The sequence below is a fragment of the Phaseolus vulgaris genome, chromosome 4 (genome assembly GCF_051622355.1).
Source record: "Phaseolus vulgaris cultivar YP4 chromosome 4, ASM5162235v1, whole genome shotgun sequence".
Classification (NCBI taxonomy): domain Eukaryota; kingdom Viridiplantae; phylum Streptophyta; class Magnoliopsida; order Fabales; family Fabaceae; genus Phaseolus; species Phaseolus vulgaris.
In genome coordinates this window covers 16,692,797-16,807,843 of record NC_143501.1, presented here as the reverse complement: position 1 = coordinate 16,807,843, position 115,047 = coordinate 16,692,797, and the positions used below count along the sequence as shown (strand labels likewise).

At 41.0% G+C, this 115,047-nt stretch overlaps 3 protein-coding genes and 1 pseudogene across 3 annotated transcripts; 2 read left to right on the top strand and 2 right to left on the bottom strand.

The window, feature by feature from the left end:
- Positions 1–8,008: 8,008 nt before the first annotated feature.
- On the bottom strand, positions 8,009–86,591 carry LOC150027938 (uncharacterized; annotated as a pseudogene).
- On the top strand, positions 63,646–64,977 carry LOC137838449 (akuammiline synthase 2). The gene has a single exon (XM_068647693.2). It carries the CDS (start codon positions 63,646–63,648, stop codon positions 64,975–64,977), a length of 1,332 nt encoding a protein of 443 aa, XP_068503794.2.
- Positions 82,485–83,789, bottom strand: LOC150027939 (uncharacterized). The gene is made up of 3 exons (XM_090301116.1): positions 83,476–83,789; positions 83,300–83,384; positions 82,485–83,213 (listed from the first exon to the last, which is right to left on the bottom strand). Exons 1-3 carry the CDS (start codon positions 83,772–83,774, stop codon positions 82,485–82,487), a joined length of 1,113 nt encoding a protein of 370 aa, XP_090157242.1. The 5' UTR covers positions 83,775–83,789.
- A 4,544-nt stretch (positions 86,592–91,135) lies between the features above and the next one.
- LOC150027937 (uncharacterized) lies at positions 91,136–92,227 on the top strand. Its single transcript, XM_090300963.1, has one exon. It carries the CDS (start codon positions 91,184–91,186, stop codon positions 92,225–92,227), a length of 1,044 nt encoding a protein of 347 aa, XP_090157089.1. The 5' UTR covers positions 91,136–91,183.
- Positions 92,228–115,047: the final 22,820 nt, after the last annotated feature.

The following is a 115,047-nucleotide window of genomic DNA, read 5'->3' as shown; positions in this document are numbered from 1 at the left end:
TTTCAAAACTTCCTTCTAAGGATTCTTATTTCAAACCTAAGGAATCTAGGTCTTCCACTTCTACTCCTAAATCTCCAATCAAATCGTCTAGTAAGAAATGCTTTAAGTGTTTGGGTTATGGTCACATTGCAGCTAATTGTCCTTCTAAAAGGAATATGTTTGTGCATAATGGCATTGTAGTTAGTGAGCATGATTCAGATTCACCTAGGCATTCTTCTCATTCTAGAGCATCAAGTGAGCATGAGAGCGAAAGTCCACTTGAAGGAGATTTGTTGGTTGTGAGAAGACTTCTTGGTCAAGTTTTCCAACCTTTTGATGAAAGTCAAAGGGAAAATATTTTTCATACAAGATGTCTTATTCAAAACAACATTTGTTCTTTAATAGTGGATGGAGGTAGTTGTGCTAATGTGGCTAGTACAAGAGTAGTAGATAAGCTTGGATTGCTTACTATCTCTCATACAAAGCCCTACAAATTACAATGGCTAAGTGAGGTGGGCGAAATCATTGTGAACAAACAAGTCCTCATAAATTTCTCTATTGGAAAATACAAAGATGAGGTCTTGTGTGATGTTGTGCCCATGGAAGCTACACATGTTCTTTTGTGAAGGCCATGACAATTTGATAGAAAAGTTTTTCATGATGGCTTTACCAATAAACTTTCTTTTGATTTCCATGGTCACAAGGTCATTTTAAAATCTCTCTCTCCAAGAGAAGTCCATGAGGACCAAATTCTTATGAAGAAAAAGAGGGAGAATGAAAAAGAAAAGAGTTCTAAGCACACACTTCTTATTTCTAGACATGAGGTCCAAAGGGAAATAGTTGCTCACAATCCTATCTTTTTAGCTATTCCTAGACCTCTTAAGTTAGAACCACTTGAGGATAGTCCCCATTGTTTGGATAATTTGGTAAAGGAGTTTCATGATGTGTTTCAAGATCCTCCTAAAGGACTTCCACCTTTAAGAGGGATTGAGCACCAAATTGATTTGATTCCAGGCTCTTCTTTACCAAATCGTCCCGCCTATAGGACCAACCCAAGTGAAACTAGGGAAATTCGCCAACAAGTTGAAGAGTTGATTGCTAAAGGGTGGGTTCAAGATAGTATGAGCCCTTGTTCCATGCCTATTATACTTGTCCCTAAGAAAGATGGAACATGGAGGATGTGTTCCGATTGTAGGGCTACAAACAACATTACAATTAAGTATAGGCACCCCATACCTAGGCTTGATGATTTGTTGGATGAATTGCATGGTTCCCAAATATTTACAAAGATTGATCTTAAAAGCGGCTACAATCAAATCCGTATAAAATCGGGTGATGAATGGAAGACGGCTTTTAAGACCAACTTTGGCTTATATCAGTGGTTAGTTATGCCATTTGGTTTAACTAATGCTCCAAGTACATTCATGCGCCTCATGCATCATGTTTTAAGACCATTCATTGGCAAGTTTGTTGTTTATTTTGATGATATCCTCATTTATAGCTTGTCTTTGATTGACCATAGGATGCATGTTAGACAAGTCTTAGAAACCCTTAGGAAAGAACATTTGTATGCTAACCTTGCTAAATGTATGTTTGCACTTGATCATATAAAATTCCTAGGGTTTGTTGTTAGTATTAAAGGGGTCCATGTAGATCAATCTAAGGTGGTAGCCATTCAAAATTGGCCAATCCCTACCAATGTGAATGATGTCCGAAGTTTTCATGGCCTTGCTTCTTTTTATAGAAGATTTGTGCCCAATTTTGGTACCATAGCCGCACCCCTCAATGATATAGTGAAAAAGGATGTGGTTTTTAAATGGGGAGAAGCACAACAACACGCTTTTGATGTTTTAAAAGAAAAATTGACTAATGCTCCCATTTTAGCCCTTCCTAATTTTCCTAAAACATTTGAGATTGAATGTGATGCTTTAAGTATAGGCATTGGGGCTGTTCTCCTTCAAGAGGGCCACCCCATAGCTTACTTTAGTGAGAAATTGAAAGGTAGTCATCTCAACTATTCCACTTATGATAAAGAATTATATGCACTTCTTAGAGCTTTGCTTACTTGGCAACATTACCTTTTTCCTAAAGAGTTTGTCATTCATAGTGATCATGAATCTCTTAAATATTTGACAAGCCAAAACAAACTCAATAAAAGGCATGCTAAGTGGGTGGAATTCCTTGAGCAATTTCCTTATGTGATCAAACATAAGCAAGGCAAAAATAATGTTGTGGCCGATGCTCTTTCTAGACGCTATGCCTTGCTCAATCTTTTGGGTTTGATCACATTAAGGATCTTTATCATGATGACCTTGATTTTTCTCTTATCTATCAAGAGTGTGCTAAAGGTGGACACAAAGATTTTTTTATACAAGATGGCTTTCTTTTCAAAGGAAAACGTCTTTGTGTTCCCCAAAGCTCCATTCGACTATCTCTTGTTAGAGAGGCTCATGAGGGAGGATTAATGGGCCATTTTGGGGTTGCTAAAACTTTGGATGTGTTACATGAGCATTTCTTTTGGCCTCATATGCATAAACATGTTCATAGTTTGTGTGATAAATGCATAGCTTGTCATAAAGCTAAATCTAGAATGCATCCCCATGGTTTATATACTCCTCTTCCTATCCCTTCAATGCCTTGGGTTGATATTTCTATGGATTTCATCTTAGGATTACCCAAGACATCAAAGGGTAAGGATTCCATTTTTGTGGTAGTGGATCGTTTTTCCAAAATGGCACATTGTATTCCTTGCCACAAGGTGGATGATGCATGTCATATTGCAAATCTCTTCTTCAAGGAAGTGGTTCGTTTACATGGACTTCCTAGAACTATAGTGTCCGATAGAGATTGCAAGTTCTTGAGTCACTTTTGGAAGACGTTGTGGGGCAAACTTGGTACTAAACTTTTATTTTCTACTACTTGTCACACACAAACCGATGGTCAAAATGAAGTGGTAAATAGAACTTTGGGACAAATGTTGAGATGTTTTATTTCCGGGAATCCAAGGGTTCGGGAGGATTTACTACCACATGTTGAATTTGCTTATAATCGTGTAGTAAATTCTACCACCTCACATTCTCCTTTTGAGGTTGTCTATGGATTTAATCCCTTAACACCTCTTGATCTTCTTCCTATTCCAATACTCGATGATGTCTTATGCAAAGATGGGGATGAAAAGGCTTCTTTTATGAAAAAATTGCATAAAGACATCAAGTTGAGAATTGAGAAAAAGGTTGGCAAGTATGCTGAACTTGCCAACAAAAGGAGGAAAGCATTATTGTTTGATGTAGGTGATTGGGTTTGGCTTCATTTGAGGAAATATCGTTTTCCTACTCTAAGGAAGTCCAAACTTATGCCTCGTGGAGATGGACCTTTTCAAGTCCTAAAGAGGATTAATGATAATGCTTATGAGTTAGATATGCCTGATACATTTCTTGGTAGTCATACATTTAATATCAGTGATCTAACTCCTTTTTCTGTAGGTCTCCAAAATTCGTGGTCGAATTCTCTCCAACTCGGGGAGTATGATGGAGATCAAGATCAAGAAGAGAAAGAAGCCGAAGATGAAGATGCTCAAGAGGATATTAGCTCATCATCCTTTTTACCTCAAAGGATTACAAGGAGCAAATTTAAAGAATTAGGAAGTAGTGGTCAAATGTTTTCTCTTTTTGTAGTATCTTTTGTATAAAATGTAAAATGTTTAAATATATAGTTTTTAGGAAGGTGTTAAGAGGGAAACCTAAAGATACCTCTTATGTAAAGCATCTTTAGATATTAGTTTTAGAACATTCTAGTAGTTGACCCTTCATACCTCACTATAGGCGCTAGAAGTGGGAGATGTGCAAAGGACCTTTGGATAGCTTCTTGTACTTCATGACTGGTCATTCTCCTATATAAGGAGGGCTTGGGTCCTTTAAATACAGATTTGATATTGAAACTACCAAAATTCTCCCAAATTGGTGAGTGCTTGAGAGACTTGTGTCTTCTCTTACCTAGTCTTATCTTGAGAGCAATCTTGGAGCCTCAAGTGGTGGCATCTACACTCATCTTGGAGCTTTGCATCCTCCAAGTGGCGTGTTCATCTCCAAGGACTCCAACCACATAAGTTCTCTTCTCTTTTCCATCTTATTCATCCATTTCCATGTCCATATAAACTCTAGAAACATGTCTTAGGCTTTTCTTACACTTTTGTTCGGTTCATTTGTTCCAATTCTTATTTTGTTCGGTTCATTTCATTTGTTAGCCATTTTAATCGGTACAATAGCTTTCTTTCTTGCTTTTGTTCTGTTCATTTGCTTTCTAGATAGTTTTAATCGGTTCCTTTGCTTTCTTGTTCATTTCAATCGGTTCATTTGGTAAGAAATGGGTTTTTTCATGAGTTTTGGTTTGGTGGCTTAAGTTTTGGTGAGTTCTTGAATGAAAGAACATTGATCCAATTCTAGAAAAGTGCTTATTCCTATTCCAACTCAAGTTGATTCCATATCATGTCTATGAAACATCTCTCTATCTTCATATTGGAATCATATCAATCTCTAAGAAGGTTCTTGGAGATGAAGGGAAACATCTACCCTGACTTGATTCGGGTGTTCTACACCAATCTCAAGTTTGAGGGAAATAACCTTGTTTCTCATGTGAAGGGAGTTGACATGGAGATCACTTATGATGTGTGGACTGCTGTTGTTGGTCTGAAATATGCTGGCCTAAGAATCAACAAGGGAAATCTTGGAGTAGTGGAGGATTTCAACAAAGTCCAATACTACAAGAGTTGCTTGAAGAATCAAAATGCCCAAGTAAGAACTTGTTCGGTTGGAGGCTTAAAGCTAGATGAAAGGTTGCTTGCTCCTATTGTAACTTGGATTCTTACTCCAAGGGGAAGCAATCATTTTGTCCTGACAGAAGAAGACCTAGTGTACATCTACCGCATCATGAAGAAGATCAGAATCAATTGGATCCACATCATCAAAGAGCACATGCAAAAAACCATGAGGTTAAGTGATTATGACTATCCCTATGCTGTTTTGATCTCTAAATTTCTGCTTTATTTTGAAGTGAATCTGGAAGATGAGACATCTGAGCTTGTTAAGTCAACACAAGAGATGAACAATGGCTTTCTTAGCAAGATGGGATTCACCAAAATAAATGGCAAATGGGTGAGCAAAGATGGTGATCATGGTGCCTCATCAAGTGTTGCAGCTGCTGATTTTGATGAAGAAGATCAAGCTGCTGAAATGGATTTTCATCAAGAAGAGCAACTTGAAACCAATCAAGGTGCTGGAACCAGTGCAGGGAATCAAGGAGATGAAATGCCATCCATGTCTTCTTTTGATAGATACATGGTCAATAGGCTTGATGGATTTGCCGAAAATCAAAGAAATCTTCATGATTTGTGTGTAAGCAACTTCCAGAGTATTGACAACAGGTTCAACAACATGCATATACGATTCATGGCCTTGGATGAACAGATAGAAGTTGTTCAGAATCATATTTTTGAACTCCAGTATGGCAAGGAAGATTAAAGGAAAAACAACCGGTTGAATTCACGAAACAACCGATTGTTTTTGGTTTTGTATCAGTTTAATTGCTTATGTTTTAAATTTTTGTATGATCTGGAAAAATTATCTTTTTATCTCTTCTTTTTGTCTATTTGCGAAGACAAATAGGGGGAGATTTATGTTGTGTTGTCTTTCGTTATCTTTTATTTCTGCAAAACTCTATGTGGTTTATGAGTGTTTAAGTAAACCTTTTTCTGCTAGTTTTTAAACTACTATATACTGTTTCTGTTTTTACTCTAACCTATATAAGAGATATTGTGCTTTGCTTAAACTTTGTCTTGCAGGAAATGCTTCAGATTCAATCAAATCCAACACAAGCAACCAGGGATTTGTCTTCATCAAATAGGGGGAGATTGTTGAATCAAGTGTGTTCAAGCTTTGAAGAATCCAAACCCTTTGAAGGTTGATGGAAGGCTGGATGTGCTTGCTGTTACTGAGCTGTCTTTAGATAGGATCTGGGGTAGATTTTATGTGTTAAATCCAATCTTGATTGAATCCAAAGCTTAAGCATTGTCAAACCTTTTAAAAGAAAAGTGTTTTTCAAACTAAGTGAAAAACAACCTGTTGTTTTGTCGAAACAACCGATTTTTTTATACTTAGGTGTTTTAGAAAGGTTGAAAACTATTTTTGATGGTTGACTTGCTGTCAAACCAAAACAACCGATTGATTCGAGCATTCAACCGATTGTTTGTTTTGGGACCATAACAGAAAACTGTTTTGTGCTTTGACTGAGCATTAAATGATTTTATAACTGAATACGCTCCAGTTTTAAATGCAATAAATAGTTTGTTTAGATTATGTAACACCCCCCCTCTAGTTTAAATGCAATACCCCCCCTCTAGTTTAAAGCCATACATTCTAACATTTATTTCCTCAGTAGAAGTAGAACGTGCTTTAATCTTTTGTTGAACCAACTACTACTATAACTTCTGATATTAATTAACCTCCCAACTGCCAAGTCTCTTCATCAATGCATGCATATTTTGTACAATGATTTTCTCCTTTCCTTGCACCCAATATATAAGTTGCTATCAAATTTGAATTAAATTGACGAAACTTGACAGCGATTGAAGATAGAACATTCAATCTCAACGTTTCCACATTGGAAATATCATAATGCATATACATTGTTAAAATATAATTAGTTCATAATAAATATAAAAAACTTTAGATTGAACAAAGTAAATACTATTACATACCAGAATGACTTGCCAAATCATGTTTCTATCGTGCTCAATGATGTTATCCCAAGAAGAAGTTAAGATAGAGATCCTTTCGCAAGCAAATACTCTGAGATAACTGCTAAAATTATCTGAATTTGGCCCAATGGCGACGTCAGTGTTAACATCAATAGTTAATAATATTTTCTGGTCTCTACTTATCTTCTTACAAATATTCTTTAATCTAGTAGGTCCTCTACTAGTTTTTGAATGAGGAACTTCATCATCAACCATGCTTTTGTTGTCAAATGAATATGATAAGAATTACGAATATGAAATATAATAACATATATATATATATATAATGTAAAAATAAATCAGAAACACATACAAATATATATTCATTTGTCATGATCATTTCGAGTTGCATGTACAACATCGAAAACATCCTCGTACTCTTTATTGATCGTCGTTCTTGTAAGTGATTCAATCTCATAAATGTCATTATTTGGTTCTCCATCTTCTAAGTCATTATGTTTTTTTTATGCAACACAATAGAACAGTTTTCCAACGTAGGGTATTGGACATAAAAAACTTGGGAAGCTTTGTATGCCATTATGAATGGTTCGTTAACCTATCTTTCTCGAAAGTCATCCAAATTCATTTCTAATTCATCAATTTTCACACTTGGTATAATTAACCTCCCAAATCTCTACCATAATAAGACATTGATCCCACAGTAGGATTTTTATTTTTTTAGTTGAAAACTGCATGCATTCTGCCTCCAAAATGACTTCACTATTTTGAACTATACTTTTATCATCTCGAGACTTTGTGTAAAACAAAAAATTGTTTACTTCACAAGCAAAACAACATAAAACATCAAATTTTAGACCATTTGCAAGCCACGTTAATGTTTTAGATGTTGATGGATCATTCATGATTTGTTGCTTAAACCATGAAATGAAAGTTTTGTTATGCTCTATTAACACCCATTTTTCTAATTGCATTGGATTCTTTTCTTTCACAATGTCGTTGTGTGCAACTAAGTATGGTAACACCTCATCAGTGTTATTCAGGATATACAAATGTGCTTGCAGAACTTCTTCTTTAGATTTTCTTATCACTTGTACACCTTTTGAGGATTTACTTGTCAATCTACAAGAGTGCTAACATTTTTTAGGAACTCCTATAGATTTTTCTTTTAACATGTATTAGGAACAAAACTCAATAGCTTCTTCTAACATGTATCTTTCAATAATGGACGCTTCCATACGAGACATTGATTCTTCACATATCCCTTCAAGATCTTCAATATCATTCAACTGGATACATCCATCGCATATAAACTGGCCCACACAATCTGATTTCTCTTACAAGATGAACAATCAAATGCAACATGATATCAAAAAATGATGGATGAAAAATATCTGGAGTTGACACAACATAACAGTAATTTCTTCTTCAAGTTGATCCAACTTTTGAGGGTTAATCTCTTTACTACATATTAAATTGAAAAATGAACATAATTGAGTTATTGTATGCCTAACATTTTTGGTAAGATTCCATGAATAGCCATCTGTAGAAATTATTGCATTAGAATGTGACAATCATGAGACTTTAAGCAAATTAGTTTAAAATCATGCATAAAAACAAGACTCTTAACATTTGAAGAGTAGCCTTGTGATACCTTAACACCTTTAATACATTCACAAATACTTGTTTTTTCCTTCTTCGGCAAAGTGTAACACGCTACAGGCAAGTATGTATGTTAACCAACTTCTCGCGGTGTCAATTTTTCTCGTATATGCATCTCAATCAAATCCATATGTGCATTAACAATATCCTTTGTTTTGCCTTTAATGTTCAAAAGTGTTCCCCGATTAAGTTGTCACACACATTCTTTTCTACGTGCATTACATCTTTACAATGTCTAACATCTAACTTACACCAATACGAAAGATAAAAGAATTTTTTCATTCACAGTTTGCTTTTTCTTCATTTTTCCAAAAACCACATGAATATTTTTTACCTTGATAGAGTGGGACAAATGCCATGTTCTTAGTATCCGTTGAAAGGTTTTTTTAATCTACAATACGGGTGATATTTCGTTAGAAATCTATGATGTTGAAGATACAATGTCTTCCTTTCATGTTTCAAATGCTCATATGACGTGTTCTTTTCACATATTGGACATACTCTATGACCTTTCACATTATAACCTGATATGCAGGGAAGTCATTGATAGTATAAAATAACATTGCAATTGGAAAGATTAATTGGCAAACACATCAACCATTTCATCCGACAATAATTTCAAATCTTCAATCAATTGATTTAGATAAACTTATGTCATTTCTAGGTTGTTTTGGACCAGAGATCATCATAGATAACATCATGTATTTGCGCTTTATACACAAAGCAAAAGGTAAGTTGTAAATCACTAACAAAATTGACCATGAACTATGATTACTACTAAATTTTCCAAAAGGATTCATTCCATCTGTTTAAGTTTCTTGATTCTTTTCCAAATTCAGGAAATTTTTTATCAATCTTCTTTCACTGCAAAGAATCAGTTGGATGACGAAGTAGTTTTGGTTCTTTTGTTTGCTTCATCTATAGATGTTGTTTTGGTCTAGTCCCCACACTTGTTTATTCTTTTTTTTTCTTTTTAATAATACTTTTTCATTTCTTTGTATTTTTTATTTCTCATCTTCTTTTAAACAACATGTTTTCAAAAAATAAACTTATATAATTTTAAAATAAATTATGAATGAAGTTTTGTAAAATTCAATTAGAAATGAGTATCATTCAATATATTCTTCATTTATATTCTAGAATTGAAAGAGAATATAAAGAAACAAAGTAAAAATTTAATAAACTCAAAAAAAAAAATTATTAGAAAAAATAGAGGAGAGAAAAGGATGAGAAAGAAAAGAAAAAAGATGTGAAAAAAAGAAAACAGAGAAAGAAATGAGAGATAAAACAATTCGAAAAAAGAGTAAAAGTTAAAGAAAATTATGAACATTCTAATTCTTATTTTAACTTTTGCTTGTTTTGCACATTTTCTTTTGAAGGAAGCAGATAATTAACTTATGAAGGAATCATCTAACCACAAAGAGAATAACATATTGACTTACATTATATATCTTTAAACCATGTGATTTAATTTATGTGTACTAGGAGAAAATAATAAAAAAATACTTCTCAATTATACGTTGCTTTTGGCATGTATAATACTATTTTAAATAGTGATGTCAAGTCTTTGAAATTTGAGATGAATACATATCATGTGAACTATAATGATCGTGATAAACATTCCTATATGTGTATTGTTGAAGATTGAAAGCATGGGTTTTATGGGCGTAGAAAACATATATGTGTTGAAAATGGTTACTTTTAATATGTATAAATCTTTATTGTTTGATTCTTTGATTAGTTGAACTAAGTGAAAAAATTGTGATGAATAAACACTTTTTTGGAATTATAAGTATTCTTCTTTCACATAATTGAAATCTCAATATAAATAAAAAGAATTAAATTTTTTTGAATTTTAGTTCATTCAACACTTATGTTTGTGTGTACGTAATAGTCAAATTCAAGATTAATAATTTTCAAGGTGTGCAATGATAGAAATATGTTGAAAGATGAAGAAAGAGGCTCTAAGTTACATTTAAGAATTGTGTATTTTAATATTGGACTTTTTATTAAATTTTGTTTTTTTTTTAAATTAATTGCTATTAGACTTATTATATAGTTTCTTAAATGGGTCTAATTAATTGGATAAACATAATAATTTTAAGTCCATGGTAAATAAGTCTTTGTTAGCTATTGTTAGAAGTTTTTGAATAATTTAATATATAAGTTTTATACTTTGGCATTTAAATTTTCTATTTTTCTCAACTTTTTTTGTGTGTCTTTCCGCATTTTATTTTATTTTTCTATTTTAATTGAATTTGTTAAAAATATTCCATTTATCTTATTACCTAATCCATGCTTAGGCATATTTTATTTTCTTGCTATTCTTATTGTTCAAAACTTTAACATTACACTCAAATCCTCGTTATTCAAGAGTTAATCTTTGACAAAATTAAGAAAAATAGGATTCATTTTCTTATCTCTTATTTTTTTTCCACCAATTCACCTTTATCTTATTATTTTTCTGGCTAATTCTTTTGACATAACTTTCATGCAAATTTTCGAGAAAAAAAAAAGAATTTGTTGTAGGAAGGATTTCATTTTCGAACAGCATATCTGCCATTTTTTTACAAAAAAACCCAATTACAAAAAAAGGTTGAGCTCCTATAAAATGTGGTCTTCTGTTTCGTACACCCCAATAATTACTAAGTATGTCCTCATATTAAGATAAAAAGACTAAAATACCCTTTCACGTGTGCAGCTGAATCCCGCCTACACCTTTGTTTTCCATCGCACCATGCAATTTTGAAGAGAAAGAAGAAAAGAGAGAGTTGTTTCATTGTTCTAGAAACTATTATTTATATTCTGCAAAATTTGTTTTTGGAAATTCTATTATAAAAAGCTCGTTTGAAAAAAAATATTTTAGAAAGTTTATTTTAAAAGATATTATATAAGTATGGAAAGTTTTTTTCTGAAAAGTTCATTCCTAAATATATTGTGTTTCAGAAATCCTATTCCGAAAATTCTAGAAAATTTGGTTTAGAAGATTGCATAATAGATAATCTGAAAGTCACTTTTATAAAAGGTAAAATAATTATTTTAAAAATTATGGGGGTTCAATTAAAAATTGTGGAGATGCAGTAGAAACAACATTAAAAGGTTTTGTAAGACATTATTTGAGATGGTATCTTTAGACATGATTAAGGATTTTTTTTTCCTGTTATTCTTCATCAAATGGTTTTACCCAATGACTATGATATCTTAATCTTTTATTTAGTTTTTTAATCAAATTGGATCTATTTTCCATGTAATAACACTTCTTTTTATTCAATAAAAGATTGTTATTGTTTATCTTATGTGGTTAATGTTTGTTCGTGGTCTAATCAATTACAATTGAATAGTGCAAGAATAAAAAAATTATTATAATCATTGTACTGCCCTGGTAGTCGGAAGTGATGACGTGGAATCCAGCTACAGTATAGGCGTGTTGACAAGGCGCCAGGTTGGCAGAAGGGAAGGACGTCGGGGGGCTCGTGAAGTCGCCAGTTATTAAGTTGGCGTGTTCCGATCTCCAGCATACCAGAACCGGCGATCACCGGGTTAAAGACGAAGTCGCCAGATGTAAACTCAGGCGACCTTGTGATTGGAGATCGCCAGAGCAAGCACATCGCCAGAGATGAAGGTGGTGCAGATTATGAAGGCGGCCGGCGAGACCACAGGGAAGGTGTACGAAGGCACCCTAACTCGTCAATTCCAGTAGAGATCGCGCTCCCAAGTTAGCTATGCACTGGGCAGTACCATGCATAAGTAACTTAGCAAAATGAGAGTAGAAGCAGCGCCCAAGTCAAGGAGGCTCCAGATGAAGGCACGTGTACGACTAGATGCGAGCCACGTGATCAAGTCTGTAACTGCCAGGAGAGAGAAAGTAACCAGGTATATAAGAGTTCTCAACGAACTTTCTGAGGTACGCACGTTCAGATTATACTCTTTACGCTTGCGAGTTCTAGAGCCTACTGTGTGAGAGAATTTGCACGGTTCCTGTTCTCTTAGTATTTGGTGATTCGGTCACTGACTTGGGCGTTGGAGTGCGATCGGCCGCAGCGGCGCCGTTCTGTTCCTTTGCAGGTTCTCGAGGTGGATCTCGAAGAAGAACGGAGGTTTGAAGCGGTGCGCATGTCGATCCTTTGACGAGGCAGTTTCCAGCGTTCCGGTCAACAGGCAGGATCATCAGGCGCCCACCGTGGGGCCGTGTAAAACTTGCTCCCATCCACAGCGTGAGTTCTTGAAGGTTTTCGAAGTTTTCTGCGTGGTTGTGTGCTGGTGCAACCATCGTTCGCTGTTTGCTTGAAATTTGTTCGGTGAATTCGCGTTTTATACCGTTCGTTTGGGTTTTCGATCGGTGAAGGGAGGTTTTCCTGCTGTTTACGCGTAATTTGTTCGGTGGAGTTGAGTTCTTTCGCTCGATTAGTTATCCGTGGGAAGAGCAGTGGTTTCTGGTGGAGTTGCAGGTTTCTTTGGAGGTTGCGGTGTTCTTGAATTTTCTTGCGGAGTTTCGCACAGTTTTTTCCGATTGATCGCTGAGTCAATCGTAGCTGAAGTAAGTGTTGTTCGCTGCATTCTGTGATTCGCTGAGTTTCATGAGAAAAATGAGAAGCAATCGTTCAAGTCCAGTTGCGCCCGTCGCTGCTGAAGGCGCCGCTGCCATGACCATGGCGCAAATGGCAGAGATGATGCGTTCGTTGCAGGCAACTGTGGAAGCCTCGCGCATAGAGCAGGCGAGAATGCATGAGGACCTGGTCGCCTCTCGCGCCAGGAATGAGGAGCTCAGCAAGGTGACTGAGGAGCTGCGTCAAGCTCTTCAGGAGCAGCAAGGGCGTTCTTCTGCTGAAAAGGTTGCGCCGTCGTCGCCACCTCGTGTTTTTCCTATGCCTTTCGCTCAGGCGATTACTGACACGCCTATTCCTACGAGCGTGGTCCCTGTCAAGGCTGTCTTTACCGGCGTGGAGGATCCAGAGGCTCATCTAACTACGTTCCATACGCAGATGATGCTGTCGGGAGGGTCAGACGCCGTGTATTGCAAGATGTTCGTGAGCACGCTCCAGGGAACGGCGTTAGAATGGTTTGTGAGCCTACCTAACGGTCACATAACCAATTTTCAGCAGTTCTCGAAGGTTTTCATCGAGCAATACATCGTGAACAAGGCACCGCCCAGGGTGTCTTATGATTTGTTTGATATAAGGCAGTACCAGGGAGAGTCCCTCAGAGACTACCTGAATCGCTTTGGAGCGCAGATGGTCAGATCGTCGGCTAAAGATGAAGAAATGCTGGTCTATGCATTCAAGAAGGGCGTGCTGCCAGGACCATTCTGCGAGGCCTTGATCAGGGCTCACCCTGCAACGTTTGCTGAGGTTAGGCGACTTGCGGTGGCTCACATCGCCGACGAGAGTGAGGTCACCGAGAAGAGAGGGAGCGTGGCTCCCGCTAGGCCACGCGCCCAGACCAGGATCCAGCCGCAAAGGGTGCTGGAGACAGCGGCGGCGGCCAGGAAGGACCAGAGGACTCGCCATCCTTATGATAGGAGGAACAAGGGGAGGGGCCAGGGACGCCAGCAACCAGCACGCCGGGAATACAATCGCCCGCCTAAGCACAAGTTTGTTATGGGATTGGCGGACCTGATCGCCATTCCCAATATATCTGCTAGGTTGAAAGCGCCTGAGAAGGTGGGCGACAAGGTGCTGGGACCAAAGCCAGACGCCTGGTGTGAGTTTCACCAGGGCTTTGGCCACACTTTGGACTCGTGTTTGTCCTTAGGGTATCAGCTCGATGATCTGGTTAAGAGCGGGTTCCTAAATGACTATCTGCTGGACAGGAGGACGAGGGGAGCGTCGAGTTCCCAGCCAACGGGTGGAGAAGCCCAGCAACACGAGATGCCTATCCACGGGGAAATCCACACCATTGCAGGAGGCTTCTCAGGTGGTGGATGCACCGCATCGCAGAGGAAGAAGTACGCGCGGTCGGTGATGATAGTGGATATGTTTGAAGACCACTCGCCGGAGGTGGACATTACGTTCACCAAGCAGGATCTTCGGGACGTTGTGCCCCATGACAACGATCCCATAGTCATTTCGTTGATTACGGCGGGAAGGAAGGTCCACAGAGTTCTGGTGGACCAGGGAAGCTCGGCAGACGTGATGTTCTGGCCGACTTTCATGCAGCTGGAGTTGCCCCTTGACCAGCTAAGGCCCTATGGAGGGTGCCTATATGGGTTCGCTGGTGACCAGGTGGAGGTCAGGGGGTACATTGAGTTGAGAACCACGTTTACAGATGAGGCTGGTTCGAGGACGGAGAAAATCAAGTACCTCATTGTAAACGCTCCTTCAGCATACAACATCCTGTTGGGGAGGCCCACGCTTAACAGGATAGGCGCTATACCGTCGACTCGGCACATGAAGGTGAAGTTGCAGTCTATGGAGGGGGTGGTGATCACGATCAAGTCTGATCAAAAAGAAGCAAAAAAGTGCTATGAGAATAGCCTGAAAAACAAGAGATCAGTGAGTTATGTAACGACCACCCCACCTCCCGGTGTGAAGCCCAGATCGACGGTAACAGAAGAGACCGCCGGAAGGGACGTGGAGATGGTGGACGCTGAGCTGGGGGAGGGGAACGCTGGTCTGGAGGAGGAAGAGGCGCGGAATCGCCCTGAGGAAGCGAGAGAGCAGGGAATCGCCAGGGCGGTGATCGCCAGAGAATCAAGGCCAAAACCTGTCGAGCAGTGGCTCGAGAAAGAGATCGGGGGAAAGATCTTCAAGCTGGGAAGATCTCTGGGGGTCGAGCTCCAGGACTAGATCGCCAAGGTGATTGAGCGGCATCTGGACGCGTTTTCATGGTCCGCTTCGGACATGCCCGGGATTGATCCCGACTTCTTGTGCCATCATCTGGCGATGGACAACTTGGTGAGACCAGTGCGACAAAGAAGAAGAAAGTTCAACGAGGAAAGGAGGCAGGCGATTAGAGATGAAACACAGAAACTCCTTGCTGCAGGCCACATCAGGGAAGTCCAGTACCCTGAATGGCTGGCGAATGTCGTGCTGGTGAAGAAGAGTAACGGGAAATGGCGCATGTGCGTCGATTTCACCGACCTGAACAAAGCTTGCCCAACGGATTCGTATCCTTTACCAAGCATAGACGCCCTGGTAGATAGTGCTGCAGGGTGTAAGTTGCTGAGTTTCCTGGATGCCTTCTCGGGGTATAACCAGATCAAGATGCATCCCATGGATGAAGAAAAGACAGCCTTCATGACGGAGAGGTCGTGCTATTGCTATAAGGTGATGCCGTTTGGGCTGAAGAACGCGGGGGCCACGTACCAGAGGCTGATGGATCGAGTGCTTGCACCGATGCTGGGAAGGAACGTGCAAGCGTATGTCGATGACATGGTCATGACCTCGCCGGAAAAGAGCAAGCACGTCGCGGACTTGGAAGAATTGTTCACGACGATCGCCAAGTTCAGATTAAAGCTTAATCCAGAGAAATGCATTTTCGGCGTGGAGGCTGGAAAGTTTTTGGGTTTCCTCTTGACTGAAAGAGGCATAGAGGCCAACCCCAACAAGTGTGCCGCCATCTTGGCGATGAGGAGCCCAGCTACGGTGAAAGAGGTCCAACAGCTAACAGGTCGGATGGCAGCCCTGTCTCGCTTCGTGTCAGCTAGCGGAGAGAAGGAACATCCCTATTTTCAGTGCTTGAGGCGCAATAACAAGTTTGCCTGGACGAAGGAGTGCGAGGAAGCCTTCGTCAAGCTGAAGGAGTATCTGGCGAGCCCGCCGGTTTTGTGCAAACCGCTGGTGGGAACCCCTCTCAGGTTGTATTTTGCTGTAACTGAGAGGGCGGTGAGTGCGGTGCTCGCCCAGGATCAAGATCAGGCTCAGAAGCCTATTTATTTTGTTAGTAAGGTGTTACAGGGCCCCGAAACGAGATATCAGGCCCTGGAGAAGGCTGCGCTGGCTGTGGTGTTTTCGACGAGGAGGTTGCGCCACTATTTCCATAGCTTCACCATACTGGTGATGACTGACCTGCCCATCCAGAAAGTTTTGAAGAAGCCCGACGTTGCGGGAAGGATGGTGAAATGGGCAGTGGAGCTGTCAGAGTTTGACATCAAGTATGAGCCCCGAGGCCCGATCAAGGGGCAAATCTTTGCAGATTTCGTGGTCGAGCTCTCGTCTGAGGCGACACGAGTTGAAGGGGACGACTTCCGTTGGGTACTCTCGGTGGATGGATCGTCGAACCAGCAGGGTAGCGGTGCTGGAGTCATTTTAGAAGGGCCCAATGGCGTGCTGATCGAGCAATCTTTGAGATTCGCCTTCAAAGCCAGTAACAATCAAGCAGAGTATGAGGCGCTGATCGCCGGAATTTTGCTGGCCAAGGAGATGGGAGCTAGGGTGCTGATGGCTAAGAGTGACTCGTTGCTAGTCACAGGGCAAGTAACAGGGGAGTTCCAGGCTAAAGATCCACAAATGGCGGCCTATCTGGAATATGTGCAGGAGTTGAAGAGTTCCTTTGCCTCCTTTGAAGTAGTGCATGTGCCCAGATAGCAGAATGCCCGAGCTGACTTGCTAGCTAAGCTCGCCAGTTCAGGCAAGGGGGGTAGGCAGAGGACGGTGATTCAAGAAACTCTGAAGACGCCGAGAGCATTTGTGGCAGATCACCTGGTCCTTCAGATAAGCAAGTCGACGGAGAAAGCAGCGAGAAGCCATAAGTCCCTGACGCAAGAAACTCTGAGATCGCCGAGAATTAAAGCATGTCGGGGAGAGAAGGTAAACGTGATGCAGGTCTGCGCTACCCATGAGCCAGACACTTGGATAACACAATACAAGCGGTGCCTGGCAGATGGCCTTCTCCCACTGGATCCGACTGAGGCTAGGAAGGTAAAGAAGAATTCTAGCAAGTACACCCTGATTAATGGTGATCTGTACAGGTTTGGGTTCACTCACCCGCTCCTGGAATGTATACATGGCGAGAAGTGCACGAGAATCATGGCGGAGCTCCACGAAGGTATATGCGGAAGCCACGTCGGGGGTCGAGCTCTGGCCGCGAGGACTCTCCGTGCAGGCTACTACTGGCCAACGATGAGAGAAGACTGCAAGAAGTATGCGCAGTGTTCCAAACAGTGCCAACAGCACGCCGATTGGCACAAGGCGCCTCCTGAGGAGTTGAAGTCGATCTACAGCCCTTGGCCGTTTCATACCTGGGGAATCGACATCCTGGGACCTTTTCCGCTGGCGATCAGGCAGATGAAGTACTTGGTGGTGGCGATCGAATATTTCACCAAGTGGATCGAAGCAGAACCAGTGGCCCAGATCACCGCACACAAGATCGAAGGTTTCGTGTGGAAGAACATCGTGTGCCGGTTTGGAGTGCCTAAGCGCTTGGTGTCGGACAATGGGACTCAGTTTGCAAGCCACCTGTTGAAGAAGCTTTGCGAAGGGGTGGGAATTCAACAAGTGTTTGCATCCGTCGAGCACCCTCAGACGAATGGCCAGGTGGAGTCGGCTAATCGGGTGTTGTTGAGAGGTTTGAAGAGAAGGCTAGAAAAAGCCAAGGGAAGCTGGGCTGAGGAGGTGCCCCGTATAGTCTGGGCATACCACACCACCGAGCAGTCAGGAACCCATGAGACCCCGTTCAGTTTGGTCTATGGGTGTGATGCGATGATTCCAGTAGAGATCCAGGAGAGCTCGCCAAGATTCCAGAACTTTGTAGAGGAAGACTCGAATGAAGAGAGAAGGCTGAACCTGGACCTACTGGATGAGGTCAGGGAAGAGGCGAGACTGAAAGCTGAGGCGGTGAAGAGAAGGATTGAACGAAGGTACAACTCGAAGGTGATGCCAAGGCAATTTAGAGAAGGCGACCTGGTGATGAGAAAAGCCCACCAGTACGAGATGGAGAATAAGCTGTCACCCAAGTGGACTGGACCGTTCAGAATAACCGAGGCGCTCGGGAACGGCGCCTACCGCTTAGAGACATTGGAAGGAGGGGCTATTCCTCGCACCTGGAACGCCACGCACCTGAAGCTGTATTACAGTTGAGAACTTTGTAAGTAAAGATAAACACAAAGTTACATTACAATGTCTCTGTTAAAACAGTTTGAAGGGGGCACTCTTTTTTCCCTAAGGAGGGTTTTTAATGAGGCCACCCAATAAAGAGAAGTTTTCAAAGTACAAGTTGTTTTAGATTGCGTGCCTCTTGTTTTCAGAAAAGTTTTGAAGAAAGACCTTGTCACTTGTACGTGACTCAAGGCGAGTTAAAGATATATTGCATGCTTTCTAAAAAGTTTTAAGTCCTCATCGTTTTTCGGCGATCGGCGGCATCAGTTAAAGTTTTTAAGTCCTCATCGTTTTTCGGCGATTGGAGGCATCAGTTAAAGTTTTTAAGTCCTCATCGTCTTTCGGCGATCGGAGGCACCAGTTAAAAGACCTCAACGCCCTCGCGCGTCCTGAGGCAAGTTAAAGACCTCCTCGTCGCTGAGCGAGTGCAGGTAAGGAAGAGCGAAAAGTCCTCAGTGTTTCTGGGGGCGAGAAGATGTAACCCCTGGGGCAATGTAGAGGCAAGTAAAAGACCTCCTCGCCGTCGAGCGAGTGCAGGCGAGAAAGAGTAAAAGTCCTCAGTGTTTCTGGGGACGAGAAGATGTAACCCTTGGGGCAATGTAGAGGCAAGTAAAAGACCTCCTCGCCGTCGAGCGAGTGCAGGCGAGAAAGAGTAAAAGTCCTCAGTGTTTCTGGGGGCGAGAAGATGTAACCCCTGGGGCAATGTAGAGGCACCAGGAAAAGTCCTCAGTGTTTCTGGGGGCGAGAAGATGTAACCCCTGGGGCAATGTAGAGGCACCAGTGAAAAGTCCTCAGTGTTTCTGGGGGCGAGAAGATGTAACCCCTGGGGCAATGTAGAGGCACCAGTGAAAAGTCCTCAGTGTTTCTGGGGGGGGAGGAGATGTAACCCCTGGGGCAATGTAGAGGCACGATTTAAAGACCTTCTCGCCTATGAGCGAGTTCAGGCAAGATAAAATCCTTCTCGTTTCGGACGAGTTCAGGTATGGTGTAGAGGGTGGAAGAAGTTCTGAGGGTGGCTAAGGTAGGTTCGAAGAGAACGCCTAGCCACCCGGTCTCTTGCTCTGAAGCACAAGGAGGTAGAGAAGGATCCGAAAGGCGCCTCTACCCCCAGATGAAAGAGCAATGGCCAAGGTGTGAAGGCAGGAAGAAGCTGGTGTCGCCAAGAGTCTCTGGCGACCAGGAAACGTTCAAGCAATGGCGAGAAGTCAGAGACCCGTTTGATGAAGCAGATCGGGTGTAACGACGTCATAAAGCCAGGGGTTGAGTTAAAGTCCATTACTTGGAGTATCATTTTATGCTAAGGTTCATTGCCTTAAGTTTACGAGTTGATAAATGTGATTATTATTCGAAGTTGAGATGGTTCGAAACGGCTAAGTACAAGATCGTGCCTACGAGATTACTAAGTTATTTCTTCGACGTAAATCATGCAAGGAAAGTTAAAGGTAGACGAAGAGGTTACAAGAAGAAATGCAAAAGTAATTCCATTAAGTAAAGTATCAGCTCCAAAATACGTGTACAAGAAAATACAAGTTTATTACAGAATTATATACAAGGGAAAGGCACGAAGGTAGCAGATGGAGAGAATCGATTAGTCTTCAGCGGGAACCACTTTTCCATCCACTACCTCGTTATCAAGAGACACCATGCTGAGGTCCAGGTCGGGGAACAAGCAGGCAAATTGTTCCCGCGCAGCTTCGAATCCAGTAGCCAGAATTTGAGCAGAATTCAGCTTGAGTTCTTCAATCTGCTTCTGAAGTTCCTCAATCCGTTTCTTGAGATCTTCAGTCTGTTCTTTCAGCTCCTTATTCTGCTGCTCCAGCTCTTCAACTTGCTTCTTGAGTTGTTCATTGGTTTCTTGAGCCTGGAGAAGGTCTTCAGCAACCTTCTTGGATTCTGCTTGCGCTTGTCCCAATTCGGCAGCGAGCTCCCCTTTTTCCTTGTTGGCTTCAGCGAGCTCAGCCATGGCGTCATCCCTCGCCTTTTCCACCTTTCCAAGGAGGGTCTCTCAGTCGGCTGACCTTTGCTCCAATTTCTTCACCCTGGCGGCGTCAGTTTTTATGAGAGCCTCCAGGTCAGCCACCTTGACGCGATAAGGCACAATCTTGCTCTCCAGTTCAATCTTTTCTTGAGCCAGTTGCTGCACCTTATGGCGGAGATCAGTGGCCTCCTTGCGCGCCAATCTGAGCTCGGTGCTCATTGCGTCTTCTACTCGGGAGTGTTCAATCTCCGCGAGCGTCAGATTAAAGGACAACTTCTCCACCTCAACCTTCATGGTGCTGTTCTCTGTTTTAAGGTTGAAGAGGTCGTCCTGGAGCTTCCTGGTGGAGCTCTGCACCGCCCTAGTTATGATGGCGGGAATGTCTTCTGCTATCGTCTTCAGCTTAGCAGATAAAGGCTCCCACATCCTCGTGACCTCGAGAGGGAGGTTTGCTGCTTGGAGAGGCGCTGGTGGGGCCTGTTGTTGGTTTCCGTCGCCACCCTCTTTAGTTGGTTCTTCAGTGGGTGTTTCTGCTCGTGGTGGCGACGTCGGGGACTCCGTGATCAGAATCGGAGAGGTGTCAGCAACCTCATCCCCGATCGGAGCGACATCTGCAGCTGAGGCGTTAGAAGGAGGACCCCCTCCAGCTGATACATATGGCGTGGAGGCGCTTGGAGGGTCCTCCAAGAAATTGTCTTCGGCGGCCTCGACCGCGGGTGGCGCAGTTGCCAACGGAATGGCTTGGACTGGGGAAGCGGGAGCTGGTGGAGATGGCATTGTTGGAGGTGGAGCAGGCGTGGATGGCGGGGTTGAGATTGGAAGAGGGGGTGGGGCAGGTGGTGAAGAAGGTGCCACCCTCTTCCTCTTTGTAACGAGGCCATCTTTGGTGACCTCGTCATCTTCTTCCTCCTCCTCGTGGACTATCTGGGGAGCTTTCCTCTTAGGCCTTTTGAGGACAAGCTTCTTACGTTGGGCGGCGGGCTGGACATCGGAGGGAGCTGGGCCCTTAGGTGGCGATCTCCACCACCGAATTCGGTACTGTTTGAGAGCCCGTCGCCAGCCCGTGGGTTCGGGCGAGCGCCCTCAATTCAGCGAGCATACCCTTGCCCAACATGTTATCTGCATAGAACGAAAATGCATGGGTTAACTCAGAGAGAAAATAAGTGCATAAGGCAGTATGCAGCAAAGCAGATGATCGGTGCAGAAAAATAAAACCAAAGTCTTGCGCATAACGCACAAGACGCCCAGAAACAGTTAAACAAAAGCAGTATTAAAACAACAGTTTAAATGTTCTAACCTATTCGAATTTCGAGTTGGTCCTCGTAGAATTCGAAGCAGATCAGGGTGGTGGTAAGGAAAGTGATGTTGGCATCCGCCACCCTTTTCTAGAAAAGGCAGAGATCTCTGTCCAACGCTCCCATGCTATCAGGACTTCTGGGTCTCCTGAAGCAACTCTTGGACTCTTTCTTCCCCTTGCCCACCCAGTACAAGGGGAAGCCGTCGAGTAGGGAGGCGTCCTTGTCGTTAGGGCGCACTTGGACGAACTTCCCTTTCCAGTCTTTATAGGATTGCTGGAAGATGGCGAAGATTGACCTCCCAGCAATCCCATTCAAGCTAACCCACAGGCGGTCTCCTGGGTGCTTGGCTTCGAAGAGAAATAGAAATACGTCTACGGATGCGGGCAACCCCAGATGGTCGCACATCACTTGGAACGCTCGCACAAACGCCCAGCTGTTGGGATGGAGCTGGGCGGCGGCGATGTTGAGCTCGGTAACGAGCTCCCTTTCGAAACGGGTGAAAGGGAACTTGAGCTTCACCTTCTTGAATAAGGTTGTGTAGACGAAGCAGAAGGGCCCGTCAGCGCTCACCTTATCGTCGGCACAAACGGGCAGATCGGGGGGGCAAGGTAGCACTATCATCTTTTCATCGTGCTCCTTATGAAATGTTTGGTGAGGCTCATCCCCCTTTGTCAATCGCAAGACTGCTCCAGCAGTGTTCACGGAAGACGTTTCCCTCAACAGGGTCGAGTTGGCCCAGGGGTAGAGTTTTTTGAAGTCTGGCAAGGGAACGGGGGCTCCTCCGGCGATAGGTGGAGTCGCCTGGGCCAGGTTGGGGCGGGAAGGTGCAGGCCTCTCAGCCTGGGAAGATGAAGCACCGCTTGCTCGCGGTGGGATGAGTGCTTGAGAAGAGGGGTGTCGCGATGAAGGAGGAGGATTCGGGGTGATCTTTGAGCGGGTCATTCTCGAAGCTGCAAAGGAAGAAGAAAAGGAAAAATGATCAGGGTTCGCAGAGGCTGACTCGATCGTGGGAGAAGGGTGAAAAGCGAACGAACGAAGGTTCGTTGCGACGATTGACGAAGCCCTAAGTTACGCAGAATGAGAAATGGAAAAAGCAACCCACAGCGTATGCACCAGACAGTTACAGGATGATGCGAAACGGTTAAAATGCAAGAAAAACCAGTAGAAGAAGGAAAGTAGGTACCTTTTGATGATCAGGAAGACGACGAAGGATGATGGTGATTCAGAATGTTGGAGAGCGCTGAGAGTTTTTTGCAGGAGGAAGTTAGAGCGTTTGTGAATATGAAGAAAAGTGATGGAACAGTGTGGAGTGAAAACGGTTTTAAGAGTTTTTTCGAAATGGGTTTGGGAAGCGCAAACGGTAACTGAAGGTAACCGTTGATGAAGCCACGTGTCGAACGATGGGTGAGGGGTTTGGTGGAGCGTCAGAGAAGCAGAAGGTACAACCGCTTGGAATTCTGCGTCAGTGCCACGTAGACCGGTGTTGACGTGACTCTTCTAGTCTTTTCGCTGGACAAGTCTTCGCTTAAGACTGGGGGGCTTGTGTACCGCCCTGGTAGTCGGAAGTGATGACGTGGCATCCAGCTACAGTATAGGCATGTTGACAAGGCGCCAGGTTGGCAGAAGGGAAGGACGTCGGGGGGCTCGTGAAGTCGCCAGTTATTAAGTTGGCGTGTTCCGATCTCCAGCATACCAAAACCGGCGATCACCGGGTTAAAGACGAAGTCGCCAGATGTAAACTCAGGCGACCTTGTGATTGGAGATCGCCAGAGCAAGCACATCGCCAGAGATGAAGGTGGTGCAGATTATGAAGGCGGCCGGCGAGACCACAGGGAAGGTGTACGAAGGCACCCTAACTCGTCAATTCCAGTAGAGATCGCGCTCCCAAGTTAGCTATGCACTGGGTAGTACCATGCATAAGTAACTTAGCAAAATGAGAGTAGAAGCAGCGCCCAAGTCAAGGAGGCTCCAGATGAAGGCACGTGTACGACTAGATGCGAGCCACGTGATCAAGTCTATAACTGCCAGGAGAGAGAAAGTAACCAGGTATATAAGAGTTCTCAACGAACTTTCTGAGGTACGGACGTTCAGATTATACTCTTTACGCTTGCGAGTTCTAGAGCCTACTGTGAGAGAGAATTTGCACGGTTCCTGTTCTCTTAGTATTTGGTGATTCGGTCACTGACTTGGGCGTTGGAGTGCGATCGGCCGCAGCGGCGCCGTTCTGTTCCTTTGCAGGTTCTCGAGGTGGATCTCGAAGAAGAACGGAGGTTTGAAGCGGTGCGCACGTCGATCCTTTGACGAGGCAGTTTCCAGCGTTCCGGTCAACAGGCAGGATCAATCATTATAACATTTATAAGTTATTTGATACTAATTCAAAAGATTGGATAGTTAAATCACGAGACTTGACTTCTCTTGCTAAATTAAGTGGATAGTAACACAACTTTTATTGGATGAAAAACATTACGTGGTACAAAATCTAATAAAGTTAAATCTCAATTATCTTATTCTTGTTATTTAAACCTAGATTATAGCACCCACTATCTATTTTGACAAAAAATTCTAAAATATAAATTTCTCACTTTTTCTATTTAATTTACTATTAACTGTCTTTCAATTTTAGTTACTTTAATTCCTCATCGTTAATAGTCCATACATTTATACTTAGATTTCTCAAATATTTCATAATTTTTGAAACAACTTCATTTTTGTGATTTTGTATATTTTTTCTAAAATAATATCAAGTTGCATATAACTCGATATTATCATAGAGTAACCAAAGTTGTGACGAGTGGTATGTTGAAGTTTTAAAGTTGAAAATGAATTATTGATGAAGGTTGTAGATATATGTGGAGTTTGAGCTTGGAGATCAAATTTTAAAACTTATCTATATATATATATATTTTGTGAAAGAGTTGAACCACTTCAATTTTGATCTATAATATATATTTTTCTAATAAAAAAGATAACAAGAAAAAGCATTGTGTGAAAGATAGTAAGGAATTCGATGTCATGTGATATGCCTCAATCAATTAAGTGTAACTACGATCAACAAAATTCTTCTATAAATATTTAATGCAAACATAAACATAGAACTCATATTCAGAACCATGGTTAAGTTGGAATAATCTTGTGGGAATTTACCCTCATGCTCAATAATTTAGTCATTTTAATTTATTTGTTCTACCACCCTATAATATTTGTTGTGTTAAATTTGGTTCCAAATCTTTTGTCTTACATTTAGTTAGTTTTTTTTTATCAACAACAAAAAATATATTGAATATGAAAACACTAAGGGTGTTCCAACTCATGTACAAAGCCAATTGCAAAAGAAAACAAAAAATAACAAACAAGAAGAATGCATTGAAACCCCCATGGATAGAGAATTGACCAAAACTGTCACAACAAAAAACCAGATACGTCACAACCCCAAAAGAGAACACTTTGATAATTCCTTCCAGCCCTTCCACAACAGATGTTGCTAATATACTATGTACAATACGAAACAAGATTACAAAGATAACTTCTTTACACACCACATACATTATCAAAAGCATAGAATAATGTCAGTCCCTTTATGTTGCACCAATCACAAATGACATGATTAAAATGATGTTATTATTAGTTGTTACAAATATTGAAAGGAAGTTTTTGCATTATACTGTGGTATGTTTTGCAATGCATGTTTCGCTTCCCAACCATATGTAAAACAGTGGGATGAGTTCTTGCAATTTCGGATTTTGGTCACAATTTCAATAACTTTGGACCAATTCATATTTTCTAATATTTGAGTTGAAAGCATGTCTAGGAGCACTTCTATTTTTTGTCTTTTGCATAATCTCCATGTCCACAAGTACAGACCTACAAATAAACACTAACAGAAACACAATGGAGCTAATAAACCAAGGGGTGATTGTTCCTTTTATTTATTGTTAGGTTACAATAAATTCCTAATGTCGCGGGTTAAACATATTACCAATATTGCCAATTTTGGATAAATCACAAACTAGAATGTAACACTTGTAAAGGTTAGGTCTGCAACTTTGCAAAAGGAGAGAAACAAACAAAAACATAACCAACAAAAATAAATAAATATATATATATATATATGTATGTATCCATTTTATTTGTTATTTTTGAATGCTAACAATACATGTTCTTGGACATACACACAAATTTGTGTATGAAAACTTGGATTTTCTTTTTCTAAGTTTGCAATGCATGCCCAAATTTTTAGTTGTGCATTTTCAAAATCTTCACAACATCTACTATTGTGTCCTTATAGACTATATTGTTCCTATGGTCCCAAATCTCTCTTAAAATTGCCATATGCTTCGTCTTCCAAACTCTATTTCCATATTTTGATATTTTTGGTATGATGAATTGCTGGAAATTCATAGTTGAATTATTTGGTAATGCACTTGTAATATTTAACCACTTATAGTACATATTCCAAACTTTACACTCAAAGAAGAGATGTTTGAGTTTCTATATTATTATTGTAGATTACACATTGATTACTACTTAAGTAAAAATATCTTTTTAGTAGATTATGTCTAGATACTATTGTATTAATGCACACTCTCAGACAAAAGGCTTTACATTTGGTTTTGCAATTATTTTCCATATTTCCTTAAAGATCTTCCCTGGTACCTCATTTGTGTTGTCATTTTGTTGCAGTAACATATATGCACATTTTATTACCTCATCTTTTGTCACTTTTCCATTCCCACTTATCATTTGTTTCTATTTTTGGTATATAGTGTATTATGGCATTAGTGAAAGCATCAATTTTATCTAATTGTCAATCATATCAGTCCCTTCTTCACTTAAAAATCTACCCCCCGTGTATTATTTCTCCAACTTCCCATTTTAGTTATTGTAGTTGATTTCATCATGGAAATTTTATATACTCTAGGATAAGTAGTAGCTAAATTTAAATGTGAAGTGTAATTATCATGAAAAAAGATGATTTTGTCCCACTTATCTACTATCCATCTGATATTGCAATCAAAATCAGGGATTCTCTTGATCCCCTCTACATATCTATCTCACTACAAGAAAAAAACATAGCTATATACAGATTACGTACAGAAAAAAATCATTTGTAAAATTGTTGTAAGTAACTATTACATACGAATACATATTCATATGTAATTACATACGAATAGATATCCATATGTAATTACATACAGAAGAATCCATATGTAATTACATACAAAGAGAGGTGGTTTTCAAGCCACATCCCAATTACCAGTAGGGAGAGGTCCAGATCACGAGGGATCCGTGCATGGGGTGTAGAGGATGCGGTGGTAGGCACCACCATCAAAGAGCCACTGGGAAAGAGACGACTCGTAAGGGTCACGTCCCAGTGGTGATTTGCATGCTTGGCACGTGACTGGGGCCAAGGAACGCCCATGATGGACGACCCCAGAGACTAGGCGCATGAGTTGGTGCCCAAGTGGTCATCTCGCACCAGATGTATCTCAGCAGGGCAGTCTTACGCACTAAGATGGCCTTGAGACTGGGCGATAGTGTCGCCAAGGCACGCCTACAGTATGCTTAAGTCATAGTAAAACAGAAGGGCAGAAACAGTGAAAGGTATATAAGGGTAATCGCAAACATAACAAGGTACGCTTTTGTTAGTACGCATTATGCATTTCTAAGAGAAGCAACACAGAGAGAAGGAACACACACACAGTGCTTTGAGAGTGAGAGTTTGGTGTTCATTGCCCGAAAGTCTGATTTAAGCGTCAGAGTGAAAACGGCCGCGAGGGCTCCCTTTGTCTCTTTGTTTTCAGATGTTTCCGTCGGAGGAAAGGGACGTAGGAATGGAGGGACCTTGGACGCAAAGTGATCAAAGACGCACGAAGACGTTTAAGTCAACCAACGGGAACAATATCCATAGAAGTTGACTTAGATAATAATGCTTGAGAAAATCTACTTTCAAAATCTTCTTGTTCAGATTATAAATATTATTTATAAAATAGTAATTAATATATATGTACAAATTTTTTGAAAGAAACTAACATGTGTCTGCCTTGATCGATCATCAATAAAAAAATTCTCTAGTGCTCTTTCGTATATGTGTTTGTTGAAAGACTTCATCAACATGGACAGAGCGACCAAGCTCCTCTATTTGTAAGCAAAACATTTTATAAATTAAGGACCTAGTAATACATCATAGATTAATAAAAAAATTTATAGAGAAGTCATACCATACAAATATTGTGTTCATGCACGCTGATGGATCCCCAATGTGCATACTTCCACCTTTTTCGGAAGACGGTTATTTTTAGCTGTATCACATTTTCATTGATACAGAGGCATGTTCCACTTTTCCAGGAGGTTGTTCCAAACAATATTTCCAATCCATTCTGGATGCTTACCTTCTTGACGAGTCATTTTAAACATTTGTGAAAGTGCATGAGAAGCCTTCAAATGGATTTTTTTTTTCTTAATTTTTTCCTCATCCTCAACTCTCCATGTTACCTTCCTTTGCAACACGCTAATGGATCTCTCGGTGTGCAAACTTCCACCTTTTTTGGATAGACAATTTTTTTAGCTGTATCACATTTTGATCGATACAGAGGCATAATCCACCTTTTTAGGAGGTTTTCCAAACAATATTTCCAATTCATTATGGTTGTTTACCTTCTTGACGAGCCATTTTAATGGTTGTTTAACTTCTTGATGAGCCATTTTAAACATATATGAAAGTGTATGAGAAAACTTCGAATGAAAATTTTTCTTAATTTTTTCCTCATCATCAACCCTCCATGTCACCTTCCTCTGCAACACACTAATTGATCCCTCGGTGTGCAAACTTCCACCTTTTTCGGATAGACAAATTTTTTTAGTTGTATCACATTTTGATCGATACAGAGGCATAATCCACTTTTCCAGGAGGTTTTTCCAAACAATATTTCCAATCTATTATGGTTAATTACCTTCTTGACGAGCCATTTTAAACATTTGTGAAAGTGTATGACAAGCCTTGGAATGAAAAAATTTCTTAATTTTTTCCTAGTGTTCAACCCTCCATGTCACCTTCCTCTGCAAACAATATCAATCATCAATTCGAAGTCTAAAATTTAAGCATTTTTAAAGGGAATAAGAAACAAGTACCTTAAAACGTTGAAAAAATAAATCTCTATCAGCCTTTGAGATGCCCCCCATGTTAGTCATGACTCACCAAATTGTTGCTTAATGGTGATAGTGTTGACCTTTGATGCAATTTTTTATGGATAAAACCTAAATATTGAAACAAAGTTAGTTAAAATTATAAGACAATAATAAGAAATTATATAAATTTTAATTTTATTATATTCTTACCCTCCCTCAACCGGTCGAATTAGAGGACGATCATCAACTGAGAGGACATCCTCCTTTAAGTTATTGACTATATAAGTTGAATGCGCCCCTGTGACATTTGTATATGGGGATGGTGCAATATCTAGGTTTGGTTTGATGCATTACAACCAACATGTGGAGAAAGGGATGAGGTGGATTGATCAGGTACTTATGGCATGACAGGTGGAGAAGGTGTGGCTCTAATATATCTGCTACTAATGGGGTGGATCCAACAACAACACGTGTTGATGGTGTGGTTGCTATAACATCTACTACTAATGGAGTGGATCCATGAGTTGAAGATAGAGTAGGGTAGTGGGTTGAGTGGATGATAAATTTAGGTTGTTTATTCGTGATAACAATTTTATCACATAAGATTTCTTTTCCTTTCCTTTATTGGAACAAGGTGACAGTGGATCACAACCTCTTGATAACATTTATATATATGACATGGTATGATAATGAAAACGATTTACGGTTAATTGATAGTATAGAAAAGTTTCCATTACTGGGGAATAACAACCTTACTCAGATGCATGTATGTAAGGACCAACAGGTATTTCGAAGTAACATACATACTAAAATGTATTTCTAGGATTAAATCATAAATCTGATTCTCTTTAAATTTGAAATTTAATTTAATTTTCCAGTACAAATACTTTTTCAAAATGTTTATATAGATATTAGACAAAGACATACAAGTAAATAGTTTATAAGACGTGGGAAGAGTTCTTTGTTGAGTGGTCAATGTTAAATATGATTTCTTTGATAAGTAAAGGACAGGAACAATAATGAAATTGAGATTTCTTGACATATTCTAGAAACAAAGAAAATCTACAAAAACATAAAATTATTGAGTACAAAATACCATAAGACAATGAGGAATGTGTTGTTTGGTTTGAAGAAGTAAGATAGACTAGTTGAAGGAATGGCTTGGTGAGGAATGGAGTGGGGTATACTAGTTGATTTTATGGATTGACTAACAGGTATACTATTTTGAGTGGTTGGTAATTTAGGCCAAGGACATAAAAAGAACATAATGTTGACTTGTAGATCAATACCACTCTTTGAACCAAGTATAACATTCTTTCTAAAAAGGAATTTAATATGTGGCCACTATCAATATCTGATTTAAATTAAGAAATATGTTATCAAGGTATAGGTGTAGAGCGCAAACACTATCTCAAACTTAACCAACCACTTTCAAATTATCACATTCATATCCTATTCTAATTTATGTTAGTATACCAGGACCAACAACACCAACCAATGTCACTATCCACTAATTAAGACACCAGTTGATCCTCAATATAGTATTTAGATGACCAAGCATATTAAACCATTGATAATTTTACATCTTGTTTAATTTTGAACATGTTATGAATAAAGTACAGTTGATAGCATGAGCTTTTGTAGGAAATAAAAAATTAAATGTGGCAAATTCTCCTCCCACCATCTTGTTTAATCCATTAAATTGACTAACAATTCAGACATAGTAAAAGCAAAGTATAGTCATGGCTTTTAAAATAATTAACTTTTTTTTATAAAAATGCTTTCATCATCACTATTACAACTTGACATCTTAGGCTGACACCTCAAGTAACAACAATCATCTGCCATCACATGAAAAAAGTACTATTAAAAAAAGAAAAAATAAAGAAAATACAAAAATATGTGGAAACTAGGCCAAAACCCATATGTTAACAAAAATGATACATAGGTAGACTATACCTATTCATAAAGAATTCTAAGAACAGACTAGATGGAAGCCTGTTATACCAATGAAATGATTCTCTATGAATAAATCCTAAATTAGCCAACTTATCCGCACACACATTCCCTTCACGAAAAATATGAGTAACCCTAAACCTGATTTTCCCACAGTAATCAAGACAAGTATTCCATCGATTCCGAAGCATCCAAGAAACATTTGTCCTAGCAGTAAACACAACACAAATCAAAGCAGAATCACATTCCAACTAGACAATAGTAAGCCCCATTTTTTTAGCTTCCTCCGTAGCATGTATAACCCCATAAAAATAAGCAACCAGAGCAGTCTGAACTTCAAGGAACGCAGAGAAAGCTCCAATAAATTCCCCCATACTCCCACGGAAAATACCTCAATAAGTAGCAAGACCAAGATATCCCCTAGAAGCCCCATCACTGTTAATTTTAGCCCAACCTAGTGAAGGAAACTCCCATCTCACAAGAAGAGGAGAAAGAACTTTAACAGTACGAGTATTAATACAAAAAAACTTGATCACGTTGAAATGCAACATATCATTTTTCATAGAAGCTTTAGATGAGTTACCCACCCGACAAGTTAAATCTTTAATAATCGAAATAGCCCGAGAAACCTCAATCTTATCCTGAAAACAAACAAAAATCCTCATACGCCATATCATCCAAATAGAAAAAGTTATCACAACAAGCTTAATCAAATTAACCAAATGACTACCATCACTCTTAATGAAAGAAATAAGATCATCCTTATTAGAGAAATGAGAAGTAGGAAAAATCTCCCAAACCCAACTCCAAATATCCAAAACATTAGAGCATTCAAAAAATAAATGCGGAATAGATTCCTCATGCTTTTCACAAAGCGTACACATAGAAAAAAATATGCAAACCTTTATTTAGAATATGCTGATATGTAGGAAACCACCCATGAAAAACTTTCCAAAGTACAAGAGATTTGGAAAGCGAAATAAATGAAAACCAAATTAATTTACCCCAACCACAGGGAACTCCTGGTTCCAAGAAGAAATGATATGATTCCAATAACATGATAGGGATATGATATGAACATGTTATGGATTCAACAAGAGTTGGAATATGATTAGGCACTTTTTAAGAATTGGATCAATGTTCTTAACAATCAAGAACTCACCAAAACACAAGTAGCCAAGCCAAAGTCATATAGAAACCCATATTATGACATATGAACCGATTAAAACAAGGAAGAACACAAATGAACCGATTAAAACTCAAGAAAACACAACTACAATCACAAGAACAATAAACTAAAAGGAACTACCGAACATAAACATAAAACAACAAGTTCTACCGATTGAAAAGATAAGAAACTTCAAAGACATGTTTTAGAGTTTTGATTTGGAATGGAAATGGAAAAAGAAGATGAAAAGCACAAGGAAACTTATGTGGTTGGAGATCTTGGTGGTGTGCACATCACTTGAAGGATGAATGACTTCAAGATGAGTGTAGTTGCCACCACTTGAGAGTCCAAGAATGCACTCAAGATAAGACTAGAAGAGAAGAAGACACAAGTCTCTCTCAATTTCACTCACCAATTTGGGAGAGGTTCTTTACTCACAAAATCAATTCTATTATTTCAAATACCCAAGCCTTCCTTTTATAGGGAGGAGGACCGGTCACCTATTACAAAAGAAGCTTACAAGAGAAGCTTTACAAGGTAGCCTTCTAACTCTTCCAATTCTAGCGCCTAAATGATGAGTGAAGAGACACCTTCTAGACTTTTCCTAAAACTAATGCCTACAAGTGCTATACAAAAGAGGTGTCTTAGGTTTCCCTCTTTAGCACCTTCCTAAACACTATTCAATATTATTTACAAATTTATACAAAAGAAAATATAAAGAGATATTAATTGGAGCTCATTCTTGAATGCTTGTAGTCTTCTTTTGGCTTTAGGTTTGGTCCTCTCTTTATTTAATTCTTCTTTAATTTTTGAGAAGACTAGAAGGAAGAACTTTAAATGTTTGGGTGGATGGCCTCTTCCTCCATTAGTAAAATCCTCTCTTACTTGATCTCTATCATGCTCCCCGAGTTGGAGAGAATTCGTCCACGAATTCTGAATCCCTGCATATAACAAAGTCAGTTTACTATCAAAATTAACAGTTGAATAAGAAAAAGGCAAACATGACTTAGAATTTGTAAGCAGTGGGAGTTAAGAAAAGGAGGTCCTATAGACAAACCAAGTTGGAAAAAATTGTTTGGGAATGATGATATTTTTTGGAAAAAGTCCTCTTAAATGGTGAAAACCATTAGGAGGTATGCAAAAATCATCCCTAACATTCTTTAACGAAGTTGGTGTTGAAATAGGAACCTTGGGTATTGAAAAAGATAAAGAAGAAGAATACCTTTGAGGTTCAACTTGAGGCATAGCACGAGTCAACATGATTGATTTAGTGGATAAAGTGGTGTGACTCGATTTAGTACTTACTTCTTTTGCTTTCTCATTTTCTCTTTTAGTTTTCATTTTTATTTGGTCCTCATGAACCTCTTTGGGAGAGAGGGGTTTTAAGATAACCTTGCGCCCTTGGAAGGAAAAAGACATTGTATTGGATAGGCCATCATGTAAAACATGTCTATCATATTGCCAAGGCCTTCCTAAAAGAAGATGAGTTGCTTCCATGGGCACAACATCACATAAAACCTCATCTTTATACTTTCCTATTGCAAAGTTAATTAGGACTTGTTTGTTAACCATAATTTCACCTTCGGTACTAAGCCATTGCAATTTATAAGGCTTGGTATGAGAGATAGTGGGTAAGGCTAACTTCTCCACAACTCTTGTACTAGCCACATTAGTGCAACTACCCCATCAATAATCAAGGAACATAACTTGTTGGTGGGTGTGAAAAATATTTTCTCTTTGTGTATCATCCAAAGATTTTGGAATTGTTCCCAACATTCGCCTTATCATCAATAAGTCACCTTCACAAGGACTTTCGCTCTCAATCTCACTTGGAAATTTAGAAGGTGAGGAATGTCTAGAGTTTTCGGAATCATGCTCACTAACTACTACCCCATCATGTATAAATATATTACGTTTAGAAGGGCAATTAGAAGCTCTGTGACCATATCCTAAGCATTTAAAACATTTTTTACTAGACGATTTGATTGATGATTTATGAGTAGAAGTAGAAGGCTTAGACTCCTTAGGGTTGAAAGAAGAATCTTTAGAAGGAAGGTTTGAAAAAGCTTTTTTATTTTTCAAAGAGTTGTTATAGTAGCCATCATTTGGAGAGTTTTTGAAAGCATTTTTCTTTGCAAGTTAGGATTCAACCTTCATTGCAAGGTGAACCAAAGATCCCAAAGATGAATACTCTTGAAGTTCAACAACATCTTGAATATCCCTTCTTACCCACTCACAATCCTAGCTATCTTAGCTTCCTTACTCTCATCCATGTCTACTTTAAGTAAAAGCATTTCTAACTCCTTAAAATAAGCATCCACACTTAGCGTGCCTTGTTGAAACCATTGGAGCTTCAACAATAGGTCTTTCCTAAAGTGGGGTGGCACAAATCTAAGGCGCATACACTCTTTCAAATCGTTCCAAGAAACTACGGGAGGTCTCTTGTTATATCCAATATCCATTACAATTCTATGCCACCATTTCATGGCATAATCTATGAATTCTAAAGAGGCTATTTTCACCTTTTGGTCATCATTGACCTCATAGGCTTGAAAAATTTGTTCACATTTAGCCTCCCAATCTAAATACACATTAGGATCACTATCACCACTAAAGCTAGGTACTTTTACAAAAGGAAGTTGAGGCTTTGCTTCTTGGTGATGTCTTTGTTCACGGTGATGGCTCTCTCCATGAGAATGATGGTGATGCCTCCTTCTTCTATGTTCTTCTCCATGGCCGTGAGCATTGGAAGAACCTTTGGAAGAATGTCTAGGAGAATGATGTCTTCCATGGATGGAATGTGAGGACTTTTCTTGCTTCAATTCAACTTTTGCTAATCTTTCTTCAAACTTTTGCATAGCTTCATCTTTGAGAGCAAGGGCTCGTTTTGCCTCTTTTAACTCATTAAGAACATAAGCTTTATGAGTAGAATGTGGTTTGGAAGATTCAGCACTTGAATATGTATCCATTGGACAAAGAAAACAGCAAACACAATAGCAAACAATATTAAGAAAAAACAAGGTTAGCAAATGGAACAATTATAGGGATGTACTGAAAATTAAAATCACTCAAGTCACTCAAGTCACTCCAAGAAAGAATACTTCCCTCAACCAATCTGCTCTTGAGGTCTTGTAACTCTCAAATGAAATATGTCAAAGCAAAAGCACTCTTTCTCAAAGTCAATACACCACAAAACTTAAAGAACAATAAAAGACAAGCAAGAAAAGGTGTAAACAAGAAAGGCTATATCAAAAGGAATACAAGATATATGACAAACTCAAAGAATAGTGAAGAAAATACAAGCAAGAAAAATAAGGTACTCAATTAAAGGATGGCACACAAAAGAAACCTAAAGAAAGGCACTAGAATAGATGAAGAAAACAAAAACAGAGCTATTGGAATTTTTATTTTTTTTATAAACTGTGCGTGACTTTACAGATTTATCTGGAACTGTATAATGCAAACTGGATTATGAAATTTAAACCACAGAAAATTCAAGATCTTATCTTAACAATGGCACTGTAATTACACAAAAAAAAGTAAGCCAATTAATTGTGATAAATTTTGAAAAATCACTGCCAGATTACCGTATTTTTTGTGCCAGAATTACACACTGGACGTATTTCATTTATCATTTTTTTTGTACTTGGAATTTTGATGTACTTCTTTTTTCTACTTTTTTATAACACTTTAAAGAACTCAAATCCATAATTTCAGAAATTTCCAGTAATCAAAGAAATTGCAATAAATCGAAACAGTCAACACGTTTTCAAGAAAACAGAGGAAACCTAACTGGAATGAAAAACAGAATTAAGAACTTCAAAAGACATAATAGAATTGATGTTTAAGAACTTGTATAGGTCTATTACACAAGTATGAACTCAAAACTAAAAAGAAAAAGCACCAAAGGATCAAGAAAACAAACACATAAAATTGTACTTAAAACAAAATCAAGAAACCAAAATTATCAACAAAAGGACTACATAGAATTGCTAACATTTTTTTGGAGAAACATGACTTTGACAAAACTTATAAGGAATCAAAAATCAAAATGACACAAACACAATGTAATAAGAACAAGAAAACAACAAGAAATACTAAAAAATAAACCTAAAACAGAAAGGTAACAACAAGAATGTAAAGTTCTTGAATTAAAAGTGTCAAAACAACTTGATCCTGCCGATAACTCGAACGTGGAGGAATCGCTTTGTAGCACTCTCTGTCCCGTCTACGCGACTGTGTTCTCTGCAAAATCACCCTCAGAACCTTCTCTTGGATCTCCAAACGTGACCTGCAGAACACACAGACGGCGCCTCTAGCGGCCGTTTGCACTCCGACGATCAAGTTAGACCACAGAACCACCAAATGAGAAAAACTAGTACTGTGTGTGTAAAACTCTTGCTCTCTTTTTTCTCGTGTCCCTCTTACTCTCACCCTGATTCTGTTTTATGCCACCGCCTGTATCTGGGCCTAACAGAATTCTGTTATGCTTTTTGGCATGTGTCAGAACCTTGTTATGCTTTTCTGCGACAACGTACCTCCAGAATCAGTAGAGTGTGAGTGTCTGTGCGTGTCTGCGCGTCTCTGCGCTTGGCTGCGCTTGTTTGTACCTTTAGTGGTACGGAGTACACCTTTATCTGGGTCGCGCCCCTCTCAGATGGTGACACGTGAGGTATGCAACTCACATCTAACCATACACGTGTCACTACTTGAAGGGCTCTAGCGCTTCTCTTTGTGCGCTAAGTTATTCCCTTGCGGAGTAACTTAGCATATTCCTTCCACCTGGGTAAACCGCCTACTCTCAGGAGAACACTAGGTGTGGCTAGTCTAGGCACACTCACCAAGCGTTGCTCTCTGCGTAGACGGCTTACCCTTCACGCACGTAATGGGTTGAGGGAGTCACCAATCACTGATCGGTTTACTAGCTCCCTCAGGCCACTCTCGTGCGCGATTCCCTGAGATGTGCTCATGCGAGGTCCATGTGTAACGCTCTCGCTGGGAACCTCAGTCCCAGCTTAACTGCGTGTAACACGAGACCCCGATGACCATGCACACCGATGACTGATCAGTGCTCTATTGCTTCTCGCGTTCTGCCCCCAGGCGTTAGTCTGGGAACTGGTCTGTTGGTGGCCACTTGGTTACTGACCACCGATCACCGTTCTGGGTGATCTGTCTCCTGACCTCTCTGCCGCCTGATCTGTCGGTGGTCACTCGATTACTGACCCCCGATCACCGCTCTTGGCGATCGCCTCCCTGATCTCTCTGTCACCTGGTCCACGTGTCACCCTGGGAGTGGTCCACGTGGTTCTCTGCTGCTGACGTCATCGACTACCGATGACCGATCGAATCACAACTCAAACACACATAAGAACAAACCTAAGACTCATGATACCACATGATATGATTCCAATAACATGATAGGGATATGATATGAACATGTTATGGATTCAACAAGAGTTAGAATATGATTAGGCACTTTTTAAGAATTGGATCAATGTTCTTAACAATCAAGAACTCACCAAAACACAAGTAGCCAAGCCAAACTCATATAGAAACCCATATTATGACATATGAACCGATTAAAACAAGGAAGAACACAAATGAACCGATTAAAACTCAAGAAAACACAACTACACTCACAAGAACAACAAACTAAAAGGAACTACCGAACATAAACACAAAACAACAAGTTCTACCGATTGAAAAGACAAGAAACTTCAAAGACATGTTTTAGAGTTTTGATTTGGAATGGAAATGGAAGAAGAAGATGAAAAGCACAAGGAAACTAATGTGGTTGGAGATCTTGGAGGTGCGCACGCCACTTGAAGGATGAATGACTTCAAGATGAGTGTAGTTGCAGTAAGAAATTATGTAAATTAATTTCTATAAAGTGACTCACATGACTTAGAGTTTGGGCTTTGGGCCTGAATATGATTTAATAATAATAATAGAATAAAGGCCCATTGGTTAACGTGAGAAATATATATCTGATGATATACCTAATGAAAACCTACATCTAATGGAGACTGGGAACTAAAGGCTATAGGATTATGTCTCTGCAAATAATAGTTGTCTCACTATTAACCATCACGAAAGTGTGTGACAAGAACGGAATTGCTAAGAGATAGATTGGGACAAAAGAGATAAAGTAATTGCTCAAGTAGGATCTGATGGCATTTTCATGAAGTTCTTCTTGAATCAATGTAGAGTATGGGGCGGAAGCAATGAATGAGAGTGAGCAAGATCCTCCTAAGAGTGGTGTTGATCTTGTAGGTGCATGTTAGGTATGGGTATTGAGTGGTTCGGCCAGCTCAAGGGAAAAGATGAAGGAATTGAAGTTTAGAGCCTAGGATTCTAGGGAGAAGCAAAGTTGAGCACAAATTGGCAGCATAACTTTACTCACAATAAACTTGAAAATACAAGGTGTAGGCTCCTCCTTTTATAGGCTAAGGAGGACCATAATGCAACCCTAATGCTAGCCAAATGAAATGTAAATGTGAAGCACATGGGTGCACAAATGAGCACATGGGGAGGGGTGTGTCTAGTTTTTATGCTCACCCCCCCTCCATGGTCTTTCTAGAATGTTCACACAAATATTCTTTCTACACTACTCTAATTACTAAGCACCCCTAATGGGCCTTTATGTAACAATTACAAAGGTCTTCTCTTCCCAAAACCGTAGCTTTGACCCATATGTATGTGAAGCTAGACGGTCTAGAAGGAATCCTCATCATGGCCTAGACGCTCCTTATGTAGCCGCTCCCCATCATGGCCTAGACGCTCCTCTTCATGGGTTAGACGCTCTTTTTTGAGTCTAGACGCTCCTCATCATAGGCTAGACCGTCTAGTCTTGGAAGCTTGGCTTTCATAGTGTGGTGAGCTTGGGCCTTCCTCCATCATCCCCTCCCTCTTGAAAAGGATTTGTCCTCAAATCCAAGGCTTTTGCTAAGGGAAAGGTTGTGGCTGGATGGTGTCCATCATCTCCTCCGTCTTGAGAAGATCTATCCTCAGATTTGCTTTCTTGATCTCGGATAGCAGCCTCTTGCTTCGTCAAGATGTGTCCTCCAGGATCAAATATCAACCTATGTGAATCTTGAAACAAAGCAAAGGAGTTAGGGTGAACCTTTGGAGAACAAAGAAGTGTGTGAAGTTGCCATTTTTGTTTTTCTCTTGTTTTGGCCAACTTCTCACAATACCTCTCTTTTGAGGGTTGTAGGTGCTCTCTAATCCTCTTATATTTTCTAAAATTTCCAAAAGTAGTTACTTTTCCTTTAGGCATAAGCCTTTTAAGAGATGGTAACAACTTTAAAATGGTAAGAGGACATTGGCCACATACAACTTCAAATGGAGAAATATGAGTAATCTTGTGGACTACTCCATTGTATGCATGTTTATAAGGAAAAGGATTCTTATCCCAAGATTTGTGAGTGTCTTTCATGATTTCGTGAAGCATAAAAAGAAGAGCTATGTTTGCAAATGTTGTAGCTCTTTCATTTGAGAATAAATCATGGAAGCTTGTCACGTTTCTTAGGATGAGTTTATCCACATCCATGAAAAATGAAATAAGACCTTTTGTCGTCCTAGGAAGATCTAATTTGAAATGTGTGTCTTCCCAAGGATCATATGCAAAAGGTGAAGGAGTATAGAGTTCATGAGACATTGCCTTGGGTGTAGTTTGAAAACAAGAATTGTACCTAAGGTAATGTCTTTGAACTTCTTTTCTCACGGGGGACAAAAGTTTTCCTTTTAGAAGCTCTAGAGTTTTATCAACTCTAATTTGTCCCATGAGTTCTCCTTCATGAAGACTTTTTCTCTTATGTGTAAGGATAGTCTCGTTGTGACAACCATTGTTTCTAAGGATTTGTACACTTTGCAATGGTTGTCTCAATAAGACATGACAAGTTTCTTTAGGCCCTACTTCACATAAAAATTTGTTTTTGTAGATGCTTATAAAAAACTTGACATTCACTTGGTGATATCCTAGCACATATGAGAAATAATCTATTTCATTTTTATCTATGCAAGCTTCTTTTAAAGAGTCTTCTTTTTCACTTAGGCTTGCAAGTGTTCCTTTACAAAAGGTAAGGCTTTGAGGTTGTTCAACAAGACACATATTTTCAAAGGTTATTTTAAATCTTTGGTCTTGTTGAATGACCTTGTGGGAAGGAACACTCTTCTCCCACGCCTTTTGTTCTTCAAGGGTCTTCTCATGCTTTTCTTTTTCTTCTTTTTCTTTAGCTTCCCTTTCGACTTCCCCTCTCTTCTTTTGTATTTTTCTTTCCTTTCTTTCTTTATGGGAAGCAAACAATTTTTCTACCCTCATTTCCCAATCTAGGCAAGCTTCTATATTTTCTTTTCCATGGAAATGGGGTTGTTCTACCCTAACCTCTCTTGGGTTTTCTTGTTCTTTTCTATCTCTTCTATGTCTTCTAGGGGGTGCTTGATAATAATCATTTACTCTAATGCTTCCCTCCCCAAAAGAATCATGATCTTTAGAGATATATGCATGAGAAGGTAATTTTTTTAGAATGTGAGACTTCTCATCCTTTGCTTTAGTCAAAACATTAAGTTTAGTCTCACTCTCCAATTGTCTATATGCAATTGATTGAACAGTTTGTGAAACTTCTTTCAAAAGAGTTTTTAAAGATTTTAATTCACTTCCAATAGACTTTGTAGAATGAGAAGAAGAAGACATGGCTAAAAACTTTGTGTATATAGGTGTTTTACTTTGAGAAAGTTTAGGAAAGCTAAAGAAGGTAGTTTTCCAGGTAAGGGAGGTGAGTTACAATGGACTACTTAAGTACCAAGCCTTTTCCTTGCCAAAAACTATCCTCCAATGTCTTCACACAAAACTTTCTCTTAGTGAAACACTTAGAACACAAATAAGTTGAGAAATAAATGCAAGAAAACAATGTAAGCTATCTATTCAACAAAGCTAGTCGGTTTAACACAAATTTAAAACAAAACTAACCATGCAAAGCGTCACTACTAAAGCAATAGAAAAGCAAAATACAAACAAGTAACAATTGCTAAACAAGAAGGCTATACTATTCGGCCCTAGGTGAGGCTTCTTGGACACTTTGAGCCCTTGAAGACACACTCACCGTCTAAAACGTAATTAACAAGGTAATTAACAATAAACCAAGTTGCAAAGGGAATAAGAGAACTCCCTTTGTTGATCCTCTTTTGATTAGTGCACTTCCTTGTTGTCTTTGATTGTTGATCTTCCAAGTGTTTGTAGTGTTTATTTCAAGACTATTTGTTTCGGCTTTGACCTTGTCTTCTCCTTAGAATGATGGCCTTTAATCCTCCAATTTCCAGCACCTAGCAAAGGGCTAAACCTTAACCAAATCAAGTTCCCATTCACATAAGCACCAAAGAAGAATTAAATTCCAGCACCCAAATTAGAGGTCAAAGAACAAAAGCAAGAAACAAATTTAATTGAATAAAACAGTACCACCAAAAGGATTTAGATTGTGACAACTAGAAGGAGAGTCAAGAAATTAAAGCAAACAAATAAAGGTACTCAATTAAAGGTTGGCACACAAAAGAATTCCTAAAGAAAAGCACTAGATTAGATGACCAAATAAAAAAAACAGCACCACTGGAAAATGTTGTGGGCCAGAAAACGTGTTTGTTCCCCGATTTATGCTGATCTGTATTTTTGGAATTTGGCTCTGAAATTTGTTATGCAAGATATTCAGGATATTATCTAAAATCTGGCTTTGGATTCACTCAAAACGGATGCACCATTTTTTTTTAATAAATTTTGCAAAATTGGTGTTCGGTTAGGCCAGCTGGAGCGCTTCAGATTTGCACTCTGATCTTAAAAGATTTATCATTTTTTTTCTGTTGCTTCTTTTGACCTAATTCTTTTTTTGTCCTTTCTATAACACTTTAAAATTGCATTTTCCAGAGAATCAAAATTTTCCTATGGGTGGAAGTATTTTTCTGGGTTAAAACAGCCAAAACAGAGAAGGTGAAAACAGGGGAATCTGAAAACTGGAAACAAAAACAGCAAGATACCAAAGTTTAGACACAATGGAAATTTGTGAAATAGAATTGTGTAGAATCTAAACACAATATGAACTCAAACTAAAATTAAAAAGGCACCAAAGGAGCAAAGAACAGCAGATTCAAACAAATAAAGAGACCCAAAATCAAGAAACAATTAAGCCAAATAAAAGGACTACTATGAATTGTTGACAATATGGATGAACATGACTTGACAAAACATGTATAGATTCAGAAAATTAAAGACTCAAAGCATAATATGAACCAAAATAATGAAAGCAATAAAGACTCAAAGCCTAAAAGAAAATAGCAACACAAAGGTGTATGGAATCCTATCACAAATTGCACAAGAACTTGTTCAAGATCAATTGAACAAGAGTGCTTCGGTTGGATCTTCCACAAAGCACACCAAACAAATTAAAATGTAAAAAACAGCAAGACAAGTATGGACATTAAATGACAATATGAAATAAAGAAGAACTAAAATTGAAAAGACCAAGAGCTACTCATCTTGAAGAACCAAAGCTCATGATACCAAATGATGGCATTTTCATGTGTTCTTCTTGAATCAATGTAGAGTATGGGGCGGAAGCAATGAATGAGAGTGAGCAAGATCCTCCTAAGAGTGGTGTTGATCTTGTAGGTGCATGTTAGGTATGGGTATTGAGTGGTTCGGCCAGCTCAAGGGAAAAGATGAAGGAATTGAAGTTTAGAGCCTAGGATTCTAGAGAGAAGCAAAGTTGAGCACAAATTGGCAGCATAACTTTACTCACAATAAACTTGAAAATACAAGGTGTAGGCTCCTCCTTTTATAGGCTAAGGAGGACCATAATGCAACCCTAATGCTAGCCAAATGAAATGTAAATGTGAAGCACATGGGTGCACATGGCACATGGGTGCACATGGGGAGGGGTGTGTCTAGTTTTTATGCTCACCCCCTCCATGGTCTTTCTAGAATGTTCACACAAATATGCTTTCTACACTACTCTAATTACTAAGCACCCCTAATGGGCCTTTATGTAACAATTACAAAGGTCTTCTCTTCCCAAAACCGTAGCTTTGACCCATATGTATGTGAAGCTAGACGGTCTAGAAGGAATCCTCATCATGGCCTAGACGCTCCTCTTCATGGGTTAGACGCTCCTTTTTGAGTCTAGACGCTCCTCATCAGAGGCTAGACCGTCTAGTCTTGGAAGCTTGGCTTTCATAGTGTGGTGAGCTTGGGCCTTCCTCCATCAGGATCACTCATGGATCAAGGTAAGTGCCTATTCCTTCTTGATTGTATGGATATATGTGAGAATCATGATATGATAAGATATGTATGAGAACATTATTGTATGCATTCATAATCATGTTTAATCGTATTTTAATTTACAGTTGCCGCCACTTGAGAGTCCAAGAATGCACTCAAGATAAGACTAGAAGAGAAGAAGACACAAGTCTCTCTCAATTTCACTCACCAATTTGGGAGAGGTTCTTTACTCAAAATAAATTCTATTATTTCAAAGACCCAAGCCTTCCTTTTATAGGGAGGAGGACTGGTCACCTATTACAAAAGAAGCTTACAAGAGAAGCTTTACAAGGTAGCCTTCTAACTCTTCCAATTCTAGCACCTAAATGGAGAGTAAAGAGACACCTTCTAGACTTTTCCTAAAACTAATGCCTATAGGTGCTATACAAAAGAGGTGTCTTAGGTTTCCCTCTTTAGCACCTTCCTAAACACTATTCTATATTATTTACAAATTTATACAAAAGAAACTATAAAGAGAGATATTAATTAGAGCGCATTCTTGAATGTTTGTAGTCTTCTTTTGGCTTTAGGCTTGGTCCTCTCTTTATTTAATTCTTCTTTAATTTTTGAGAAGACTAGAAGGAAGAACTTTAAATGTTTGGGTGGATGGCCTCTTCCTCCATTAGTAACATCCTTTCTTACTTGATCTCTATCAAGAAAGTCCTAAACGATTTAAGAGTGAAACGACTAGACTCATCTAGAATCCAATTAGAAATATCATGTTCCTCCCTGACCATGATATGACTAAAAAGATGAGGAATCTACCATAAAGACAATGGAATATTCTAATCATAATCTGTCCAAAACTGAGAAACTATATCTGAATGCTAGAACCATCAGATATCCCTACAATATGTGCTAAAGAAGTAGTAGAACACCATTTATCATTCCAGAAATCAATAAAAGTACCTGTACCAACAGTCCAAGAAGTATAATCAAGTGATGAGGATCTATAAACCATTCTAAGCTCGTATTTTGATTTAAGAACCTTGACTTTTAAGAGCAAAGACCAAGGCCTATTGTTATAAGGAAAGTCTCAAGTAAACTTAAGAAGATAAGCATTATTTTTATGGTGAAGGTTAATAATCTTCAAACCGCCATTCTCAAAAGGAGAACAAAGCATAGCTAATTAACAGTAGCTATGCCTTTTTTCAGAAAATCTCCAGTCCAAATAATTTTTTTACACCACTGTTTAACTTGCTTAAGTAGAGAAACAAACCATTTATACAAATTAAAACTGTAAGCTAGAAGTCCTGTAATCACCGTATTGACCAACTGAATCCGACCCATCATGCTAAGAAATTTACCTTTCCAAGAGGCTAGCTTCAGTTTGACTTTATTAGCCAAAGGTTGAAGAAATCGACCATTTGGAGCACCAACAAAGATAGGCACTCCTAAATAAGTGAAAGGAAAACAACCATGACTACAAGAAAGAATATGCTGAATTTTGGTGACAAATCTTGAAGAATTATCCATGGTGAAAAAACTACTCTTAGAATTATTACCATATTGACCTGGAAAATCACCATATGTTTTAAGAAAAATACTCAAATTCCTTAGAGAATTCTACTAAGAACTCCCTTTGAATGACAGAGAAGTAGAGGAGACAAAGGATCACCTTGTCTGACACCTCTACTACAAGGAAAAAATCCCACCAAATTCTCATTTATTCTGATTGAAAGCATGGTTGAACGAAGAATAGTACTAATCAAACAGATAAACGAGGGGTGAAAACCAAAGCGTGACAAAACTAATAGTAAAAACTTCCATCTCAGAGTGTCAAAGGATTTGGAATATCAAATTTGTAAGCCACATTACCTCCCCGAACCATTTTAGAAAGCATGTTAATAAGTTTAGAAGCAATACCATGTGCCACTACCAACCCTCACAAGCTTGCTAGCCCTTCTTTTTGAAGTTGTGGAGTGTACCAACTTTGATTAACATTGAGTTGTATGTTTCGTTGCTGTCTAATGAGGCACACAATCCTAAATATATCTGCCTTGCACAAACCCATACTGATTATGAGAAATTATTCTGGCAGCCACAAGAGCAAGCCGATCTGCTAGAATCTTAGAAATAATCTTACATTTAAAATTAGCAACAATTATTGGCCTGTAATCTTTAATGGATTCAACACCCTGGATCTTAGGAATAAGAGATACCATATTACTTTTCATTCCATGGAGAACCCAATTTTGTTTAAAAAACTGTTGGACAGCATTGCAAGCATTTGTCCCAATAATTTCCCAACAAGAGTGATAGAAAACACCATCAAAACCATCAGGACTAGGAGCACTATTACCATTAAGGTTAAAAACAACATTCTTGATTTCCAAAAAATCAGGACATTTAATCAACATCATATTCTCCTAAGAGGAAACCATCTTAAGAATATAAGTACCAATAAAATCTTCCATATTGCATGTATCTTGCACATGAGAAATAGACTCAGCATAAAGAGTTTTATAAAAGTCCAAAATATGTTCCTCGATGAGTTTAGGATCCTCAATAACCGCATTATCAATTCGTAGACGATTAATCCCACTAGAATTATTTCTCCTTTTGACTATAACATGGAGAAAAGCAGTATTTCTATCCCCATCTTTAAACCAAAGCTCTTAGCCATTTCTTTCCAAAACAAATATTGACAGTGAAGAGCATGATCAAGCTCCTCTTTAGTAATCTTTTCTTGATAGATAAGCCCATCTCCTTCTATCCATGATGGACATCATTCTCATAGACCATCTTCAAGAGCTTCTTCAAATGATGTTGGCCGTGAAGATGAGCATAGGAGAAGGAGACCTCCACCCCAAGTCCATGGACAAAGACATCATCACCAAGGGGAAAGAATTCACTACGGCAATGGCTTCTACCATGATGCAAAGTCCAAGCTTCCTTCGGTCAAGCTACCTTGTTTTAATGGTTCTAGTGATCCAAATGTATATTTAGATTGGGAGGCTAAGTGTGAACAAATTTTTGAGATCCATGAGATCCAAGATGAGCATAAGCTCAAGCTAGCCACCCTAGAGTTTAGTGATTATGCCATGAAATGGTGGCATGGAATTGTAAAGGACATTATCTATCACAAGGGTCCTCCCGTGGACTCTTGGAACTCTTTAAAGGATCATATGCGCGCTAGGTTTGTGCCCCCACATTTTAGGAAAGACCTCATGTTGAGACTCCAACGGTTTCAACAAGGCACGCTAAATGTGGATGAATATTATAAGGAGCTTGAGACGCTTGTGCTTAAAATTGAATTAGAAGAAAGTGAAGAAGCCATGGTTGCTAGGTTTGTGAGTGGTCTTAGGAAGGATATTCAAGACATTGTTGAGTTACAAGAGTATTCATCATTGGGCTCTTTAGTTCATCTTGCAATGAAGGTGGAAGCCCAACTTGCTAAGAACAACTCTTTTAAAAATGCTTCCAATGATGGATACTACTCCAAGTCTTGGAGAAACAAAACTTCTTTTTCTAAACATCCTTCCAAAGATTCTTCTTTCAAACCCAAGGAATCTAAGCCATCTACTTCTAGACCTAAGTCTCCCACTAGAACATCTAACACTAAATGCTTTAAATGTATGGGTTATGGTCATATTGCTGCAAATTGTCCTTCCAAACGAAGTATGTACATGCATGAGGGCATTGTAGTTAGTGAGCATGATTCGGATTCTCCAAAGCATTCATTGCATTCTCATGCATCTAGTGAGGAAGAGAGCGAATGTCCACTTGAAGGGGACTTGTTAGTTGTGAGAAGACTTCTTGGACAAGTTTCACAACCTTTTGATGAAAGTCAAAGGGAAAATATTTTCCATACAAGATGTCTTATTCAAAACAACATTTGTTCCTTGATAGTGGATGGGGGTAGTTGTGCAAATGTGGCTAGTACAAGAGTAGTAGATAAGCTTGGATTGCCTACTATCTCTCATACAAAGCCCTACAAATTACAATGGCTTAGTGAAGTAGGAGAAATAATTGTTAATAAACAAGTCCTCATCCATTTCTCCATTGGAAAATACAAAGATGAGGTATTATGTGATGTTGTGCCCATGGAAGCCACTCATGTTCTTTTGGGAAGGCCTTGGCAATTTGATAGAAAAGTTTTACATGATGGCTTTACCAACAAACTATCTTTTGAATTCCATGGTCACAAGGTTACTTTAAAATCTCTCTCTCCAAGAGAAGTCCATGAGGACCAAGTTATCATGAAGAAAAAGAGGGAGAGTGAAAAAGATCAAAAAAATAAAAAAGATAAGAGTTCTAAGCCTACACTCCTTGTGTCTAGGCGTGACATTGAAAGGGAAATAGTGGCTCATCATCCTCTTTTTTTAGCCATCCCTAGAACTCTTAGAGTAGAATCACTTGTTGATAGTCCTCATTGCTTGGAAAATTTGGTAGAAGAGTTCAAAGATGTGTTTCAAGATCCTCCAAATGGACTTCCACCTTTGAGAGGGATTGAGCACCAAATTGATTTGATACCGGGCTCTTCTTTACCAAATCGTCCAGCATATAGGACCAATCCAAGTGAAACCAAGGAAATTCGCCAACAAGTTGAGGCTTTGATTGAGAAAGGGTGGGTGCAAGATAGCATGAGTCCTTGTGCTATGCCTATCATCTTAGTGCCAAAAAAGGATGGCACATGGCGAATGTGTTCGGATTGTAGGGCCATAAATAACATAACCATTAAGTATAGGCATCCCATACCTAGACTAGATGATTTGTTGGATGAATTACATGGTTCTAAAATCTTTTCAAAGATTGATCTTAAAAGCGGCTACAATCAAATCCGTATCAAACCGGGTGATGAATGGAAGACGGCTTTTAAGACCAACTTTGGTTTATATGAGTAGTTAGTTATGCCTTTTGGTTTAACTAATGCACCAAGTACCTTCATGCGCCTCATGCATCATGTTCTTAGACCTTTCATTGGTAAGTTTGTTGTGGTTTACTTTGATGACATTCTCATTTATAGCTTATCTTTGAATGACCATAGGTTGCATGTTAGGCAAGTTTTGGAAACCCTTAGGAAAGAACATTTGTATGCTAACCTTGCTAAATGTATGTTTGCTCTTGATCATATAGAATTCCTAGGGTTTGTTGTGAGTTATAAAGGGGTTCATGTGGACAAAACAAAGGTGGTGGCCATTCAAAATTGGCCTACACCGAAATCTTTGAATGAGGTCCGAAGTTTTCATGGGCTTGCTTCTTTCTATAGAAGATTTGTCCCAAACATTGGTACCATTGCCGCACCACTCAATGACATAGTGAAAAAGGATGTGGTCTTTCATTGGGGAGAAGCACAACAAAATGTTTTTGATACTTTGAAAGAAAAATTGACTAATGCCCCCATCTTGGCCCTTCCTAATTTCACTAAGACATTTGAGATTGAGTGTGATGCTTCAAGCATAGGTATTGGGGCTGTTCTCCTTCAAGAGGGCCACCCCATAGCCTATTTTAGTGAGAAATTGAAGGGAAGTCATCTCAACTATTCCACCTATGATAAAGAATTATATGCACTTGTTAGGGCTTTGTTTACTTGGCAACATTATCTTTTTCCCAAAGAGTTTGTGATACATAGTGATCATGAATCTCTTAAATATTTGAAAAGCCAAAACAAACTTAACAAGAGGCATGCTAAGTGGGTGGAATTCATTGAGCAATTTCCTTATGTGATCAAACACAAGCAAGGAAAAATAAATATTGTGGCGGATGCTCTTTCTAGAAGATACACCTTGCTAAATCTTTTAACTTCTCAATATCTTGGTTTTGACCACATTAAGGAACTTTATCATGATGACCTTGATTTTTCTCCCATCTATCAAGAGTGTCTTAAAGGAGGACACAAAGACTTTTTTTATTCAAGATGGCTTTCTTTTTAAAGGAAAACGTCTTTGTGTTCCCCAAAGCTCTATTAGATTATCTCTTGTTAGAGAAGCTCATGAGGGGGGTTTAATGGGACATTTTGGGGTTGCTAAAACTTTGGATGTGTTGCATGAACATTTCTTTTGGCCTCATATGCATAAACATGTTCATAGTTTGTGTGATAAATGCATAGCTTGCCGCAAAGCTAAGTCTAAAGTGCATCCCTATGGTCTATATACTCCTCTTCCTATCCCTTCAATGCCTTGGGTAGATATATCTATGGATTTCATCTTAGGCTTACCCAAGACATCAAAGGGAAAGGACTCCATTTTTGTGGTAGTGGATCGTTTTTCAAAGATGGCTCACTTTATTCCTTGCCACAAAGTGGATGATGCATGCCACATTGCAAACCTCTTCTTCCAAGAAGTGGTTCGCTTGCATGGGATTCCTAGGTCTATAGTGTGCGATAGAGATCCTAAATTCTTGAGTCACTTTTGGAAGACCTTGTGGGGCAAGCTTGGAACTAAGCTTTTATTTTCTACCACTTGCCACCCACAAACTGATGGTCAAACCGAGGTGCTGAATAGAACTTTGGGACAACTATTGAGATGCTTTATTTCGGGGAATCCTAGAGTGTGGGAGAATTTACTACCCCATGTTGAGTTTGCATATAACCGAGTAGTAAATTCTACCACCTCCCATTCTCCTTTTGAGGTGGTCTATGGGTTTAATCCCCTAACACCTCTTGATCTTCTTCCTATTCCACTTCTTGGAGATGTCTTGTGCAAAGATGGAGATGAAAAAGCTTCTTTTGTGAAAACTTTGCATAAAGACATCAAGAAGAGAATTGAGAAGAAGGTTGGCAAGTATGCTGAATTTGCCAATAAAAGGAGAAAAGCATTGTTGTTTGATGAGGGCGATTGGGTTTGGCTTCACTTGAGGAAGGATCGTTTTCCTACTCAAAGGAAGTCCAAACTAATGCCTCGAGGGGATGGACCTTTCCAAGTCCTCAAGAGGATTAATGACAATGCTTATGAGTTAGATATGCCTGATACATTCTTAGGTAGTCATACTTTTAATGTCAGCGATCTAACTCCTTTTTCTGTAGGTCTCCAGAATTCGTGGTCGAATTCTCTCCAACTCGGGGAGTATGATGGAGATCAAGCTCAAGAGGACATGGAGGCCAATCAACAAGATCAAGAAGAGGTGGAGGCACAAATGGAGGACGCCCATGGAGGTCAAAGTCCACCTCAAAGGATTACAAGAAGCATGTTCAAAGCTTTGGGAGCTAGAAGACATTTATTTTCTCTTTTTGTAATTTCTTTAGTTGAAGGTGCTTAGAGGGAAACATTAGAAACCTCTTTTGTTTTAGCATCTTGTAGGTTTTAATTAGGAGCTTTAGGGGGGTGTATTAGTAGATAGGTGTAGGAGTAGAATAGGAGGTGCCATAGGATGTTTGTTTTAGGCGCCGGTTTCTAGAATAGTTTAGGAGGGAATTTTGAATTGTTTTAGCTTAGTTTTTCAGCACCTTAGGCTATATATAGAGGTGCTCTCTTTGTAAAATTCAGATTGGAATTAATCTAAGAAAACTCTACTCAAATTTTGAGTGACCTTTGGAGAGCTTTTGGAGCCTTCTTCTCTAGTCTTATCTTGATGGATCAATGGAGTCCTCAAGTGGCGGCATCACTCTCATCTAGGAGCATTCCACACTTCTAGTGGCGAGATCTTCCATCCTCCTTCCATCTTCATGAGCATTCTCTTCTCCTTCCTTTCTTTTTCTTCAATTGTTCATGTTGCCTTGTGTTCTTGAGTTGTTTAGTTTCGGTTTTTCTATTTTCCAGCACTATGTTCTGTTTTGTTTTTAATTCTGTTCGGTTCATATGATTAGTTGCTTAATTCTGTTCGGTCATTCCAGCTTTCATTCTCTTTGTTGATTCAATTTAACAATATTTGGTTCATCCAAATGAGTTTGGGATTTGGTACTAGTTTTTGGTGAGTTCTTGTCTTAGAACAATGATCCAATTCTAAGAAAAGTGCCTCTATATTTTCCAGCTCAAGGTGATTCCTAAGAATGTCAAGAATCTTGTTCTATGTGGCTATTGGAATCACATCACTAAGGCCTTATGAAGGAACTAAGATCCCTCCACAAAAATCGTCTAGCCACGTATGTGTTAGCACCATAAACACCTGTAAAGCTAAAACGTTTATCTTGCAAATGGCAAGTTAAAAAAATAAATTGTTCATTTACCAAGAAATTTCGGACCAGATTAGGAACCGATAAACACCAAAGCTTAGCAACTTTATTAACAATAGGAGACGTAGCCACCAAATGCATATTAACATATTTGAAAAGGATTTCAAAAGCATCAGTGTACGACACCATAGGCCCAACAAGAAAAACCAGAAGGGGTTTATGTAGTTTAAGTAAACTAATCAACATCTCCACAATTTTGTGCTTTCCCAGTCCTCTGACATTCCAGAAAAATGAAGAGACTTTCATTGCGACGTTGTGGAGAGAATTTTCTTAGCAGTTTTTTTGGATTTTCCAGTCCCCTTAGGTGGTTTCCCCGGTTTTCTTTTAGTGCGAACTATCTCCTCCCCGGTATCACTGGCATCTTCCTCCATCTCTTTAGGATCAGTCCAAAATTTTGAACCAACCTGATTTTCAACAGTGATATGGTCATAAGTAAATTCCACAATGGTAGTAGATGTACCAATATATGGATCATCTCCCACATCTGTAGTTTCCAAACCATCAAGAGAGGAAAAGGTGACGGAGATATAAGGCGACAGAGATGGTACAGTCACAATAGCAGAGACCTCCACGTGATGACCATCAATTGGAGTATTGATTGGTGTTGTAGAGTCTGCAAGTGATTTAGCCCTCCGAGAAGAGGTGAGACGCAACGAAGATGGTACCGCTACAGGGGCCGAGACTTCCACAAGGTGATCCTCAATAGGAGCATGAGACTCTGATCCCTTAGCTTGCATAACAACTGTGAATTCCTTAGCATCCTGTTCGGGGAAATCTGAAGTGCGAGAACGTGCAAGCATATGTTGACGATATGGCCGTGACATCTCTGGAAAAGAGCAGGAACGTTACTGATCTGGAGGAGTTGTTCGTTACAATAGCCAAGTACAAGTTGAAATAGAATCCCGAGAAGTGCATTTTCGGCGTGGAGGCAGGGAAGTTTCTGGGATTTCTCTTGACTGAGAGGGGAATCGAGGCAAATCCCGACAAGTGTGCTGCCATTCTGGCGATGAGGAGTCCTGCCACTGTAAAGGAGGTGCAACAGCTCACAGGCCGGATGGCCGCCCTGTCTCGATTCGTATCTGCCAGTGGAGAGAAGGGTCACCCGTACTTCCAATGTCTGAAGAGGAATAACAGGTTTGTCTGGACGAGGGAGTGTGAAGAAGCTTTTGTGAAGCTCAAAGAGTATTTGGCAAGCCCGCCGGTTCTATGCAAACCTCAAATGGGAACGCCCCTCATGTTATATTTTTCCATAACCGAGAATGCAATAAGTGCGGTGCTCGTCCAGGATCAAGATCAAGTCCAGAAACCTATCTATTTTGTTAGCAAGGTGTTGCATGGCCCAGAAGTGAGATATCAGGCCTTAGAGAAAGTGGCGCTGGCGGTCGTGTTTTTGGCGAGGAGGCTACGTCAATACTTCCAGGGCTTTACAGTGTTGGTAATGACTGACTTACCCATCCAGAAGGTTCTGAAGAAACCGGATGTAGCTGGAAGGATGGTAAAATGGGCGGTGGAGTTGTCAGAATTCGACATCAAGTATGAGCCCCGAGGACCGATCAAGGGGCAAATCTTCGCTAACTTTGTGGTCGAGCTATCTTCCGAAACAGTGCAGAGCGCCGGGGATGATTTTCGTTGGGTGCTCTCGGTGGATGGGTCGTCTAACTAGCTGGGTAACGGAGCTGGAGTCATTTTGGAAGGACCCAACGGTGTGTTGATAGAACAATCTCTGAGGTTTGCCTTCAAAGCCAGCAATAATCAAGCGGAGTATGAGGCTTTGATCACCGGTATTTTGTTGGCAAAGGAGATGGGAGCAAAGGTGCTGATGGCCAAGAGTGATTCGTTGTTGGTCACTGGGCAGGTAACCGGCGAGTTTCAGGCCAAAGATCCACAGATGGCGGCTTACCTGGAGTATGTGCAAGAGTTAAAAAGGTCCTTTGTTTTGTTTGAAGTGGTGCACGTGCCAAGGGAGCAGAATGCCCGAGCTGACTTGCCAGCCAAGCTCGCCAGTTCGGGCAAGGGGGGCAGGCAAAGGACCGTTATACAAGAAACTTTGAAGACACCTCGAGCATTCGTGGCAGATCACCAGGTTCTTCAAGTGTGCAAGTCAATGGAAGGGACGGTGAGGAGTCATAGATCTTTGACTCAGGAGACTTTGAGGACGCCGAGAGTCAGAGCACATCCAGTGGGAGAGACGAAGATGACGCAAGTTTGCGCTATCCATGAGCCAGATACATGGATAACGCCATACCAGCGCTACATGGTGGATGGCGTGCTCCCAATGGACCCGACGGAGGCCAGAAAGATAAAGAAGAACTCCAGCAGGTTCACCCTCATCGATGGCGAGTTGTACAGGTTTGGGTTCACACATCCTCTTTTAGTATGTGTACATGGAGAGAAGTGCATGATAATTATGGTTGAGCTCCATGAGGGGATTTGTGGGAGTCACATCGGGGGTCGAGCTTTGGCAACAAGAACTCTCCGTGCAGATTATTACTGGCCCACAATGAGGGAAGATTGCAAGAAATATGCCTAGTGTTGCAAGCAATGCCAACAGCACGCCGATTGGCACAAGGCGCTCCCAGAAGAGCTAAAGTCAATTTACAGCCCCTGGCCGTTCCATACGTGGGGAATCGATATTCTGGGACCCTTTCCATTGGCGATCAGGCAAATGAAGTATTTGGTTGTGGCGATCGAGTACTTCACAAAGTGGATTGAAGCAGAACCAGTAGCCCAGATCACCGCGCACAAGATTCAGAGTTTCGTGTGGAACAATATTGTGTGTCGATTTGGTGTGCCCAAGCGTTTGGTATCAGATAATGGGATTAAATTTGCAAGTCACCGGTTGAAGAAGCTGTGTGGGGATGTTGGAATACAGCAGGTCTTTGCTTTTGTGAAGCACCCACAAACGAATGGGCAAGTGGAGTCAGCCAATTGGGTTTTGTTGAGAGGCTTGAAGAAGAGGCTGGAGAAAGCCAATGGGTCCTGGGCTGAAGAAGTTCCCCGTATAGTGTGGGCATATCATACCACTGAACAATCGGGAACCCATGAAACCCCGTTTAGTTTTGTGTATGGGTGTGATGCGATGATTCCAGTTGAAATCCAGGAAAGCTCGCCGAGATTCCAAAACTTCGTGGCGGAAGACTCGAACGAAGAAAAGAGAATGAACTTGGATTTGCTGGATGAAGTCAGGGAGGAAGCACGAGTGAAGACCGAAGCAGTGAAAAGAAGAGTTGAACGGAAGTACAACTCTAGAATAAGGCCAAGGCAATTCAGAGATGGCGACCTGGTGATGAGGAAGGCCCACCAGTATGAGATGGAGAACAAACTGTCACCCAAGTGGACAAGACCGTTTAGAATAACCGAAGCACTCAGAAACGACCCCTACCGCTTGGAAACGCTGGAAGGAGGGGCGATTCCTCGCACTTGGAACGCCACCCATCTCAAGTTTTATTACAGTTAAAGCATTGTAAGTAGTGATTAACTTGAACAGTTTAAAGTAGTTTCAGTTAAAACAATTTTTCAAGGGGACACTCTTTTTTCCCTAGGGAGGGTTTTTAACGAGGCCACCCAATAAAGAAGGCTTCGAAGTTTATCAAAGTTTCCAAGTTATTAAGTTTGCATGCCTATCGTTTTTAAGTTTTCGGAAAGAGACTTTGTCGCCCTTGTGTAATTTAAAGCAACGGTGAATTCAGATCATGCATTCAGTACAAAGTTTTAAACCCTCATCGCCACCTGACGATCGGAGGTACAAGTTAAAGTTTTAAGGCCTCATCGCCACCTGGCAATCGGAGGTACAAGTTAAAGTTTTAAGTCATCATCGCTACCTGGCGATCGGAGGCACGAGTATAAAGTTTTTAAGTTTTCATTGCCATTCGGCGAGAAAAGATTAAAAAGTCCTCCTTGCCTTTAGCGAGTGTAGGCGAGAAAAGATTGAAAAGTCCTCCTCTCCTTTAGCGAGTGTAGGCGAGAAGAGATTAAAAAGACCTTCTCGCCTTGAGCGAGTGCGGGCGAGAAAAGATTAAAAGGTCCACCTCGCCCTGAGCGAGTACAGGCAAGAGCAGATTGCAAGACCTCTTTGCGTAAGCAAATTGAGGCAAGTTCGAAAGTCCTCAGTGCATCCAGGGGAGGAGGAGATGTAACCCCTGGGCAAGTTGAGGCATAAGGAAAAGCCCTTCTCACCCTCAAGTGAGTTCAGGCAAGATAAAGCTGAAAAGTCAGGAGTGTTGATGATCTTAAGTATGGGAAAGGAAGGTTGATGGAAAACGCCTTTTCCCTTGAGTGAAACATCAATATTGACCTAGTAAGAACAGTTAAAAAAGAAGTTAAAGGATGGCTGGGGAAGGTTCGCAGAGGACACCTCACCACCTAAATCATTGTTCTAAAACTCAGGGAGGTAGAGAAGGATCTGAAAGGCGGCTCTACCCCCAGATGAGGGAACAATGACTTAAGCTATCTCAGGTTAAAAACTCAGGGAGGTAGAGAAGGATCTGAAAGGCAGCTCTACCCCCAGATGAGGGAATAATGACTTAAGCTATCTCAGGTTAAAAACTCAGGGAAGGTAGAGGGAGATCCGAAAGGCAGCTCTCCTTCCAGTCGAGCAAAGATGAAGTCGTGAGGTGGCCCCGCAGGGGACGTTTTCAGTTAAAAGGAAAATGGCGCCGCCGGAAGCCTATGGCTTTGAGATTGAAATAGAAAGAAGGTTACACGGCGAGAGCCAGATCAGCAAAGTTTTAGGCGATAACATAGAAATACACATGCCATTTGGCAGATCAGGCGAGCGAGATTCCAGATACTAAGATCGACCCACGCCTACTGCCCAGTAAGTGATTTCGTGTCAAATGTTATCGCTATAGACTAACAGTTTTTTTAAGTTAAGTTGATTTCCAGAGAGTTAAGTGTCAGTTTGCGCTTAGTGCATTGGGTTGAGTAAAAATTAGTCAGTTATATCAGGCGATCACACAACAGATAAAGTTAGAAGCCACATATATACATGTATATCCAAACAGTTTGAACAGAATGAAAGTTATTACATGTAAATCAAAGTTAAATACAAGAGTTTGAAGGTGGTAAATTTGAAGTGGCAGATGGGAGCAGTTAAGTTGGGGGCATGATCTTGCCATCCACCACTTCGTTGTACACTGAGAACTCGGAGAGGTCGAGATCGGGAAATTTGCAAGAAAATTGCTCCAAAGCAGCCCCAAAGCCTGAGGTAAGAACTTGGGCAGCTTCAAGCTCAAGCTCGTCGATCTTTGTCTTGAACCCACTGTTCTCTTCACGAACTTGGGCAGCCTCAAGTCCAAGCTCGACGATCTTCTTCTTGAGCCCACTATTCTCCTCGCGCACTTGGGCAAGCTCTGCAGTAGCGTCGTTCAGCTCTTTGAACTTCTTGTCCCGATCCGCTTCGACTTTCCCCAGAAGGGTTTCCCTCTCGGTCGACCTCTTCTCCATTTTGGCCATCTTGGCCTCGTCAGCTTTTCGGGCCTCCTCCAGCTCTGCAATTCTCTCCCTCATAGGAACGAGCTTGCCCTCTAACTCAACGACGTCCTGAAGTTTGTTGTGCAGTTTTAGGCGCAGTTCAGCTTTGTCCTTGCGCAAACTTCGGAGCTCGTCGTTGAGATCATTTTCCACCCGCGAGAACTCTAGCCCTTGCATCATCATGTCGCACTTGACTTTGTCAGCTTCGGCTCTCGTGGTGCTCGCCTCCTCCTGATGGATGCGGTTATCAACTTCGAACTTGCTCAAGGAGTCTTTCAGACCTTCACCGACGATTTAGGGAAGACTCTCGACAACCATGGCGTTTAGGCGCGCGGTGAAGGACTTCAAGGCTTCCTGGAGAGGAGCTGGAAGGGCTGGAGTTGGAGGAGGAGGTGAAGTGATGAGAATCAAATAAAGGAGGCTTTTATTAATGGAGGAAGAGGACATCCACCCTCACATTTGAAATTCTTCCTTCTAGTCTTCTCAAAATTAAAAGAAGACATAAAATAAAGATGAGGCCCAAGCCCAAAGCCCAAGCCCAAGCCCAAGAAGACCAAAGCCCAAAGAGCCCAAGTCCATCCCATGAGGGGCAAGGCCAAGCTTTGAAATACTCTCGTATAGTTTTAGGAGGTGTGGTTATTAAATAAAGGAGTGTGAAAATGTAAAATAAAGTCACATTGTCCATGTGACTTAGGAGAGTGGTGTAGGTGTAGTTTTTAGGAGGTGTCATAGTAGAAAAAGGTCACACCTCCCATGTGACTTGTTTTTGGTGGGAATTTCAAATGAGTTTATTTGAATTTTCCCACCTATTTTTCAGCACCTCTAGGCTATAAATAAAGGTGCTTAGCTTGTAAAATGCAGATTTGGAATTTAGACTAAAGAAACTATACTCAAATTTTGAGAGAGCATTGGAGAGCTTTGTGACTTCTTCACTAGTCTTATCTTGACGGTTCCATGGTTACCTCAAGTGGCGGCTTGCACACTCATCTAGGAGTCTCCATCCTTCTAGTGGCGTGATCATCCAACCATACATCCATCTTCATGAGCTTTCTCCTCTCCTTCCTTCCTTCTCTTTCAATTGTTCATGTTTAGCTTGTTGTTCTTGAATTTCTGTTCGGCAGTTTTCAATTCTTAGGTGTTTTGGTTCGGTTCCTTTGTTTCCTTGCTGTTCATTGTTGTTCTTTTTCATTTCCAGCCTTTATGTTCGGTTCATTTCAGTTTTTAGCTAATTCTATTAGGTGCAATTGCTTCTTCTTTCATTTTAATCGGTTCAATTTGACTATAATTGGAACTTCCATATGAGTTTGGATTTGGTGCTAGTTTTGGTGAGTTCTTGACTTAGAACATTGATCCAATTCTAAGAAAAAGTGTCTAACTATTGTCCAACTCAAGTTGATTCCTAAGAATATCAAGAATCATTCTCTTCTTTGCTATTGGAATCACATCATGAAGGTTGATTCTCACCACCACCCTCGCAAGGTTGGATAGCGAGGGGAGTCTCGAGGCGTGGTGGTGAGGCGGGTAGTTCCGCTGCAGCTTGAGAAGAAGCTTGCGTATCTGCAAGCTGTTCGGGTACAGCTTCAGCAGCTGAGGCATTGGAAGCAAGAACATCCCCAGCGGACTCGAATGGCGTGGAGGCGCTGGGGGGGTTCTCGGCGTAGTCGAGGATGGTGCCTTCATCTGCTGGCGGCTCAGCTACAGCTCCCCTTTTCCTCTTGCAGACTAGCCCATCCTCGGTGCTTTCGTCTGCCTCTTCGTCCGACACTACCCTGGGGGCCTTCCTCTTAGCCCTTTTGGGTAGCAGTTTCTTTCGCTCAGGGGCAGGAAGAGCGGCGACAGTAGATGGGCCAACCGGCGGAGATTTGCCTTGGGCGGCGGCAATTTTTGCAATCGAGTTGGGAATGGTCTGGGAGCCCGCCGCCAGATTGTGAAGTTTGGTTATGGAGCGCAGCTTAGCCATTTTCTCTTTTCCCAACATCATATCTACACAAGAGAAGCCAACGATCACAAACCAATCCAATGCAAGCAGTTGATGATGCACAAGAAAATAAGCAGTGTGAGTCAATGCATGGACTAGTTGGTTAAGACTACGCGCGAATCAGAACGACAACATCAATGTAAACGACAGGGTGATGCGAATTCAAGGAAAGGGAACTCGGAGATGAGGGAAAGACAAACCTATATGGACGTCCAGTTGACCTTCGTGGAATTCATAGGTGATGATGGAGGAGGTGGCCAAAGTTACGCTGGAAGAGGCAACTCCTTTCCAGAAGTTGCACAAGTCTTTGTCGAGCTCCCCCATCTTTTCTGGACCCCTAGCCCTCCTGAAGCTGGACTCCTTCTTTCCCTTGTTCACCCAGTACAAGGGAAATCCGTTGAGGAGGGTGGGGTCTTGGTCATTGCAGCAGACGCGCACGAACTTCCCTTTCCAGTCTTTGTAGGATTGCTGGAAGATGGAGAGGATGGACCTCCCAGCAACCCCGTTGAGGCTGACCCATAAACGATCGCCTGGGTTCTTGGCCTCGAACAAATAGAGGAACACGTCCACCGAAGCTGGATGTCCCAAGTGCGCACAGATAATCTGGTATGCCCTGACGAACGCCCAACTGTTGGGATGAAGCTGGGCGGGGGCTATGTCAAGCTCGGTCAAGAGCTCCCTCTCGAAACGAGTGAAGGGGAAGCGGAGCTTGACCTTCTTGAACATCGTGGCATAGACGAAGCAGAAGGGTTTGTCGTTGCTCCCCTGGTCGTCAGTGCAGATGGGTTCTCCGGGAGGACAGGGATGAACAGACACCTTGTCATCATGTTCCTTGCTGAAAGAAAGGTGAGCTTGATCACCTTTCTTAAGGCGAAGGATGTCGATGTCGGTGTTGATAGAGGAGGTCTCACCCAGCAAGGCTGTAGTAGCCCATGGATACAGCTTTTTGTAGTCAGGGAGGGGCCTCACAGCTGCGCTGGTTTGAGGTGGGGTTGGTTGTGGTTGGTTGGGCCGAGAAGACGCGGGTCTCACGGCCTGGCTTGAAGGGACACTGGGATCCCTTGGTGGATTGCGAAAAAAAGAAGGGTTGGCCCTACGTGTTTTCGCCGGAGGGTTTTGGGAAGATGGAGGAGGGTTTGGAGTAATTTTGGTGCGAGCCATCAGAAGAGCTACAAAGAAGATGAAAAAGGGAAGAGATGAGAGTTTATAAACAGAACGACTTGACAGAAAAGAAGGAGATAGAAAGAACAAGGGGGGCTCGCGCAGAAAAGGCCAGAAAACCTAGACGCAAGAAAAAGCGAAACAAAGAACAAAAAAACCCACAGCGTATGCTCCAGACAGTTAATGGATGATGCAAACCGATTAAAATGCAGCAAATGTCAGTGGGAAGAGATGAATGGTTACCTTTTGATGATCAGAAATGTGTTGAGCAAGATGATGATTGAGGGAGATGAAACGTTCGCTAGAGTATTTCGGGAGTTCGAAGTAAAGAAGAAGATAATGAAACAGTGAAGTGGCGCGAAGGTATTAAGAATTTCGAACGTTGCAAGAAGCGCAAACGGCAATGAATAATAGTCGTTGATAAGTCCACGTGTCGTTTGATCGGAGGGGTTGGTGAAATGTCAAATCAGTAAACAGTATGAGCGTCAACGCGCAAGGCCACGTAGGTCGCCGTAAATTTAACTCTTTAGTCTTTTCGCTGAACAAGCCACAACTCAAGACTGGGGGGCTTGTGTACCGACCAGGTCACCGGGTGTGATGACGTGTTTAGCAAGTGACTACGTGGGGCGTGCTCAGCAGGACACATGGACAAGAGAAAGATGAATGGTCCAGGAGTGAGCATGGTTGCCGTTTGTGGAAGCGGCGTTCTGCAGTGTATATAGTCGGTTGTCGCCAGGTTTTCATGTCATTGTCGTGTTAGATCATGGAAGATCAGGTGGTCTCTCACCGCCACAAGAAGCACATCGCCGGGTTTCCCCAGTAAACATAGTTGAAGCTGTTGGAGGTCCAGGCGAGTAAGTTCAAGCGTGTAAGTTTAGTAAAGATGATTGTTACGTCAGCATGGGGCGTGAAGGTCGAGTGAGTAGGAGGAAACAACTTGCTCATCGACGACGGGTTTTCCAGAGTGGACATTCGTCGATGGCGAGGTTTCCTCAGCTAGAACATGCATGGCGTGGCAATGAGGAGGGTGGCACTTGCGACGAGCGATATCACAGAGACGGTGTACTTCGTTGCATCCGATACTCGCCTTGTCGGGTGGTGTTCCAGAGCGCGTGATGTGCTAGATTACTCCTTGAATAGGAGGCTTGGCCGCGCGACTGGTTACTACATAGAAATGACGCTCAAGTTACCCCAGCCCAGATGATGACACGTGTAGGGTTGGGTACTACCAGTTACCCCAACCCAGATGACGACACGTGTAGGGTTGGATGTTACATAGAAATGACGCTCAAGTTACCCTGGCTCAGATGATGACACGTGTAGGGCTGGGTACTACCTGCTACCCCAGCCCAGATGATGACACGTGCAGGGTTGGATGCGAGCCACGCGTCCAAAGCGTAACTGCCTGAAGAGAGAAAAAACCTAGGTATAAAGGTAAACTTAACAAAATTTGCAGAGGTACGTTCATTACGGCTCATTGATTTGGGTTGAATGCACTTTAGTACGGTTCTACAGAGCATAGTTTTCTCTCAATTTTTGGGTGTTCTTGTTACTGACTTGAGCGTCGGAGCGCCACCGGCCGCAGAGGCACCATCTTGTGTTTTCAGGTTCTCGGAGTGCCAATCTGTGGTGTGGACTTGAAGGGCGCGTGGTGTCAAAGCTGGTGAGGAAAAATCGTGACGAGGCATCGTTCTTGCGCTTGGTCAACCGGCAGGATCAGTAGCTAAAACTTTGGTAGCTAATCTAGATACTAATTTCGAAACTGTTTTATAAATTATTATTAATAATTGAAACCACTTTAGATACGAATATTTTTTTAGTTTCTAAAGTGATATCTAATTTAGTCATCATAATAACTAATTATTTTATACCTCTAAAATTGATTGTTATTTAATAATTTTTTTATAATGTGCTATCAACATATCATACTCATAGATATCATCCAACGAACATGTGAGAACATAGTATCTCAAAATTTCTGAGATTTTAGTATATTAATATAGATTGATGTAGGGCTACACAAATTAGGGTTTAGTTTCTTATCATCATATCTTTAAGATTCAATGGTTTCACTCTACTAAAATAGATATAACATTAATCATAACCTTAATACAAACTTTAACACAATATTTAAACGTGTATGAACATTATATAATATCTTGGCTTAAAAACTAAAAACAACTTATTTTTTTCAACATTGCAGTGAAAACTCTCACACATCTCAACATCAAATAAAATATAAGTTAGATGTTTATAAACAATTTTTTTCCACGTAAGTATCTCCCTTTTTTGTATGGAATAACTATCTCCTTTTTTTTTATGGAATAACTATTGGCAGCATAATCTACATTAATTAATGTGGGGTTTCACAAATTGGAGTTTCAAATTATATTTATATATATATATATATATATATATATATAATAGGAATGATATTAAATGGTAATTAAAAAGACTATATATTTTTCTACAACGTCTTTAGTAGTTATAACGTTAGAGTATGAGTTCTAATATAATGTTTTACCTTAATACGAGGGTTTATATATAGGTATGAATTCACCCTCAATTGTTTCTCTACTTTTTAATGAATATTTAAAAATATCTAAGCATTAAATTAGAAAATAGGTAGTTCTTTATATAATTGATTGTTTTTTTTATAAAACCACATGTTCTTCCACCATACCAGTAAAAAGTAAAAAACTATTTCAACATCAAATAGAAAATAAATTAGGCCAGGGATTAACGGTCATAATTAAACATCGGTTATGAGTAAGACGTAAATAGTGGATTAAACAAATGCTCTATTTTTAGGAGACGCTAACTAAAAAATTAAAATAAAATACAATATATCAGTAAAAAAATATTTTTTAAATTATTTATAAAAAATAGCTTAGGTCAAACTCATTATAAACACACATCAACTGAAAAAATAAAATAAAAACGCAATGGGTCGACTAAATTGATAAACATAAAATTAATTTTTGAATCATTTGTAAAAAATAGAGTGAGTCAAACTCACTAAACGAATGCTAGCTGAAAAAAAAATTAGATTCACTAAATCGATGCAGTAAAATTAATTTTTAAATTATTTATGAAGAATAACATGAGTCAAAAGAGATCCTAGCTAGGAAAAAAAAACTAGAAATTCATTGTGTCGACAACCAACCTTACGCTGATAAAATTAATGAGTATAATAAAATCTATTATTATAGTAATAATAATAATAATAATAATAATAATAATAATAATAATAATAATAATAATAATAATAATAATAATAATAATAATAATAATAAACAACTTTTTTTCATAGAACTATAGATTACAATTACTAATATATTATGGTAGGGCTTGACAGATTTGAGTTTCCTGTTGTTATAAATAAACGTAAACACTTAATGAATTTTGTTAACAAAATACTATAAAACAGCAATGCATATTGATTATTAGAACGTTATTTGATGTTTTAATGTTGAATTAAAAAAGAAACATAACTGTTGATTAAAAGACAAAAAAACAAATAACAGACTTTTTTTCAACACATAGATAAATGTCCTAGGCCAATAATATTAATGTTTGTAACATTCCTCAAATAGTATATATAAACAAATACCAATGAACAAATTTCCTATGGGATCTCTTATTCATATCTAAGTTATAAGTTGAGAATGGAAATTAGCATCACATCAAGAGAAACCATTAAACCATCACTGCCCACTTCTGCAGAATGCAAAACCCAAAAATTATGCTTGTTTGATGTGTTTCAACTCAACACCTATTTTCCATTAATCCTTTTTTACAGTAAAACCTCCAACCTTGAAGGATTCTCAGATGTCTCAACTCAGTTGAAGAAATCACTATCTGAGGCACTAACTATCTTCTACCCTCTTGGAGGTAGAAGATGTGATTACTTTTCCATTGATTGCAATGATGAAGGTGCAATTTACATGGAAGCTTCAGTGAATACCAACATGGAAGTGTTCTTGAAACCACCCAAATTAGAACTGCTGAACCAGCTACTTCCATGTGAGCCTAACAAGTGCCATCCTCACCAAGAAGTGTTGCCCCAATTACTTGTTCAAGTAAACATTTTCCAATGTGGAGGAATAGCTATTGGCTTGTGCAACCTCCACATTCTCTTGGATGCATATTCTTGCAGTGCCTTCTTGAAAACCTGGTTTGCCATTTGCAAAGGGTCAAAGGAAGAAATATCATGGCCAGATTTCTCTTCTGCTTCTTCTTCCTTCCCTCCAAGGAACACCACTGGTGTACGTGCTGGCATGTTAAATATAAACAAAGACTTGAATATAGAAGAAACCTGCACTACAAGAAGATTCTTATTTGATCACAAAGCCATCAATGAGCTGAAATCCATGTCAACAAGTGATGAAACAAAACCTACACGATACCAAGTAGTGTCTTCATTCATAAGTAAACATATGATTGTATCAATCAAAGAGGAATGTTGTTGTGACAAAACAAGACCAATGGTTGCTTTACATGTTGTGGACATGAGAAAAAGGATGGGGGAGCCTTTCTCAAAAGGTGCTATTGGAAATTTGTTGTGGCCTGCATTGGTTGTTCTTGAGGATGTCAACAAGAACAGTGATATTATAGATTTGGTTAAGGTTGTAAAAGAAGGAGTTGGACAACTCACAAAGGAATTGTTTCAAAAACTAGAGAATGATCCTAATTTTTTGTGGAGTGATGAATGTGCAGAACTAATGCTTGAAGGCATAGCAGCAAATAAGCCAATGTCCTTAGTGTTCACAAGTTGGGCTAATATGGGATTCAAGGAGATGGATTTTGGCAGTGGAAAACCTTTGTGGCTAGCTCAAAGAGGAGGTACTAAACAAAGTATTCCAAACACAGTAATATTGATGGAAACAAGAGAGGGAATAGAGGCATGGATCACAATGAGAGAGACACATATAACTATCTTGGAACATGATGTGGACTTCCTTCGATTTGCATTGCCTAATCCTAGTATTTTAATCTAAATATTAAAGAGTAAAGAAAATAATAGTAATGAGAATACACTTATTTTGTTTGTTTTTCTTTAAAATTAATATTGAAGTAAATTAAATTGCTTTATCTTCGTAATAATAACAAGATAGAAATGGCATAACTAAAGTTGTCATTATAAGAATGAGTTTGAACATTTTGGTTATTTTTTTAATTTTGATTACAACTTATGAATTAAAAGGGTTTTACTTATTAATATTCCCGAATTACTTCACTAAATCTTGTTTAATCTTTTTTGGAACACACAAATCGAAAGAAAGGACTTTGAAGAATTAGGAAATTATCAGCACAACAGTAAATGGTGTACTAGTGGATAAATATTAACTAGGTTCCATCATCTATACAGGTACACAAATCATTAATTAATAAATTTGTAAATTATTTAAGTAAATCGATACTAAAAATTCTCAATTTATTTTTACGAGTATGGATCGATAGTCTAAATCGTGAGTTTTGGTATAGGAGTTAAAACAAAAAAAAAATCAATTAAAATTTTAATTAATTAAAACACAACTTGAACAATAAATTTAATTTGGATGGTCATTGGTTATTTCAGAGGCGGGATGTTTCCCTATAATGAATACTATTTTTGTAACAAACACGTTATTGAATGTAACCCTTTAACTTCCTCTATTAATTCACATGTTTTATATTAATAAGACTAGTATATCTACCAACTCATGTAACATAATTTGAATATATTTTTAGTATCTCACTTTACATATTATAATTGATTCACTAAATGATAATAACTATTTAAATTCATTTAAAACTACTTTCTAACTTCATATACAAATTACAATCAAAATAAAAAGTCATATTATATAATCAATTATATTATAAATAACTGTACCGACCAAGTAGTCAGGAGTGATGACGTGGCAACAAGTGGTAATATAGCCGTGTTGAACGGAACACCTGGCTGACGGAAGGGAAGGACATCGGGAAGTTCGTGTAGTCGCCAATCGTTAAGTTGGCGTGCTCCGATCTCTAGCATATCTAAATCGGCGGTCACCAGGCTTGTGTTGTAGTCGCCGTATGTGAGCTTAGGCGACCAAGTGATCAGAGATCGCCGAGAGGGGGACATCGCCAAAAGATCAGGAAAGCTTGTTCAAGGCCTTCAAAGGGCACGAGTGCGAAGGATGAAGTTACCAGATGATCATTCCCTAGCCAGAGGTTGAGGCCAGGGAACAGCTTACTAGAACATACACGATGAAGCAAGTGAAGCAGATCATGATGGCGGCCGACGAGACCACAGAGAAGGTGTGCATGGTGACACCCCGTACTCGCCACACAGAAGAGATCGCACTCCAAGGTAGCTATACACCGAGTTATTCCTTGCATGGGTAACTTAGTCGAACAGCCTGAAGAGTAAGAAGTGACGCTCAAGCAGAGGACGTTCCAGATGGTGACACGTGTACAGCTGGATGTGAGCCACGTGTCCAGAGATGTAACCGTCAGGAGAGAGAAAGTGCACAGGTATATAAGGGATTCTAACGAACCTCTGAGGTACGCGCGTTTAGAAGAGTTCTTTACGCTTTGAGAATACTTGAGTACGCTGAGAGAGTTTTTGCACGGTTCCTTGAGTTCCTAGCTTGTCTCTCTTAGAGTTTTGGTGGTTCCGTCACTGACTTGAGCGTCGGAGCGCGATCGGCCGCAGCGGCGCCACTCTGTCTTTTGCAGGTTCTTGAGGTGAATCGAGGTGTGAAGGACGGAAGCTAGCGTGGTGCAAAGCCGATCCAGGGGAGGATACCTTTGACGAGGCAAGGCTCTTGCGTTCTGGTCGACAGGCAGGATCATCAGGCGCCCACCGTGGGGCCATGTAAAACCTGTCCCCATCCACAGCGTGAGTTCTTGAAGTTTCTGTAGTTTCTGTGTGGTTGTGTGCTGGTGCAACCATTTTCCACCGTTCGTTCGAGCTTTTGTTCGGTGATTTCGAGTTTTCCACTGTTCGTTCGAGTTTTTTTTCGGTGAATTCGAGTTTTCTGCCGTTCGTTTGGGTTTTAATCGATAGTCTGAAGTTTTCCACTGTTCGTTCGAGCTTTCGATCGGTTTTTTGAAGTTTCTTGCTGTTTGCGCGGTTTTCAATCGGTTGTTCGGAGCTTTTTCCGTTCGTTTGCGTTTCTGGTTGGTGAATCGGAAGTTTGCTGGAGGAGCGGTAGGTTCATGGTGAAGTTGCAAGTTTCAGTGAAGGTTTCGACGTCCAAATCTATCGGCGTGCTGTTGTGGTTGCGTTTTTGGAAGTTCTTGGGAGTTTGGGAGTTTCTGACCGATTGATTGCTGGATCGATCGTTTGCTGGAGAAGGTTTTGTTCGTTGAAGCTTGGTTTGCTGAGTTTTCATGAGAAAGATGAGAAGCAACCGTTCAAGTCCCGTTGTGCCAGTTGCTACAGAAGGCGCCATGGCCATGGCGCAAATGATGGAGATCATGCGTGCGCTGCAGGCGAATGTGGAGGCGTCGCGCATAGAGCAAGCGAAGATGCATGAAGACCTGGTCGCCTCTCAGGCCAGGAATGAAGAGCTCAGCAAAGTAACTGAGGAGTTGCGTCAAGCTCTTCAGGAGCAGAGAGGACGCCTAGTTGTTGAAGAGGTTGCGCCGTCATCACCACCACGCGTTTTCCCAATGCCGTTTGCTCAGGCGATCACAGACACGCCTATCCCTGCGAGCGTAGTACCTGTGAAAGCTTCTTTCACCGGCATGGAGGACCCTGAGGCACATCTCACCACGTTCCACACGCAGATGATGCTGTCAGGAGGCTTGCATGTTGTATATTGCAAGATGTTTGTGAGCACGCTCCAGGGAACAGCGCTGGAATGGTTTGTGAGCTTGCCTACAGGTCACATAACCAATTTCCAGCAGTTTTCGAAGCTTTTCATCCAGCAGTACATTGTGAACAAGGCGCCACCTAGGGTGTCTTATGACTTGTTCGACATCAGGCAGTACCAGAGAGAGTCCCTCAGGGACTACTTGAATCGCTTTGGAGCACAGATGGTCCGCTCGCCTGCTAAAGACGAGGAGATGCTGGTATACGCCTTCAAAAAGGGCGTGCTGCCGGGACCTTTCTGTGAGGCGCTGATTAGGGCTCACCCCGCCACGTTTGCTGAGGTTAGGCGACTTGCGGTGGCCCACATCGTCGACGAGAGTGAGGTCGCCGAGAAGAGAGGAAGCGTGGCCCTTGCTAGGCCACGTGCCCAGACTAGAATCTAGCCGCAGAGGGTGCTGGAGACGATGGCGGTCAAGAAGGATCAGAGGAGTCGCCATCGTTATGATCCGAGAAAGAACAAGGGAAGGGGCCCAGGACGCCCCAGGGAGTACAATCGCTCACCAAAGTACAAGTTTGTCATAGGGTTGGCGGATCTGATCGCCATTCCCAACATAGCAGCCAGGCTTAAGGCGCCTGAGAAAGTGGGCGACAAGGTGTTAGGACCAAAACCAAACGCTTGGTGTGAGTTCCACCAGAGTTTTGGTCACACAGTGGATTCGTGTTTGGCCCTGGGATACCAGCTCGACGATCTGGTCAAGAGCGGGTTTTTGAACGATTACCTGTTGGACAGAAGGACGGGAGGTTCGTCGAGCTCCCAGCCAGCGGGTGGGGAGGCTCAGCAGCATGAGATGCCAACTCATGGCGAGATCCACACCATCGCTGGAGGTTTCTTGGGTGGTGGATGCACTGTGTCACAGCGGAAGAAGTATGCAAGGTCTGTGATGACAGTGGATATGTTTGAAGACCACTCACCAGATGTGGATATTACATTCACGAAGGAAGACCTCCGGGACGTTGTGCCTCACGACAACGATCCCATAGTCATCTCGCTTGTCACGGCGGGAAGAAAAGTCCACCAGGTACTGGTGGACCAAGGAAGCTCGGCGGATGTAATGTTCTGGCCGACTTTCACACAGTTGCAACTACCCCTTGACTAGCTGAGACCCTATGGAGGGTGCTTGTATGGGTTTGCTGGCGATCAGGTGGAGGTCAGGGGGTACATCGAGCTAAGAACAACGTTCACGAATGAGGTGGCCTCGAGGACGGAGAAAATCAAGTACCTTGTTGTGAATGCCCCCTCAGCATATAACATTCTGTTGGGGAGACCAACCCTCAACAGAATAGGAGCTGTGCCCTCAACTAGGCACATGAAGGTTAAGTTACCATCGATGGAGGGGGTGGTGATCACCATCAGATCTGACCAGAAGGAGGCGAAGAAGTGCTATGAGAATAACCTCAAGAATAAGAGGTCAGTAAGTTACATCACCACGACGCTGCCTCCTGGTGTGAAGCCCAAGCCAACAGAATGGCGAGTTGTTGATGCGGCGATGGAGCTGGCCGCCGGAGGCGATGTCACCATGCTGGATGCTGAGGTTGAGGAAGAGAGCGGCGGACGGGAGGAAGAGGTGAGGAAACGCCTAGAGGAAGCGAGGGAATTGGGAATCGCTAGGGCGGTGATCGCCAGGGAAACCAGACCCAAACCCGTCGAAAAGTGGCTCGAAAGGGAGATCAGGGGAAAGGTCTTCAAGCTGGGAAGATCTTTGGAGGTTGGGCTCCAAGACCAGATCGCCAAGGTGATAGAACGGCATCTGGATGCTTTTGCATGGTCTGCTTCAGACATGCCGGGAATTGACCCCGATTTCTTGTGTCACCATTTGGCAATGGACACACAAGTTAGACCAGTGCGGCAGAGAAGAAGGAAATTTAACGAGGAGAGAAGGCAGGCGATCAGGGATGAAACACAGAAGCTCCTCGCCGCAGGCCATATCCGGGAGGTCCAGTACCCTGAGTGGTTGGCTAATGTCGTACTGGTGAAGAAGAGCAATGGGAAGTGGCGCATGTGCGTCGACTTCACTAACCTGAACAAGGCTTGCCCAAAGGATTCGTACCCTTTGCCAAGCATAGATGCCCTGGTCGACAGTGCAGCATGGTGCAAGTTGCTGAGCTTTCTGGACGCCTTCTCGGGGTATAATCAGATAAAGATGCATCCTATGGATGAAGAGAAAACTGCCTTCATGACTGAGAGGTCGTGCTACTGTTACAAGGTGATGCCCTTTGGGCTGAAGAATGCGGGGGCCACGTACCAAAGATTGATGGATAAGGTACTTGCACCAATGCTGGGAAGGAATAAGCAAGCGTACGTAGATGATATGGTCGTGACCTCACCAGAAAAGAGCAAGCACGTTTCAGATCTAGAGGAGTTGTTCACCACAATCGCCAAGTTCAGATTAAAGCTGAACCCCGAGAAGTGCATTTTTGGCGTGGAGGCAGGGAAGTTCTTGGGATTCCTCTTAACTGAAAGAGGAATAGAGGCAAATCCTGATAAGTGTGCTGCCATGTTGGCGATGAGGAACCCGGCTACCGTGAAGGAGGTGCAGCAACTTACAGGTCGGATGGCCGCCCTGTCTCGTTTCGTATCAGCTAGCGGAGAGAAAGGCCACCCGTATTTCCAATGTTTGAGGCGAAACAACAAGTTTGTCTGGTCGAAGGAGTGTGAAGAAGCCTTCATGAAGCTTAAAGAGTACTTGGCGAGCCCGCCGGTTTTGTGTAAACCCTTGGTAGGAACCCCTCTCAGGTTGTATTTTGCTGTGACTGAGAGGGCGGTGAATGCGGTGCTCGCCCAAGATCAAGACCAGGCTCAGAAGCCTATTTATTTCGTCAGCAAGGTGTTGCAAGGCCCGGAGGTGAGGTATCAGGCTTTGGAGAAAGCTGCACTGGCTATAGTGTTTTCGGCGAGGAGGTTGCGCCACTATTTTCACAGTTTTACAGTGCTGGTGATGACCGACATGCCCATCCAGAAAGTCCTGAAGAAGCCTGATGTGGCTGGGAGGATGGTGAAGTGGGCGGTGGAGCTGTCGGAGTTCGACATCAAGTATGAGCCCCGAGGTCCGATCAAGGGGCAGATTTTCGCTGATTTTGTGGTCGAGCTCTCGTCAGAAGCAGCACGAGTTGAAGGGGATGATTTTCGTTGGGTGCTCTTAGTGGATGGATCGTCGAACCAGCAGGGTAGCGATGCTGGAGTCATTCTAGAAGGGCCCAACGGCGTGCTGATAGAACAGTCCCTGAGGTTTGCCTTCAAAGCCAGCAACAATCAAATAGAATATGAAGCGTTGATCGCCGGAATCTTGCTGGCCAAGGAGATGGGGGCTAGGGTGTTGATGGCTAAGAGTGACTCGTTATTAGTCTCGGGACAAGTGACAGGCGAGTTCCAGGCCAAGGATCCACAAATGGCGGCTTACTTAGAGTATGTGCAGGAGTTGAAGAGTTCCTTTGTCTCGTTTGAAGTGGTGCATGTGCCCAGAGAGCAGAATGCCCGAGCAGACTTGCTAGCTAAGCTCGCCAGTTCGGGCAAGGGGGGTAGGCAGAGGACAGTGATCCAAGAAACTCTGAAGACGCCTAGAGCATTTGTGGCAGACCACCTGGTTCTTTAGATAAGCAAGTCGACTGAGAAAGTGGCGAGGAGTCACAGGTCCTTGACCCAGAAGACTTTAAGATCGCCGAGAATAAGAGCATGTCGAGGGGAGAGGGTGAACATGACTCAGGTCTGCGCTACGCATGAGCCAGACACATGGATAGCACAGTACCAGCGCTGCCTGGCAGATGGCCTTCTCCCGCTGGATCCGACGGAGGCTAGGAAGATAAAGAAGAACTCCAGCAAGTTCACCATGATAGATGGCGAGCTGTATAGGTTTGGGTTTACACACCCACTCCTAGAATGTGTGCACGGAGAAAAATGCACCAGAATCATGGCCGAGCTCCATGAAGGGATATGTGGGAGTCACGTCGGGGGTCGAGCTCTGGCTGCAAGAACTCTCTGTGCAGGCTAACGATGAGGGAGGACTGCAAGAAGTATGCACAGTGCTGCAAGCAATGTCAGCAGCACGCCGATTGGCACAAAGCGCCTCCAGAAGAGTTAAAGTAAATTTACAGCCCTTGGCCGTTTCATACGTGGGGAATTGACATTCTGGGACCTTTCCCATTGGCGATCAGGCAGATGAAGTACTTGGTGGTGGCGATTGAATACTTCACCAAGTGGATCGAAGTAGAACCAATAGCCCAGATCACCGCACACAAGATTGAGAGCTTTGTATGGAAGAACATCGTGTGCCGGTTTGGTGTGCCTAAGCGCCTGGTGTCAGACAATGGGACTCAGTTTGCAAGTCACCTACTGAAGAAGCTGTGCGAGGAGGTGGGGATTCAGCAGGTGTTTGCATCCGTCGAGCACCCTCAGACAAATGGCCAAGTAGAGTTCGCTAATCGGGTGTTGCTAAGAGGCTTGAAGAGAAGGCTGGAAAAAGCTAAGGGATCATGGGCTGAAGAGGTACCCCGCATAGTTTGGGCGTACCATACCACCGAGCAGTCAGGAACCCACGAGACCCCATTCAGCTTGGTCTATGGATGTGATGCAATGATTCCAGTGGAAATCCAGGAGAGCTCGCCGAGATTTCAGAATTTCGTGGCGGAAGACTCGAACGAAGAAAGAAGGTTGAATCTGGATTTGCTGGATGAGGTCAGGGAGGAGGCAAGGGTAAAGGCTGAGGAAATGAAAAGGAGGATTGAACGAAGGTATAACTCGAAGGTGATGCCAAGGCAGTTTAGAGAAGGCGACCTGGTGATGAGGAAGGCCCACCAGTACGAGATGGAAAACAAGTTATCGCATAAGTGGACAGGACCGTTCAGAATAACCGAGGCGCTCGGGAACGGCGCCTACCGCTTAGAGACATTGGAAGGAGGGGCAATTCCTCGCACTTGGAACGCCACCCACCTCAAGTTGTATTACAGTTAAAGCTTTGTAAGTAAAAACGAACATGAAGAGATTTTCAAGCTTTCTGTTAAAACAGTTTGAATGGGGCACTCTTTTTTCCCTAAGGAGGGTTTTTAATGAGGCCACCCAATAAAGAAGAGTTTTTAAAGAGCTTAAAGTTTCTAAGATTGCATGCTTGTTATTTCGAAAAAGTTATGCTACATGCTTTCTAAGTAAAAGTTTTAAAGTCCTCATCGTCTTTCGGCGATCGGAGGCACCAGCGACGACTAAAGACCTCAGTGCTCTCGTGCGTTTGGAGGCAAGAAAAAGAAAAGACCTCCTCGCCCCCGAGCGGGTGCAGGCGAGAAAAGAAAAGACCTCCTCGCCCTCGAGCGAGTGTAGGCGAGAAAGAGAAAAGGTCCTCAGTGCAACCAGGGGGGAGGAGATGTACACCCTGGGCAAGTTGAGGCACCAGATAAAGTCCTTCTCGCCGTTGAGCGAGTTCAGGCAAGAGAAAGTCCTTCTCGCCGTTGAGCGAGTTCAGGCCAGATAAAGTCCTTCTCGCCGTTGAGCGAGTTCAGGCAAGAGAAAGTCCTTCTCGCCGTGGAGCGAGTTCAGGCCAGATAAAGTCCTTCTCGCCGTCGAGCGAGTTCAGGCAAGGTAAAGTCCTTCTCGCCGTCGAGCGAGTTCAGGCAAGGTAAAGTCCTTATCGCCGTCGAGCGAGTTCAGGCGAGAAAAAGTCCTTCTCACCTCAGAGTGAGGTCAGGCAAGATGAACTGAAAAGTCAGGGGTGTTCGTGACCTTAAACGGCGGGAAGGGAAGTAAAACGCCTTTTCCCCTTTAAGTGAAACATCAATATTGACTTAGTAAGACCAGAAAAAACTTCCACGCTTGTAGGCGGTGTGAAGACAGATAAAATCCTTCTCGTCTTGAACGAGTTCAGGTATGGCGTGAAGGGTGAAAGAAGTTTAAAAAATAGCTAAGGTAGGTTCAAAGAGAACGCCTCGCTATCCGGCTTATTGTTCTGAACCTCAGGGAGGTAGAGAAGGATCTGAAAGGCGCCTCTACCCCCAGATGAGGGAACAATAGCCAAGTTATGAAGGCAAAGGAAGCTTACATCGCCAGAACCCTATGGCGATCAGAAGAGTTCCAGGCGAAGACAGGAGTAAAGGCTAACCTTGCCGGGCAGATCAGGTAAATTGTATTGTGATACCAGTTTAAGTTAAAACCTGCTGCCTAGTAAGTAACTAATTGCCTTAAGTTTGCAAGTTATGTTAAATGTCATCGTTCGAGAGTTGATAGTTGCTCAGATTGTACTTTGAGTTAACAGTTGATGAATTGTTATAAGATTAATAGTTTGCTCGAGTTCAAAGCAGTGAGTAAACGGTTAAGCCCGAGGAATCGCTAAGTTAATTTGTTTAAAGCGAGTTCTACCGGTTAGTTGATCAACCATACAGCAAGTAAGAAAGCAGAAGAAGTTGTATAAAGAAATGTCATTACAAGTTTGCACTTAAACGGAAATCACAAACAAAAGATGTACGACAGTTTTACAAATGAGGTGATGGGGAGATACAACTAATCTTCAGAGGGAACGATCTTCCCATCCACCACTTCGTTGCAAATTGACACCATGGAGAGATCGAGCTCGGGATATTGGCACGAGACTTGCTCCAAAGCGGCGTCGAACCCAGCGACAAGGACTTGGGCGGAGCTTTGCTCTAGATCTTGAGCTTGCTTCTTCAGCTCGTCAGTTTGCTTTATCAGCCCTTCAGTTTCTTCACGAGCCCGAGCAAGCTCTTCAGCAGCTTTTTTGTTTTCCTCCCGAGCCTGGGCCAGCTCTGCAGCAATCCTCGTGTTTTCCTCTTGAGTTTTGCCGAGCTCAGCCTTGGTGTCGTCCCTCTCCTTCTCGACTTTCCCAAGGAGAACCTCCCGATCTACCGACCTTTTTTCGAGGTTTTCTACTTTGGTCGCATTCGCCTTCATCGCAGCCTCCAAGTTGGTCACCTTGAGCCTGTAAGGGACCAACTTGCTCTCCAGTTCGATCTTTTCTTGCGCTTGGAGCTGCAATTTCTGGCGAAGGGCAGAGGCTTCCCGGCGCGTGCTCCTGAGCTCAGCATCCATCGTATCCTCCAGCCTCGAGTGCTCCAACTCGGCCATCGTCGAGTGGCATGAGAGCTTTCCCACCTCAGCGTGTGCTATCAAGTTTGACTCCTTGAGCGCTGAGTTTTCTTCTTGGAGCTTCTTGACGGCGTCCTTCACAGCTTTCGACACGATCGCGGGGAGATCTTCCGCCATCATCTTCAGCTTGGCTGTGAAAGGCCCCATGATCTCTTCAATGGAGGGTGGGAGGCTCGAGTTTGTTACTGGTGGAGCTGCTGGAGGAGTCTGGTGCAGACTTTCACCACCACCCTCTTGAGTTTGTAAGGCAAGTTGAGCTTCTTGGCGTGGTGGTGAGGTCGGGGACTCAGTTATCAAAATTGGCGAGTCATGAGCGCCCTCATTCTCGCCTAATGTGGCCCCAGCGATGGAAGCAGTGGAAGGAGGACCCTCTCCAACGGACACGAATGGTGTGGAGGCGCTTGGAGGGTTCTCCATGAAGTTTGGGTTGCTACTTTCGATCGCTGGGGGTGCGGCGGCCAGCGGCGTCGCTTGGACTAGGGGTAATGGAGCTGGAGGTGATGGAGTTGGTGGTGAAGGCGATGTTGGTGTTGGAAGCGCAGGGGGTGAAGAGGGAGTTACCCTTTTTCTCTTAGTAATGAGGCCGTCCTCGGTGGTTTCTTCATCTTCTTCTTCTTCTTCTTCTTCTCTAACCACCTGGGGGGCTTTCCTTTTGGGCTTCCTCAAGATAAGTTTCTTCCTTTGAGGGGCGGGCAGTACCCCAGAAGAAGTCGCACCCTGAGGAGGAGTCTTGCCTTGGGCGACAGCGATCTCCACTACCGAGTTGGGCACGGTTTGGGAGCCCGTTGCCAGCTTGTGAGAACGGGCGATCGCCCTCAATTCAGCTAATTTGCCTTTCCCCAACATGAGGTCTGCACAGGGTAGAAAACAGATGAGTAGGCCCCAAAGTAGAAACAGGTTATACAAGCATATGCATGCAGGAATAACGCAAACAAGTGGCACATGAATTAAAAATCAAGACCAGTACACAACAAACAGGACGCTCAATGATAGATGGTAGAAATGCAAAGTCAGTCCCAACACAAAACGAAAACCTTGGTGTCGAGGTAAGGGCTAACCTATGTGAGCTTCAAGTTGGCCCTCGAGGAACTCGAAGGAGATTATTGAGGCGGTGGGGAAGGTGATGTTGGCGGCTGCTATACTCTTCCAGAAAAGGCAGAGATCTTTGTCTAGCTCGCCCATGGTATCGGGACTTCTGGGCCTCCTAAAGCTTTCTTTGGCGTCTTTGTTCCCTTTGTGTACCCAGTACAAGGGGAAGCCGTCGAGCAGGGAGGGATCTTGATCGTTTGCGCACACCTTCACGAATTTTCCCTTTCAATCTTTGTAAGATTGCTGGAAAATCGAGAGGATTGACCTCCCAACAATCCTATTCAGGCTAATCCAGAGGCGGTCTCCGGGATTCTTAGCTTCGAACAGGAAGAGGAAAACGTCAACTGAAGCTGGTAGTCCCAAGTGTGCGCACATAATTTGGAACGCCCTTACGAACGCCGAGCTGTTGGGATGAAGCTGGGCGGGGGCGATATCGAGCTCGGTTAACAGCTCTCTCTCGAAGCGAGTGAAGGGAAGTCTGAGCTTCACTTTCTTGAAGAACGTCGCGTAGATAAAATAGAACAGCTCGCCGTTGTTCGCTTTATCGTCCGCGCAAATCGGTTCACCCGGGAAGCAGGGCAGCACGACCATTTTGCTGTCGTGCTCCTTATGGAAGGTGAGCTCGGATTGGTCCCCTTTCCTTAGTTGGTGCACGCCCAACTCCGTGTTTATTGAAGAAGTCTCTTTTAACAAAGTTAAGGTGGCCCAAGGGTAGAGTTCCTTGTAGTCCTTTGGAGGTAGGGAGGCGCCTCCGGTGACTGGCAGAGTTGCCTGAGCGGGATTGGTGTGAGAAGTTGCAGGCCTCTCAGCTTGGGTAGAAGGAGCACCAGATGCTCGCGGTGGGTTACGCGCTGATGGAGGATTTGCCCCAGGAGCAACCCTACGCGCTTGGGGTGAAGGGTTTCGTGACGAAGAAAGAAGGTTCGCGGTGGATTTTGTATGAGCCATCGCAGGAACTGCAAAGGAAAATGAAAGGGATGAACAAAGGTTACAGAGAACGACTCGATTGAGGACGAAGAAAGAAGAACGAACGAACAAGAGTTCGTTGGGATGAACGTGATGGAAGACGAAGCCCTAAGTTACAAGAGGGGAGAGGAGGAAAAAAAAAAAGAGAACAACCCACAACGTATGCACCAGGCAGATAATGGATGATGCGAATCGGTCAAAATGCAACACGTATCAACAGAAGGCGTAAAAGAGTTACCTTTTGATGATCGGATGAGTGTTGAAGAAAGTTGGAGATTGAGGGAGTTGAGGAGCGTCGTGGGATGCAGAGAAAATACTTAGAACTTTTGAGAATGCAGAAAGATGATGGAACAGTAGGAAGTGCAAAGGGTTTTAGGGGTTTTTCGAACGTTTTCGGAAGCGCAAACGACAGCTGAAGATGACCGTTGATGAAGCCACGTGTCGAGCGATTGGAAAAAGGGGTTTGGTGGAGCGTCAGAAAAGTAGAAGGTACGAACGTTTGGAATCCCGTGTCAGCGCCACGTAGATCGACAGTGATGTGACCTCTTAGTCTTTTCGCTGGACAAGTCTTCGCTTAAGACTGGGGGGCTTGTGTACCGACCAGGTAGTCGGGAGTGATGACATGGCAGCAAGTGGTAATATAGGCGTGTTGAACGGAACACCTGGCTGACGGAAGGGAAGGACATCGGGAAGTTCGTGTAGTCGCCAATCGTTAAGTTGGCGTGCTCCGATCTCTAGCATATCTAAATCGGCGGTCACCAGGCTTGTGTTGTAGTCGCCATATGTGAGCTTAGGCGACCAAGTGATCAGAGATCGCCGAGAGGGGGACATCGCCAAAAGATCAGGAAAGCTTGTTCAAGGCCTTCAAAGGGCACGAGTGCGAAGGATGAAGTTACCAGATGATCATTCCTTGGCCAGAGGTTGAGGCCAGGGAACAACTTACCAGAACATACACGATGAAGCAAGTGAAGCAGATCATGATGGCGGCCGACGAGACACCCCGTACTCGCCACACAGAAGAGATCGCACTCCAAGATACACCGAGTTATTCCTTGCATGGGTAACTTAGTCGAACAGCCTGAAGAGTAAGAAGTGACGCTCAAGCAGAGGACGTTCCAAATGGTGACACGTGTACAGCTGGATGTGAGCCACGTGTCCAGAGATGTAACCGTCAGGAGAGAGAAAGTGCACAGGTATATAAGGGATTCTAACGAACCTCTGAGGTACGCGCGTTTAGAAGAGTTCTTTACGCTTTGAGAATACTTGAGTACGCTGAGAGAGTTTTTGCACGGTTCCTTGAGTTCCTAGCTTGTCTCTCTTAGAGTTTTGGTGGTTCCGTCACTGACTTGAGCGTCGGAGCGCGATCGGCCGCAGCGGCGCCACTCTGTCTTTTGCAGGTTCTTGAGGTGAATCGAGGTGTGAAGGACGGAAGCTAGCGTGGTGCAAAGTCGATCCAGGGGAAGATACCTTTGACAAGGCAAGACTCTTGCGTTCTGGTCAACAGGCAGGATCAATAACTATAACATAGTTTATCTTATCCATTTTATTAAAATTAGTGGAAACACATGTGATATCACATCTATGTATATGCATTTCTTAATTTTGTATTCACATTTTTTAAAAGTTATTATAAATTCATACTTTAATTTTTTATAATTTATACTGTAATATTATAAACTATGTAAAAAAACACAATGCATATGTAAAGAAAATAAGAAGGAAAAAGTTAAAATGTGTGTGTACATGCAAGAGGACACGAATGGAGAAAAGGAAGTGGCAATTTGGGATACTTATTTAACAAATGTTGTAATTGATATTTTAATGAAAAAATAAATTATTAACCTGATAAAAAAGTTATTAAATAGATAGCTGTTATTTTTTAAAAAGATAAAATTGAATTTTATTTTTATTAAACTGATATATCAAACTAAATGTTATTTCTTCAAAGATAAGATTGGAAAAGAATGTATAAAAAAATGGTTTGAAAAGAATTTTAATCATAATTTTTTATAAATGACTTGCCAAAATAAATAAAAAATAAATATGCAACTTTTAGAAAAATAAATAGAAATACTAAGACATTTAATTAAAATAAATAATAATAGTTATATAATAAAAGTTATCTATTTATGTTTTTTAATGTTATTTTATGTTTACCAACTAACTCATGGATTCAAAATTTACAAAGTTAGGTGCTCACGATTAACAAGCACTACATGAAAATCATTAAATAAAAAACAATTTTAAAGATAAAAATAATTAGTTGTTATCTATGTAGCACAAATACGGATACGAACACTAACACGATACTGATACGGATACGTATAATCTCTAAAATGTAGGATACGGGACACGGATCTATACATTATATAATTTTGAATTATATAAATTGAAAATAAATATTTATGTGCAGAAGTATGTTTCAGATTCTTTTGGGAGCAGGAAGATATTTTTCATGACTGGTTCAAAAGAATTTGTTCCTTATTTTTATAATTATAATAAAAATTTATACAATAAATTTGAGTATTGTATTTATACATTTTAAAATTTTGTTAGAACCGTGTTACAATTTTCAAAATCCTAACAAATACTTTTGAATTGAACACTTCACCGATAAGTGTCCTACGAGTGTCGACACTGATACGTGTGTCCGACACGGATACGCCATTTAAGAGAAGTGTCTGAGCCTCATAGGTTGTTATAGTGGCTAAATTAGAGATCATTTTAGAAACTAAAAAAAAATTGGTTTCTATTATTGTCAAATGGTTTTTCTAAATTAGTATCTAATTAGCTACCAAGGTTTTTGCTACCAAATTTAGAATCTAAATAATTTGTAGTTAAAACCTTGGTAACTAATTAAATACCAATTTTGAAACTATTTAACCATAACAGAAATTAATTAAGAAACCAACAAATTTGTTAGTCTGTAATCTAGTCATTATAATAATAAATTATTTTATTCTCTAAAATTGATTTCCTAATTTATGATTTTCATAGTATAATTTATAAATTAAATTTGTAAAAGACAGCCTTAATTTTGTGCAGAGTAATTATTAATTATATATTGACTTTCCACATTCTACGTTACTCATAGTTAGTCTTTATAACTTAAATATTTGTAATCATTTAGTGACATTTAGGTTGCATTTTGTATCCATAAATATGATTTTTTTGGTACCCAATTTTAATCTTTATTTTCTTTTTCTATTTTATCTTTGCATTTAGATAATATTTTATAACATATTTTATCTTTATATTTGGATCATATTTTATAACATATTATCATCACAAGAATTCTAAATACTAATTTCTTTCTTTTACAAAAACTATCATATTAAGAATTATCATAAAACTTTATATCTTCTCTAAACTGACATCTCAGATTTTCAATAATCATTTATCATCACATAAAAAAATATTATTAAAAAATAAAAAATAAAAGAAATAAAGAAAAATAACAACTAGTTAACGTACTAATTTAGGTAATTACATTTATACTACATTACATATACTTTCCTTTTAACCAAACAATGTATTCTTCCTTCCAATTTTATTTTCTTTATATTGAAAACCACATATTGATTTAAAGTTTTAAATAAGTATACGAGTAATAAAATTCTACACCAAAAAAGGTTACATAAGTTAATGGATAGGACCTTTTATGTGTATTATCCTATCTTTTATGAGTGTGTGGTAAGAATAATTTGGATAATATTATGGTTCCAAAAGTTGTAATATTAAACATAAATTCATTTAAAAAAGAGAATGTAACAGCGTTTTTTTTTTTAAGAAACAAAACCCCGCCCCCTGCACACACCATTCTTTTTCTTTCTTCTTTCTTCCCTCCATCTCTCCCTTCTACCTTCTCTCTTAATTTTTTACTCCATAACTCATCTATTTTAGAATCTGATAATACCGCGTTGTAGCTGAGTAGTTAAGGAACATTTCTACCCGATCAGATTTTCAAACAAAGTAAGTTCATTTTTACTCTAAATATCCTTTGTTCTATGTTTTTCCTTAGGATTTAGTCATCAATCTTGGTGGGGTCAGTTGAGAAGTTTAATCCTCTCAACTTATTCTATTATATACTGAATTTTTGTTTTGTTTGGATTATTTGCATTAGGCCCGTAAATCTTGAAGCTTATCCAAACTATGAGAAATAAAATTCTAGAAGTTGTTTGGAAAGCAAGCAATTGAGGTAAAGGAAGCTAAATTTAATTTTTAATAGAATCCTAGGCTAGAAGATCTGGATGTGGAAGGGACGTGGTCCCAATATTCCATTTCTCTTGCAGGGATGTTGTGTGTTTATATATTGTGTTGTTTGTTTATATATTATTTAAAATTTATAAAAATATTAGATTTTGATGGTTTAATATTAAGTGTTGTTTTTTTTTGTGTTAATTAAGCTTTTGAATGTTGTGGATCGTGTTTGGAATGATATTGTATGATGAAATGGCGTGGAATTGAATTCATACATTTGGGATAATGCACTACAAGAAAAACTCAAATTACATACAACCAAAATCCATATATAACACACAAAATCCGTGTGTAAGACATAGTTACATACGGACAAAAAATTGTATGTAAAACTGTCGTAGGTAACTCTTACATACAGATTTTGGATCCGTATATAATTACATACGAATAAATCGGTATGTAAAATTCGTATGTAATTACATACGGATTTATCCGTATCTAAAATCCGTATGTAATTACATATGAATAAATTCGTATGTAAAATCCGTATGTAATTACATACGGATAAATCTGTATGTAAAATCCATATGTAGTTACATACGGATTTATCCGTATGTAAAATTCGTATGTAATTAATGGACAGACTTACATACGGATAAATCCGTATGTAACATTCTACACAACAGTATCAGTTTTTTGTATTTGGAAGCACTCAATATTTTTTTTGTATTTGGAAGCACCCCATATTCTACACCTGCATATATTCATCAACATTCCAGTATATTCCAGTTTTCAAAAGACAAATATTCATCACATTCAAAGTTGTCCATACTGATTTTGACGGTGTAATATCTGGTGGGGTTGATGCATTAGAACCAACACGTGGAGATGGTGTTGATGCAATAGCATCTTGTACTGATGGGGTGGATTGGGTAGCATCTGCCACTGGTGGGGTAGATGCATGAACTAAAGAAGAAATAGGTGTATAGGGTTGACTGGATGATGGATTTTGGTTGTTAAATCGTGATAACAATTTTATCACATAATTTTTTTCCCTTTTTTTGGTTGTTACTCGGTGATGGTTGATCAGAACCTCCTAATGACATCTATATATATGGCATGAAATGATAATGAAGGTTATATAAGTTTATCAATGGAGAAAAATATGCTGAATATAGTTTAATAAAAAATTTGAAATAAACATGTACAAATTTCACCAGCAAACAAACATCAAATTAATTGGAGTAATAAACAATATGTTAACAACAATACAATACTAGTTCCTACAATAAATATTATTTGTTAACATTGGCTTCCTAAGTCTATTCAGAGCTAGAGATTTCAAAGTCATCTCCATATTCATCTTCACTTTCTCCCTCTTCATTGTCTTCTTCCCATTCATTTGTTTCTTCATCTATCTGATCTTGAAATGATGATACATTGTTTATGTCCACTTCTTCAAGCTCAGCCTCTAAATCTTGTAATCCTGAAACCCTTTCAACTTCAATGACTTCATTAACATGTGACATTTCATCAACTTGATATGGCACTTCAACTTCTACATCATCAGCATCTATACTACCTTTGGGCTTCGTTTTGATTGCAACACACCAACCACATTTGTCTCTGCGTGGTGTTGGATATGGTACATAATAAACTTGTCGAACATTATGTGCAATGATAAAAGGATCAAATGGCACATATCTTCTATCCATTCGAATATCCACAATACCATATTTGGAATCTACTCGTGTACCTCTTGTGGATGGATCAAACCAATTACAGTAAAATAATACCTTATCTGAGGTCGAAGAATTGTACTCCACCTCATACATGTGTTGAATCACACTATAGAAATCATCCTCACCTCCTTTTGTAAGACCCTTTACATGGACCCCACTATTTATTGTTTTCTTTCCCTTGTTCCAAGCGTGAGTGTGGAATTTGTACCCATTCACAAAGAATGTGTGCCATTCTTTTACACACCTTAAAGGACCAAGTGATAAATCTCTTAGGTGTTGGTTCTTGACATTTAAAGGGTCTTTATGAACCTATAAATATATCAATGTCATTAATTTTTTATGAAATGGTTAAAGAAGTCAACAAAAAGTAAATTATAGAATTTCTAGATACATACTTGTGTCCTAAACCACAAAGGGAAATCTGCATGTATACGAGCCGAAGCATGTGATTCGGAAATTTCATTAGAATGTAAGAAAGAGCTGTCAATATATAAGTGTCAATGCATTAGGTTAGCGATAACTTAATGGCTGAATAACAATGTTTTAAAATAATATATTGCATGACGCTTACTCAAGGTATGGTTTAACTTCATTACAGTTGATCAAAACATGAACATGAGCTGAGCTTAATTCTTCATCAGTTAACCAACGAGTGATCTCCCTCCCAGAATGACGTCCAGGTTGGTCAAAAACAGATAAGATTGATGGAAGCCTTTCACTTTCAATGTCCACTTCATTTCTACAATGTTGTGGTCTTAACATGAAGTTGTTGATATAGTGTGAACAAAAATGAGTTGTCTCACGATGAGATGCACAAATAGATCCTTCTACCCTAGCCTTATTTTTTACTGAACGTTTAGCATATCCCATGAATCTACAATCAAAGAAATTTGATATGATTGATAATTATAGTTCACATTAAATAAAGACTAATAACTCTTATTATTACCTTTGAAAAAATCACTTACCTCAATAATGGGATTTAGAACATGAGCCGGTAACGAACTAAATGCCATTGGAAGTAGGCATTCCATGAACACATGACAATCATGACTTTTCATCCCAAGCACCCTTCCCTTGTTCACATTAACACATCTAGCCAAGTTTGAAGAATATCCATCAGGCAACCTAAGATCTTTTAACCATTGACACACATGTTTAATTTCCTCTGTTGCAAGTGTGTAATTTGCTTTTGGCTTCAACATCTTTCCATTAGGATGTGACTTAAGTTCCAAGTCTCTTCGCCTACAATACAAACTTAAGTCCATTCGTGCTTTGTCATTGTCCTTTGTATTTCCAGTGACATTCATGACAGTGTTAAAGATGTTATCGAAGAAGTTTTTTTTCAATATGCATAACATCAAGATTATGTCTTAATATATTGTCTTTCCAGTATGGAAGATCCCAAAAGATGCTTCTCTTTGTCCAATTATGCCAGTCCCCGTAACCATGTATTCTTTGCACACCACTTTCAGTAACTTTAGGATAAGTCTTTACTCTGTTCCAAACTTGTGTAGGTGTGAACTTAGGCGGTGGAGGATCCATGTCAACTTCCCCCTTCTTGAACGCATTCTTGTTCCTCCTAAATGCATGATCATTCGGTAAAAATCTACGATGCGAATCAAACCAAGAATTTTTTCCCCCATGATGTAATCTAGATGCCTTTGAATGCTCCATGCAATGTGGGCATGCCAATTTACCATGAGTTCCCCAACCAGACAACATACCGTATGCAGGAAAATCATTAATCGTCCACATTAACATTGCCCTCATCATGAAGTATTTTTTCCTTGAAATATCGTATGTTGGGACACCACTCCACAATTTCTTCAAGTCGTCTATCAAGGGCTCTAAAAACACATCAATACTCGCCTTTGGATTGAATGGGCCTGGTATGAGACAACTAAAAAACATATAAGGTTTAGACATGCACATTTCAGGAGGAAGATTATACGGGGTCACAATTATTGGCCAACATGAATAGGGTGCATTTGATGCTTGCACATATGGATTAAAACCATTAGAGCATAAACCTAGTCGCACATTGCGTGCCTCCACAGAAAAATTGGGATAAACGGTATCAAAGTGCTTCCAAGCCTCGCCATCACATGGATGACGCAAAACACCATTACTGCTTTTGTTATAATAGTGCCATGTCATTTGTCCCGCAGTCTGTGTTGAAGCATACATTCTTTGCAACCTTGGAATTATTGGCAAATAGAACATTGTCTTTATAGCAACTGGTTTTTTGTTACTTGCTTCAGTGTTGTGGTGACGATACCTTGACTTGTGACAAAATTTTCATTTAAGCAACGCTCCATCATTTTTACCATATTCGTTATCATAGAAGAGCATGCAACCATCCACACAAAAATCAATCCTCTTAGCCTATAATCCCAACTTCGACACTAGCCTTTTTGCATCATAATAACTTTTAGGCAAACCTATTTTGGTTGGTGTTGCATCCAAAAGCATTTTTGAAATAAACTCTAAGCATTGGTCAGGAATATTTCAATTGGCTTTGCAAGCTAATAGCCTGACACATATTGATAATTTGGACTCTGATGTCCCTTCATACAATGGCATATTTGCATCCAACAAAAGCTTATAAATCTTTGAGTTTCTTCATTTGGAGATTCTTCCATGTTATCTACATATGGTACTCGTAATGACTCTTGTTGCCTAAGAGCATCAAACACCATGTCTTCCATCAACCTAACTTGGTAATCTTGTGATTGATTGTGTGCACCTCCAGTTATTCCCAAAGCCATGCAATTTTTCGTTATTATACAAGTCACCTTCTACCATGATCAGTCCAAATCCAATAATTAGATTTGAAACCATGTTTGTAGAGGTGAACCTTCACAAGTCTTTCCTCCAAAATTCTTGTACAATCACACTTACTACATGGACATCGGATTCCCCCATCATTCTGATAACATTCTCTTTGGCAAGCTTTGGTTATAAACTCTTCAACTCCCAATATAAAAGACTTTTTCAAAGCACCTCTTCCTCTATAACACCTATCATACATCCATGCACGATTTGATGGAAACTGATTCATGTTCTGTTCATAAAGCAATTGACAAAATGTGAACAATTTTTTAAGAGATCATGTTATAAACGAACATGTAAGAGTTCGTGTTACAAACGAACATGTAAGAGTTTGTGTTACAAATGAACATGTAAGAGTTCGTGTTACAAACTTTGCCTAATTCAACCATATATGGATTTCCATAAGTCATCCAGATTTGGATAATTTTTTTGTTTCACACAAATTGGCTATTACAACATTTCATTATAATAACTATAATCAATTAACAAGCAACTACATCAATTAATAAGTGTAATCAATGAAAATTGGCCAAAAGAACTTGGAGTTATTGGATATCAAATCATGCAATTTTTTTAAATTTCATATCTTAGGCAATTTCTTCAAATTATTACAGCATTATGAACTCTTAAATCTAACCTTTCAATTTGTACAAAAAGAAGCTTTGAGTTCCACGTAACAGTCCTCCTACAACCTCTAACCTCTAAAGCAGCTGAATCTATACAAAAATAACCATGAAAATGGAACACAAACTCAATCTCTCCTCCTTTAGCTAACATTCACAATATTTTCCATGTATCCCAGCTAAGAAAGCATGTACCTGATCCTAGCCACATTCTAGAGTCTGATTCCATCCAGGTGAAAGAAAATCTGTCATTTGAAGTGAAGCCAATCAGAATTTTAGATTCACAAGTGAAACAACTTCGTGGAAGAAGTATTCCCATGGTGAAAGTATTGTGGGATCTCATCTCTGGAGATTCCACTTGGGAAATTGAAGAGGAGATACGAGCATCATACCCTAATCTCTTTCTTGGTAAGTTCATTTTCGAGGACGAAAATTTTTGTAGTTGGAGAAAATGTAACAATGCTTTTTTTTTAAGAAACAGAACCCCCCTACACACACCATTCTTTTTCTTTCTTCTCTCTCCCTCTATCTCTCCATTCTACCTTCTCTCTTAATTTCTCACTTCATACCTCATTTATTTTAGAATTTGATCATACCACGTTGTAACTGAGAAGTTAAGGAACATTTCTACCTGATCAGATTTTCAAACAGAGTAAGTTCATTTTTACTCTAAATATCCTTTGTTCTATGTTTTTCCTTAGGATTTATTCATCAATCTTGGTGGGGTTAGTTGAGAAGTTTAATCCTCTCAACTTATTTTATTATATATTGAATTTTTGTTCTGTTTGGATAATTTGCATTAGGCCCGTAAATCTTGAAGCTTATCCAAACTGTGGGGAATAAAATTCTAGAAGTTGCTTGGAAAGAAAGCAATTGAGGTAAGGGAAGCTAAATTTAATTTTTAATAAAACCCTAGGCTAGAAAATCTGGATGTGGAAGGGACGTGGTCCCAATATTCCATTTCTCTTGCAGGGATGTTGTGTGTTTATATGTTGTGTTGTTTGTTTATATATTATTTAAAATTTATAAAAATATTAGATTTTAATGGATTAATATTTAGTGTTGTTTTTTTGTGTTAATTGAGCTTTTGAATGTTGTGGATCGTGTTTGGAACGATATTGTATGATGAAATGGCGTGGAATTGAATTCATACATTTGGGATAATGTATGGACTGATGTTTGTTGTGTATTAAGTATTGATGCCTATGTGGTAATAGAGATCTCCGAGCTTCACTGATGATCTAAGTTACATAGACTAAGATATCAGGTGGTGAGAAGCTGATGGGGGAGTTCATGCACACCGTGACATATGAGATGCACGGCTTGGGTTGTATTGAACTTACCCTGATCCTTTCTGTTGGATTCACTGGTAATCTTTGGATCAGGTGTTAGTCTCTGGTAGGACTTACTTAATACAGGTCTTCCAGAAGACGTTGTTTGTTGAATATTCTGGATGTGTAGATCCATGTGAGATTTATGCGATTGTTTTATTGTTGAGATTTGAAGAAAATAGAATAATTTGAGAAATTGATCATGTAATTTGGTTTTCTCTTTGGATTTAAGTGTGTATATTATAAAATTCTATTTTCACTAGCTTACCCTTGCTTTTCTTGTTGTTTTTGAACTACGATGACTGTACTATGTGATGGAAGAGGGCCAAGAACCAACCCAAAGGAGAGCCAAACATCAAGACATATTGTGCCAACTACAAGGGCCATGGCTAAGAGGCTTGATGAGGATTGGAATACTGCTACTGATGGCAGAGAAACTTACCTTTACATGTTCCAAGAAGTCCAAAATCAAGCGTAGCATAGTCTTTAATTTCTTGTCAAAGTAGCATAGGATTTTCCTTTGTAAAATTGTTTAAATTGTAATTAGGTTAAATGTTGGCTTCTAAAAACCAACCTAAGTTAGATTAGGGTTTCTAGAAACACCTAATCTAACTAAGGCCGGTCATTTAGACCTAATGGCATCACATGAGACACACCTTGTCACACTTGCCATGTGAGCTACCATTAGGCGCCAACTTGCATTTCATTTGGATTTGAATTTCCTACCAATTTGGATTTTCATTTCCGGTCTTCCTTGGCTATAAAAGGAGGGGCCTACCTCATGTTTTCACAAGATTAATTCATTAGTGAAATGCTGCCATTTTTGTGCCATTCTCACTCTTTGCCTAAAACTTCTTAGGATTAGGCTTTTAATCTTCCGAAACTTTCACCTTCCAAAGAGAGTTGGCCTCACCACTCTCAACTTCCTACTTCTCATGCACCTTCAAGATCACCATCACTCTTAGGAGGATCTTGTTCCACCAACAATCCATGGAGCTTTCGCAAATTCACTCAAAAACCGCAAAGAAGAAGACACAAATCCATCATTTGGTATCATGAGCTATGGTTCTACAAGAGCTAAGTGTCTTCTTACATTTTTATGTTTGTGTTCTTCTTATTTTCGTTTTGTTCTTCACTTCTTCATGTTGTCTTGCTGTTTTTTACATTTTAATTTGATTTAGGTGCTGTTTGAAGAAATTCAATTGGTGCAATGTGTTCAAATTGTTCTTGAGCTTCTAATTTTCACATTTGTGTAGGAATCTATATAGAATTGTGTTGCTGTTTTGTTTTTAGGTTGTTTGAGTCTTGTTTTGAAATTCTATTTGGTTCATTATATGTGTCTTGAGTCATTTTATTTTCTAAATCCTATTATGTTTTGTCTAAGTCATGTTTCTCCTAATTTGTTATCAAATCTTTGTATTGCTGAATTTGTTGATAATTTTGGTTTCTTGATTTGATTTGAGTCCATATTTATATTTTTGTGTTTGTTGATCCTTTGGTGCATTTTTCTTTTAGTTTGAGTTCATATTTGTGTGCTAGATCCATACAAATTCATATACATATACTCCATTGTGTTTTTGAAGTTTCTTATTCTGTTTTTAAATTCCAGAATTAGGATTACTCTGTTTTTCAAATTCTGTGCTGGCTGTTTTTTGTTATGAATTTTAAATACGTTGGAGAAAAATTCTGAAAATCTGGATTTATACAGTTTGATGTGTTAGAAATCAAGAAAAAAAGAATCAGATGAAAAGACAAAATAGAGAAAAAATGATAAATAAAATAAAAAAAGAGTGCATCCTGGCGCCAAAATATACGGTAGTTGGACAGTGATTTTGAATAATTTATCACAATTATTTGGTGCATGTTTTTGGTGTGATTCCAGCGCCAAAAGTTTTCTAAGACATTGAATCGTTTGTGGTTAAAATTTCAGAAGCAAATTCAAAATAGCCAGCTTAGCATAAATATTTTAAGTCACGCTTTGTGAACCTGAATTTTCCAGTAGTGCTGTTTTGGTTTTTCAAATCAATTCTAGTGTCTTTCTTTTGGTTCCTTTTGTGTGCAATCCTTTGTTGAGTGCCTATTTTTATTTGCTTGTCCAATATCATTCAAAACTCTTTCTAAGTTGTGTCATATAATTCAAATCCATTTTTTGTGGTCCTGTTTTAAAATTTAATTTGTTTCTTGCTTTTATTTCTTGACCTCTAAATTGTTGGTGGATAAAATTCAATTGGTGCTTGTTAAGTGGAATTGACTTTGTGGTGAGTCTATCTCTACTTAGTAGGTACTGTTTTGGATATTTTAATTGTCTAATCATAAGAGGTTAAGGCAAGGAGCTGCAACAAAATACAAATACAAATACAAACACATACACTTTGGAAAACACAACAAAGAAGAGCAATTACAAGCCATGGAGTGCATAGTTTAGGAAATCTGAATTTTAATTTGTGTAATTCAATTTCTTTATATTTCTTTGAGTTGTAATTACATTCAACCTTGATTAATTAGTGGATTAATCACGTGTAGACGGTGAGTGTGTCTTCAAAGGCTCCAAGTGTCTAGAAGCCTCACCTTAGGAATCGTCTAGCTTAAAGTTTTGTAGTTAGCAATCTTTAATTGTGCTTAGCTTATTGCTTTACGTTAATTACTTGTTTAGCATTGCTTATTTGCTTTGTTTGTTAATTGCTTTGCATTGTTTTCCTTTGCATAAAATTTGACTTTTCATTCCTCATTGTAATTTACTTAGAAAAAGAATTGTGTGAAGTTTTTGAGGGATAGGTTTTGGCAAGGAAAGACTTGGTACTTAAGAAGTCCTAGTGACTCACCTCTCTTTCCTGGAAAGCTACCTTCACTACTTTCCTTTTCTTTCTTGAAGTAAAATACTTTTAAACACAAATCTTTAGTCATGTAAACTCACTCTTCTAAATCTAATGAAAGTGATATAAAGTCCATCAAATCTCTTATAAAACAATTAGTCAAGGACTTTCAATCACTCTCATATAGACAATTGGAGCATGAGGCCCGAATCAAGGAGTTGTGAATGACTAAAGAAAAGGATGAAAACTCTCAAAAATAAAAAATAAAAATATGTTCTCATGCATCTAGTTCTCAAAATCATGATTCTTTTGGGGAGGAAAGTCTTAGGATAAATGAGTATTAGAAACCATCCCCTAGGAGAACTAGAAGAGATAGAAGAGAACAAGAGAGCCCAAGAGAGGTTAGGGTAGACCTACCCCATTTCCATGGAAAAGAAAACGTAGAAGTCTATTTAGATTGGGAAATGAAGGTAAAACAATTATTTGTTTGCCATAGAGTAAGTGAAAAGAGAAAAGTACCCCTAGCCACTCTTAGTTTCCAAGGGAACGCTATGTATTGGTGGACGGCTTTAGAAAGAGATAAGCGTCTTCATAGGGAACCTCCCATAGAGTATTGGAATGATCTTAGGGGAGCCCTAAGACGCCGCCGTATACCCTCCTATTCTAATAGGGAGTTGATGGACAAGCTCCAAAGACTCCAGCAAAGAACAATGAGTGTAGAGGAGTATAGGCAAAAGATGGAGCTCTATATGATCAGAGCCTCCATTAGGGAGAATGAGTCCACCACCATAGCTAGATTCTTAAGTGGGTTAAATCTTGAGATAAGAGATAGAGTTGACCTTCTACCTTATCAAGACTTGAATGATTTGGTTCAACTATGTATCAAAGTTGAACAACAAAATTTAAGGAAAACTTCAAGTCAAAAGGAAGGTTCATACTCTAACTCTTATCCAAAGAGAGATTTTAAAAGGGAGGGTAGTACATCCAAAGAAAAACCAAAAGAAACTCCCAGACCCATAGGCAAAGATATGCTCACTCCACCCATTCGCACTAGGGATGTCAAATGTTTTAAATGCTTTGGAAGAGGACATGTGCAAGCACAATGTCCAAACCAAAGAACCTTGTTTTTGAAAGGAATAGATGAATATACTAGTTGTGAAGAAGAACCTAGTGAGAAAGAAGAAGGGGGAAAAGATGAGAGAGTGTATCCTTTAGAGGGGGAATTATTGATGATTAGAAGAACCCTTAACAACCAAACTAGTGTAACCATGGAAACACAAAGAGAGAACATCTTTCACACAAGATGCAAAGTTTTAGAAAACATATGTTCTCTTATTGTGGATAGTGGTTCATGTTGCAATTGTTGTAGCACTAGGTTGGTTGAAAAGTTAAATCTACAATTAGTCCCTCATCCTAAACCTTACAAGCTTCAATGGATAAATGAAGATGGGGAACTAACTGTAGATAAACAAGTGAAGGTCGAGTTTTGTATAGGTAACTACCAAGACAATGTTTTATGTGATGTAGTACCTATGGAAGCTTGTCACATTTTATTGGGTAGACCATGGCAATTTGATAAGAAAACCTTGCACAATGGTCTAACCACCGAGATTTCCTTCACCCACAAGAAAAAGAAGTTTGTACTTAATCCTTTACCACATTCACAAGTGGTAAGAGATCAAATACAAATGAAGCAAAAGAGGGATGAGGAAAATAAATAATAGAAAAAGAGAAAATCCTTAGGGATCAAAAGGCGTGGGAGAAGAGTGTTGCTTCCCACAAGGTCATTCAACAAGACAAAACAATTGAAAATACCTTTGAAAATATGCTTCTTGTTGAACAACCTAGCCTTATCTTTTGTAAAGGAACACTTACATGCATTGCCACAAATCTTGAGACTATGATTCTATCTCCTCAAGTAAAAGATCTTTTAAATGAATTTGATGATATATTCTCTAAAGAGGGGCCCATAGGACTTCCTCCTTTTAGAGGTATAGAACATCAAATTGATTTGATTCCGGGGGCAAGTCTACCAAATAGACCAGCATATAAAACTAACCCCGAGGAAACAAAGGAGATAGATCTCAAGTACAAGATTTGTTGGAGAAGGGTTGGGTGCAAAAGAGCCTAAGCCCTTGTGCTGTACCTGTCTTGTTGGTGCCAAAAAAGGATGGAAAATGGAGAATGTGTTGTGATTGTCGAGCCATCAACAACATCACCATCAAGTATAGGCATCCAATCCCAAGACTTGATGATATGCTTGATGAACTACATGGGTCAATCATATTTTCCAAAATTGATCTTAAAAGTGGATATCACCAAATTAGAATCAAGGAGGGTGATGAGTGAAAAAACGCTTTTAAAACCAAATTTGGACTATATGAATGGTTGGTGATGCCTTTTGGTCTCACTAACGCACCTAGTACATTGATGAGTCTCATGAATCATGTCTTGAGAGATTGTATAGGTAAATATGTAGTAGTTTATTTTGATGATATCTTAGTTTATAGTCAAAGCCTAGATGACCACCTAAGACACCTTAGGGAAGTTTTCCTAGTGCTTAGAAATAATAGTTTGTTTGCAAATAGTGATAAATGTACTTTTTGTGTTGATAGTATAGTTTTTCTTGGTTTTGTAGTAAACAAAAAGGGGGTACATGTTGACCCCGAAAAAATCAAAGCTATCCAAGAATGGCCAACTCCACAAAATGTAGGAGATGTTAGGAGCTTTCATGGTTTGGCTAGCTTCTATAGACGCTTTGTGCCTAACTTCTCAAGTCTAGCTTCACCACTCAATGAGTTAGTGAAGAAAGACACTACATTTGGTTGGGGTGAAAAGAATGAACAAGCCTTTAAGAGGCTAAAAGCTCAACTTACTAATGCACCCATTCTAGCTTTACCAAATTTTGCTAAAACTTTTGAGCTAGAGTGTGATGCATCGGGGATTGGCATAGGTGCGGTTTTGTTACAAGGGGGGCATCCAATTGCTTATTTTAGTGAAAAACTTCAAGGAGCCACCCTTAACTACCCCACCTATGACAAAGAGCTCTATGCACTTGTGAGGGCCTTAAAGACTTGGGAACACTATCTTGTTTCTAAAGAATTTGTTATCCATAGTGACCATGAGTCTTTAAAATCTTTGAAAGGCCAACACAAGCTCAATAAATGACATGCAAAATGGATGGAATTTCTTGAACAATTTCCTTATGTTATCAAATACAAGAAGGGAAGCACAAATATAATGGCAGATGCTCTCTCAAGGAGACATGTGCTCTTTTCAAAACTTGGTGCTCAAATTCTTGGATTTGACAACATAAAAGAACTTTATCAAGAAGACCAAGACTTTGCATTCATCTTTGCTAAATGTGAACATAGAGCACAAGAAGGTTACTATGTGTCTGAGGGGTATCTTTTTAAAGAAGACAAACTTTGTATTCCCCAAGGTACACATAGAAAACTTCTTGTAAAGGAATCACATGAAGGGGGCCTCATGGGCCATTTTGGAGTTGACAAAACTCTTGATCTTTTAAAAGGAAAATTTTATTGGCCACACATGAGAAGATATGTCCAAAGACATTGTTTTAGATGTATTTCATGTTTAAAAGCCAAATCTAAAACAATGCCTCATGGACTTTATACCCCTCTACCTATTGCAAATGCTCCTTGAGAAGATATTAGCATGGATTTCATCTTAGGACTTCCTAGGATTGCAAGAGGTCATGACTCCATCTTTGTGGTAGTGGATCGTTTTAGTAAAATGGCACATTTTATTCCTTTCCACAAAGTGGATGATGCTCAAAATATTTCTAAACTCTTCTTTAGAGAAGTGGTAAGACTTCATGGTTTACCAAGGAGTATAGTATCCGATGGAGATCCAAAGTTTATAAGCCATTTTTGGAAAACCCTTTGGGAAAAACTTGGCACTAGACTACAATTTTCAACATCCTGTCATCCTCAAACGGATGGACAAACCGAGGTAGTCAATAGATCTCTTGGTACTATGCTTAGGGCAATCATGAAGGGTAACCACAAATCTTGGGATGAGTACCTTCCCCATATTGAATTTGCTTACAATAGAGTAGTTCATAAGACTATTGATGCTTCTCCTTTTGAAGTTGTATATGGTTTTAACCCTCTTACTCCTTTGGATTATTTACCCCTTCCTAATCCACAAGAATTTGTGCATATGGAAGGAGCTATCAAAGCTGAATTTGTTAAGAAAATGCATGAGAAGGTTAAAATGCAAATACAACAACAAACTGAGAAGTATGCCAAATACAACAATAAGGGGAAGAGAGAAATCATTTTTGAGAAAGGAGACTTAGTTTGGCTTCATCTTAGGAAGGATAGGTTTCCAACTAAGAGGAAGTTCAAACTTAGTCCCCGTGGTGATGGACCCTTCCAAATCCTCAAGAAAGTCAATAATAATGCTTATAAATTAGATTTATCTACCGAATATGGAGTACATGATACTTTTAATGTCATTGATTTGTCTCCTTTCGTAGGTACTAATGAAGAAGATTACGTCTTGGATTTGAGGACAAATCCTTTCCAAGGGGGAGGGGATGATGGAAGAGGGCTAAGCACAAACCCAAAGGAGAGCCAAACATCAAGACATGTTGGGCCAACTACAAGGGCCATGGCTAAGAGGCTTGATGAGGATTGGAACACTTCTACTGATGGCAGAGAAACTTACATTTACATGTTCCAAGAAGTCCAAAATCAAGCGTAGCATAGTCTTTAATATCTTGTCAAAGTAGCATAGGATTTTCCTTTGTAAAATTGTTTAAATTGTAATTAGGTTAAATGTTGGCTTCTAAAAACCAACCTAAGTTAGATTAGGGTTTCTAGAAACACCTAATCTAACTAAGGCCGGTCATTTAGACCTAATGGCACACATGAGACACACCTTGTCACACTTTCCATGTGAGCTACCATTAGGCGCCAACTTGCCTTTCATTAGGATTTGAATTTCCTACCAATTTGGCTTTCATTTCCGGTCCTCCTTGGCTATAAAAGGAGGAGCCTACCTCATGTTTTCAGAAGATTAATTCATTAGTAAAATGCTGCCATTTTTGTGCCATTCTCACTCTTTGCCTAAAACTTCTTAGGATTAGGCTTTTAATCTTCCGAAACTTTCACCTTCCAAAGAGAGTTGGCCTCACCACTCTCAACTTCCTACTTCTCATGCACCTTCAAGATCACCATCACTCTTAGGAGGATCTTGTTCCACCAACAATCCATGGAGCTTTCGCAAATTCACTCAAAAACCGCAAAGAAGAAGACACAAATCCATCACTATGTACACGAACAAATGACCATACAAGTGCATGAGAGCCTTAGAGGTTTCAAAGTTTTATTTTGAGCTATGGATATGTAAATATTTTTATTTCTATAAATCCTAATCATGTATCAGGAATGTTTTGAAAAACTCCAAGTTTGTATAGAAACTGGTAGAACTTTTATTGTAATAGTTATATGTAAATTATGGGGGGTTACAATTAATGTATCAGAGCGGTTCATCCTTAGGATAACCTGATGGTAGTGGGTTTATTATGTTTCTCCTACGTGTAGATTTTGTTTACGTCTAGCTTAAAGACTTAGTTAAAAGTTTCTAATAAGATGTTTGACAAAGTTGTTTTTCTTAAAATCTTATTTGTGTTCGAGTCAAGTTAATTGTTAAGAATAAAGATGAAAGTATTAAGAATGAAAAGAATCTTGATAGAGTGGTGAGGATGCACACTCATGACTTGATCAAGATTATTTTCTATCTTAATTCTAAGTAGTTAAAGTACATTTTAGAGATAAGTTTTGATTGGTTTTGTATATATTTTGTGTGATTATTTCTTTTATGTTAAATTGTCTTAAAGATGTAGTTGGAAATTTTTAGTAATTTCTAACCCAATTCTTTATGGGCTTAGTAGATGTCACGTAGACCACCTACTCCTCCTTCACCAGTAGATAAGCCCAACTTAGCTCGGACAATAGAGATGATGGCAACAACCTTGCATCAACAAAGTGCTATTATGGCACAACAACATCAGGCCACCTTTCATCAATTAGAAACAACTAGATTAGCAGCAGAAGCATCTCAACTTTATCAACAACCCCATACCTTTAGTCTGGAGGATTTTCTGAGATACAATCCACCCAAATTTAATGGCAAGGAAAATCCATATGGAATAGACCAGTGGGTGAGAGACATAGAAAGAATCTTTGAAGCTACTCAATGCCCTGAAGAGAGAAAGTTATCTTATGTCATCTATATAATTATTGAAGAAGTTGAGTTTTGGTGGATAGGCATGAAGCAAATGATGGAAGACAAAGGAGAAGATGTCACTTGGCAGAACTTCAAAGTAAGATTCCTAGAGGAGTATTTTCCTGATAGTGTCAGGTATGCAAAAGAAATTGAATTCATGCAGTTGGAACAAGGAAATCTTTCCGTCACTGAATATGCTACTAGGTTCAAAAACCTAGCTAGATTCTACACCCAGACCATGACTGAGGCTTGGAGATGTAGAAAACTTGAGTTGGGTTGAAGCAAGAACTTAAAAAAGTGTTGATTCCTATGTCCATTAGAGATTTCCCTGCTCTAGTGGAGAAAGCAAAAGTAGTGGAGAGTTTGAAAAATAGTAGCAGACTTGCTAACCCTCAAGTGGGAGGACCTTCTAAAAGCATGCCTAAATATGAAGATAGAAAGAAACCTTATTTCAGACCTCAATCTTATAGCAGCGGAAGACCCAGTTCTCAATCACCACTTAGTTTCAAATGTTTTAGATGAGGTGGGCCACATGTTGTTAGATTTTGCCCTCATTCAGTGTCAAATGTGACATGTGATAGATGTCACAAGTATGGTCATGCAACAAAAGACTGTCGTGTCCAATTGGGAGCTCCAAATTCTAGTGGAGTGCCACAAGTACAACAAAATAGTAATAAAAAACCCAAAGCTGCTAGTAGAGTTTTTGCTATTAGTGGAGCTAAAGCTTCACAGTCTGATAGCCTTGTTAGAGGTATTTGTTCTATCCCTGGAACACAGTTATCTGTATTGTTTGGTTCTGGGGCAACCCATTCTTTTATATCTTTTGATTGTGCTAAGAAACATAAGTTGCCAATCCGAGAGTTAGAATTTGAGTTGGTGGTATCTACACCAACAGAAGGTATTATAGTAACTTCTTCCATGTGTGCTGAGTGTTCAGTAATTATAGACGGTCAGAGATACAAGATCAACATGATTTGTATACCTCTAAAAGATTTGTAGGTTATATTGGGAATGGATTGGTTGTCTGCTAATCATATCCTTATAGATTGTGGTCGGAAGAAGTTAATTTTCCCTAAATTAGAAGGAATGCAGGTTATCTCAGCTCATCAGTTTGAGAGAGATACAAGAAGGTGCAAAATGTTTTATGCTCATGGCTTGTTCTATAGTTACTAATAAAGTACAAAAAGATATGTTTGTAGTTCAGGAGTTTATAGATGTATTCTTGATGAGATTCCTGGACTTCCACCTAAAAGAGAGATAGAGTTTGCAATAGACTTGATTCCTGGAGCAGGCCCTATGTCAATTTCTCCATACTGAATGGCACCAACAGAGTTAGCTGAATTAAAGAAACAACTAGAAGACTTATTGGAGAAACAATTCATTCAACCTAGTGTTTCTCCATGGGGAGCTCCAGTGCTATTAGTGAAGAAGAAAGATGGTTTGTCACGTCTATGCATAGATTATAGACAATTAAACAAGTTAACAATAAAGAATAAATATCCTCTTCCTAGAATTGATAACCTAATGGATCAGTTGCATGGGGCAGTTGTCTTTTCTAAGATAGATCAGCGCTCAGGTTATCACCAAATTTTAGTGAAAGCGAAAGATGTTCAGAAGACTGCTTTTAGATCAAGGTATGGCCACTATGAATTTCTAGTTAAGCCATTTGGTGTGATTAATGCTCCAGCTATTTTCATGGATTATATGAATCGGATATTCAAACATTTTCTCGATAAGTTTGTGGTAGAGTTCATAGATGACATCTTGATCTATTCTCGTACAAGGGAAGAACATGCAGAACATCTTAGAACCGTCCTGAACATTTTGAGAGAAAAATAGTTATATGCTAAACTTTGAAAATGTGACTTATGGATGTCAGAAATACAATTTTTAGGACATGTCATCTCTGCATAGGGAATATCAATAGATCCTTCTAAAGTGGAGGTTGTACTTCAATGGGAACGTCCTAAAACTGTTACAGAAATTAGAAGCTTTGTCAGGTTAGCAGGATATTACATGAGATTTATAGAAGGCTTTTCTAAAATAGTGGCTCCTTTGACCCAATTGACTAGAAAGGATTGTCCTTTTGCATGGACTGAACAATGTGAGAGAAGCTTTGAAGAGTTGAAAAGAAGGTTGACTAATGCTCCTGTATTGACAATCCCTGATATCAATCAGTCTTTTGAAGTTTTATATGATGCTTCCTATCAGGGATTGGGTTGTGTTCTGATGCAGAATAAGAAAGTTGTTGCCTACGCTTCTCGTCAGTTAAAGGTGCATGAAAGAAATTATCCAACTCATGATCTAGAATTGGCAGCAGTTGTCTTTGCTTTAAAAATATGGAGACATTTTCTTTATGGAGTTAGTTTTGATGTGTTTCGTGATCATAAGAGCTTGAGGTATTTGTTTGATCAGAAGGAGCTTAATATGAGGCATAGGAGGTGGATCAAATTTTTAAAGGACTATGATTTCAAGCTAATATACCATCCTGGGAAGGAAAATGTTGTTACAGTGCATTGAATCGTAAAAAGATACAAATGTCGTCGCTTATGATTAGAGAGCTAGCATTGATTGAAGATTTCAGGAGTATGAATTTGGAGGTTTCCATGTCTTCAAATTGAATTAGTTGTAATACACTTGTTATAACTAATGAATTTTTGGAGAAGACGAAGGAGAAGCAGATGGAAGATTCAAAATTGAAGAACTTCATGGGCTTATTAAATACTAACAAAGCTAAAGACTTCTCTTTAGGAGTGGATGGTATTTTGAGACCACCTCTGTTCTGTGGTTTGAACTACCAATTTTGGAAAGTCAGGATGAAAATCTTTGTGGAATTACTTGACAAAGGTATTAGGGATGCAATTGAAAATGGCCCATTTGTTCCAAAATTTGGAAAAGATGGATTTTCCATTGAAAAACCTTGGTCTCAATGAACTGATTATGAAAACAAGAAGGCCAAATTTGATTGCATTGCTAAAAACATAATAACTTCTGCCTTGAATTCATATGAATTTTTCAGGGTCTCTCAATCCAAATCAGCAAAGAAAATGTGGGACACCTTGGAGGTAACTCATGAAGGTACCAATGAGGTGAAAAGAGCCAGAAAGCATACTCTAATCCAAGAGTATGAAATGTTCAGAATGCTCAAGGGTGAGACCATTGCTGAAGTTCAGAAGAGGTTCACTCACATTATCAATCACCTCATGAGCCTTGAGAAAACCTTTGAAAAAGAAGAGCTAAACATCAAGATCCTGAAATGTCTTGATAGGTCATGGCAACCTAAGGTAATTGCTATATTTGAATCAAAAGATCTAACATTATTGAGTATGTCTTCTTTGTTTGGCAAGCTTAGGGAACATGAGTTGGAGATGAATAGACTCAATGTTCAAGAAAGTGAAGACAACCATGTAAGGAGTATTGCCTTAAAAGCTGTTGTACCGATCAGGTAATCGGAAGTGCTGACGTGGCAGCAAGCGATAATATAGGCGTGTTGAACGGGACACCTGGCTGACAGAAGGTAAGTACATTGGGAAGTCTGTGTAGTCGCCAATCGTTGAGTTGGCGTTCTCCGATCTCCAGTGTGTGTAACCGGCGGTCGCCAGAGTTGCACCATAGTCGCCATACATGAGTGCTAGGAGATCAGGTGGTTAGAGACCGCCGAAAGGGGCACATCGCCGAAAGATCAGGAAGGCTTGCTTAAGGCTTTCAAGAGGTACAAGTACGAAGGACGAGGTTATCAGATGATCATTCCCTAGCCAGAGGTCGAGGCAAGGGAACGGTTTCCCAGAACATGCATGACGTGCAAGTAAAGCAGATCGTGATAGCGGCAGACGAGACCACAAAGAAGGTGTGCATGGTGACACCCCGTACTCGCCACTTAAAGGATCGCGCTCCAAGGAAAGTTGTGCACCAAGTTACTCCTTGTATGGGTAACTTAGTCGAATAGCTTGAAGAGTAGAGGTGACGCTCAAGTAGAAGGGGCTCCAGATGGCGACACGTGTACAGCTGGATGGGAACCACGTGTACAGAGGTGTAACCGTCATGAGAGAGAAAGTGCTCAGGTATATAAGGAACTCTTAACAGACTTTTGAGGTACGTTTTTAAAACACTTCAGTACGCTTTGAGAATACTTTCTAGTACACTGAGATTCACTGCGCACGGTTCCTGGAGTTGAGATATTCTCTCTTAGTATTTGGTAATTCCGTCACTGACTTGAGCGTCGGAGCGCGATCGGCCGCAGCGGCGCCACTCTGTTTTCTTCAGGTTCTAGCGAGGAATTGAGGCGTGAAGGACAGAGGCTAACGTGGTGCGGAGCTGATCCAGAAGGAGAAACCTTTGACGTGGCAAGACTCTTGCACTCAGGTCAACCGGCAGGATCATCAGGCGCCCACCGTGGGGCCGTGTAAAACGTGTTTCCCATCCACAACGTGAGTTTCTTGAAGTTTTTGCCGTTCTTGTGTGGTTGTGTGCTGGTGCAACCATTTTCGGCGTTTTCACCGTTTGTTTGAGTTTTCGATCGGTAGTTTGAAGTTTTCCACCGTTTTTTTGAGCTTTCGATCGGTGAATTGAAGTTTCTTACCTTTTGTGCGAGTTTCAATCGGTAAATCGAAGTTTTTACCGTTCGTTCGAGTTTCTGATCGGTGAATCGGGAGTTTTAGTGGAGAAGCGGTAGGTTCGTGTTAAGATTGCGAGTTTCTGTGGAGGTTTTGGCATCCGAATCAATCTCGTGCTGTTGTGGTTGCTTTATTGGAAGTTCTTTGGAGTTTAAGAGGTTTTGACCGATTGATTGCTGGATCGATCGTTCCGCTGGTGAAGGTTTTGGTCGCTGAAGCTTGATCTGTTGATATTTCATGAGAAAGATGAGAAGTACGCGTTCAAGTCCCGTTGTGCCAATTGCTGGAGAAGGCGCCATGACCATGGCGCAAATGATGGAGATCATGCGTGCGTTGCAAGCAAATGTGGAGGCATCGCGCGTAGAGCAAGCAAAGATGCACGAAGACCTGGTCGCCTCTCAGGCCAGAAATGAGGAGCTCAGCAAGGTCACTGAGGAATTGTGTCAAGCTCTTCACGAGCAGAGAGGATGCGCAACCAATGAGGAAGTTGCACCGTCATCGCCACCGCGCGTTTTTCCGATGCCGTTTGCTCAGGCGATCACGGACACGTCGATCCCTGCGAGCGTAGTACCTGTGAAAGCTTCTTTCACCGGCGTGGAGGATCCTGAAGCACATCTCACTGCGTTCCACATGCAGATGATGCTGTCGGGAGGCTCAGACGCAGTTTATTGCAAGATGTTTATGAGCACGCTCCAGAGAACAGCGCTGGAATGGTTCGTTAGCCTTCCTACAGGTCACATAACCAATTTCCAGCAGTTCTCAAAGCTTTTCGTCGACCAGTACATCGTGAACAAGGCGCCACCTAGGGTGTCTTACGACCTGTTCGACGTGAGGCAGTATCAGGGAGAGTCCCTCAAGGACTATCTGAATCGTTTTGGAGCACAGATGGTCCGCTCGCCTGCCAAAGACGAAGAGATGTTGGTATACGCCTTCAAAAAGGGCGTACTGCCTGGACCTTTCTACGAGGCGCTAATTAGGGGCCACCCCGCCACGTTTGCTGAAGTTCGGCGACTTGCTGTGGCCCACATCGCCGACGAGAGTGAGGTCACAGAAAAGAGAGGGAGCGTGGCTCCTGCTAGGCCACGGGCCCAGACTAGAATTCAACTGCAGAGGGTGCTAGAGACTGCGGCGGCTAAGAAGGATCAAAGGACTCGCCATCCTTACGATCCAAAGAAGAACAAGGGAAGGGGCCCAGGGCGCCCTAGGGAGTTCAATCGCCCGCCAAGGTACAAGTTTGTCATGGGGTTGGCGGACCTGATCGCCATTCCCAACATAGCTGCCAAGCTTAAGGCGCCTGAGAAGGTCAACCAAACGCATGGTGCGAATTCCACCAAAGTTTTGGTCACACCCTTGATTCGTGTTTGGCCCTCGGCTACCAGCTCGACGACTTGGTCAAGAACGGCTTCTTGAATGACTACCTACTGGACAAGAGGACGGGGCAAGCATCGAGCTCTCAGCCGGCGAGCGGTGAGGGCCAGCAGCATGAGATGCCCACTCACGGCGAGATCCACACCATTGCTGGAGGTTTCTCGGGTGGTGGATGTACTGCATCACAGAGGAAGAAATATTCAAGGTCTGTGATGGCAGTAGACGTGTTCGAAGACCACTCCCCAGATGTGGACATTACGTACGAAGGATGATCTCAGGGACGTTGTACCTCATGACAACGATCCCATAGTTGTCTCGCTGGTCACGGCGGGAAGGAAGGTCCACCGGGTACTGGTGGATCAAGGAAGCTCGGCAGATGTCATGTTCTGGCCGACTTTCACCAAGCTGCAACTACCCCTTGACCAGTTAAGGCCCTATGGAGGATGCTTATATGGGTTCACTGGCGACCAGGTGGAGGTCAGGGGGTACATCGAGTTGAGAACTACGTTTACAGACGAGGTGGCCTCGAGGACGGAGAAGATCAAGTACCTCGTCGTGAATGCCCCCTCGGCGTATAACATTCTGTTGGGAAGACCGACCCTCAACAGAATAGGAGCTGTGCCCTCAAGCAGGCACATGAAGGTTAAGTTGCCATCAATGGAGGGGGTGGTGATCACCATAAGATCTGACCAAAAGGAGGCAAAGAAGTGCTACGAAAATAGCCTCAAGAATAAGAGGTCAGTGAGTTACATCACCACGACGCCGCCTCCCGGTGTGGAGCCCAGGCCAACAGAAGGGCGAGTTGTTGATGCGGCGATGGAAGTGACCGCCGGAGGCGATGTTATCATGGTAGACGCTGAGGTTGATGGAAAGAACGCCGGTTGGGAAGAAGAAGCGAGAAACCGCCCAGAGGAGGCTAGGGAATCGGGAATCGCCAGGGCGGTGATCGCCAGTGAAAGAAGGCCCAAACCCGTCGAGGAGTGGCTCGAGAGGGAGATCGAGGGCAAGGTCTTCAAGTTGGGAAGATCTTTGGAAGGTGAGATGCAAGACCAGATCGCCAAGGTAATAGGAAGGCATCTGGATGCTTTTGCATGGTCTGCTTTAGACATGCCGGGAATCGACCCCGACTTCTTGTGTCACCACCTAGCAATGGACACGCAGGTCAGACCAGTGCGACAGAGAAAAAGAAAGTTCAATGAGGAGAGGAGACAGGGGATTAAGGATGAAACGCAAAAGCTCCTCGCCGCAGGCCATATCAGGGAGGTCCAGTACCCTGAGTGGTTAGCTAATGTCGTGCTGGTAAAGAAGAGTAACGGGAAGTGGCGCATGTGCGTCGACTTCATGGACCTAAACAAGGCTTGTCCAAAGGATTCATACCCTTTGCCAAGCATAGACGCCCTGGTCGACAGTGCAGCAGGGTGCAAGTTGCTGAGCTTCCTAGACGCCTTCTCAGGGTACAACCAGATAAAGATGCATCCCATGGATGAAGAGAAGACCGCCTTCATGACTGAGAGATCGTGCTACTGCTACAAAGTGATGCCCTTCGGGCTAAAAAACGCAAGGGCCACGTACCAAAGGTTGATGGACAAGGTACTTGCATCGATGCTGGGAAGGAATGTGCAAGCATATGTAGATGATATGGTCGTGACTTCGTTAGAAAAAAGCAAGCACATCTCAGATCTGGAGGAGCTGTTTACCACGATCGCCAAGTACAAATTAAAGCTAAATCCTGAAAAGTGCATTTTTGGCGTGGAGGCGGGGAAGTTCATGGGTTTCCTCTTGACTGAGAGAGGAATCGAGGCAAATCCTGATAAGTGTGCTGGCATCTTGGCGATGAGGAGCCCGGCTACCGTGAAGGAGGTGCAGCAGCTTACAGGTCGGATGGCCGCCCTATCTTGTTTCGTGTCAGCTAGTGGAGAGAAAGGCCATCCGTATTTCCAATGCTTGAAGCGAAACAATAGGTTTGTCTGGACGAAGGAATGTGAAGAAGCTTTCTCAAAGCTTAAGGAGTATCTGGCGAGCCCGCCGGTTCTGTGCAAACCCTTGGTAGGAACACCTCTTAGGTTGTATTTTGCTGTAACTAAGAGGGCGGTGAGCGCGGTGCTTGCCCAAGATCAAGATCACATCCAGAAGCCTATTTATTTCGTCAGCAAGGTGTTACAAGGCCCGGAGGTAAGGTATCAAGCCTTGGAGAAAGCTGCACTGGCAGTCGTATTCTCGGCGAGGAGGTTGCACCACTATTTTCACAACTTTACGGTGCTGGTGATGACCGACTTGCCTATCCAGAAAGTCTTAAAGAAGCCTGATGCAGCTGGGAGAATGGTGAAGTGGGCAGTGGAGCTGTCAGAGTTCGACATCAAGTACGAGCCCCGAGGACCGATCAAGGGGCAGATTTTCGCTGATTTTGTGTTCGAGCTCTTGTCGGAGGCAGCACGGGTTGAGGGGGACGACTTTCGTTGGGTACTTTCGGTGGACGGATCGTCTAACCAGCAGGGTAGCGGTGCTGGAGTCATTCTAGAAGGGCCCAACGGTGTGCTGATAGAACAGTCCCTGAGGTTTGCCTTTAAAGCTAGCAACAATCAAGCAGAATATGAGGCGTTGATCGCAGGCATCTTGTTGGCTAAGGAGATGGGGGCTAGGGTATTGATGGCCAAGAGTGACTCATTGCTGGTCACGGGACAAGTAACAGGCGAGTTCCAGGCCAAGGATCCACAAATGGCGGCTTACTTGGAGTATGTGCAGGAGTTGAAGAGTTCCTTTGCCTCGTTTGAGTAGGTGCATGTACCCAGAGAGCAAAATGCCCGAGCTGAGTTGCTAGCCAAGCTCGCCAGTTCAGGCAAGGGGGGTAGGCAGAGGACAGTTATTCAAGAAACTCTGAAGACGCCCAGGGCGTTTGTGGCAGACCACCAGGTTCTTCAGATAAGTAAGTCGACGGAGAAAGCGGCGAGGAGTCACAGGTCCTTGACCCAGGAGACCTTGAGATCGTCGAGAATAAGAGCATGTCGAGGGGAGAGGGTGAACGTGGCGCAGGTCTGCGCAACGCATAAGCCAGACACATGGATAACGCAATACCAGCGCTGCCTGGCAGATGGCGTTCTCCCGCTGGATCCGACGGAGGCTAGGAAGATAAAGAAGAACTCTAGCAAGTTCACCTTGATCGACAGCGAGATGTACAGGTTTGGGTTTACACACCCACTCCTAGAATGTGTGCACGGAGAAAAATGTACAAGAATTATGGCCGAGCTCCATGAAGGTATATGTGGGAGTCATATCGGGGGTCGAGCTCTGGCTGCAAGAGCTCTCCGTGCAGGTTATTACTGGCCAACGATGAGGGAGGACTGCAAGAAGTATGCTCAATGTTGCAAGCAATGTCAGCAGCACGCTGATTGGCACAAGGCACCCCCAGAAGAGCTGAAGTCAATTTATAGCCTCTGACCGTTTCATACTTGGGGAATTGACATTCTGGGACCCTTCCCATTGGCGGTCAGGCAGATGAAGTACTTGGTAGTGGCGATTGAATACTTCGCCAAGTGGATCGAAGCGGAGCCAGTAGCCCAGATCACCGCACATAAGATCGAAGGCTTTGTGTGGAAGAACCTCGTGTGCCGGTTTGGTGTGCCTAAACGCCTGGTGTCGGACAATGGGACTCAGTTTGCAAGTCACCTGTTGAAGAAGTTGTGCGAAGAGGTGGGAATACAGCAGGTGTTTGCATCCGTCGAGCACCCACAGACAAATGGCCAAGTAGAGTCTGCCAATCGGGTGTTGCTGAGAGGTTTAAGGAGAAGACTGGAGAAAGCTAAGGGATCGTGGGCTGAAGAGGTACCCCGCATAGTTTGGGGGTACCATACCACTGAACAGTCAGGAACCCACGAGACCACGTTTAGCTTGGTTTATGGATGTGATGCGATGATTCTAGTTGAAATCCAGGAAAGCTCGCCGAGATTCCAGAACTTTGTGGCGGAAGACTCGAACAAAGAAAGAAGATTGAATCTGGATTTACTGGATGAGGTCAGGGAGGAGGCAAGAGTAAAGGCCGAGGAACTAAAAAGGAGGATTGAGCAAAGGTATAACTCTACGGTAATGCCAAGGCAGTTTAGAGGGGGCGACCTAGTGATGAGGAAGACCCATCAGTACGAGATGGAAAACAAGTTATCGCCTAAGTGGACGGGACCGTTCAGAATAACCGAGGTGCTCGGGAACAGCGCCTACCGCTTGGAGACGTTAGAAGGAGGGGTGATTCCTCGCACCTGGAACGCCACACATCTTAAATTGTATTATAGTTAAAGCCTTGTAAGTAAAGACGAACATGAAGAGATTTACATGCTTTCTGTTAAGGGGACACTCTTTTTTCCCTAAGGAGGGTTTTTAATGAGGCCACCCAATAAAGAAGAGTTTTCAAAGTTTAAAGTTTCTAAGATTGCATGCTTGTGGTTTTGAAAGTTTTCAGAAGAAAGACCTTATCACTCGAACGTGATCTAAGGCAACGACAAAGTTATGACTGCATGCTTTCTAGTTAAAAGTTTTAAAGTCCCCATCGTCTTTCGGCGATTGGCGGCATCAGTTAAAGTTTAAAAGACCTCATCGTCTTTCGGCGATCGGAGGCACCAGTGATGACTAAAGACCTCAACGCTCTCGTGCGTCTTGAGGCAAGAAGAGAAAAGTCCTCCTCGCCTTTGAGCGAGTGCAGGCGAGAAGAGAAAAGCCCTCCTCGCCTTTGAGCGAGTGCAGGCGAGAACAGAAGAAGTCCTCCTCGCCTTTGTGCGAGTGCAGGCAAGAAGAGAAAAGCCCTCCTCGCCTTTGAGCGAGTGCAGGCGAGAACAGAAGAATTCCTCCTCGCCGTTGAGCGAGTGCAGGCAAGAAGAGAAAAGTCCTCCTCGCCTTTGAGCGAGTGCAGGCGAGAACAGAAGAAGTCCTCCTCGCCTTTGAGCAAATGCAGGCAAGAACAGGTCGAAAGGCCTCTCTGCACAAGCAGATAGAGGCAAGATTAAATGCCCTCAGCGCGTCCAGGGGGAGGAGATGTACACCCTGGGCAAACTGAGGCACCAGAAAAAGTCCTTCTCACCTCAGAGTGAGTTCAGGCAAGATGAATTGAAAAGTCAGGGGTGTTCGTGACCTTAAACGGTGGGAAGGGAAGGAAAACGCCTTTTCCCCTTTAAGTGAAACATCAATATTGACCCAGTAAGACCAGATAAACTTCCACGCTTGCAGGCGGTGTGGAGATAGACAAAACCCTCCTCGTCTTGAACGAGTTCAGGTACGGCGATAAGAAGAGTTTCAGGCAATGACAGGAGTAAGGGGTCGCTTCGCTTGGCAGATCAGGTGAACTGTATCTTAATACCAGTTTGAGTTAAAACCTGCTGTTTAGTAAGTGATTTTACGCTGAGATTTGTTGTCTTAAGTTCGCAAGTTATATTAAATGTCATCGCTTAAAAGTTAATAGTTGCTCAAGTTTTACTTTGAGTTAACAGTTCGATAAATTGTTATAAGATTAACAGGCTCAAGTTCAAAGCAGTGTGTGAATGGTTAAGCCCGAAGTATCGCTGAGTTAATTCGTTTAAGCAAGTTTCACCGGTTATGTTGATTAACCACACAGCGAGTAAGAGGCATTTAAAGCGAAGTATCAGAAAACAACATTTCAGCAGTAGAAGTTATATAAGAAGTGGCAATTCAAGTCTGTATGCATATATAAACAATTACATAAGCAGTGTCATTACAGATAAAGTTTTTACAAAGAAGAGGTGATGGAGGAAGGCAGCTAGTCTTCAGAGGGTACAATCTTCCCATCCACCACCTCGTTGTTGATCGACACCATGGAAAGGTCGAGCTCTGGGTACTGGCATGCTACTTGCTCCAGAGCGGCGTCAAACCCGGCGGTGAGGACTTGGGCAGCGCTCTGCTTGAGCTCGTGTGTTAGCTTCTTCAGCTCTTCCGTTTCCTCACGAGCTCGAGCGAGTTCTTCAGCAGCTTTTTTGCCTTCTTCCCGAGCTTGAGCCAGCTCTGCGGCGATCTTTTTGGCCTCCTCGCGAGCTTCGGCGAGCTCGGCGAGGGCATTGTCCCTTTCCTTCTCGACCTTCCCAAGGAGAATCTCCCGATCTGCCGATCTCTTCTCGAGGTTCTCCACCCTGGACGCTTCCGCCTTTTTTGCGGCCTCCAAATCTGCCACCTTGAGCCTATATGGGACCAGCTTGCTCTCCAAGTCAATCTTCTCTTGGAGTTGGAGGTGCAGTTTTTGGCGCAGATCGGAGGCTTCCTTGCGCGTGCTCCTTAGCTCAGCATCCATGGCGTGCTCCAGCCTTGAGTGTTCAATCTCCACCATCATCAGATTGCAAGAGAGTTTCTCAGCCTCAGCCCTTATCATCAGGTTTGACTCCTTGAGCGCGGAGTTCTCCTCTTGAAGCCTCTTGAGTGAGTCCTTCACAGCACTTGATACAAGCAAGGGAAGATCTTCCGCCATAGTCTTCAGTTGGGCTGTGAAGGGCCTCAAGGTCTCTTCGAAGGAAGCTGGAAGGCTTGAGGCTGATGCTGGAGGCGCTGGTGGGGTTTTATGTTGACTTTCACCACCACCCTCTTGAGTTTGTAGGGCAAGGGGGGCTTCTAGGCGTGGTGGTGAGGTCGGGGATTCTGTTATTAGTATTGGCGAGGCCTGAGCGCCCTCATCTTCTCCTAACGCGGCCCCAGCAATGGATGTGGTGGAAGGAGGACCCTCTCCAACAGATATGAACGGTGTTAAGGCACTTGGAGGGTCCTCTGCGTAGTTAGGGTCGTTGCTTTCGACCACTGGGGTGCGGCGGCCAGGGGCGTTGCTTGGACTGGTTGTAGTGGAGCTGGAGGTGAGGACGGTGTTGGTATTGGGAGTGTAGGTGGTGTAGAGGTGGCCACCCTTGTCCTCTTAGTAACGAGGCCATCCTCGGTTTCCTCATCATCATCTTCTTCCTCTTGCACCACCTGAGGAGTTTTCCTTTTGGGTCTCCTCAAGATTAGCTTTTTCCTTTCTGGGGCGGGCTGTACCCCAGAAGAAGTTGGACCTCGGGGAGGAGTCTTGCCTTGAGCAGCGGCGATCTCCACCACCGAGTTGGGCACGGTTTGGGAGCCCTCCGCGAGCTTGTGAGATCGGGCGATCGCCCTCAATTCTGCCAGTTTCCCTTTCCCCAACATGTTATCTGCGCAAGGTAAAGGATAGATAAGCAACCAAAATAGAAGCAGAAAATACAAGTATATTTATGCAGAGATAACACAAGCAGCACATGGATTAATGATCGAGGCCTATACAGAAGGGTAAAAATTCTAAGTTAGTTTTAACGCGAAGTGAGAGACTTAGTGTTGAGGTAGGGGCTGACCTATATGAGCTTCGAGTTGGTCCTCGAGGAACTCGAAGGAAATTATTGAGGCAGTGGGGAAGGTGATGTTGGCAGTAGCCACACTCTTCCAGAAGAGACAAAGATCTTTGTCTAGCTCCCCCATGTTGTCAGGACTTCTTGGTTTCCTGAAGCTGTCCTTGGAGTCTTTGTTCCCCTTGTTTACCCAATACAAGGGGAAGCCGTCGAGCAGTGAGGGGTCTTGGTCGTTCTAGCACACCTTGACGAACTTCCCTTTCCAGTCTTTGTAAGATTGTTGGAAGATCGAGAGGATTGACCTCCCAGCAATCCCGTTCAAGCTAACACCAGGGGCGGTCTCCGGGATTCTTAGCCTCGAACAGAAAAAGAAAGACATCCACCGAAGCCGGTAGCCCCAAGTGCGCGCATATAATTTGGAACGCCCTCACGAACACCCAGCTATTGGGATGAAGCTGGGCAGGGGCGATGTTGAGCTCGGTCAGTAGCTCTCTCTCGAAACGAGTAAAAGGAAGCCTAAGCTTCACTTTCTTGAACAATGTAGCATAGATGAAGCATAACAACTCGTCGTTGTTCCCCTTATCGTCCGCGCAGATCGGTTCTCCCGAGAGGCAAGGCAGCACGGTCACTTTGCTATCATGCTCCTTGTGAAAGGAAAGGTCGGATTGATCTCCTTTCCTCAGTCGGTGCACGCCCAACTCAGTATTTATCGAGGAGGTCTCTTTCAGCAGAGTTGGGGTGGCCCAAGGATAGAGCTCCTTATAGTCTTGCGGAGGAAGGGAGGCTCCTCCGGCGAGTGGTGGAGTTGCCTGGGTAGGGTTGGCATGAGAAGAAGCAGGCCTCTCAGCCTGTGTGGAGGGAGCGCCAGAGGCTCGTGAGGGGTTACGTGTTGATGGAGGATTTGTCCCAGGGACAACCCTACGAGTTTTAGTTGGAGGGTTTCGCGATGAAGAATGAGGGTTAGCGGTGGACTTTGTGTGAGCCATCGCAAGAACTGCAAAGGAAAGAGAAAGGGATGAAATGAAGATAGCAGAGAATGACTCGATTGGGGACGAAGAAGATAGAACGAACGACTAAGGGTTCGCTGGGATAGACGTTATCAAGGACGAAACCTTAGGTTACGAGAAAAAGAGATACAGCCCACAATGTATGCTTCAGACAGTTAATGAATGATGCAAACCGATTAAAATGCAGTAAATATCAATAGGAGGAGTAAAAGGGTTACCTTTTTATGATCGGATGAGCGCTGAAGAAAGTTGAAGATTGAGAGAGACGAGAAGTTTCGTGGTTCGTAGAGAAAGTGTTTGAAATGCTTGAGGATGAAGAAAGATGATGAAACAGTGAAAAGCGCAAAGGGTTTAAGGGTTTCGAACGTTGTAGGAAGCGCAAACGACGATTAAAAACGACCGTTGATGAAGCCACGTGTCGTTTGATTAAAGAAGGGGTTGGTGGAACGTCAGAAAGGCAAAGGGTACGAATGTACGGAGATCCGTACAAGTGCCACGTAGATCGACGATGATTTGACTTCTTAATCTTTTCGCTGGTCAAGTCTAAGCTTAAGACTGGGGGGCTTGTGTACCGATCAGGTAATCGGAAGTACATAAGGGAAGTACATCGGGCTGTTGAACAGGACACCTGGCTGACATAAGGGAAGTACATCGGGAAGTCTGTGTAGTCGCCAATCGTTGAATTGGCGTTCTCCGATCTCCAGTGTGTGTAACCGGCGGTCGCTAGAGTTGCACCATAGTCGCCATACATGAGTGCTAGGAGATCAGGTGGTTAGAGACCGCCGAAAAGGGCACATCGCCGAAAGATCAGGAAGGCTTGCTTAAGGCTTTCAAGAGGTACAAGTACGAAGGACGAGGTTATCAGATGATCATTCCCTAGCCATAGGTCGAGGCAAGAAAACGGTTTCAAAGAACATGCATGACGTGCAATTAAAGCAGATCGTGATAGCGGCAGGCGAGACCACAGAGAAGGTGTGCATTGTGACACCCCGTACTCGCCACTTAAAGGATCGCGCTCCAAGGAAAGTTGTGCACCAAGTTACTCCTTGTATGGGTAACTTAGTCGAATAGCTTGAAGAGTAGAGGTGACGCTCAAGTAGAAGGGGCTCCAGATGGCGACACGTGTACAGCTAGATGGGAACCACGTGTCCAGAGGTGTAACCGTCACGAGAGAGAAAGTGCTCAGGTATATAAGGAACTCTTAACAGACTTTTGAGGTACGTTTTTAGAACACTTCAGTACGCTTTGAGAATACTTTCTAGTACACTGAGATTCATTGCGCACGGTTCCTGGAGTTGAGATATTCTCTCTTAGTATTTGGTAATTCCGTCACTGACTTGAGCGTCGGAGCGTGATCGGCCGCAGCGGCACCACTCTGTTTTCTTCAGGTTCTTGCGAGGAATTGAGGCGTGAAGGACAGAGGCTAACGTGGTGCGGAGCTGATCCAGAAGGAGAAACCTTTGAGGTGGCAAGACTCTTGCACTCAGGTCAACCGGCAGGATCAGCTGTCAAGCACAAAAACAAGCAAGAATCCAGTGATGAAAGTGATGAAGAGAACCTTAGTTTGCTATCTAGAAAGTTTTACAAATTCTTGAAAAGGAACTGCAACAAAGACACCAACAAAGAAAGGTATGGAAACAAAAAATCCAATGATTTTAATTCCAATAACTATACTTGTTTTTGTTGAAGATGGTTGTTGCCCCTTCAAGACATGTGTTTGATGAAGCCATTTGTGTAAATTTCATTTGTATTTACATTTGCTTTAAGAATGTCTTAGGTATAGTTTAGAGATTGTTTAGAGTAGGCTTTTTGCTAGGTAACTCACCTCTTAACCCATGACCATGTGATAAGAGCAAGCACAAGTTTTATGAAACTGTTTTTCACATGTTTTGCAAAAATATCCTTACTGCATAAAAAATGAATTTGTTCTTTTCTAAATGAATAGATTCTTTTCTTAAGCTGATGCTTTGATTAAATGTTTTCGAAAATCATGTTTTGTGCATCAAGTATTTTAACTAATTCTTCATTCCATTAAAACGACTGTGTTTCACTTGTTAAGAAGTTTTTGTTATCGTATTGAAAATAAATCTGTTCATCTGTAAATGAATATATTTTTTTTAGTCTGGTGCCATGTTTACCTTAAAAGGCTTTTCCCGTTTTATTCTTGCACCAGGGTGTTTGACTAAGTCTCCTTCACATAACAGATTCTCTAACTAGCTTCGAAAATAAATCTGTTCATTTTATTTTCAATTTGTTCTTTTTATAACAGCTTTAACTGTTTTTTTGAAAATCTGTTATAAGATGTTTTTCTATAAAAGGAGAGTTTGTTTTTGCGTTTAAACGTTGATCATACAATTGAGAAAACAAGTTTTACAACAGAGAAATAAGAATTTTCAGAGGATTAGCATGTGTTCTTGAAAGATTTTCCAAATCAAGAAGTATGTTTGTTCTTGGTTGGTTTTAAAGCTTGTTTAGAGGTGTTGTCACTGTATGAGCAATCTGTTCTACTGGTCTAAGGCAAATCTCTGCATTCTCTATCAGGTGTATTCGTTTCATATTTCAATTTCTTGTAAAGTGTGGTTGTGAACTCTTCTTGATAGTGTTTCTTGAAGAGTGTGTGTGCTGGAATAGTGTTTTTCAGCTAGTGTGTCAAGTTTCTTGTAGGGTTCAAGAGCAGTGACTGTGTAAGTGTGTTTGATACGTTTGTTTAGTGGATTTCACCTTGCATTAGGTGAGACTGGATGTAGCTCATTTGAGTGAACCAGTATAATTGTTGTGTGTTCAATTTCTCTTCATCCCTGCACTCGGTTATTGCTTTATCTGTTAATCTGTCAGAAATTGAATTTGTTCAATTACTAATAAATCTGTTCTTTCTGGGCTTGTTCGTTCTGTTCTTATTTTCTGGAAAATTTGTTTGGTTTTGTTGAAAAGATATATGAACTATTGAATACAACTGGAACAGTTTGATTGTGGAAGGTTACCCAATTAATTGTCAAGCTAGTAATTGAACTTTTATCTCTTGCTTTAGAAGTTGAAGGTCACTGATTTTGCTTTTCATAGTTTCCTCTTTAAAATCAATGTGTGTGTAGCTTGCAAATTAGTCTGCATAACTTCAAGAATTACTTGGCTGATATAAACGTTTTTAATACATAAATAGTGTAAAAATAAATTTGTGCATTGCTAAATAAATCGATTTATTTTCTGTGTACTGTGATAAAATCTGAATCTGCATGAAAGTTTTAAAAGGTCAATTCACCCCCCTCTTGTACTTTGACACTATTGAACCCAACAATTGATATCAAGAGCTAGGACTTGCATTTTAATCAAGTTTGTTTGCAATAATGTCTGATTTTGAAGTGCTTTTTGCTGAGGGTTCGTCTATCAATAGACCCCCTATGTTCAATGGGATGAATTATGTCTTTTGGAAAATTAGAATGAAAATTTTCATGGAATCTATTGACTCGTTTATTTGGGAGGCTGTGTGATGGCATTTCATGAAGGTCTTCTTGAATCATGTAAGAAAAGTGGTGCGGAAGCTATGAAGGTGTGTGAGCAAGATCCTCCTAAGAGTGGTGTTGATCTTGAAGGTGCATGAAAGGTATGATTATAGGGAGGTTCGGCCAGTCCAAGGAATGGTGAAGGATGTGAAGTTTAGAGCTTAGAATTCTAGGAGAAGCAAAGCTTGGCACAAAATGGCAGCATAACTTTACTCACAATGAACTTGCAAATACAAGGTGTAGGCCTTCCTATTTATAAGCTAAATGGCCGTAAGTCTTAAGCTAATGTCTAATGAAATGAAAGCCAAATTAAATGCAATTCACAAAGCACATGTGCCATGTGCTCATGACCGGCCAAACCTAGAGAGTTTCTAGAATGTTTCACTCAAATATGCTTTCTACACTACTCTAATTACTAAGCACCCCTAATGGGCCTTTATGCAACATGTACAAAGCTTTCTCTCTTC

Coding starts and splice junctions, on each gene's coding strand:
- LOC137838449 (XM_068647693.2), top strand. CDS start 63,646: ATGGAAATTAGCATCACATCAAGAGAAACCATTAAACCATCACTGCCC.
- LOC150027939 (XM_090301116.1), bottom strand. CDS start 83,774: ATGGGATATGCTAAACGTTCAGTAAAAAATAAGGCTAGGGTAGAAGGA. Junction 83,385..83,475: donor GAAGTTAAACCATACCTTGA/GTAAGCGTCATG, acceptor ATATATTGACAG/CTCTTTCTTACATTCTAATG. Junction 83,214..83,299: donor CTTTGTGGTTTAGGACACAA/GTATGTATCTAG, acceptor ATATATTTATAG/GTTCATAAAGACCCTTTAAA.
- LOC150027937 (XM_090300963.1), top strand. CDS start 91,184: ATGGACAAGCTCCAAAGACTCCAGCAAAGAACAATGAGTGTAGAGGAG.